Here is a 126860-nt window from a genome sequence, read left to right as displayed (position 1 = left end):
AGTGTTCCTTTCTCTGGATTTTATTGACCTGAAGTTTGTTGGCTTGTGTTCTCTTTAAGAAAGAGAGGACAGCAATGTGCTGTGATTACTGGTGTAGGAGCTGGACTTGGACAAACCTGGCTTTGAGTCCTGGCTCTGCCACTTTCTAGCGATTTGATTGTGGGGTCTTGGTATCTCCATTTCCTTATCCTTAAAACAAGGGGGAAATAATAATAAATAGTACCTGTTTCAAAGTTGTTGTAAGGATCAAGTAAGATATTCATTTGAAGCATTTAGCACAATGCTTAGCACAAGGAAGCATTTGATAAATGTTATCAGGGGGTCATTGTGAAAATTAAATGAGAAATAGCGCATGTAAAACACTCAGGCTAAGGTTGGGCTCATAATAAGTGCTCAATGAATGTCAGTGCTTGTTTTCCTTTCTCATTTTTATTGAGTTAACATATATACAAGATAAAATTTCTCATTTTAACAACAGTCAAGTATACAATTCAGGGTACAAATTACACTCACGATATTGTGCTACCATCACTATCATCCAATTCCAAAACTTTTTCACACTCCAAATAGGAATTCTGTACTCCTTAAGCAATAATGTGCCATGCTCCCCTACCCCCTTCCACCCCTCCTGGTCTCTAGTAACCTGTAACTTACTTTCTGTCTTTATTATTTTGCATACTCCAGGAACTTCTAAGTGGAATCATACAGTTATTTGTCTTTTGTGTCTAGTTTATTTTACTCAACATGATGTCTTCAAGGTTCATCAATGTAGCAGATATCAGAACTTCATTCCTTTTTATAGGTGAATAATATTCCACTGTGGCTATTGTGAGCAATGCTACTATCAGTGCTTGTTTTTATTATTAGAGAATATCATGGTAGTACCACAGCTGTGCATTCACACACACACACATACACACACGCACGTGCGCACAACCTAATCCTGCTCACTGTCTATTTTCACAAAGACACATAGGCCTACTTGAGCTGGGAGGCACACAGTAACCCTCTGATGGAAGTCTGGAGGTGACACTGAGCTGTTAATACCATCTTCCCTACCAAACTGGTTCCTTCTCTGGAATTCCCTGAGCAGCCCAGCCAGGAAGCTTAGAGAATCACCCAGCAGGTCTCCCTCCTCAGTGCTAGAATTTGTTTCCCCCTCCATACCTATAGCCCTCACCTTTAGTCAGGCCATCAGCTCTTCTCTGAATCATGTCAACAGCCTTCTCCCTAACTCAGACCCTTTCCCTGCATCTCTCCCTCCCAAATTCCTCCTTTCCCAGGCCTCCAGAATGATTTTTTTTCCCTAATAGAAAGATCAGATTTTGTCTTTCCAATCTTTAGGGAGAGAAAGAAAGTCACAGTGCATTTTATTTTATTTTATTTTTTAAAAAAAGATTTATTTATTTATTTATTTCTCTCCCTTCTCCTTCCCCCGCTCCCCCGCCCCCCCGCCCTGGTTGTCTGTTTTCTGTGTCCATTTGCTGCGTCTACTTCGTCCACTTCTGTTGTCAGAGGCACGGGAATCTGTGTTTCTTTTCGTTGCATCATCTTGTTGTGTCAGCTCTCCGTGTGTGCAGCACCATTCCTGGGAAGGCTGCACTTTCTTTCGCGCTGGGCGGCTCTCCTTACGGGGCGCACTCCTTGCGCGTGGAGGTCCCCTACGCGGGGGACACCCCTGCATGGCCGGGCACTCCTTGCGTGCATCAGCACTGCACATGGGCCAGCTCCACAGGGGTCAAGGAGGCCCGGGGTTTGAACCGCGGACCTCCCATGTGGTAGACGGACGCCCTAACCACTGGGCCAAGTCTGCCGCCCACAGTGCATTTTAGAACACAATTAACTATTGATATATTAAATTTAAAATGGTAAAAAAAAAATATGACTGCGAATTTTATCATTCTCTCACACCACTGACATGAGCTAAAGTCTTCAGAAAAACGTATGGAGAAAAAGCACCTTAAAACTGAAAATAGGAAGAGAAGACAAAAAGAGGAATAGACACAGAAGATCACACAGCAAATGGACACAGAGAGCAAAAATACCAGGATGGGGGGAGGGGGAGAAAGAAAAACTGGGCAGCAGATGTGGCTCAAGCAGTTGAGCACCTGCTTCCCACATGGGACGTCCTGGTTTCGGTTCCCAGTGCCTCCTAAAAGCAAAAAACAACAAGCAAACAAATGAAAAAACTAACTCAGGGGATCTGATGTGGCTCAGTTGTTGAGTGCCAGCTTCCTACATATGAGGTCCCGGGTTATTCATTGCAGTTTTTAAACTATTTTTTTAGTTACTGTAATTTAACCTGCCTTCTTGCTAATTAGGAAAAGATGGCTACCGTTTTCATTTAATGGCAGAACCCTTCAGCTTGACTTGAAGAACACCTGGTTCCCCCGAGGGATCGACTTGAGGACCACTAAGCAGGAGTTCAAGTCCAACTGTCCTGAATTGCATTTAAGAGCTTATGCATTCTGCCTCCCGCCTGCCTTTCCAGCTTTATCTCCTGCTGGCCCAACAAGCACGGCCTACAATCCAACCGCACCTGATACCCACTTTTCCTGGTACTTCCACATCTCGTGCCTTCATTCAGGCTGCTTCTTTCCATTGAAATGTTCTTTCCTGATGGCCTACCTGGGAAACTCCAGGTTCAGATATCACTTCCTTGATGTTGTTTCCCAACCTCCTAGGCTGTCAACCGGCACTGCCTCTGTGCTTTCCCGGTATTTTTTGATCAGTGCGATGGCCTTTAGGACATTGTCTCTTAGTTCTTTTTGTGTCCACCCCCACTCCCACCTCCAGGCAAGAGTGGGGCCTGCTTAGTTCATCTCTATGACACCAGCACCCAATACAGTGCCCAGCAAGGGTAGTTGTCATAAATGTTCGATGAGTTGTGGGTGATTGAATTTCCTTGTGGCCTGGCACTGTCTGAGGTGCTCTCCTTTTCTCCAGACCCAGCAGGTCACTCTGGGCCAGGATCTTCCTCCTTCCTTTCGTCTTCTCTCCAAAATTATAGGTTATAGAGGTTTAAAAGCGGGTTTTTTCTCTTCTATCCACCTGTTGCTGAGTTCTCTTTCTTCCTCTCCCATAGTCTCTGCCATCTTTCCCTGCACAAAGGGCAGAGGGGTCTGGACTTAGTCAGAACTGGATTTGGGTCCTGGGTCCTAGTACTAGCTGTGTGTCCTTGACCAAGTGACTGCCCTTTATTTTTTATTTATTTTTTATTTTTTTTATTTTTTTTATTTTTTATTTTTTATTGACTTTGTAATAATATTACATTAAAAATATATATGTGAGGTCCCATTCAACCCCATCCCCCCACCCCCCCTCTCCCCCCCCCAACAACACTCGTTCCCATCATCATGACACATCCATTGGATTTGGTAAGTACATCTTTGGGCACCTCTGCACCTCATATACATTGGTTCACATCATGGCCCATACTCTCCTCCATTCCATCCAGTGGGCCCTGTGAGGATTTACAATGTCCGGTGATTGCCTCTGAAGTACCATCCAGGGCAGCTCCATGTCCCAAAGACGCCTCCACCTCTCATCTCTTCCTGAGTGACTGCCCTTTAAACCTTGGTTTCCACATCCATAAAATGGGAAAGATGGTGAGCCCTTGTCCTGAGGCTCCCGCGAGAGTGCTCTGCAAACAGCGTCCTTGGCTGCTGCTTTTCACGTCCACCAGTTTTCTCTCTTGGAATCTCCTTTTCCGGGTGGCTTTCTGTCTCTCTCCTCTTTGCTCTGGTGTCATTCTGTCTGGTTTCTTCCCCATCACTTTTCACTGTTCTTGCTTCTGTCTCTCTCCCTGTGACTCTCTCTCTCTCTGTTTAACTATTTCTGGTTCTTGCATGCTCTGTCTCTTTTGGTCTGTTCCCCATCTCCGCCTGGAGCTCATCGGTGCTCATGAAAGAGGAGAACAAAGGCCTGGGAACCCTCAGCTCTGCTCTCTCCTGGCCCACTCGGGATGTGGAGGAAGAGCAGAGGAAGTGCCTAGACACAACTTGAGCCCCTCAGCCCCGTTCCCTGCTGCTGCCCACCAGTCAGCTCATCCTGTGCCCCTCTGGCCTGAAGAACAAATGCAGCATCTGCCCATGGGTCCTTCTGGGTCTGCAGACTGTTCTCCACTTGGCTCCTTGGGGGACTTTAAGAAAATCAGAGAGCAGAACTTATTACACTTCTGCTTAATGCCAATGGCTTACCACTGCTCTTAGGGTGCAACCCAAAGCCCCTTCCTTGCCCACAGTTCCTTGCATTACCGGAAGACCCTGCTGACTGCTCCAGCTGCAGCTGGTTTCCCTCTCCTACTCACCCACTCCGCTCTAGCCACCCTGGCTTCCTTGCAGTTCCTCAAACCATCAGCTCCTGCCTTTGCACAGGCTTTCCTCTGGCTGCAACATTCCTCCTGCTGATATGCATTTCCTTCTCATACTTCAGGTCTCAGCTCAAATGTCACCATGTCACCTCCTTAGGGAAGCCCTCTCAGACCACCTTGTGCCAGACCACCCAGCTCCACTTCCCCTCCCTTCCACATTCTGTATCACAACATTCCATCCCTTTTCTTCAGAGTGCATGTATTGTAATTATGTATTTATTTGCATGTTTGCTGTTGGTGTTCCCCATTAAAATATAAGCTTATGAGGGTAGGGACCACATCTATATTCATTCACTTGACCATCTATTTATTCATTAATATTTATTGAGCACAGACTATATACCAGATATTAGGCACCAGGATACAAGACAAAGTCCGTGCCCTTCGAGCAGGGGTAGAGACAAGTAAACACACGTCACGTGGTAGTGCTCTGTTTAAAATTGTGGCAATCCCCTTCCTTTCTCTGCTTTTTTCTGTAGAATTCGCTTGTATTTTGTTTTTTCTTGTTTGTGTCTTCCCACTGGAATGTCAGTGTCATAGGGGTAGGCTTTTTTTTTTTTTTGCTGCTTTATATCTCTGCCCTGGCTCAGAATAATTGTTGAATAAATGAATCAATATCCAGGAAGCATTTCTTGAGTGCATAGGTTTCCAGAATGGAGCCGTGTCTCAGTTCAATTCAGTTCAAGCCAGAAAGCCTTGACTCAAATCCTGGAGTTGCCCTAGACTAGTGCATGACCTTGGGAAAGTCACTTCCTCTCTCTGTGCCTCAGTTCCTCAACTGTGTAATGTGGATAGTAAGTATACATCGTAATAGGGTCGTGGTGAGGATGAAATGAGGACACGTGGGTAAAGCAGATAGAAAGTTCCTGGTATTCCACAGTAAGGGACGGTGAGTTTGCAGGGCATTGTACAAGGGCTTATACTGGGTAGAGACCCAAATATACTTATTCTGTGTCGCTAGACCAACATGAAAAGGAAGAACTTTCTGAAAACTAGCATCTCCAAGAACCCAAAGAGCAATCTCGAAAGGTGATGAACGCTCTGTTTTTGGAGGTACGAACGAAAATGCATTTGAAGGAAGTGGAGGGGATTCAAGCATCATATGGGACACAGAGGCCGGATGACCCTGGGTCATGGATTCTGAGAGCGCTAAGCGGGAGCTAGGCGTGGACGGCGAGGGTGCTTACCTGAGTAAATCGATGCCTGCAAGAGCAGTGGCCGGTGTGCGTCCAGGCCCCGCGACAGGCCCTCCAAGCTGGGGTACGGGCGTGGGGGAGGGGCACGCCGGACGGACGGCACCCGGCCGGGGCAGCAGCGCGCGCTGCGGCCAGCAGGGAGCGCTGCGAGACCGCGGAACGCGCGGCCGGGCCTGACGTCAGCGCCCCGCTAGCCTGGGCTCCCGCTCTGGACTCGGCGCCAGTCCCGCTCGGTGCCGCGCAGCGCCGCTCCGGCTCCGATTCGCCTCGGGCTCGGCTCGGGCACCGGCGGCGGCGCCCCCCGCGCCGGGCCCCGGGGCAGGCGGCGGCGCACCATGGCCCGCGCCCAGGCGTTCGTCCTGGCGCTCACCTTCCAGCTCTGCGCGCCGGAGACCGAGACTCCGGCAGGTAAGCGCGCGGCGATCGGACCGAGCTTGCCCCGCCGAGCCCCCGGGGCCCGTGGCGTAGCTCGGAACAAAGTGTGAGTGTTGGGCGACTGGTCGTTACGCGCGTGCTCCCTGTGTGTATCTTGAGTGTTGGATGTGCAATCGTGTGTGGGGTGTTGTGTGTTTGCGAATATTGTGTGTCTGTGAGTTTTATGTGAAAGAAAAGGTACCTTGTGTTTTATGTCTGTGAGTATGTTTGGATTCATGTTGTGTGCATCAAGGCAATGGGTGTGCTCAGTGTCTTGTGTGTCTGCTAGTGTGTAGTGTTTGTGCGGCCGAGTAGGCTGTGTGTCTGTTGTGTGTGCATCTGAGTTTGGTTGTGTGGCTGGAGTTGTATCAGCAAAATGTGTTGCATTTGTTTGCGTTTTGTATACAGTAGCAGGGAGTGCTGTTTGTTGTGTGTCGTGTCTGAGACTGTGTTGTGTGTGTGGCCGGGAGTGCTCTGTTCGAGTGTGGATCAGAGGGTGTGTGCGTGTGGTGTGTGTACTTGTGAGATACGCGTACGTGTGTGAGAACTGGGCAAGGGTCCGGAACGTGTGTCCGTGTGCTGTGTGCGCGATGTGTACGTGTGGGAGTGTCTGAGCTTTGTAGTGTGCACCGACGGGGGCTGCGTGGGTCCGAGTGAATGCCAAGTGTGTCGGGAATGCATGTGTAGGAGCGAGTAGGGGAGCGGATGTGAGTGTGTGTGTGTCGGTGCGTACTGGCTGCGTGTCCAGGAATGTTGCGAGTGCGGTGTACGCCTAGGTTGTGGCTTACGTGTGCCCGGGCCCCCCGAGGTGGCATTGGCAGTGTGTGTGTTCCGTATGTGTGCGTGTGTGGCCCCGCAGGGCCGAACAAGTTGTCGCGGCGGCGCCCCCACCCCGCCAAGTCGGGCCGGGCCTGAGGCTCGCGAGGGGGAATGGGGGGCCCGGCGGCCGCCGACTCCGACATGTCGGGCTGTTTTGTTGTTTCGCAAGTTCCGAGCGACGCGGGCGGGCGGCGGATCCGAGGCGGTGCGGGGTCTGCGGGGCCGCCCGAGTCAGTGTGTGTGCGCGCGCGCCCGGAGGGCACCCCGCCGAGGGGCCGGCGCGGGGGGCGGCCGGGAGGGGCCGGCGGGGGCGCGCGGAGGCCGGGCTGGCGGCCGGCTGGGAGCGCTGGGCTGGCGGGCGCTCCTGCGGGGGCCCCGCCGCGCGGCTGGACCGAGGGCCGCTGGGTGGCGGCCGCTCCCCGCGGCGGGGCTGCGGCGTCGGGGCGCGGGCCGGGCGGGGGGTGTCCCCTCGCTCGGCGTCCCCTCTCCTTACGTGCTAGAGGAGCCGCGTCCGCCGGGGTCTCCCGGGACACTCCCTCCGTCGACTCCACAACTTTGTGCAGCCTCCCCGCCGGCCGGGACCGCCGTGTGTGAGGGCGAGTGCGTGTGTGAGTGCGTCTCTGCGCTCGTCCGCTGTACGAGCGCGCTCTCCCTGGGTGTGTTTCGGGGTCTGCTGTCTTTTGAGTGTGTACGCATGTACGCGTGCGCGCGTGTGTGGTCGGGTATCTTAATTTGTGCATCCGGAGCTTTCGTTTGCGTGTCCGTGTGCCCCTCGGAGTGGGCGTTGTGGACCCTGAGTGCTGTGGCGGGTAGCACAGGGTCGTGTGTTCGTGTGTCCAGCCCCCTCCCCACACTCCTCCCCACCCCCCTCCCCGAACCCACCCCCCTCCACATCCCCCCCCTCCACATCCCCGCCTAGGACCCGGGATCCCAGAGGTTGCCCCTCCTGCGGAGTCGCGCGGGGCCCTCCCCCTGCCGCGGGCCTCAGCTCCCCCGCCCCCACCAGCTGCGCGGCCAGCCCCCCACCCCAGGCGCCGACGAACCCGGAGACGCCCGAAGCGGGCAGCAGAGCTCAGCCACGTGCCAAGCCGCCTCCGCCGGGACAGATTCCTCCCCGCCGTCGGCCCTCAAGGACCGGCCTCCCCGGGATCGAGTTCCCGGCCCCGCCGCTCCGAGGCTCCCGTGGTCGCTCCCGCGCTGGCTCCGAGTTGGGGCCTGGTCCTGGGGCCTTTGCGCCCAGCTTTAGCGTTGACCTCCCTGTGCGGGAGAGGACGCCCAAGGCGACCTCTGTCCCCATCCCCCGCCCCTCCCGCGCACCCACTTTGCTCTCCTCTCCCACCCGGAGCTCCAACCCGCCTCCTGGTACTCTCCTCACCGCACCCCCCCCCCCCAATTCGATACCCTCCCCGCGTTATTCGGAGAACTCCCACAAACCTGGGAGCTCCTGCCGGTAGGGGGAACTGTCAAGAAATGAGGTTTGGGAGTAAGACCTTGAGCAAGTTACTCCCTTTCTCAGAGCCTCAGTTTCCCCATTTGCCACGGGGGTAATAATAATGGTGTGTGGAACTTGGTAGACTTTAAAGTAAGGCTTCATTTGTGAGTGTCAGGACACAAAAGATGGGGTTGAGGGCTGTTTCAGAGCCCCAGAGGCAGTGATTTCAGACCAGAGGATCTGGGTTCAAATTCTGCCTCTGCTGCTTGCTGTTAGTGTGACCTTGGGCAAGCCACTTCACTTCTCAGCCTGTTTCCTCATCTGCAAAATGGGGGTGACCGTGCAGTGGGTAAAGTCCCAAGAGCTGTCTTGTAGCTCTTACTATTTGAGCTTAATTCCAGGCCCTTAGGAGAAGGCGTGGCTCACCTCCTGCCCCAGTCTGGGTAGGATTAGTCCAGGCCCTGAATGCCTCCTGAGTATGGCGGGTAGGGGTGGGTATGGGATGGCATGTCTCTGGCGTATAAACCTGGCAGGATTTCTTCTGCCATGTCCCAGCTTATTTTGCCCTTTTGGTGGCTGGAGTTGTGGACAGCAGGAACGAGGGAGAGGCTGCCCTGTGGTTTCAGGTTGGGTAATAAAGGCTTGTCTGGGCAGCCCTCCCGTCTCCTGGGGCTGGGGGACGGCGCTCAGCAGGCATTGGCAAGAGCGGCTCAGGCTGGGGGCAGCGAGCTCCGGGGCAGCCTCCTGCCCAGCTCTGTGCCAGGGAAAGCCCAGGGTGGGCACTCTGCCATCCTTCTGTCCTTTCATGAGTTAAACTGGGCGGATGGGGTGGCTTTCCTTGCAGGTCTGGGTTAGCTAGAGTTGCAGGGGGTGCCCCATGCCCCCCTTCCTCCTTTTCCCCTCTCAGGTCGCTGCCTCCAGATGTGTCCTCCCCTTAAGCCATCTCAGGGTTTCTCTTGTCCCCAACTCTCACCCACAGGAAGGTCCCAGCCTCTTCCCTCCACCTGTCTCTGGTGCCAGGGATCTTCCTAAAACATTTCAAAACCTGGTTTAAAACTCCTTGAAGGCTCCCCGTTGCCTTCAGGATCAAGTCCTTCCCTCTTGGCTAGGTTGCCTGCTTTAACTCCTGCCTCCCTGTCTAGCCTCATCTTGTGCCATTGGCTCCTCCCATCCTATACTCTGGACAGCCAGACCCACTTACCAGGAGCCCGCTAAATGCCCATTGCCTGCTATCTCCTCTCTGGGCCTTTGTACAGGCTGTTCTTTCCCTGCCAAACTCTCAAACTCTGCCACTTCACCTGGTTGAACTCCTGCTCCTCAGTCAGTTCTTGACTTAGTCATCACTTCTTTCCTGGAGCCTTCTTTGGCTAGCCCTGTCCTGGTGGAGGTTGGTTGGGTCTTTTGTAGCATTGCAGTTACTTTATTGGTTTTGTCTCCTTTATAAGACCATGAGGTCCACAAGGGCAGGAACTGGGCATTTAGTTGCTGTCTGAATCCTCAGGGTCAGGCATAAGGCCCAGCCCACCTGTGGTGAGTACCTTCTATGGGGCATGAAAGAAGGAAGTCTAGTGGGTCAAGTTCGAAGCCAGAGTCGCCAGAGGGGGGCGCACTGACTCCACTGAAGGTAGGAATGAAAGAACCAGTTTTTCCCTCCAGGAATCTGGAAAATTCTGCTGGGGGCTGGTGCTGTGTTGTGAAAAGGCAGTGTAGAGAGTGTCATCTGGGACCTGTAAAGGGGAGGTGACAGAAGGGAGTGGGTCCCCTGCCTGGCAGCCCCTCTCCCAATCTCCAGCATGGCTGCCTCATGTCCTCCAGGCCCTCCCCCAGCAGCTGGCAGGGCCTGTCCAGCCCCCAGCCCTGGCCCTTTGTGCTGGAGGCCTTGGCAGTTGGTGAAGCACAGCGTCCCAACCGTCAGACAGCAGAGAGGGAGGGAGGGCCCTGGGCAGGAGGGAGGGGCGGTCTTCTGGCCGACTCCCCCCTCCATCCTCAGTCCTTGGTCTTAGGGGGGCAGGTGGGCTCACAGCCTCTGTCCTGGCTGCATGTGAGCTGGAGGGAAGGGAGGAGACACCTGTGGGACTGGCCGTAGCAGGGCCTGGCCATCCCCTGGCAGAGTGTGTGCAGGTGTGACTCTGGCAGCTGGGCAGAGTGGTGTGTTTGTGCTTGTATGTTTCGGTGGTGTGGCTTGGTGGATTCAGTGTCTGTGGAGGAGTGTGTGTGCATGCACGTGTGTGCACATGTGTGTGCGTGTGTAATTATAGCCTGGGGCATAGGACACGTGTGGCCCATCAGGGCATCCAGCCTTTGGTTGCCCAGGTGTGGCAGGATCTTAGTCTGAGGTTGGGAGGCAGCCAGCTGCTTTGATAACTGGGCAGCCCAATGTTAGGGTTTCTGGGTACCCAAGGGTCAAATAGCTGGAATTTGGAGCAGAGCTGTTTGGGTGGGCGGTGTCTTAGTATCCGGGTATGGGAGGATCAGGGTGTTCAAACACAAGGCTATCCCAGTGTCTCTTGGTCTGAAGGTGGGCCTGTCCAGGTGCCTGGAAGTCCCCAGGTTCAAGGGCATTCAAGGATGGGAGTGTCTCAGTGTTAGGTCCAGGTGGGGGTCTGTCCGGTGCTGGGTAAGTCTGGGTGTGCGGCTCCTCCAGTTTATGGATAGCTGAGTGGGAGCATCAAGGTATCCAGAAATGGGGTGACCGTGTGTTGGATAGTGGGTGCCCAGGCGTTTGTGAGTCCAGATGTCTTGTGGGGATTGTGTTTATGCATGCAGGAGTGGGGTGCGCTTGTGTCGGCTGGGGAGGCTCCTAGTGGCTGGGCCCATCTGTGAGCCAGGGTCTGGGGCTATGCCAGCACAGCCCCTGACATCCCCTTTCCTGGGGCTTGTCTCCTGATCTTTCACATCTCCAAACCAGGAGCTTCTGAAGGAGGCCCCAGTGGTTTTGTTTCTCCATGGTTAGTGCCCTGGAGGGGAGGCCAGGCAGTATAGAGCTGAGTTACCCAGTAGAACTTTCTACAATGATAGCAATATTCTATACCTTCATGGTCTGATCTGGTGGCCGCATAGCCACATGTGGTGATTTAAATTAATTAAAATGAATTAAAACAAAAAATTCAGTTCCTAGTTGTACTAGCTAGATTTCAGGTCTTGAGGAGTCACATGTGGCTAGCAGCTACTGTACTGAACAATGTAGATAGAAAATTTTTCCATCATTGCAGAAAGTTCTAGTGACAGTGCTGGTCCACGGATATGAGACTTGCAGCATCTTTAGTGAGGCCTGGGCCCCTCCTGGGTTAGAACTGGTCTGGATGGGGCATTACTCAGCTGCTACTGAACAAAGTTTTGTTGAATCCACATCCTGTTCTTTCTTGCCTGGACTATTCAATAGCTCTTTCCTTGGTTTCCATTTTGCCACCAGCCTCTTGTTCTCCAATCCTTCCAGCACTCTGTGACCAGAATGACCTTTCTAAGGCAGAGTAGGATGCTGCCCCTCCCTTGCTCCAAGCTGAAGGCTTCCAAGCACCCAGGGGATAAAACCCAAACCCAAACATGCAGTCGAGGCCCTGCATGACCAGCCTCCCCTCTCCCTCATTCCCCTCCTCTCCTATCCACCGGTGATCCAGGATCACCAGAAAACGTGCTGCTCCTGAACCTGCCATGCCCTTGGCCCGTGCCGTGCTGTTTGCCGAGCAGGCCCGCGCCACCCTTTTCACCTCATGGAGGCCTGCCTACTTGCTCGCCTTCAGAGTCCAGCTCCGATGTCACTGCCCCAGGGGAGCCTTCCCGGACCCCTTGTGGCCTGGTTGGTCAAACCCCCCAAGAATGCACCTATGGGAGTGTGCTGCAGCTTGCCCTGGCCTCCTGCAAGGTTGGGAGCCCCTCTGTCTGGGCTGCATCTTCGTCATTTTGGTGTCCCCAGGGAAGGCGGTGAGGGGGTGGAGGCGGGAGCCTGGGCTCCGGGGGGCTGGCATCAGTGAAGAGAGGGTGGCTTTTGGCTGGCCCTGAGCAGGGACTGCCATTACCTACAGAATGGCCTAGGGGGGACTCCTGGGTTGACCACTCAGAAGAAGGTGTTACTGGATGACTCGGGAGTCTTGTCAGATTCTCAGGGGCAGAAACCCGGGACCTAGAGGCAAGTTACAACGGATGAGGAGAATGGGGATTTAGAGGGATTGCTGAGGGTTTGGACTTTGAGGGCAGAAGCTGGGGGTGGGGATCGGGATGGGGAAATTGGGAAGGGGTGTGGTTTGGGGGTATTTGATGGACCAGGTCACAGTGGGGGATTGGGTGACAGTGGGGATGAAGGTAAATCTCGGGGATGGGGACAGCTGGCAGTTGGGGACACAATGGAGGATGAGGGATCAGCCGTAGGGTGGGGATAGCTGGAGGCTGGAGAGACAGCTGGGGATGAGTGGGCAGCTGGTATTGGGTGACATATGGAGGTTGGGGGACAGATGTGGGGTGGAGAGAACAGGTGGCATATGACAGCTAGGGGATGAGAAGTGACAACCGGGAGGTGTCAGAAACCGATCTGGACAGGATAGGTGTCTTAGCTGAGAGAGTGGGAACTGCATTGCTCAGAACATGTGTATTGTGTTTGTACATGTGTGTACGTGTGCACCCTCGTGGCTGTTGATGTGTGTGAATGTGTGTTTGTACTAGAGTGTGGTGGTTAAGAGCATGGGCTCAGGAGTCAGACCACCTGGATTCTAATCATGGCTCCCATACTTACTAGCACATAACCTGGGAGCAAGTTACGTAACCTCCCTGGGCCTCAGGTTTCCCAACTGTGAAGTGGGCATAACAGTAGAACACACTTCATGGCGTTGTGAGGATATATACATGTATATAGATCAGAACAGGTCCTGGCCCAGTCAGCCCTGTGTAAGTGTTTACTCTCAAGTGTGTGTGGGTCTCCGTGTGCTTTTCTCTGTGTGTTGAGAAAAGTTTGTTCTTATTGTCTGATGAAGTCCAGGCCTGGGAGGGGGTGGTGACCAGTCCTGTTGTTTGGTCTGGCTCTCCGCACACAACCTACCTGCTGTTCACCCCAATCCCCACCCACCCTGTGCCAGGGCCTGAGCCAATGGGTCTCTCTCTGTGTCTCTCCCCTGCCCTGCCCCATACTGCCTTGCCCTGGGCTGGGGGCCAGGGGATGTGTTTTAATTGTTCAAAAACTTTTCAGTAGAATCTGAGTTTATTGTTTGCCTGCCAGTGACCTGGGGCCCTGTTCAGATATAAATACTTGGATAATGTGCTCCGTTCTGGGCTGCGCATCCCGTGGGCGGCAGTGGCTTCATCCGTGCCCTTGGAAAGTCACTGGGTTGGAAGATGTCGGAGGTTGGGGGATACAAGAGGAGGAGGCCCACAAGGCAGATGGGGATCAGCCAGGGAGTGAGCCAGCTCAGCCTCAGAGTTTTCCAGGGGTTTGGGCTCCCTTCTCACCAGTGCATCACTGGGAGGCACCTGCAACCCTCCCCACCAACACTTGTGCAGTGTGCCATGTCTTTGTTCTACACTCTGTAATTACACTGCATCATTGCTCTGGACTGCCCTGGGGTGTGCAGTCTGGACCCAGTACCTAAGGGTTGAGCCATTGCATTGCATCCATGCACAGTACTAACTGTGGCTCAGCCCTGCAATGCACAACTGCACTAGGATTCCTCATTGCACTGGGTGAGTGGACTTCCCTGGTTTTCTGAATGCTCCACCTCTCCCCTGTCCGTTGTACTGTACCTCCATCCTGCAGTTGTATGCACAGCTATTTGTACTTTTGCACCTCTCTTCTATGCTGCATTAGTTAAGGTGGGCTCCTGGGTTTCTGGATAGACCCCCCCCCCCACGCACTGTACCACTGCCTGAGACCAATACCTGGCTTTTTCCGGCCACACTGCATGTTTGCATCACAGAGGGTTTCTGTTCTTTGCTGTGATAGCCCACTGGGTAATCTGCATTGTATTGGGTCTGTGGACCCTGCTGGATCTGGGGCATAGCTCCTCACATGGGGTCACTGCACTTTGTACCAACAAATGGCATTCTGCCACAACACTGCATCTTTGCAGCATGTGGCATCCTTGTATTTCACTGCATTACTGCAGTGTGCATCTTCCCTGCTTTGGGCATGTGGACTTGCCTGAGTTCCTGGGCACAGTCCCTCTGTTTCCCACTGTTGCACTGTCCACTGCAGTGCTCCTTTGTCTCACAGAGTGCTTCTGTCCCACTGCTTCACTGCACTGCATTGGGTATGCACTGGCTCCTGGCCCAGGCTTACACTGTACCACAGCTGTGGTAATGCTCTCCCTTTGGTAGCTCTGCCTTTCACTGTCACCCCTGGGGGTGTCTGCTTGTGTCCTCCCCCGGTTTCTGTAGGTAGGCCCGTTTGAATAACATCTTTGCATCGAGTGTCCTCACTGCAGTGCACCTCTGCCTCACATTGCATGCTGTTCAGGGAGCCTGTACTTATACTTCAACTTGGGCTTCAGGACTGGCTTGGGCTTTTGGGGGCAGAGCTTTTGCAGAGAGCTACGACATCAGCCCTGTGTGCTGCACTGGATTCCTGCTGGGAGCCTCCACCCAGCACTTTGCCGGTTCATGCTCGGCTGTGTGCACTCTGCTGGGTTTCAGGACCCTGGGCCCTTCCACTGAATCCCCTGAGCCACACTGCATCTTCCATGCACTCCTTTTTGTGCCACTTTCTACCACTTCTCTGAGTGTCTGTACCTACATTGCTCCTTGGGACTGAATTGAGCTTGTGTTCTGGAAAGGGTTCCTTCTACACCCCCACAGCAGCCTTCCCTTTCCCGAATCTCTGTACTGTTCTGTATGCTTCCATGGAGCACACGCCTTCAGTGAGAAGTTGTGGAGCTCCTACTCTGTGCCTGTCCCTGTGCTAGCGTCTGGAGAGGGGGAGCTAGGCGGGCTTGAGCTTACTCCTCGGCATCCCTCTGTATGGCCGTCATGGGGCCCTGCGTTCCAGCCCAGTGTACCACTCCATCTTCTGCACCGCACTGCTGCGCTGGCTTCCGTGAAGCTCTGGGTCGTGCCCACGGGGATGCTGTACTCCTTCACCTCGTGGCACTGACCAGTTCCTTCATCCTGCTCCAGGTGCCTCTTCTGTGGTCTGTGCTCACTGTGTGCTCTGCTCACTGCATTGTTTCTGTGCAGTGCAGAGTGGCTGCCCTGCAGGGGACCCTCGCTACATAGCCTCTCTCTGTACAGTCCCTTTATAAAGTTCAGCTCTTTGCACAGCCCTCTGCCCTTCCACGCTGCCCTGCATCTCTGTCTGACACAGGGCCTCTGCACTGCATGGCATCTGTGTGTCTGTGCACAGCACAGTCCTTTATTTGGCCCTTTGCCTCTACATGGCGTCTGGGCCAGGCAGTCCTACTGCTAACCCCGGAACTGACGGTGCGTGTTGTTCAGGGAGATGGGGAGTGGGTCTGCCTTCAGGGTCCCCTAAAGCACTGCTGCACTTGGCTTCCTCACTCCTCAGGAGAGATGACAGATTCGGCCTTGCCGGGCCCTTTGTTGGCTCCTGTGGGTGGTGCCCGCTCTCTTTCCTCTCCCTGTGGACTGGCCCTGGGTGATCTCCCTGGTTGCAGCCATGCTGAGCGCTGGGTGTTTAGAAGATGGGCATATGGCCGCCAGCCCTGCCCTTAATTGCTCATCAATTATTCAGGGTTCTGGCTGCAGCTCCAGGGAGGCTGGCCCAGGTCTGGATGTGTTGATCTGGGCAAGGAGGGGAGTGAGGTGGGCTGGGCCAGGCCTCTGGGCTAAGGCCATGGTCCTTGAGGAGTGGTCGTGGTCGGACTAGTGAGGGTCATGGGGTCATGACTGGCCCTCTGTTATACACCAGGCTTGGGGATGGAGTTCAGAGGCAGAAGAGACATTCCCAGACTTCAGGGGAAGAGGAGATGAAGGTGAGACGGGCTGGGATGGAGTTATAGGGGGTGAGGACACTGGATGGGGCTGGGTTAGGCAAGAATGTCCAGGAGTTTGGCCAATGTTGGTTCTGGGATTGTGTTGAGCTACCTAGAAGAGAGGTGCATCTTTGGATGGTGAAATAGACCAGGATTGTCAATGGGATTATGCTTGGATTCCCCAGGCCAGAGTTGGGGCTGTGCTTGGGTTCGGCGTGATCCCAGCCTGTATGTTTGCTCTCTGCTGGGAGAGGTTTTGTTTCTCCTGGGGCGACTCTTGGGACCTGCATATTCTGTTGACAAACCAAAGCTCTCACTGCAGACAGAGAGGGCAGGCTCTGTTTACCTAGGGCCTTCAGAAAACCCTGTGGTGGCAGCTGCAGCTGCTGTTGGCACAGCGGACGTTCCCTGCCAGGCGGTGAGGAGAGCCTGGTGTGCACATGCGTGCAGCGCTCACACACACGTGCACGCTCCCCCTCCCCTCCACGCCACACTCCCCTTCCCCATAGGCACATGCCTCTCGCTGAATGTGCCCTTCCACCTCTGTACATGAATATTTACCTTCACACCCACAGCTTCACAGCACACTTCCTGGGAGACCCACACTTTCAGACACCCATGCTCCCCCTCGCATATCCTTCTCCCAGTAGTGTCTCTCTCTGTCCTCAATTGTTCTTGCTCACATGCATACCCAAATAACTGGCATCAGAATTCCAGAGCTGGAAGCCATTTTAGAGGTTACCTGGTTTCCCATTTTCATTTCCTAGGTGAGGAAGAAGGGGATCAGAGAGGGAAAATCATCTGCCCAAGGTCACACAGGGAGTTAGAGGCTCAGCAGGAATAAGACCCACGGCTCAGGCCTCCCAATTGAGCACTTGCAACTTGGTACCAGGCGGTGACTCTCACAGCCCTGTGTACACACTCACATGCGCACAGACCCTGCATGTGGAAAACACGCACATGAAGGCATCGAGACCATCTACCAGGGAAACCACACTCTGGTTCCTCCTCCAGAGATTGCTCTGCCCCTCACGTCACCCCCCCCCCCCCACAGAGACCAGGCACCCCCCCCAGAGCCCAGCCGGATGTGGATAAACCATCTCTGTGCCTTTCCAAATTGTGGCTGACGGTTGCTCAGGCAACCGCCTGCCAGACTGGGGAGATTAGCTGAGGAATGTTGCTGGGCCAGTTTGAGCTGGGGCTGGGGGAGGTGGTGGGGGTCCTGAGTTGCTTCAGCTCATCCTCTCAGAGAGGCTGGGTGGAAACTGGGTGCCCAAGGAGGGGCCTGTCTTCCTTTTCTCCCCCGCCCGGCTGAGAAAGTGTCCCTGAGGCTTAGACTAGGTTGGGGCACGGGAGTGCGGGAACATTTGAGTGTGAGGCCGTGTGTATGTTGTGCATTTCTCTGTGGGGTTCTGGGTGTGATCGGGGTGTGTGTGGTATGCCTCCAAGATGGGGACTTGAGGCCCCTTTCCTTAGCAGTTCCTGGCATCTGACTCTGGACCCTGTGCTGGCTTGGTCTCATCTCCCTCCTGATTCTGCGGTGCCCTCTGAAGAAGCCACCACCCTCCTCTGTGGTTTACAGAAGGTATCACTCGGCTCATCTGAATCCAGGCCCTCCTCTGCTCAAACACCTGCTGTGGCTCCCAAATTGGAGATGTGGCCAAACTCCTTGCCCTGGCATTTAAGGCCTTCCGTGTTCTGGCCTCAGCTCTGATTCCCCGCAGTCTTATGTCTCATTCATGCAGCCCTCTGGACTCCCCTCTGTGCCCGGGACAAACTCATTGCCTGCCTTTGCTGCTGCCAGGCCCTTTGCCTCAGATGCCCTTCCACCCATCTCTACTGGCCAAATTGATACCCATCCTCCAGGCTCAGCTCAGGTGCATCCTCCTCCAGGAAGCCTTCCCCCTGCCGCCCCCCCCCCCCCCCCCGAGATCTCTGGTTTTCCTGGACCCTGGGCCCCTCCAATCCCCGCTACTCCACCCCTTGTGGACCTGACTCTTCTCTGATTTGCCGCATTTCCTCCCTCCCACCCAGACTAGGAGGTTCCTGAGGGCAGAGTGGATCCTCAGTCACCCTTGTGCCTCTACTCAAGCCAGTGTGGGACCTGCTTTGTACAAAGTGTCAGTGAGCAGGGCTCCTGTGAATGAACTGAGTTAATGCCTGCCACCGGCAAAAAGGCAGGGCCTTTTTCTCTTGCGCCTATCTTCCTTGAATAAAGATAGCTCGTTTAAGTCCCAGCGTCTTCACTTTGTAGCTGTGTGATCTTGGGCAAGCAACCCTGTCTCTCTGTGCCTCAGCTTCCATCTGTAAAATAGGACTAATACTTGCACCCACCTGGGTCACTCTGCAGGTTTGCCAGCACCTGGTGGTCTCGTGGGGAGTGGCAGCCCCCTGGTGGTGGTGGTGGTAGGTGGTGTGTCCCCAAGGCTGTGTCGGTGGAGTTGGCAGGGATTCCCTGCTATCATTCTTGCTCTGAACCCAAAGTCTGATCTAGTTTTAGCCCCTGGGCTGGGTCTTTGGGTCTCCACAAGAGCTGAGCCTTGGTTTGGGGGCTTCCGCGCCCTCCAGGCTGGAAGCGATGGCTGGCTTTTCCCAGAGCCGGGGGTGGGCTGGTTGTTTCCATCCCAGTGTAGGTGGGATGGAGGTGGGAGGGGAGCCCTCCTCGGGGAGCTGGCCCCGGAAATGCTGTGCCTGGAACTGGTCCTGCCCAGAGACGCAGAGCTAGGGATGGCCTGACAGATGGTGCCACCGGCCTGGGCTCTGGTCAGCTGTCTGGGGCTGCTCTGGCCCAGGGCTGTCTGTGAGACACTGACCAGGGAGAGGGAGTCATTTTGGCTGAGGAGTCACCCTGGCTGGGGTCAGGTGGCAGGGGTCATTTGGTGTGGTCAGGGGTCACTCTGGCCAGGGTTAGCCTACCTGGCGGTAATTTTGACTGAAATCAGGCGGTCTGGTGATCATGTGGATGACACTAGGGGACACTAGGGGCCACTCTGGGCAGGGACAATCAGTGGGGGACCACCTCGGCTGAGGCCAGTCTGTCTGGGGGTCGCTGATCTGGGTCAGTCAGTTTGGGGGCTCACTCTGACTGCAGATGTTCTGGGGGTCACTCTGAGCTGAGATTTCACTTTGGGCATTGCTCTGACCAGGTCAGTCAGTCTGGGAGTCCTGGCAGGTCATGTGGCCTAGCCATGGATGGGCAGGAGGAAGCCCAGGAGCTGGTCATCCCAGGCTCGCCCCAGGGCCTTGGCTGTTTTGCTTTGCTAAGCTGCGGAAGAAAGCAGATACCATAAATGCACTGGCTTTAACTATGGGAATTTATTAGCTTCCAAGCTTACGGTTTTGAGGCTGAGAAAAATGTTCAAATAAGGCATCATCAGGTGATGTTTTCTCCCTGAAGACTGGCTGCCAGGTGATTCTGGACTCCTCTGTCACATGGCAAGGCATGTGGCAGCATCTGCTGGTCTCTCCCTTCTCTTCTGGGTTTCATTGCTTTCAGCTTCTTGCTTCCATAGCTTTCTCTTTTCCTGAGTTTCATTTTCTTATAAAGGACTCCAGTAAGAGGATTAAGACCCACGCTGAAAAGGGAGACCCCAACAATGACATCTTAAGATCCTACTCAGGGAAACGGACTTTGGCCCAGTGGTTAGGGCGTCCGTCTACCATATGGGAGGTCCGCGGTTCAAACCCTGGGCCTCCTTGACCCGTGTGGAGCTGGCCATGCGCAGTGCTGATGCGCGCAAGGAGTGCCCTGCCACGCAAGGGTGTCCCCCGCGTGGGGGAGCCCCACGCGCAAGGAGTGCGCCCGTGAGGAAAGCCGCCCAGCGTGAAAAGAAAGTACAGCCTGCCCAGGAATGGCGCCGCCCACACTTCCTGTGCCGCTGACGACAACAGAAGCGGACAAAGAAACAAAAGCAGACAAAGAAACAAGACGCAACAAATAGACACCAAGAACAGACAACCAGGGGAGGGGGGGAAATTAAATAAATAAATAAATCTTTAAAAAAAAAAAAAAAAGATCCTACTCACCAAAAGATCCTGTTTACAATGGGTCGACACCCACAGGAATTGGTTAACTTTAATAGCGTACTTTTCTGGGGTACATACACCTTCAAACCATCACACTGGGGCCGCTGAAGGAACAAGGAGGGTCTGAGCCCCAGCCTGACCCTAGATCCTGGACTTCCCTTTTTTTTTTTTAAAGTTTTATTTTTTTTTTGTTTATCACCCTCCCCCCAGTTGTCTGCTCTCTGTGTCCATTAGCTTTGTGTTCTTCTCTGACTGCCTCTATCCTAATCAGCAGCACCGGGAATCTGTGTTTCTTTTTGTTGCGTCATCTTGTTGTTTCAGCTCTCCGTGTGTGCAGCGCCATTCCTGGGCAGGCTGCACTTTCTTTCGCGCTGGGCACGGGGCGCACTCCTTGCGCATGGGGTTCCCCTACGCGGGAGACACCCCTGCGTGGCAGGACACTCCTTGTGCTCATCAGCACTGTGCATGGGTCAGCTCCACATGGGTCAAGGAGGTCTGGGGTTTGAACCGTGGACCTCCCATGTCGTAGGTGGACGCCTTATCCATTGGGCCAAGTCCACTTCCCTGGACTTCCCTTTTTGTGAATCCTTCTGCCTAAGGGAGGACTCGGCTGTGAGCAACCTTGTGGACAGCTATCCTCCCTCCTCCAGGAAGCCCTCCGTGACCATCCCTGCTGGCCAGGTCCTCTCTCTTGTGTGCTATGGGTCTTTTCTGGAGGGAGACCTGAGGCCCTCCCAGCACAGATAGAAGTTAACATCCAGCTCCCCCAGTGTGATGGTTAGGCTCTTGTGTCAACTAGGCCAGGTAATTGTGCCCAGTTGTTTGGTCAAGCAAGCACTGGGCTAACTGTAATACAAGGGCATTTATGGACTTAAGTCACCATTGACTTTACTGCAGTGGTAAATCATAGATAGCTGGTTATAATTACATCAGTCAGGGAGATTGCCATCAGCAAGAGTGACGCTTAACCCAATCAGTTGAATGCCTTAAAAGAGGAAGTGATTCCAGCATTGAGAGAGAATTTCCCAGCTCGTCTTTGACAGTCAACATCTCCCAGAACTCATCAAGAACCTTCATTGGACTTTCATTGCAGCCCCTGGTTGCGGCCTGCTGTGGAACCTGGACTTGTGCATCCGCACAGCTGTGTGAGAGACTCTAATGGAATCGTGTACTGTTGACAAATATCTCTTGATAATTCTGCTTCTCTAAAGAACGCTGACTAATACACCCAGGCCACACAGCCTGGTGCTGACCGGGGTTTTTCAAACAGAGGGAAGAGCACAGCTAAGGTCTCGCTCCAGCCCTGGACAGGGGCTTCTGATGTTCTGCCCTGAACTCTCAGTGCCAGCCTCACACCCACATCTGTGTTTCACACTCTGAAGGGGCCAAGAAGGGAAAAGGGAGTCCCCGACAATGACAAGCCCCTTCCGTGTGCGTGGCTCTGCTGGTGTGTTGCCATAGACTGCTTGGCACTATCTGCACAACAACCCAGAGAAGTAGTTGTTCCAGAGGAAACACCTGAGCCTCCTGGAAGGTGACATGTGAGTGTGCCCAGCACCGTGCCTGGCCCATGGCCCTCACTCCCCAGTTATTGCTTATTTCCTCTTCTCTTTGAGCCTGGGAAGCAGTCTGGGTCGCCCTTCTCATGAAGGCATCTCTGGTAGGAAGCATGGACCTTGGCATCTGACCAACATGGGTTCAAATCCTGCCACTGTTACTTATGTAAGCTCACATGGCACATTTAAGAATTTCCCGAGTGCTTGCTATGTGCCAAGGCTTGTACTAAGTGGACCCCACAATAAATCCTCAACAACCCTACATATGAATGGAGAGCCTGAGGCTCAGAAGGGAGACATGACTTGCCCGTAGTTACAAGGGCTGGTAAATTGCAGAGATTCAATCCCAAATGTGTCTGACTCCAGAGCCCACTCACTTAGCTACCAAGTTACACCGTGGGTGAATCCCTTTACCCTTTGGGGCCTCAGTCACCTCATTTGTCAAATGGGGAGACATTCCAGTGGCTGGTGGGTACCCAGGACAGGGCCTGGCACCATTTGTGCCTGCTTCCTAGCTGCTTGCTTGGGCATTTTCCTGGGTCTAGGGTGCCTCAGGACTCTCCCTGATGGGGCTCCAAGAGCTAAAGTTTGCAAGTGAGTGCAGGTGGCCAGTCTGCAGTTACCTTCTAAACTGGGGGTGTTCTCAGGCTTATTAGATACTCAGCTTGGGGCTCTAACGAGCAAGCTATGATGTCCTGACGTCATTACCAACCAGAGGGCTTGCTTCCATTTCAAGCCACCTTTACTGCTCACAGCCCCTGCTTAAAAAATCGTGGTAACGTATAAATAAATTTCCCATTTACTTTTATAAATTTGCACTTCACTGGCATTATTTACTTTCATAATGTTGTGCTACTGTCACCACCATCTATTACCACGACTTTTTCAGTACTTCAAAGAGAAACTCTATTAAGTAAAACTCCCCATTCCCCCTGTCCTCAGGCCCCTGGTAACCTCTAAGCTACTTTCTGCCTCTATGAATTTGCTTATTCTAGATATTTCATGTAAGTGCAATCAATCTGTATTTGTGCTTTTGTATCTGGCTTATTTCACTATCCATAATGATTTCAAAATGACTATAGCAAGAATCAGCATTTCATTCGTTTTTACAACTGGATAATATTCCATTGTATAGATCTCCCACATTTTGTTTATCCATTCATCTATTGATCGACAATTTTACCCCCCCCCCTTTCATTTTCCTTTAAACTATAAATATTGGTTCTAATCATGGAAATTGCTTCCTCTGGTCATATGTGTGCCCAAGCTGCACATAACTGCACTTTTGAGTGTCACATCCCTGTAAGCAGAGTCCTAGATTGGGTGACTTTGGGCAAATGACTGAATCCCTTAAGCTCAACATGAAATGGAGGTACAAGTAGAACCTGCTTCTGAGCGGGGCTGGTAGGAGACTCTGCATTTATTTATTTATTTATTTATTTATTATTATTTTTAAAGACTTATTTTTTTATTTATTTCTCTCTTCCTTCCCCTCCCGACCCCGGTTGTCTGTTCTCTGTGTCCATTCGCTGTGTGTTCTTCTGTGACTGTTTCTGTCCTTACCAGCGGCACGGGGAATCTGTGTTTCTTTTTGTTGCGTCTTGTTGTGTCAGCTCTCCGTGTGCGCGGCGCCATTCTTGGGCAGGCTGCACTTTTTTCGCGCTGGGTGGCTCTTCTTACGGGGTGCACTCCTTGTGCGTGGGGCTCCCCTACGCGGGGGACATCCCTGCGTGGCACAGCACTCCTTGTGCGCATCAGCACTGCGCATGGGCCAGCTCCACACGGGTCAAGGAGGCCCGGGGTTTGAATTGTGGACCTCCCACGTGGTAGGCGGACACCCTACCCATTGGGCCAAGTCTGCTTCCCAGACTCTGCATTTAGAGCGTTAATCACTGTGCCTGGCTTGTGAGCATGCGATGATGTGGTGATTGTCACCATTGGAGGGCTACCATGAGTTCTGGCTTAAGGCATTCATGATTCTGCCAGTCTTGGTGTCCACTGTCTGTCCTCTAGGTGAGGATGGAGAGGCGGGTGACAAGACACCCGCCTCTGCTGTTAACTAGCAATGTGACCTTAAGGAAGTCACTCAGTCTCTTTGGGCTTTTGTTTTCTCACCTGTAAAATGGGGATAATTCTAGTTCTGATCTCACAGAGTTGCTGTGATGCTCTAGTGATACAGCAATAATGAGAACTAGGATTTATCAAGGAGGCTCCTTGATGAGTGGTTGAGCAGTGGAAGGTCCGGGTTGGGCTGGAGGAGTGGGCAGTGTGGGGAGGTCTTGGTATTGGGAGGGGACAGAGTCGGGGAGGCCTTGGTAGAAGGAGGGGGCAAGAGTTTTGTTACAGGGAGGGAGCAATGGAGGGGGGGGCCCTGACGAGAGGAAAGGGTGGGAGGTGGGTCTGGGTAGGAGGGACAGTGGGGGGACCTGGAGGGCAGCCCCAGGTGTCCTCCCTGGCTGGCAGCCCTGCCTTGGCCTGGGCTAACCTGGCCCTGCCCTCACAGCCGGCTGCACCTTCGAGGAGGTGAGTGACCCAGCAGTGCCCTGCGAGTACAGCCAAGCCCAGTACAATGACTTCCAGTGGGAGCAAGTGCGGAGCCACCCTGGCACCCGGACCCCTGCGGACCTGCCCCATGGTGAGCCTACTCCCCAGCCCCATGCTCCCCCCCTCTTCATGTCCTTCTAGGGGGAGCTCTGCCTACCTGCTCTGTGGCCTTGGGCACATTATTTAGCCTCTCTGGCCCTCATCTGCTTTTGCATCTGTAATCACATACATGATGCTGTGAATGCAGAACTCTCTGGACATGTCCAACTGTGCACATCAAGTTTTACCTGTAAAATGGGTGTAGACGGGTAATCAAAAGTCCTTACAGCTGTCAATTAAAACCCACTTCCCATTATCCCCTGCAGCTCAGTCGGGATCCACCCCACTCCCCTGGTCTTCCCTGAGTCTTCCATTTCCTGAATCCTCTACTCGCTTCTCCTTGAGAGCCTCGGAATCTGATCTCCCCAGGACTTGACAGAGAGGGGCATTGGGGGCTGGATGTACTTAAAAACCTCCTTCCTCTATTCCCTTTTTCCTGGAAATCCCGGATCCTTCCTAACTCCCATCTTGTTCCACCCCTATTTCAGGAAGTGGTGCTTTTGGAACCCTAGCACTCGACTAAGAGTCAGGAGACTACCTGGGCTCTAGTACTTGTCTCCTACATGAATGATGGCCCCCTAGAGCATTGGCTCCAGAGTTATAAAGACCTCGGTTCAAATCCTGCCTTTGTCCTTTTACCAGCTGTGTGACCTTAGGCTAGTCATTTAACCTCTCTGAGCCTCCATTTTCTCAATGGAAAAAAACAATAGTATCGATTTCATAGGGCTATCAGATAATGCCTGAAAGTTCATAGCAGGGGGGTGGCATGTAGGGACTCAATTAATATTTAGTTGCTATTGCTGGAGGTCTTTGAGGACCCTTCATGCTAGCACTCCACTGCTGGTTCAGAATCAACTGGGAAATTAAAAAAAAGATATGACAGATGGAGGCCCAATTACCAACTTTATTACTGACGAAGGCTGGATCTGGAGATGTAACCTAGCGGGAGAACCAAATGGACTTGCTGAACTGGACAGCCTAAGGCCCTCCCCTCCCCTGCCACAGGAGTGGGCCAGGGCCTCCCTGTGCGGTGTGGCTAGATTGCACCTGCAAAGGCCCTCTGGTGGGTCCAGGACTTGAAGCCAGTGGGAAGAGGCCTCCACTTGCTGGTACAGGTGACCTCTGCTGCCTGTCTCCCACTGCTCTCCCTGCCTCCTGGAGGCCTCTCTGCCTCCTCCGCCTTCTGTGGCTCTATTCACACTGTGCCACCCCCTGGGACATTCATCTCTGCCTCCTTGGGGCTCTCAGCTCCCTGGTTGACCTCTGTGCTGGTGGGTATCACAGTCGGACATGGCTGAGAATGACCTGTCAAGGTGCCTGCATATCCCCTGGGCCCGGCCGCAGCCTGGTGCGTGGTCAGGACCCTGGTATAAGGCGGCTGATTTGAAATCGCCCCTTCCGCCTTGACTACCACATGTGGGCTCTGTCTCTCTCTCATACACGAGCAGAGACATACCCAGTGAGAAAGGGTAGAGAGAAACTTGGAATTTAGGGAGGGCCTTGTGTGAGATCTTGGGGATGCAGTGGTAAGTAAGACAGGCATTCTCAGACCTCTCGGAATTTGTGTTCTAGGGGAGGGAGTTGGGGGTCAATAAAGAGGAGGAAGGAGGGAGATTCACACTGGGAGACGGAGTGCAGGAGAGAGGAGAAGGCAAAGTGATGGGGGCAAAGGGAGTCGATGAAAGGGATGGGGAGGGATGGGGAGAGATGGCGAGTGGGAGAAAAAATTAGGGAAAAAGAAGAGAGAGAGAGGCAGAGGCAGCGGGAAGAGGCAAGAACACAGTGTCAGATTGAAAAGGGGAGAGACACACACAGCTGCTCACAAGGAGAGGAGAGAAGAGGAAGGAGGAGCGGGCCAAGAGTGTGTTGGGGGCTGGGATGAGCTGCCCTCGGGAGGGACAGCTGCCTGACCAGTGGGCACCTGGAGTTTGTTTAGTCTCTGGCCCAGCCAGGGCTGGTCAGGGCCTGCCTCCACAGACCCCTGGCTTGCAGAGATGAATGAGAGCCCCTCTAGCCGAGTCCCTGGGGACCCAGGCAGAGCAAGGAGTCTCGTGGTTTGGGAGCTCAATGAGCTTGTGTTGGCTGGCAGCCAAGCCCAGGAGCCAGTGGTTCTGGGTGGCTGAGGGCACCTCCTTGGCAGCTGCTGGGCCTTCTCCCCGGACAAGGGAAGCCATAATCCCCCTGCCAGGCCCTGAGAAGTCCAGCCCCCTGGCTCCTCACCAGCACACAGCCTTGCTCTCTGGGTAAGGGACAGGGCCTGCCTTTTTCTAGACTGGAAATCCAGAGAATTTGTATCCCAGGATTTTAGACTCAGGGCGTCGGGCTGGAAGGGGGGTTGGAACCCTTTCCTTCAGTCTGCTCCACACATTGGTTCAGCATGGAGGCAGAGCCGGTGCAGGCACGCAGCGGAGCCCTGAGGTGCCACAGCCCCCAAGTAGACCCACACATCCTGTGTCAGTCACCGAGGGCTAGGAGAAGCCCACGGGGGCGGTGGAGGGGGGGCTTGGGAGGACGGGGCCTTGACTTCTGAGAGAATGACCTGGTCTGTCTCCAGGGACATCTCAGAACGTAGGCAAGTCTGTGCATCAGGTAGGCCTTGAGCTTGGGCTGTAACCTGTAGGTGGTGAGAGCCACAGGAGGTTTGGATAAAGCCAGATTTGTGTGGTTTTTCTTGCTCCTCCAACTCTCTCCTTTGGGAAACAGGCCCGGGGAAATGAAGGGACTTACCCAGCAAGGCAGAGCTGGGCCGAGAAGCCCTGACTCCCGGTGGGTCCACAGGCCTGGAGCCCTTTGTTCCTGCCCTCCTGCCCCTGGGCCTCCTGCAAGTCTCCTCAGCCCCGGCCTCTTCCTGCTCTTTCCAGGCTCCTATCTGATGGTCAATGCCTCCCAGCATGCCCCAGGCCAGCGGGCCCATGTCATCTTCCAGAGCCTGAGTGAGAACGACACCCACTGTGTGCAGTTCAGCTACTTCCTCTACAGCCAGGACGGGCGCAGCCCCGGCACCCTGGGCGTCTATGTGCGCGTCAACGGTGGCCCCCTCGGCAGTGCCGTCTGGAATATGACCGGATCCCATGGCCGTCAGTGGCACCAGGCTGAGCTGGCTGTCAGCACCTTCTGGCCCAATGAGTATCAGGTGGGCTGGGGTCAGTGGGTGGCCGTCCTGTGATGGGGTGGGGGGCGATGTCATCTCGAGGCCAGGGATTAGCGAGTGAGTGGCTGAGGTTGGAGCTGGTCTTTGTTCAGCATCAGGGTTAGTTTGTGGTCAGGGTCATGGATCAGTCTGTGGTCAGCATTGGATTATTCAGTGACTGAGGTCAGTTTGGGTTCGGCATCAGGGGTCATTTGTAAGTAAGAATAGTCTATGGCCAGGGCCAAGTGTGAGTTGGAACTGTGCTGACCTGGAAACGCTGTTTGGATGGGCAAAGAATTTTGCTCTCCAGGACCGGCTTTGAAAGTGTTAGCTCTAGATGCTGACATCACCCTCTGCTCCAACCAGCTGGCTTGGTAGCGAGGGGCAGTGTGAGCTGGGCAGACCTTGGTTGCTTAAAGGGGCTGGGGTTGGGGGAGAGCTGAAGGAGGCAGGGATGGAGGGATGCCAGTGGGACTCGGGCCCTCTGCCGCCCCCAGGTGCTGTTTGAGGCCCTCATCTCCCCGGACCGCAGGGGCTACATGGGCCTAGATGACATCCTGCTTCTCAGCTACCCCTGTGGTGAGTCCCAGCCCACCGCGGGCACAGAGGTGAAGGGCGCGGGCGGCCGCGGCTCCTGCCTGCAGGGGGCGCAGGCCCGGGTCACGGCGCTGCTCTGTTCCCGCAGCCAAGGCCCCGCACTTCTCCCGCCTGGGCGATGTGGAGGTCAACGCAGGCCAGAACGCCTCGTTCCAGTGCATGGCGGCGGGCAGGGCGGCCGAGGCAGAACGCTTCCTCCTGCAGGTTTGGGGGGTGGGGGTAGGGGCGTGGCCAATGCTGGGGGGGAGGCTTCTTCCTGGCCCTGGCTCCCTTGCGTGTTGCCGAGTCCATACACCGTCCTCCAGCACCCATTCGTGCGTCCACCCTCGTTCACGGCCAGTCCCTAGGTTCCGAGCTGCCGGCTCGGGGCCTTCCACCTCCCACACCGCGGGCAGAGCGCGCCTCCGGGATCCCTCAACTCCTCCCCGGACCAAACCCCCCCGTTCTCTCAGCCTCTAATCTCACACCATCCTGTGGTGGAGCTGGTTCCAGGAACCCGTGTCCTCCCTGTCACAGCGGCCTCGGGACTCCCCCTCCCCGGCGCCCCTGACCCCGGCACCCTCCCCTCTGCCCCGCAGCGGCAGAGTGGGACGCTGGTGCCCGCCGCCGGCGTGCGGCACATCAGCCACCGGCGCTTCCTGGCCACCTTCCCGCTGGCCGCCGTGAGCCGCGCGGAGCAGGACCTGTACCGCTGCGTGTCCCAGGCCCCTCGCGGCGCGGGCGTCTCCAACTTCGCGGAGCTCGTCGTCAAGGGTCAGTGCGCGGACGCCGGCGGCGGGCGCACCCTCGGAGCTCAGCTCGGGTGGGGGTGGGGGGTGGGGTCCGGCCAAGGGGCCGGACCGGCGGAGCGGCCAGGGTCGGGGAGAGAGCCGGGAGAGGCGGGATCCAGCCGCGAGGCCTGGGGTGTCGACAGGGGGCGGTGTGGTCAGCCACTGGAGGCACGGGCTTGGGGGTTCTGAGGGGCGTGTGGGAGAGGATGTGGGGGTGGGGTCTTACGGAGGGTGGGCGGGTCAGACTGTTGAGCGGGTCCCTTAGGGCGTGGGGATTTAGTGGGGGCTGAAGAGGCGACCTGGTCCACCGACGAGGGCTCCCGGGGCTTGGGTATGGTGGGGGTGCGGGGTTGGGGCCCGGGCCTCACAGCGGCGCCTGCCGGCTCCCCACCGACCCCGTCTCCTCGCAGAGCCCCCCACCCCCATCGCGCCCCCGCAGCTGCTGCGCGCCGGCCCCACCTACCTCATCATCCAGCTCAACACCAACTCCATCATCGGCGACGGGCCAATCGTGCGCAAGGAGATCGAGTACCGCATGGCGCGGGGCCCGTGGGCCGAGGTGCACGCCGTCAGCCTACAGACCTACAAGCTGTGGCACCTCGACCCCGACACGGAGTACGAGATCAGCGTGCTGCTCACGCGGCCCGGCGACGGCGGCACCGGCCGCCCCGGACCGCCCCTCCTCAGCCGCACCAAGTGTGCAGGTGGGTGTGCACTGGTGTGTCGCATCAGGGCGACGGAGGGCCAGAGGGGCATGTTCCAGAGGTATTATGGCCTGAATCTGTGTTTCCAAAACTTTCTAAAACGTGATTTTTCCTTGACCCTGGTTATGGTACAGAAGATCATCATACCTTTGTGACAGGTGTACACACACACTGATTTAAAATTCATGATGCAGGCACTCCCATCATACCCATTTTACAGATGAGGTGATAGAGGTACAGAGATGTTAAGTGCTAGACACACAACTGGTAAGTGACAGAACTGGAATTGGAACTCAGCATCTATGTTTTTAATGCTACATCATACCATTTAGGTAAAATAAAGAACTAAATACCATCAAATGAAAGTGCTTTATTGAGGTCTAGCTGGCTTCTCTTGTCTGTGAGGGCAACCAACCTGAGGTCTGCTCTCCCTTGTTCAAAGGGGTAAAGCAGATTAAGACCCAATGCACACCTGCACCAGAGGAAACTCCTTTCCTAATTTTCAGAACTGAAATTGAGAAGGCAACGGTTTTCTTACTCCGATTTCAGTTTTTTTCAATGGGAATTTTTATTGATAAGTAGCTACACATGCAGTTTTAAGAAAAAAATACAGAGATCCCCTGTTCTCTTTCCCTATGTCTAGCATTTTGCAAAACTGTAGTATATCACAACCAAGATATTGATGCAAACACAGACCTTATTAACTCTTCCCCAGTTTCACTTGTACCCATTTATGTGTGTATTTAGTTCTATAGAATTTTATCATGTATGTAGGTTATGTATTCACCTCTACAGTCAAGATACTGAATGGTTCTGTCACCTCAAGGAACTCTTGTATTGCCCTTTTATAACCACACTCACCTCTCTTCCTCCCTCTGCCCCCAACCTGTGGTTACTACTAATCTGTCCTCCATTTCTAGAATTTTTTCTTTAGGAGATCCTGGGGATTGGACCTGGGACATTGTACATGTGAAGCAGGTGCTCAACCACTGAGCTTTATCCATTTTGCTCTAGAATTTTATTTTAAAAATGTCATATAAGTGGAATCATCCAGTATGTAACCTTTTGGGATTAGAATTTTTTTTTTTTTACAGCTTTTTTAGAGATATAATTCACATCCCATACAATTTACTCATTTAAAGTCTACAATTCAGTGGTTTTTAGTTTATTCAAAGTTGTACAACCATCACCACAACCAAATTTAGAACATTTTGTCATTCCACAAAACAACCCTGGATCCTCTTAACAGTCACTCCTATTTGTCCTCCCCACCTCCTGACCCCATTTCTAGGCTGTTGCTAATCTATTTTCTTCTACATACATTTGCCTATTCTTGACATTTCATAGAAATGGAATCATACAATATGTGGTATTTTGTGACTGGCTTTTTTTTACTCAGCAAAAGGTTTTCAAACTAAGGCTAGAACTCACCTGCAGCTGACTGCCGCTCTCTTCCTCTTACGCTGTTCCTGGGGCTGGCGGTCCATTGGGCTCTTACTCCTTGGAGGCCACGTGGACCGTAAGGTCCACCATACTGTTGCTTTGCCTAAATCATTGTTATACCAGGAAGAATGAGCTTGACAAAGTGGTCGTTAAGGGCAATGACAGCCCCAGCATCAAAAGTGGGTGAGTGGGTGTCACTGTTAAAGTCACAGGAGAAAACCTGATCTTCAGCGTAGCCCAGATGTTCTTTAGGGGATCCCCTGATGCCTATTTCACCACCTTCTTGATGTCATCATATTTGGCCACTTCTCCAGATGGCAAATCAGATCCATGACGGACATGTTGGGGGTGGGGACATGGAAGGCCCTGCCAGTAAGCTTCCCATCCATCTCCTGGATGACCTTGTTCACACCACCTTGGCAGCATCAGTAGATTCAAGGATGACGTTCTGGGCAGCCCCATGGCCATCATATCACATGTCCCCAGAGGGGCCATCCACAGTCTTCTGGGTGGCAGTGATGGTGTGGACCATGGTCATGATGCCAAAGTTGTCATGGATATCCTTGGCCAGGGGGGCCAGACAGTTGGTGGTGCAGGAAGCATTGCTGATGATTTTCAGGGAGTTGTCATACTTGTCATGGTTCACGCCCATCACAAACAAGGGGGCACTGGCCAAAGGGGCAGAGATGATGACTCTCTTGTTGCCACCCTTCAACTGAGCCCCAGCCTTCTCTAGGGTTGTGAAGACACCAGTAAACTCCTTAATATATTTAACACCAACATCATCCCATTATCAAATGGGGTGGGATCTTGCTCCTGGAAGATAGCCGTGGCATTCCCATTGATGATAAGCTTCCCATTCTCAGCTTTGACAGTGCTTTTAAACTTGTCATGGGTGAAATCATACTGGAACACGTAGACCATGTAGCTCAATGACCAATGTAGGTCAATGAAGGGGTCATCAGTGGCAACAACCTGCAATTTGCTGTAGTTTACAGCAGCCCTGGTGACCAGGTGCCCGATACAGCCAAATCTGTTTATTCTGACCTTCACCTTTGGGTCTCAGGGATGCAGCTTTTGTTGCTCCACTTTTCCCTTTTTCATGAAAAGATGTGGCTGTCTGTTGAATGGGCAGGAGCAGAGAGGCAATTTTTGTATATTTTTTTGCATGTGGATATCCAGTTGTCCAGCTCCATTTTTTGAAGGGATTCTTCTTTCCCCACTGAATTGTCTTGGTGCTGGGATTGGCTTGTTTTACTCAGTATAATTGCCTGGAGATTCATCCAAGTTGTTGTGTGTATCAGTAGTTCATTCCTTTTTTATATTCCAAGGAATGGATATGCTACAGTTTGTCTGAACATTCACTGATTGAAGGACATCTGGTCTGATTTCAGTTTTTGACTGTTACAAAAATAGCTGCTATGAACATTTGTGTATAGGTTTTTGTGTGAACATAAGTTTTTATTTCACTTGGGTAAATGCCCAAGGGTATAATTGCTGGGTCATATGGTAACTGCATGTTTAGTTTTATAGGAAGCTGCCAAACTGTTTTCTAGAGTGGCTGTACTATTTTACATTCCTTCCAGCAATGTATGAGTGATCTAGTTTTTCCTCACCAATATTTGGAGACATCACTACGCATATATTTTAAGCCACTCTGAGAGGTGTGTAAAGATATCTCATTGTGGTTTTAATTTGAATTTCCCTAATGGCTAGTGATGTTGAAATGTCTTTTCATGTCTTTGCTATCTATATATCTTCATTGGTGAAATATCTATTCATGTCTTTTGCCCATTTTCTAATTGGGTTGTTTTTCACTGTTGAGTTTGGAGAGTTCTTTGTATATTCTAGATACTAGTCCTCTGTTGGATATGTAGTTTGCGAATATTTTCTCTTGTCTGTAGTTTCTTTTTATCCTCTTCTGATAGGCTTCCACAGACCAAAGTTTTAAATTTTGATGAGGTTTAGTGTATCAGTTTTCCTTTTTATGGAATGCGATTTTGGTGTCAAGTGGAAGAACTTTTTGCCTAGCCCTAGATCCCCCCAATTTTCTCTTGTTTTTTTCCCCTAAAGGTGTTACAACTTTATGTTTTACATATAAATCCATGATCCATTCTGAATTAATTTTTGTATAAGGTATGAGGTTTAGGTTGTGGTTTATTTATTTATTTAGCCTGTCAGTATTCTTTAGTGTTTTTTAAAACTGGTTGTATTAGTCAGCCAAAAGGGGTGCTGATGCAAAGTACCAGAAATCTGTTGGCTTATATAAAGGGTATTTATTTGGGGTAGAAGCTTATAGTCACAAGGCCCTGAAGAGTCCAACTCAAGGTACCATAAGAGGTACTTTCTCACCCAAAGTCTGTTGCCACATGTTGAAGCAAGATTGTGGGCAATGTCTGTGAGGGTTCAGGCTTCCTTCTTCCTTTTAAGGTTCCAGCTTCTTTATTTTTTTTTTATTTTTTTACTTTTTTGTTTTTTAAATTTATTTCTCTCCCCTTCCCCACACTCCCTCCAGTTGTCTGCTCTCTGTGTCCATTCGCTGTGTGTTCTTCTGTGTCTGTTTGGATTCTTGTCAGTGGTACCAGGAATCTGTGTCTCTTTTTTTTAGTTGCGTCATCTTGCTGTGTCACCTCTCTGTGTGTGCGGTGCCACTCCTGGGCAGGCTGCACTTTTTTCACGCTGGGTGGCAGTCCTTACGGGGCACACTCCTTGTGTGTGGGGCACCCCTAAGCGGGGGACACCCCTGCGCGGCATGGCACTCCTTGCATGCATTAGTGCTGCGCGTGGGCCAGCTCATCACACGAGTCAGGAGGCCCTGGGTTTGAACCCTGGACCTCCCATGTGGTAGGTAGATGCTCTATCCATTGGGCCAAATCTGTTTCCCCTAGCTTCTTCTGATCTCACCTGTAGGCTGGCATAAGGCTTGACTTTCCCTGTGGCTTGATTCTTTCTGGCTCAGCTGCTCTCTTTTCTTCACAAGGTCGGCTGTGGACTATCAGGCTCAACTCTCTTCCCAGGACCTCTGTCATGTCTGTGAGCTGCCTCTCTTCCTCTGCTGTGTCTTTCTGTGTAAGTGTCCACCCATCAAGGGTGCGGGGACTCAACACCCTACTGATGTGGCTGAATCAAAGCCCTAATCTTAATTTAATCAAGTAAAGGTAACCTTTGAATTTAATACAATCAAAGGGTATCACACCCAGAGGAACTGACCAGTTTGCAAACATAGTATCTGTTTTTGGAATTCATAAATTATATCAAACTGTCATCGATTTCTAGCTGAGGGATCTGGGTCAAGATACTTAGCCTCTCTGAGCTGCAGCCCCCTTGTTTTATAAAATGGGGGTGATTACCATACAGGGTTAGTATGAAGATTCACTCAACACATCTTTATCAAGTGCCTCTCATGTGCCGGAACTATTCTGGTTTCTCAGGCTATATGACAGTGAACAAGACTGACAAGAGGCTGATTTACATAGAGCTCACACCTGATGGGAGGAGACAGATGATAAATAAGTAAACAAGTGAAATATCTAGTTGGTCAGATGATGCTAAGTGCTGTAAAGAGGAAGAAAGCAGGGAGGGGATGGACACAGGGGTGGGATGGTTGTTATTTTAAAAAGGCTCAAGAGACCATCTTACTGAGAAGGTGACATGTGAGCTGAGACCTGAAGAAGGTGAGGGACTGAACCCCGTGCAAATATGGGGAACTTGCCAGGGGTAGGTGCGTTCCAGGCTGACTGATCAGCAAGTGCAAAGGCCCTGGGCCTGGAGCAGGTTTGGCCTGTGTGCAGCAAAGACCAGGGTAGCTGTGGTCTGGTGATTGGGGGGAGATGGCAGGAGAGTGGGCCAAGTCATGCTAGGGATTTAGGACTCATAAGCCATTTTACACCGAGTGAGCCGGGAGCCATTGGGGGAATTGGAGACTCCGGCCCCATCGTGGAGACTCAGGTGGGTGAGGGCACCAGAGGGGAGACCAGTGGGGAAGCTACTGCAACAGTCCAGCTGAAAGACAGTGGTAGCTGGGGACAGGCAGAGTGGCAGTGGTGGAGGTGGTGAAAAGAGCAAACTGAATTTGCTGATGGATTGGATATGCTATGAGAGAGAGGGAAATAGCGAGAAATCAAGGATGGCTCCAAGGCTTTTTGCCTGAGTGGCTGGAAGGATGGAGTTGTCATATGCTGCAATGGAGCAGACTGTGGGAGGAGCAGGTTTGATGGGGAAGTTCTGTGTTGGAAATGCTGACTCTGAGATGCCTATTAAATGTTCAAATGGAGATATCCATCAGGTAGATGGATACCCAAGTGTGGAGTTCAGTGAAGAGGTTCAGGCTGCAGATATAAATTTGAAAGTCATCAGCATAGAGATGGTGTAGTTGATATTTAAAGCCCTGAGACTGGATGAGATCGTTTACACTGGTGGTTCTCAACTGGGGATGATTATGCTCCACCCCAGGAGACTTTTGGCAATGTCTGGAGACATTTTTGGCTGTCTCATCTCGGGGATGGTGTTACTGGCATCGAGGGGGTGTAGGCCAGGGATGCTGCTAAACATATTACACTGCTTCCCACAACAGAGAATGATCAGTAGTTCTGAGGTTGGGAACCCCTGATTTAGTCCTTAGAGTCTAAAGAGTAAGAGTAGATGGAAAAGAGGAGGTGTGAGGCCTGAACCCTGGGACCCTGAAGTATTTAGGATTAAACGCAGGCAACTGCATGCATAATACATTGAATGCTGTGATACATAGTGCCGAACACACAGTAAGCGTTCAGTAAGTGACAACTGTCATTACTTGGTTGTTTTTGCATTTTCAAAGCCCCTTCCAGCCAGACACGGAGAATAAAGAAATCAGAGCTAGAGCGTGCATAGAGAATCTCTGTTCCATTCCCTTTAGTGTACAGATGGGGAAACCGACCCAGAGAGGGTAAGGGACCTGCCTGTGATCAGTGTGTGAAGGATCCAGGTGTCACAGTGATGGCTGATGGTTTTTTCACTTCACTATACTGTGGTCATCCCCATTTTACTGACAAGTAAACCGAGATTCAGAGATTTAGTCACTTGCCTAAATCCACAGAGTGAGTCCATCAGAGAACCATCATTTGAATCCTGTTTTCTAACCCAGTGGTTTTTTTTTTTTTTTTTTTTTAAACAACAGCAACAACAGCCACACGTGCTGAGCTTCCACTTTGTGTTGTCACGCACTTTACCTAGACCAGCCAGGAGGAAGCTGGGCAAGGACCAGGCAGGTGCCACCCAAACAACTCCCTGTGCCCCTTAGTTACATGCTCCTTTTTGGTGACATCCCCCTCTTTTGCTCAGCACCATGGCCCGTTGTTGATTTGCTCTTGGCCAGCTGTGTTGTCATGGCCTCCATCTCTGTGAAGCTCCCCTCCCGCAGTATTATTTACTGTGAACATAATCGGATATCAGCAAACGTCATTTTGAAAAAAATCACCCTACAGCTCATCATTCCCAACAGCTGTTTTAGTTTTTCTATCTCCTTCAAATCTCTGCCCATATGCCAAGAGTACACATTTTACACCCTTGTCACTTGATGCAGATAGCACTCTGTTTTCTGCTTCATTTGCTTGGTGTTGTTACATGTGTTATGTTGTTTATAATTATTATGTTTTATTGGCTGTGTAGCAGCCATTGAGTGTCCTCATATTGATAAACTATTTGTTTCCAGATCCCCATGAGTATAAGTAATACTACACTGAAAAACCCAATACTTGTAAGATTTTCTTTTCTGAGTTATTATTTTTAAAGATAAATGGTCAGGAGTGGTTAAAAAGGGCTTTTTGACATATATTGATTTAAGAAAAGGGTTGTATTTCTACTGCTATCACCATCTCATATTGTTCATGTGTATTTCTTTATTAATTACTATAGACTGGGTGGTGTAACTCACATCATTTTATGTAACTTTCACAATCTCTAAGGCAGGCATTATTATCTGCATTTTTAGTTGAGGAACCTAAGGTTCAAAGGAAGTTAAGTAACTTGCCTGAAGTCACAGAGCTAGGGAGGGGTAGACATGGGACTTGAACTTTGGCATATCTGAGCCCAGTCCACAGGCCCTTCCACAACAACCAGCTGAAAACTTCAAGGTTGTGTACTTACCAGCATTATTAAAAACACATTTTGGCCTGATTTATCCAATGCAAAACGTTATCCTCCTTGTTTTTAATGTGTGTTTCGAACTTTGATCTCTGAGTGGCCTGCAGTCCTGTAGAATTTAAAGAGATGAGGCTTTGAGGTTCCCAAGTTCTGTTTTGTCAGTGTGTGTTGGCAGCTGAAAAGAACGTGTCTGGATGCCAGATGGTCTTTGGAAACACAGAGAGACTCATTAATTCACACCCCTCAATCAACATATCAGTCTGTAGTCAACAAACTGTTTGAGCACCCTGGATATGCTGAGATTAGTTCAGAGTAGGGAGAGAAGAGAAAGTGGGCCTTTTTTTCCAAAGGCCCCAAAGTCTAGCCAGGTAGATGGGAGGTGGCACAGCTGTTGGAGAGTGAGAGTCCAAGTATGAAGATGGGAGTTTCATCATCCAAGCCAGAGGTTGCTACCTTGTGTCCTACAAGGTTGTTTAAAAAACTTGAGTAGATTGCCAGTATTTAAAAATCTTGAGATTTCACATGAAAATCTGAATTTCTGGCTTCTCTTGAAAATTGGGAGGATCTGGTGACACTGAGCCTGTAGTCCTGCAGGACAGTGAGTGCCTGGAGCTCTTTAGTGTCCAGGTAGGATGGGACTGGGTGTGCTTTGCGTGTGGAGAGAAGGGAGTTGGACTATTTGTGAGAAGTCAGGGGAGGGCCTTGCTCTTAGCAGTTGCTGAAATAACTCTTTTCAGACCCATAGTAGACTGCAGACATGCGCCTTGTCTGTGGCCCAGGGAAAAAAGAGAATCTCCTGGTGAGAACAGAGACTTGTCCTGTGCTGTACTTGGGGCCAGCGTCTAGGCATGCTCCCCATGCTCTCCTAGTCTCCTGGGTGAAGAGCAGGCTGGGCTGAGGTTTCTCTTTGCATCTTCTTTGTCAAGGGCACTCTGAGCAAATTAATCATATAAAAATGATAATTGGTTGTGTTTAATCTTAAGAGGCCAAGCAGCAGTATTTTCTCACCTGCTCATTAAGGCATGTCCTGAGATCCTCTAATTGGGTACATTTGCAGGTGCTCACAGAGAGAGCAATGAGACCACATTTCACAGAATTAGGAAGCAAGAGAGACGAGGATCATTAGAAGGGATCTCAGCTTCTTTCCTCATTTTACAGATGAGGAAATTGAGACTCAGAGAGTGGTTTGCTTAAGATTACACAGTTGATGAGCTGCAGAGGCAGAACTGGGGGCTGAGCCTCTGTGCTCCAGGCTAGCTTCGCTTCAGGAGCCTCAGTTCCTTTATTTATAAAATGGGCCAACCTTCTGGCCCCATGGGGTAGTCACGAGGCTGTGAAGCACAGCAGCATGCTTCTCCATGCTGGCATAGCTGTCTCTCTCCTGAGGCACTGGTGTGAGTTGTGTTTTTTAAACACAACGTGCCCAATGTGGTATAGAGAGGAGGAGACTACCCTGCCTAATAGGTTGCTCAAAAACCCAGGCTGGTGGAGGTTCCATTGTCTTGTGGCTGCAGCATCAGGGGATGAGAGGAGCAGAGGTTGCATACTGGCTTTTTTTTCCCTTATATTAATCAATTTATTTTTAATTTTGGCAAATTATACATAACATAAAAATCATTTAACCATTTTAAGTGGACAATTCTTTTACATTAAGTGCATTGACAAGTCTGCATAACTTTTACCACTATTTCCAGACTGTTTTCATCATCCCAAACCAAAACTCATACTCATTTAGCCATAACGTCCCATTTTCCCTTCCCCCACCCTACACCTGATAACCGCTGTTCTGCTTTCTGTCTCCATGAATTTGCTTGTTCTAAGTATTTCACAAGACAAATATACAGTATTTGTCATTTTGTATCTGGCTTATTTCACTCAGCATAATGTCTTGAAGGTTCATCCACATTGTAGCATGTACCAGCACTTCATTTAGTTATGTGGATATACCACATTTTGTTTATCCATTATCTGTGTTGGACACTTGGGTTGCTTCCACCTTTTGGCTATTGTGAATAATGCTGCAATGAATAAGGCTATTGAGGTACAAATATCTGTCTGAGTCCCTGCTTTCAATTCTTTTGGTATATACCTAGGCGTGGAATTGTGGGGTCATGTGGTAATTCTATGTTTAACTTTCTTGAGGAACTGCAAAACTGTTTTCCACAGCAGCTGCACCCTTTTACATTCCCATCAACAGTGTTCTAAGGTTCCTTTTTCTCCCAATCCTTGCATCCTCAACAACATTATTTTCAGTTTTTTTTTTTCAAAATTTAAACTAGCCATCCTAGTTAGTGTGAAGTGGTATCTCGTTTTAGTTTTTATTTGCATTTCTCTAATGGCTAATGATGTTGAATATGTTTTTATATGCTTATTGGCCATTTGAATAGATTCTTTGGAGAAATGTCTATTCAAGTCTTGACCATTTTTAAATTGGGTTGTTTGTCTTTTTTGTGGTTCAGTTATATGAGTTCTTTATATACTCTAGACACTAAATCTTTATCAGATATGTGGTTTCCAAATATTTTCTCCCATTCTCTTGGTTGTCTTTTTCACTTTTTTTTTTTTTAAGGAGGTACTGGGGATTGAACCCAGGACCTTGTACATGGGAAGCAGGCACTCAACCACTGAGCTACATCTGCTCCCAGTGAGAGATGGTTTTTTCATTTGTTTGTTTGTTTTTAGGAGGTACTGGGAATTGAACACTGTACCTTGTACATGGGAAGCAGGCGCTTAGCCACTTGAACTACATCTGTTCCCCTTTCACTTTCTTGATTATATCTTTTGATGCACAAAGTTTTTAATTCTGAGGAAGTCCATTTTAACTGTTTTTTCCTTTCATTGTTTGTCCTTATGGTGTAAAATCTAAAAATTTGTTGCCTGCTACATGATCTTGAAGATAGTTACCTATGTTTTCTTGTAAGCATTTTAAAATATTAGCTCTTATATTTACATTGTTGATCCATTTTGAATTAATTTTGTATATGATGAGAAATAGCAGTCTACATTCATTCTTTTGTATTTGGATTTCCAGTTGTCCCAGCATCATTTGTTGAAGAGAATATCTTTCCCCATGAGTGGACTTTGCACTGTTATGGAAAATAACTTGCCTTAGATATGTGGGTTTATCTCTGGACTCTCTATTCCATTGTTCTATATGTCTGTCTTTAGAGACCTCATATGTGGGAGGCCAGTGCTCAACTACTGAGCCACATTGGCTCCCCTGAGTTGACTCCCTCATCTATTTGCTTGTTGTTTGCTCATTTTGCTTTTGCTCGTTGTCTGCTGTTTTTTTTTTTTTTTTAAAGATTTATTTTTTATTTATTTTAAGTCCCCTCCTCTCCCCGGGTTGTCTGTTTTCTGTGTCCTTTTGCTGCGTCTTGTTTCTTTGTCCGCTTCTGTTGTCATCAGCGGCACGGAAAGTGTGGGTGGCGCCATTCCTGGGCAGGCTGCACCCTCCTTCACGCTGGGCGGCTCTCCTTATGGGTGCACTCCTTGCGCGTGGGGCTCCCCTAAGCGGGGGACACCCCTGTGTGGCATGGCGCTCCTTGCGCACATCAGCACTGCGCATGGGCCAGCTCCACACGGGTCAAGGAGGCCCGGGGCTTGAACCGTGGACCTCCCATGTGGTAGACAGATGCCCTAACCACTGGGCCAAAGTCTGTTTCCCTGTTTTTTTTTTTTTTGCTCATTGTCTGCTCATTTGTTTTTCTTTTTTTTAAAAAGATTTATTTATTTATACCCTTCCCCTCCCTTTGTCTGCCCTCTGTGTATGTTCGCAGTGTGTTCTTCTGTGTCTCCTTGCGTTCTCACTAGGTGGCTCTGGGAACTGATCCTGGGGGCTTCTGTAGTGGGAGAGAGGTGATCGTTCTCCTGAGTCACCTCAGCTCTCTGATCTGCTGCGTGTCTCATTATCTCTTCTCTGTGTCTCTTTTTATTGCGTCATCTTGCTGCGCCAGCTTTCTGTGCTGGCCAGCACTCACTGTGGGCCAGCTCACCACATGGGCCAGCTTGCCTGCACCAGGAGACCCTGGGCATCGAACCCTGACCCTCCTATAAGGTAAATGGGAGCCCAGTTGCTTGAGCCACATCTGCTTCCTTTTCTTTAGGAGGCACCAGAAACTCAACCTGAGACCTCCCATGTAGGAGCTGGGTCCTCAAATGCTTGAGCCACATCTGCTCCCCCACACTATTTTAATGACCATAGCTTTGTAGTAAGTTTTGAAATCAGGAAATGTGAGTCCTCCAACTTTGTTCTTCTCTTTTAAAGATTGTTTTGGCTATCCATGACCCTTTGCAATGCCATATGAATTTGTGTATCAGCTTTTCTAACTCTGGGGATGGCACTGAATTTATAGATTGTTTTAGGCAGTATTGACATTTCTTTTTTTTAAAAAATTAATTTATTGAAGTATATCACTCATATGTAAACATACATAAACAATAAGTGTATAATAATAGTTATGAGGGAAATGGACTTTGGCCCAGTGGTTAGGGCGTCCGTCTACCACATGGGAGGCCCGCGGTTCAAGCCCCGGGCCTCCTTGACCCATGTGGAGCTGGCCCATGCGCAGTGCTGATGCGCGCAAGGAGTGCCGCGCCACGCAGGGTGTCCCCCGCGTAGGGGAGCCCCACGCACAAGGAGTGCACCCATAAGGAGAGCCGCCCAGCACGAAGGAGGGAGCAGCCTGCCCAGGAATGGCGCCGCCCACACTTCCCGTGCCGCTGCCGACAACAGAAGCGGACAAAGAAACAAGAAACAAAACGCAGCAAAAAGACACAGAAAACAGACAACCGGGGGAGGGGAGGGGAATTAAATAAATAAAAATAAATCTTTAAAAAAAAAAAAAAATAATAGTTATGAACTTACAAAACAAACATATATTAACATCATACAGCACTCTCATAACTCACCCTACCACCAATAACTTGCATTGTTAAACCTTTTTAACTAATGATTAAAGAGCATTGTCAAAATATTACTTCTAACCAAAGTAGTTTTCCCCCAACCAACCCTATTATTATTATCTTTGTATCATTTATATATGAACATACATAAACAAGTATATAGTAAAAGTTGTGAACTTACAGAGCAAATATGCATAACATCATATAGGGGTCCTGTACATCAACCCTCCACCAACACCTTGCATTGTCGTGAGACATTTGTTACAAATTATGAAAGAATATTGTCAAAATCTTACTACTAATCATAGTCCTTATCTTATATTTGGTGTGCTTTCCCCCCGACTCACCCTATTATTATTTTTAAAATATATTTATTTTTATGACATATTGTAAACTTATAAAACAATCATGCACATGTGCAGAATTCCCTCCATCAAAACACCACACTGTGGTGGAACATTTGTTACAGATAAGATAATATCATCTGATTGTTATGTACATTTGGCTGACATTTTCCATACTGCCTTATTATCAACACAGTACATCTTTCACATAGATGCGAGAATATTATATTATTACTGCTAACCACAGTCCATAGGTCACTCCAGCTCTATTTTTCCCATGTTTCTCCACATTCCCAACACCCTGCAGTAGTGATATACATTTGCTCTAGTTCACAAAGGACACTTTTGCATCTGTACCATCAACCACAATTCTCATCCACCTCTTGGTTTACTGTGCTATTCAGTTCCTAGATTATTCTCTAGCGTTCTGTCAATTGGCATTTACATACCTAGACTACCATTTTCAGCTACATCCCCATTTATAAATTACCTGTTACTATCCACTATACATTTCCAAACTTTTACAGTAAAGTTAATTAAAACATCTACATACATTAAACATCAGTTGTCCATCTCAGTCTTCTTCTTATCTCCTTTAAGAATCCACCACCTACCACCAGGTCTTTTTTTTTTTTTTAAAGATTTATTTATTTCTCTCCCCTTCCCCACCCCCCCGCCCGCCCGCCCGCCTGCCCCTGTTGTCTGTTCTCTGTGTCTATTTGCTGTGTTGTCTTCTTTGTCCGCTTCTGTTGTTGTCAGTGGCATGGGAATCTGTGTCTCTTTTTGTTACATTATCTTGTTGCGTCAGCATGTGTGCAGCACCATTCTTGGGCAGGCTGCACTTTCTTTTGCACTGGGTGGCTCTCCGGCTATCCTTACGGGGCGCACTCCTTGCATGTGGGACTTCCCTACACAGGAACACCCCTGCGTGGCATGGCACTCCTTGTGCGCATCAGCACTGCGCATGGGCCAGCTCCACATGGGTCAAGGAGGCCTGGGGTTTGAACTGCGGACCTCCCATGTGGTAGATGGATGCCCTAACCACTGGGCCAAGTCCACTTCCCTACCACCAGGTCTTGAAGATATTTTCCTGCAATCTTTTCTGGAAGTTTTATGGTTCTTCTTTTTGTTTTTAGGTTTTTGATCCATTTTGAGTTAATTTTTGGATAAGGTGTGAGATAGGGGTCCTCTTTCCTTCTTTCGGCTATGGATATCCAGTTCTTTCAGCACCATTTGTTGAATGGACTGTTCTGCCTGAGCTGTGTGGGTTTGGCAGGCTAGTCAAAAATCACTTGACCACACATGTGACAGTCTGTTTCTGAACCATAAATTTAGTTCCATTAGTCTATGTGTCTGTCTTTATGCCATTACTGTGCTGTTTTTACCACTATAGCTAGGTAATATGATTTAAAGTCTGGAGATGAGGGTTTGCTTTTCCTTTTTATGATGTAATTGGCTATTCAGGACCCCTTATCCTTCAATTTTTTTTTTTAATGCTGGTGGAATTTTTATTGGGATTTTATTGAATCTGTATATCAATTTGAGTAGAATTGACATCTTAATGGTATTTAGTCTTCCAATCCATGAGTATTGAATGTTCTTCCAGTTATTTTGGGACTTTCTTGATTTTTTAACACTGAGTTGTCATTTTCTGAATACAAGTGCTTTACATCATTCATTAAGTTTATTCCTGACTATTAGAGTTTTATCATGTTTTATTTTCACCACTCTTTTGACACTCTTAGTTACTTTTATTGATATAATCTTCATTTCTAGACTCTCTTCCAGGCCTCTCTCTTCTGTCTTTTCTTTTCAGGCTCTAGCATACCCTTTAGTATTTCCTGAAAATCTGGTCTCTTGCTTAGAAATTCTCTCAGTTTCTGTTCATCTGTGAATATTCTAATCTCATCCTCATTTTTGAAAGATAGTCTTGCTGGATATAAGATTCTTGGCTGGCAAGTTTTTCTCTTGTAATATCTTAAATATATCAGACCACCATCTTCTTGCCTCCATGGTTTCTGGTGAGAAATCAGCACTCAGTATTATTGGGTATTCCTTATATGTTATGCATTCCTTTTCTCTTGCTGATCTCAGAATTCTCTGTCTTTGGCATTTGACATTCTGATGAGTATATGTCTTGGAGTTTGTCTATTAGGATTTTTTTTCAGATGGGAGTACGTTGTGTATCTTGACATGGATATCTATGTCCTTCAATAGGTTTGGAAAATTTTCTACCATTGTTTCTTCAGATATTCTCTCTGCCTCTTTTCCCTTCTCTTCTCCTTCTGACACACCCATGACACATATGTTTGCACACATTTTGCTGTCATTTAGTTCCCTGAGACCTTGTTCAATTTTTTCATTCTTTTCTTCATCTGTTCTTCTGTATGTTCACTTTCAGAGGCCATTTCTTCAAGCTCACCAATCCTTTCTTCTTCCTCCTCAAATCTGCTTTCATATAATTCCAATTTTTAAAAATTTCATTTATTGCATCTTTTATTCCCATAAGATCTGCTCTTTTTCTATGTATGCTTTCAGATTCTTCTTTGTGCTCATCCAGTGTCTTCTTAATATCTTAATCTCTTTAGCCATCTCATTGAATTTATTAAGGAGATTTATTTGAACATCTATGATTAGTTGTCTCAGCTCCTTTATGTCATCTGGAGGCTTATCTTGCTCCCTTAACTGGGCCATAGCTTCCTGTTTCTTGGTGTGGATTGTAATTTTTTGTTGGTGTCTTGGCATCTGGCTTACTAGAGTATTTATTCTGGGTGCAGTTTTTCTCTTTAGTTTAAGGCTTCCTGCCCTTTCTCCCTTGCTGGTTGTGCAGTATGAGCCAAGGCTGTAATTGGTGCTGTGAGCTGTGGAGGCTCAAGCTGCCTGCATTGCACCAGGGACCAATGAAGCTTCTTCCAACTTTCTCCTTTGCCAGGGGTAGGGACAGAGTCATAGCTGTGTGGAATAATCACAGTCGTGCAGGCCTAGACGTAGTTGTCCAGAGAGACTGATGAAGCTTCATGCTCCTTTCTCTCCTGCTTGGGTTGGGGATGGAGCTGCTGGTGTGGGCAGCAATATATGAAGTGTGGGTCCAAGATGACCGCAGTGGCCCTGGCAGACTTTCAGTTTTCAGTGTTTGCCAGCCAAAGGTACCTGGAGTTACCTGGATAGGCTGGTGCAGGGCCCACCAACTTCTTCCCTGCCAGAGGTGGGGCTGAAGCCTAGTCTAAGACTGCAGGCCCATTTGGTTCCTACTGTCACTGTGATTTTGGTCAGCAGGGCTTCCCCTCAGGCTGGGGGTGGAGTCAAAATGGTGGCCACTGGCCTCTTTCCCAGTTGGGAAGATTCACACCCCAGCTGTTCCCAGGGTTATATCTTAGCCAGCCAAGTCTACCAAACAGTAACCGAAATCGGCAGCCAACCATCTCCTCTTCCCTTGTTTTTGGGAATTGGAACTTCCAATTCTAGCCACAGAATAGCTCTTGGGGTGGCTCGTGCCGTCAGAGTAGGATAATCACTGGCCTCCGTGGCTTGGCCAGTAATTTCCTGGAGAGGCTGGCGCAGGTCCCCGCAGCTTCCTCCCTCCTGGAGATGGTGCTGGGGCCTAGGCTAGAGTTGCAATCTGACCTGGGTGGAAAGAAGCTGGTCCACCAGCTCTGTGATTTTCAGTCCACCCTGCTTCCCCTCATGCCAGGTGTGGAGTTAAGACGGTGGCTACCGGCCTCTTTCTGACTTGGACAGGCTCAAACTTTAGCTCTACTCAGGATTATACTTTAGCCCACTGAATTTACTCATCAGTAGTTGAAGTTGGTGCCCAACCATCTCTTCCTCCCCTGTTTTTGGAAAGTGGAGCTTTCGATTCCAGCCATGGAACAGCTCCCGAGGCGGCTTGTGCCTCCAGTGGAGGATGGGCACTGGCCTCCTTGGTGTGGAGTGCTCTACTTATGAGTCTTCTCTGCAGATCCTTCAGGGATGTTTAGGATGCTCTTCTGGTCTCCTGGAGTCCCCAAACAGGTGCTTCAGCTAGCTCCAGATAGCTCTGGGTGTTTACTAACTACCCTGTGGCAGGAGCTGCCTCTAGGAGTTCCTTACTTCACCACCATCTTGCTGGTTGTCCTCCAGTATTGACATTTTAATAATATTAAGTCTTCCAATCCCTGAACAGAAGATGTCCTTTAATTAGGTCTTCTTTAATTTCTTTCAACAATGTTTTATAGTTTTCAATATACGTCTTTCACATCCTTGCTTAAATTTATTTCTAGGGGCTTTATTCTTTTGGATACTACTGTAAATGGAATTGTTTTCTTGATTTCCATTTTTCAGTGCTGATGTCTGTGTGTTTATGTTGTATCCTGCAATTTTGCTGAATTTTGTTAATTAGTTCTAGTAATTTCTTGCAAATTCTTTGGCATTTTTTGTATACAGGATCATAATTTTACTTTTTCCTTTCTAATTTAGATGCCTTTTATTTCTTTCCCTTGCCTTATTTTTCTGGCTAGAACTTCCAATACAGTGTTGAATAACAGTGATGACAGTGGGCATCCTTGTCTTCTGATCTTAGGGGGAAAGCTTTTAGTCTTTCACCATTGAGTATGATATTTGCTGTGGGTTTTGTTTTGTTTTGTTTTTTAATAAATGTCCTTTATCATATTGAGAAAGTTCCCTTCTATTCCTAGTTTTCTGAGTGTTTTCTCAGTCATGAAAGGATGTTGTGTTTTGTAAAATGCCTTTTCTGCATCAATTGAGATGATGCTATGCTTTTTTCCCTGCATTCTATTAAAATAATATTTTATATTGATTGATTTCGTTATGTTGAATCCTCCTTGTACTCCTGGAATAAATCCCACTTGGTCATGGTATATAATTCTTTCAATGTACTGTTTATTTTTTTTGCTGGTATTTTGTTGAGGGTTTTTTAAATTCATAGGGGTTTTTGGTTTGTAATTTCTTCTCTTAATGCTGTGTTTATCTGGCTTTGGTATCAGAGTAGTGCAGGTCTTACAGAATGGGTTAAGAAGTAATCTTAATTCTTCTGTTTTTTGGATGACTTTGAGAAATATTAAATCTTTAAAAGTTTGGTAGAATTCATCAGTAAAATCATCTGGTTCTGGACTCTTCTTTCTTGGGAAGTTTTAAATTAACTGATTCAATCTCTTTGCTTGTTATAGGTCTGTTGAGATTTTCTATTTCTTTTTGTGTCAGATTAGGTACTTTGTTCCTAGGACTTTGTGCATTTCACCTGGGTTTTCCATTTTTGGCATTTAATTGTTTATAGTACCTTCATATAATTCTTTCAATTTCTATATGGTTGCTAGTGATATCCCCAAATTTAGTCATTTGTGTCCTTTCCCCTTTTTCTTTGTCAGTCTGGATAAAGGTTTGTCTCTATTTCATTTAAATTGCTCTAATTTTTACTATTTTATTCCTTCTACTAACTTTGGGTTTTATTTGTTCTTTTTTCTAGTTTCTTTAAGTATGTAGTTAGTTTATTGACTTGTGAACTTTCTTCTTTTTTAATAGACATTTAGAGCTATAAATTACCCTCTGAGAACTGCCTTCACTGCAACCCATAAATTTTGGTATGTTGTGTTTCCATTTCCATTTCCCTTAAATTTCGTAGTTTTCCCTGTGATTTCTTCTTTCGCCCATTGGTTGTTTAATAGTGTATTGTTTAATTTCCACAAATTTGTAAAATTTCCAGTTTTCCTTCGTTATTGATTTCTAGCTTTATTAAATTGTGGCCTGAGAAGATACTTTGTATGATTTCAGTATTTTTACGTTTATTAAGATTTGATTTGTGATCTAACAAATGGTCTATTCTGGAAAATGTTCCATATGCACTTGAGATGAATAAGTAAGTATTCTGCTGTTGTTGGGTGGAGTATTCTATATATGTCCATTAGGTTAAATTGGTTAAGAATGTTGTTCAAGTCCTCTATTTCCTTATTGATCTACTGTTTAGATGTTCTGTCAATTATTGAAAATGGTATATTGGAGTCTCCAATTAACATTATAGAATTATATTTCTCCCATTCTGTCAGTGTTTTTTTTTTTCATATATTTTGGGGCTCTGTTCTGAGGTGCATATGTGTTTATAATTGTTATGGCTACTTGCTGGATTGAACCTTTTATCAATATACAATAACCTTCTTTGTCTCTTATAATCTTTATTGATTTAAGGTCTATTTTGCCTGATAATAATATAGCCACTTCAGCTCTCTTTTGATTACTGGTGGCATGAAATATCTTTTCCATCTTTTTACTTTCAACCTCTTTGTGTCTTTGTATTTCAAATGAGTCATTTTTGGATGGCACATCAGTGGATCATGTCAATCTCTGCCTTTTAGTAGGGGAATTTAATCCACTGATATTTAAGGTAATAACTGAGAAGTAAGGAATTACTTCTGCAATTTAGTTGTTTTCTGTGTGCCTTGTATTTACTTCTTCTCAATTACTTCACTTTTGTCTTTTTTAGTACTTAGTTGCTTTCTTTGTAGTATACCAATTTGATTCCTTTCTACTTCTGTATTCTCTATTATTTTTAGTTATTTTCCTAGTGATTACTTTTGTAGTTAGAATTAACATCTTAAACTAATAATCTAATTTGACTAGTTCCAACCTAGCTTTGGTAGTACATGAACTCTTCACTCCTATATATCTCCATTCTTCCTGCTTTTTATTGTGTTATTTTCTCAGATTACATCTTTTACATTGTATGCCCATTAACATAGATTTTAAATGTTGTTTTATACATTTTTCTGCTATGTAGGGGGAAAAAGCATTACAATGCAAAAGTATAATAATAAAATACTTTATATTTACCTATGTAGTTATCTTTACCAATGTTCTTTATTTCTTATGGCTTTGAATAATCATCTAATGCTCTTCTATTTCAGCCTAAATGACTCCCTTTAGCATTTTTTATAGTTCTTCTGATAATGAATTCATTCAGCTTTTATTTATCTGTAAATGACTTAATTTCTCTTTCATTTTAAAAAAATATTTATTTTTCATTTTTTTTATCCCTCCCCTTCCCATTCTTTTGTGCTTGCTGTGTCATTTGCTGTGTGTTCACTATGTCTGCTCATCTTCTCTTTAGGAGGCACCAGGAATCGAACCTGGAACCTCTCATGTGGGAGAGAGGCATTCAATTGCTTTGAGCCACCTCAGCTCCCTGCTTTGTTGGGTCTCTCATTTTCTTTATTCTTTTTGTATCCTTGTTGCATCAGCTCACCATGCCCGCCCATTGCGCCAGCTTGCTGTCTTGCTTGTCTTCTCCAGGAGGTACTGGGAACTGAACCCTTGACCTCCCATGTCATAGGCAGGAGCTTAATCGTTGAGCCACATCTGCTTCCCTCTCCTTCATTTTCTTTTTAATAAAGATTTATTTATTTATTTATTTCTCCTCACCCATTTGTTGTTTACACTTGCTGTATGTTATGTCTTTAGGAGGCACCAGGAACTGAACCTGGGACCTCTAATGTGGGAGGGAGGTTCCTAATCGCTTGCTCCATCTCTGTTCCCTGCTTTGTTGGGTCTCTCATTATGTTTTTTCTTCTTGTGTCTCTTGTTGCATCAGCTTGCCATGCCTGCCCATCATGCCAACTTATTGTCTTCTTTGGGAGGCACTGGGCACCATGGACCTCCCATGTGGTAGGTGGGAGCTCAGTTGCCTGAGCCACATCTGCTTCCCTCTCCTTCATTTTTTTCTTTTTTAAGATTTATTTATTTATTCATTTCTCTCCCCTTCCCTCCCACCCCGGTTGTCTGTTCTCTGTGTCTATTCACTGCGCCTTCTTCTTTGTCTGCTTCTGTTGTTGTCAGCAGCACGGGAATCTGGGTTTCTTTTTGTTGCATCATTTTGTTGTGTCAGCTCTCCGTGTGTGTGGCGCCATTCCTGGGCAGGCTGCACTTTCTTTCACGCTGGGTGGCTCTCCTTACAGGGCGCACTCCTTGCGCGTGGGGCTCCCCTATGGGGGGACACCCCTGCGTGGCATGGCACTCCTTGTGCACATCAGCATTGTGCATGGGCCAGCTCCACACGGGTCAACGAGGCCCGGGGTTTGAACTGTGGACCTCCCATGTGGTAGACAGACGCCCTAACCACTGGGCCAAGTCTGCCGCCCCTCTCCTTCATTTTTGACAGATAATTTTTGCAGATATAGAATCTTTGTTTGACAGTTTTTTAAAAAGGATTTTAATATGCCATCCCATTGTCTTTTTGCCTCCATGGTTTCTGATGAGAACCCGCTGTTAATCTTATTGGGGATCCTTGTACGTTCCAAGTCACTTCTCTCCTGCTGCTTTCTAACTTCTCTGTTTGGATTTCGACAGTTTCTCTATAATGTGTCTTGGTGAAGATCTGTTAGAGTCTCTCCTGCTTGGAGTTTGTTGTGCTCATTGGGTGTGTGTATTCATGTCTTCCATCAGTTGGGGAAGTTGGGGCCATTGTTTTTTTCAAATTCATTTTCTGTCCCATTTTCTATTTCTTGTCCTTCCGGGACTCCAATGATGAATATGTTGGTATACTTGATGATATCCCACAGTTCCCTCATGCTCTGTTCAGTTTTCTTCATTATTTTTTCTTTCTGCTCCTCACACTGGATAATTTCAATGGTCTTTTCTCAAGTTCACAGATTCTTTCTTTTGCCTGTTCACATCTGTTGCTGAACCCATATAGTGAATTTTTCATTTCAGTTACTGTACTTTGCAGATCCAAAATTTCTGTTTTGTTCCTTTTTCTAAAATAATTTCTATCTCGTATTTTATTTAAACATTCTTTTTCTGATTTCCTTTAGCTCTTTGTATATGGATTCCTTTAGCTCATTGTATGTATTTACAACAATTGATTTAAAGCCCTTAATAGTTTCAATGTATGAGCTTCCTCAAGGATGGCTTCTGGCAGATTCTTTTTTCTTTTCTTTTTTTCTGTTAATGGGCCATACTTTCTTGTTTCTTTGTGTGTTTTGGAATTTTTGGTTGAGAACTGGAATTCTGAGTATTATGTTATAACTCTGGAAATTTAGCTCTCCTACTCCTCTGGGATTGCTTTTTTTTTTTTTTTTTTTATTGAGGGCTGCAACCACAAATTTGTGACTTTTCCAAATAATTTTTGTTCCCAAATGGGGAGTGGTAAGAGAAAAGATAAAGAGGGGTGGGGCTTGGGGAGAGAGAAAAGTACTGCCTTTTTAAGACTCCTCTGCTGCTTTTGCCTGGAGGCGAAGGAACAATGACCCCCCAGAGTCAGCCCCTAGAGAGCTGAAGTAGTTGATCAAAAGCAGTGATCAGGGATTAGACCACACACTCCTGGATTTTGGTGGACAAGGTCCTTATAGTCCACCCTGGCACTGGCAAGCTGCATGTGGCGCCTGGGCTGCGGTTCCCATTGCTGTCTGCCATATAGCTGGGGGATGGGGGATAGAAGTCCACTGCACTGGAGGGTGAAATTCACTGATAGTTATCAGCCTCTTCCCCCATCTCTTCCCTGGATGCTGTACAGTGTTCCACTAGACTACAGAGTTTTGAAATAGATGAGTCAGACAGTTCCTGCCAGTTCAATATTTGTTTTGGTGGAGGGACTGATTCTTGGAGCTTCCCTCTGGGCCATCTTCCCACAACTCTCCTCTGTGCTTTTTTTCAGCAGTTGAATTCCTCATTGAGGGGCAAGGTAGTGGTGGTTATGAGTATGGATTCTGAAGCTAGCCTATCGAGGTTTGGATTCCAGCCTTACCACTTACTTTGTGACTGTCGGCAAGTTACTTAACCTTTCTGTGTGTCTGTTTCCACATCTGTGAGACAGGACCAATAACATCAGTTAAAATCAATAATATCACATATATATTTTTAATGTAATATTATTACAAAGTCAATAAAAAAAAAAAAAGAAGAAAAAAAAATCAATAATAACCTGTCTTATTGATTTACAGTGAGGATTAAATTAGATAAAGCAGTTAAAGCCTTAGAACAATGACTGGCACATAGGAAGCCCTCAATAAATGTTAGCTGCCATTATTATTATTATTATTATTATTATTATTATTGTACAACTGGTTGAATTACCTTTTTTTTTTGGCAGGTGGGGAACTCACCACTTAATTTGAACCTAACCTTTAGAAACTGCATAGGACCTAATGGCATATATTTCTGTTTCCCTAACATTCTTTGCATTTATTTAACTATTTGGCTTTTATTTCCTCTATCAACCTGATTTCTGTTGTTATTGTATTATGTCTTAGACTGGCCCAATGAAGTCCAGGATGACCTTGAATTAGGAGGTTAACTGTGTTATTAAATAAAAATTGTAGCTACTATTTTAGGGGTCTCATCATTATTAGCCATCGATGCATATGCTTTCTGTGCATAACTTTAAACTTCCTATGAGGTAGAGTCTGTTATTATCCCATTTTGCATTTGAACACACTAAGGTGTGTTCAGAGAGGTGAGTGGCAAGTGCGAGTGGCAGAGCCTGGGTTCACATATGGCCCTGCCCAACGCCCTGTTCAGTGTTCCAGGGGTTATTTGAGGATGACTTCTATCAGCTGACTGGTGTCTTCTCTCCCTGCCCCTCTTTCTCCTTCTCTTCTCTTTTCCTCTACCTTCTTTCTCTTTCTGCTTCCTGGGTTCCTCAGAGCCCATGAGGGCCCCCAAGGGCCTGGCCTTCGCTGAGATCCAGGCCCGCCAGCTGACACTGCAGTGGGAACCGCTGGGCTACAATGTGACACGCTGCCACACCTACAGCGTGTCCTTGTGCTACCACTACACCCTGGGCAGCAACCACAACCAGACCTTCCGGGAGTGCGTGACAATGGAGCGAGGCGTCAGCCGCTACACTATCAAGAACCTGCTGCCCTACCGGGATGTCCACGTGCGGCTCGTCCTCACCAACCCCGAGGGGCGCAAGGAGGGCAGAGAGGCCACCTTCCAGACAGACGAGGACGGTAAGGGTCCCAAGGCCCTGACTGGCCCCCCGCAGACACCCCTCACCTGGGACTGAAATTTATATAGGATTTTTTTTGCCTAGGAGTAAATCAGCTGTGTAACAACAAAGTAATGAGAGCTGTTAATTATTCTTTGGAAGACTTTCTTAAAGTTGGTTGACCTCTGCATCCCTCTACCCCTCCTCGTGCCAGCCTCCCACCCCCCAGCCACTTACGCTGTTGTGGTGGCCTCATCCTACTCTTTGCCAGGCTTTACTTGGGCTGCATGGCCTTCTTCTCTCTCCTCCTTTACTACCCCCCCCACCTCCAATAACTGCTCATTATTTAATATTCTTATTCACGTTGAAGTATTGGGATAATACTTATAGGAAAGTACACTTATTTTAAGTGGACAGCTTAATAAATTCTCACAAAATGGAACACATCAGGATAACCCACACCCAAATAAAGAAGTACATCACAGGAAGTGGACTTGGCCCAGTGGATAGGGCATCCATCTGTCACATGGGAGGTCTGCGGTTCAAACCCTGGGCCTCCTTGATCCGTGTGGAGCTGGCCCATGCGCAGTGCTGTTGTGCACAGGGAGTGCCCTGCCACGCAGGGGTGTCCTCCGTGTAGGGGAGCCCCATGTGCAAGGAGTGCGCCCCATAAGGAGAGCCGCCCAGTGCGAAAGGAAGTGTAGCCTGCCCAAGAATGGCACTGTACACACGGAGAGCTGACACAAGAATACGCAACAAAAAGAGACACAGATCCCATGCCGCTGACAACAACAGAAGCAGACAAAAGAAGAACATGCAGCAAAATGGACACAGAACAGACAACTGGGGTGGGGGGGGGGAGGTGGGGGAAAAGGAGAGAGAAAAAAAAGCCACATAAAATGTAAAAAAAAAAAAAGTAGCATCACAAGTACCCTAAAAGCTTCCTTTTGCTATCCCTCCCAACCACCACCTCCCAAGGGTAACCATTATCTTGATTTATAACACTGTGAATTAATTTTTGTTTGGTTGAATTTTACATAAATGGAATCATACAGTATGCATTCTTTTGTGTCTGGCTTCTGTCTCCTAACTTTATGCTGGAGAGATTCAGCCATGTTGTGTGCAGTTCTAGGGAATTCATCCTCATTGCCATCTAGTATTCCATTATATGAATATACCATTTTTTATTTAACTTTTTTTGCTGGTGTTGAACATTTGGGTTGTTTCTGGTTGTCAGCTATTTTGAATAATGCGCAATGAAAATCCTTGTAGATTTTTTTTCGGTAGATGCACACATTTCTGATGGCCCTATGCCTAGAAGTAGGACTGCTAGCTATAGGGTATTTGTTCATCTTTAGTCGACATAGCCAAGCAGTTCAAGTGGTTGAACCAATTTACACTTCTACTAGCAGTGTGTGAAAATTCCAGTTGCTCTGCATTCTCATATATATTTGGAATAGTCTCTTTTTCATTTTACCATTTTGGCTGGTGAATGGTGGTGCTGTTATAACCTTCACTGTTCATTTTAGCACAGAGCTTTCATTGATTATTGTCATGATTTCTGCTTTCCCCTGCCTCAGGATTTCAGGTTCAACCCTTCCAATGGTTTATAAAGGTGTTTTCCCAAAGAAAACCATTTTCTTCCTAGAGGAAATTCCTCTGTTAAGATGATACATTAAAATGATGACAACAACAAAACTCACACCTGAAAGGGTTTGTGCCAAAGTGCTAACAGTATTTATTTCTGGGTGGAGGAATTGTAGGGGTCATTTGCTTTCTTTATGCTCATTGAGATTTTCTATATTGAATAAGTTATTTAAGTAATGAAAGTTTTTTAGACAAGAAAACATCTCCACTCATAATCCTGCCACCTTAATGCAATAGTTATTTTCATTTCTCTGACAATGTCTGTATTTTTGGAAAACTACCCAATTAAGAGTAAAATAGGAGCATTCCAATAGTCTTCTCTGCTGAATGCAACCTGCTCAGTAATGAAAATGCCACCAACACCAACCTTTTTTTGAGTAGGAATAGATCGAACAATGTGAAATGGTGATACTTGCCCTGGGGCTTCATGTACATCCTCTCATTTAATTCTGGTTGTGGGGGAGGTTATTATCCCCAATTCACAGATGAGAAAACTGAGGCTCAGATAGATTGATTGAGTAGTCCGAGTGTGTAACAGCTAGGAAATGCCAAGGCCGGAATTTGAACCCAGGCCTTTGGCTCCAAAGCCTGCTTTTTCCTGCCCATTCCTTTGCAGTGCCTGGTGGGATCGCAGCTGAGTCCCTGACCTTCACTCCACTGGAGGACATGATTTTCCTCAAGTGGGAGGAGCCGCAGGAACCCAATGGTCTCATCACTCAGTATGAGGTGGGTTTGTTACAGTGGGGACTCTTGGTAGAAGGTGGGAGCAAGATCCCCTTTCCCTTTGCTGCATGCAGCTTGGAGAGGGAGATGTATGTGGGGAAAGTCAAAGTCCCTCCGACTATGGTTTGGGACTCTGCCCTGTGGGTCATGGGGAAGGGGGCCTCGAAGAGGTGAAGATGCCCAGGGGCCTGAGCTAAGGGGAATCCATGGTCTCCCTGAGACTCCCTTCTTTGCCAAGCCTCATCCCTAGCTCACCTGAAAGATGGTGGTGGGAGGCTTCTGGGTAAGTGAAGCCGTCCCACACCTCTGTGCCTGCCCACATCCCACCTGCTCCCAGATCAGCTACCAAAGCATTGAGTCGTCAGACCCGGCGGTGAATGTGCCAGGCCCACGACGTACCATCTCCAAGCTCCGCAATGAGACCTACCACGTCTTCTCCAACCTGCACCCAGGCACCACCTACCTGTTCTCCGTGCGCGCCCGCACAGGCAAAGGCTTTGGCCAGGCGGCACTCACTGAGATCACCACCAACATCTCAGGTGAGCCCCACCCAGCCTTGGCCTGGCCCCTTTGGAGGTGGCCCAGGATCTGGGGGTTCCATGGGCAGAAAGGGAGGTGGGGTGATCCTGGGAGTGTGTATAGAGGGCCGCTGCTGAGATAAATGTGGCATTTAGGGATTTAGGTCAGGGGTCAGGGTAGATTAAGTCAGAGGGGTCAGGAGACTATGGTCAGTGGAATTAGAAGGCTGAGGTCAGGGGTCATTGCCTGAGGTCGGGGGCCAGGGCAGCTCAGATTAGAGGGACCATGGAGGCTAAGGCTAAAGGGTAAAGGATCTGAATATGAGGGCCAAGGAGGCTGGAGGCTTGGCCAGACTTTATGCTTATGTTCCTGTCCCTTCCGCAGCTCCCAGCTTTGATTATGCTGACATTCCGTCACCCCTCGGCGAGTCTGAGAACACCATCACGGTGCTGCTGAGGCCGGCACAGGGCCGTGGTGCGCCCATCAGGTGGGAAAGCCTGGAAGGAGGGGTGGGGGTCCAGGGCCGTAGGGAATAGGCCTCTCCTCTGACCCAAAGCACCCCACTCAGGCCGTCTCACCCTTGTCCTCCTTCAGTTACCCCCTCAAGGCTCAGTGTGCCTGGAGGAGGCTGTTCTAGAGTCCTGGGCAGACAGAAAGCCCGTGGTCACCTCCCCCGAGGTCTGTGGTGACTATCATGAAGTCTCTGGATTCATCAGGAAACAGGCTCAGAGCCTGACTAACTTGTTTAAGGCCATACAGCTAGTAAGTAATAGAGCTGGGACTTGGAATCCAGGTCTTGGAGTCACAGAGCCTACCTGACCCTCTGGTCCACCCCTGTCTTCCACAAAGGTGCATGTGCTGGGAGAGAGTAACAGCCTTTGTGTGCCAGGAGTGGGGAGAAAGCCTGGGGTCCCAGTCAGCCACCCAAGCCGGTAGTGGGTTGCCCAGGTACCCTTGATAGCTCCTTACTTCTTCACTCCTCTTCCTCCTCCACTCTTTACTCTCCTTACAGGAAATGATCTTGTTCAGGGCTGATTCCCAAACTCTCAAGGGAGACCCAGGAAAAAGTCAGAACACATTTAGGGCATTTTGCAGGAGGCTTAGGGGTCTTGTGCAGCTGCATCTGGGAGGAATTGGGAATCCAACAGTACCTTTTCCTTTCTTTGGCCTCTTGAGGAATCCTTCAACTAGTCAACTTCCCTCAAGGATGATGATGACTAGACTGGGGGCAGAGACATGGCAGGGGCCAGGCATGATGCCTGTGTGACCTTGGGCATGCCCCCTGCCCTCTCTGAGCCTCCCTTCCCTCATCTGCACAGTGGGGCTTACCCTGCCCAATTTGCAGGCTGGCTGGGAGAGTTCAGTGTGATCACCCAAATGAAGATGCACTTGACCCATGGCTGATGTTGATGTTCATCATCACCTGGTGGGACTTGGGGTGGGGGGCGGCCTGGGCTGGTATTAATAACAGGCTAGAGATAGGGAATGGGTCATGTGGCCCAAATCCCAAAACCCTGTGGTGCTTCTCCTGCAAATTTGAAGCTTGAAAGAAACGGGTAGAGAGCAAGGAAAAGGCAGTTCCACTTCCCAGGGCAGAGTTGACCCAGGCTGTGACTGGAAATATTTAAACTTATCAGCAATCATTGATGTACTCTGGGCTTTGTTCCACAGAGGTTTTGGGGGAGCTCACAGCAAAAGCTTATTCAGCAGAGTGATGAAAATAAACAGCCACAGAATTTGGGACCAGGGAACACACATCAGAGTGGGCAGTCAGGACCCGGGAGACAACAGGGCTCAGATTTGCTGGACCAGAGGCTGCCTTGGGGCTGGGAGGGCTTGAGAGATTCAGGGTGGGGTGTCCTTGTTTGCTTGCGTAGTGACGCTCTTTCCCACTAGAGTGTCAGTTCCCACTGCTTGCTAAACTTGCCAGGCTCCTTAGTGCCATGCTTCACACCTAGCTCATGGACCAGCCCTATGATCACTCCCATTTTACAAAGGAGGTCAAGAGGCAGGGTCGACATTCGCACCCAGGTCTGCCTGCCCTCGGATCCCACGCCCTTAGCCACCGGAATGCACCCCTCGTCCTCTGGCCAGTGATTGCTCACAGCCTCTCCTCCCTGTCCAGCGTGTACCAGGTAATTGTGGAGGAGGAGCGGCCACGGCGGCTGCGCAGGGAGCCAGGAGGACAGGACTGCTTCCCGGTGCCGCTTACCTTCGATGCGGCACTGGCCCGTGGCCTGGTGCACTACTTCGGGGCGGAACTGACAGCCAGCAGCCTGACGGAGGCCATGCCCTTCACTGTGGGTGACAACCAAACCTATCGTGGTTTCTGGAATCCGCCGCTTGAGCCCAGGAAGGCCTACCTCATTTACTTTCAGGCAGCAAGCCACTTGAAGGGGGTGAGGGGCTTGCCAGGGTCGTGGGGGGGCGGCCGGGGTGGGGTGGGGCCAGGTTGGGGGCACCTCCGAGCTGGCCCACCGCAGAGGCCAGAGCCGCAGTTGGAGACCCCGGGCCCGCCCTTCTCCCTTCCAGCCCCCGCCCCTCCCCAGCCCCGCCCTCCTGACACCAGGCTCCTGGCCACAGAGCCCTGGCCCCTGTGAGGACGGGGTCTCCCATCTCAGGCGTCTCTTTCCCCACAGGCGTCTATCTGAGGTTCCTCCTTTCTTAACGGGAACTCGAAGCCTGGGCCCCGCCCTCCTCCCCGAAGCCCCGCCCTCCTGAAGCCCCGCCCTCTCCCCAGGTCCCGCCCCCCTCGCTTCTCGCCCTCCCAGGCTTCTCCCTAACCGGACCTCTGGACCTAGGTGCCGCCGTCCTGTTCCTTTCTGTTTCCTCTCATCTCATCACCCTTTCCTAGGGCACTGACTTGTTTGCAGGCCCCGCCCTCCTTGGTGCCCCCAGGGCCTCCTGTCAGGACGTGGGGGTGGGGTGACTATAGTTACAGAGAAAGCCCTGACCAGGCCCGAGGTTCCGGCGTGGGAGGGTCAGGTCGGGGCATCAGCGGAGCTGAGACCCGCATCTGTGCCTCCAGGAGACCCGGCTGAACTGCATCCGCATAGCCAGGAAAGGTAAGCGCCGGCTCCCTCAGCCCTTCGCTGGTGGGCTCCAGGCCTGCCTGGCTCTGGGGAGGCGGGTCCTGAGGACCGAAGGCTGTGCGAGCTGTGGAGGGTGGCAGCAGGCCTGGGGACCGGAAGGGTTTCCTTTCTGGGTCCCCGTGGGGCCCCCTCAAGGGCTCCTCCCACTCTGGACAGCAGGGCCTGTTTCGTCCTGGTTCCCACCGGTGGAGGCTGTCCCAGCAGGGGCCTTGGCAGGGGCCTGGCTTGTGGCAGGGGAACCATTAGAGTTGGGCCCCCAGGAGATATCCCTGAGGGCTGCTTCTGTGTCTGCCCCGCCCCTTCCCATGGTGGGAGAGAGGTGGGTGCTGCCCTTGTGTGGGGATTGTCCCTGCTTCCACTCAGAGACTGTGGGTTGCTTCCCCATCCTGAGATGCCCTAACCATGCTCCAGGTACCTAATTCTCTCCCACCATCACTTGCCAGGTGGGCAGAAGGGTGGCTCTGAAGGCTCCAGGTATCCCCCATCCCCCTTCCACTGCAAGATGGGGAGCTTTTGAGGAGCTAGAGAGGAGAGGGAGGCTGTTCCTGGCAGGGGAACAGCATAAGCCAACCCTCCTGACACAAGAATGCAAAAGGTGTAGGGGAATGGTGAGAAGATAGGTCTGATTGAAAGGCAGGACCCATGTTGGGGATGAGGAGCAACTGTCTTTGTGCACGTGTGTTTGTATAGCCCACCTTGTTCGTGGGGCTCGGACCCCTGCAGGCAGGGGGTAGGTGGTCCCTATCTCCCCTCTGATCTTCATCCTGCTTTGTTCTCCCCAGCTGCCTGCAAGGAAAGCAAGCGACCCTTGGAGGTGTCCCAGCGATCGGAGGAGATGGGGCTCATCCTGGGCATCTGTGCTGGGGGGCTTGCTGTCCTCATTCTCCTCCTGGGGGCCATCATTGTCATCATCCGCAAGGGGTGAGTGGGGCCACTGTCCTGGTCCACTGGCAGCATCTGCACCTCAGAGGCCTGGTGGGCATCGAGAAATGGCAGCTGGGGACAGGTGGGACAGCTGCCTGGTGGGTGTGTGGAGAGCTGCCAACCTGGACATCAGGACAGTGGATGGAGCTGAGTTGGGCAACGGGAAGCCTGAAACTTGGCAAACGGAGTTGCCCCAGAGTGGCTTGGCTGGAGCCCAGGTCTGGCTGGTGCCAGGTGCCACCATCCAGGGAAGGGTGCTCAGTGCCTGCTGCCGAGGAGCTCTGCTCAAAGCTGGCACCATGTTCCTGTGCCTACTGGGGCTGCTGCAAAAGGGAGGGTGTGGGGGTGGCTTGGCTTTGAATCCCCAGCCCCCTGCAGACCTTCTATCCTCTTGTCTGCTCTGACCAATGTATGGTCAGGGTTGACCCTGAGCAGGGGAGATGGTGCTCATGCCCCTTTAGATGAAAGACCCCAGCCCTGGAAGTTCTGGCCCCCGACTCCCACCCCCCTCTTAGGCTCAGCTTGCCCTAGAACCTTTACTACTGATCCCTGAGGAGTCCTCCAGGGCCATGACTAAGAGCAAACTCCTCTCCCGCCTGACCCTTCCATCCCCCAGGCTTGTGTTTGTGAGGGGCACGTCTCCTAGTGAATTTTTCCATGGGTCGCTTGAATCCCAGCACATCTTATAATTCAAGACTTAGAATCCTGGTATTTCAGAAATACAGGATTGGGGATTCTAAGAATCTCACAATTTTAGAACTGTAGAGGCTCAGAGCTCCATAAAGTGAGAGCTGCCAAGTAGTTCAAGGCATTGAGTTTGGTGTTTTTCAAATCTTTCTGAAAGCACAGAACTTATCTTCAAAACACCAAAAAAACTCCCCTTGGGAGTCCAGTATATGGAGCAGATTGACAACTGAGCAGTTCTTGTTAGAAGTGGGTTGAGGACTTCTGAGGCCCCTCTGCTTGCCGTCCCTCTCGCCCACCAGGCAGCCCCAGCACACAGAGGTCCAAGCGCCTTAATTGAGGATAGAGATGCTGAGGCCCAGAGGGGGCATGGACCTGCCTGAGGTCCCCCAGGGAGCCAGAGGCAGAGGCAGAGCCACCCTTCTCCCCACCTGGGCTCTGGCATCTGCAGCCCCTGCTGCTGCCAGGCTGGGCACACCTGGGGGAGCTGGCTCTGGCTCTCAGGGCTGCCTGGAGCAGATAAGCAAGATCCAGGGAGATGGAAGAGAGCTGGCCACCAGCACCTTGCCTGAAGCCAGGTACCAGCAGGAGAAAGAGTCTGGGGGTGGAACATGCCAGCGAGTGGGTGTGGGTGGATGGCCTATCCAAGGTGAGAGGCTCTGTTTTTTTCTCTGCCCTAATCCATTCACAGCTTAAATGACAAAAAAATGTGTCATTTAAGAAGCAGTACTATGTGCCAAGAGCCTGACAGGCTTCATCCAGGAAAAACCTCAGTTTTGGAGCACTTACTGTGTGCCAGGCACTGTCCTGGCACTTTGGGATACATCAGTGAGCAGAGCAGATGAGGCAGAACATTTCCTAATTAGAGCCTGACCCGTGGAGCAGCTCTTGCTCCGTTTTCACCCATGAGGAAAGTGTAATTATGTGACATGCCTGTGTCATTCAGCTGCTGAATGGCAGGGCCTGCTGTGAGCCTGGGCTCTCAAGTCCTCCAGTAGGAAGGGCCTTGTCACCTCTGCCACACAGTAGGCGCTTCTTATGTGACAGTTCCCTGTACTTCTCCCAGTAGGGTTTTGTCTTATTGGGGCCCTGAGAGGTGAGGAAAGTTTGGGGTGGTGAAGTGGAGAAGGTTGTAAGGGAGGTGTCAGATTTGTGGAGAGAGGGGAGTTTCAGTTGCAGATGGTATTTGAAGGTCCTAGAAATCTAACCCTCAAGGAGAGAAGATTGACAACGTGGTGGGGGGATCTATCACCCACCCCCACAAAGAGAACATTGGGCCCAGGGGGGGATGGGTCAGAGATGCTACCAGGGCTTCACTAGGGAACCCTCTATTTTATGCAGCTGCTACCCCTATAAACCCTTCCAGATGACCCTGAAAGCCTGTGAAGTAGCGAGTAGGTGTCCCTCTGGCACCTCCTTACTTCCTCTGAAAGCCATTCAGTTCTACTCCGTAGCTCCTCACTACATCCCCCGGATCCTATCCTGTCTCTTTCAGAGTCCACTCTTCTCAGGGCTCCCCCAGTCTGGATTGTGGGGCGTCCATGGGAGAGAGAAGCTTTGGCAGGGATGGGGGTGTTTAGAATAACTTTGGGTGTGAATGTAACTGACAGACAAGGAGGTGCTGGGAGGAGGCAGGCAGTTAACCCTGTGTTGGAAGAAAGAGGGTCCCCGGGGGGAGGGGGAGGATTATGGAATCAGTCCAGGGCCAGCTGGGAGGAGATTCCAAATTCTCCATCCTGCTTTGCCTGGTGGACGATCAGACTTGATGGACCCGACCTTGTGCCCGGGCTTTTTCCCTAGGGAATGTATGGTCAGGGGGATTCCAGGGCACGCGAGGGGAGGCCTGGCCAACCGCAGGCCCGGACACGTCCCCTTGTTCTGCTTCCAGATTTTCCATTTTTCTCTCTTACAGCACTTTCTTCACCCTGCACTTTTTCAGTTATTTACTTTTGCTTTGCTCTGTATTTTTCCTCCCTGCTGGATTGAGAGCTCCATGAAGGCAAAGAAAGTTCTGTCTCGTTGGCTTCTGTATCCCCACAGTCTGGTCCAGTGAGTGTGGTCCCCCTGAAGCGTCCCGCACCCCCAGCGCCCTCGCTGGTGGGGAAACCAGCCGGGAGGGTGGCAGGGAGGAGCTGCTTCCGGAGCACCTGCTGAGCTCTCTCTTCGTGTTGCTTAAGCCTCAGGCAGTGATGTGGGGTGATTATTATTAACCTCACCTTTTTTCAGAGCAGGGGTTCTTAACCAGGGGTGCATGAGCTTGAACTGAAATACAAAGAAGCATTATTCTTGTGGGGATGTGTTGGTGTGGGTGTGATCTATTTATTAAATAATATACAGTACAGTGTGGACTGAGTAAGGGATCCGTAGTTTTCACCTGACTGACAAAACATTCTGTGGAACAAAAAAGGTTAAGAACCCTTGTGCTCGAGCAAGAGATGAAAGCTCACAGAGGTGAACGTCATTCATTTATTTTCATTCATTGATGGATTATTCAATTCGACTAAAAAAATGTACCATGGGATTATAATGTGCCGGGCACTGGTGGATAAAACAGACTAGGGTACTGCCCTCTTTGGGTTAATGGGGAGAGGGGCATTAAACTAGCAAAAGCACTAATAGATAGATAATTATAAATTGCGGTAAGTGCCATAGCAGAAAAGAATAGGGTGCCCAAGATTGGGGGGCAGAGAGAGGGTAGAGGACACAATTGAGTTGGTAGTTGTAGGGAGCGGTCAGGGACAACCCTCTTGAAGAAATGACATTTCAGCTGGGAACAGAAGAATGCCATTCCTCCAGACACCGAGGGCCCTGGAGCCTGGGCCCCCCACCCCTGGGTGGACACGATGTGCTGCATGACCTCGAGCCAATCTCCTGACCTGGCTGGGCCTCAGTCTCACACTCTTCTCTCTTCTCACCTTCCCAGTCTGCAGGATTTCCTTGTGAAAGGCCATTCCTTGGGGTCCCTGTCGATGGGGTGATGTGAGGGTGGGTGAAGGGAGGACCCTGGAGTGTGCCTGGAGGGGGCCCTTGGAGAGAGTGCAGAGGCAGTTCTGGGGCCAGGGTCCTGAGACCGGTGTCCGGAAGCCCAGGCCCTGCTCTGGACTCTGCCGCTGACCTATAGCGTGTCCTGGAGAAAGACATGACCCGCTGGGACTCAGCTTCCCCAGCTGTGAAATGGGAATCAGACCTGCTCTGGCTGTTACCGTGGGGGCTGTGGGGTAACACTAGGGCTCTTGGCTAATGCTGTGCTTTGGGTACCCCCATGAGGGGGTGACCTGGCTCCTTTCACAGGCCCAGAAACAGCTGAGTGGGTGAGGGGGCTCCTAGCCCCTGGGGGTCCGGCTGGAATCCTCTCTACCTTGTCCCCTCCCTGTCCCTGCCACTTTGTTCCTCCCAAGCAGATGTGTTTGTAAAGGACTGACTCTCAGGGGCAGAGGGGCCTGTGAGTGTGAGCAGCCTCAGAGACAGAGGGGGGAGGGCTGTCTGCAGGGGGTGACTGTGACCCTGGTGAGCAGTGGTTACCCTTGAGTGCAGGAGCGTGAGCCTGTGTGTGTGTGTGAGCGTTATACCTCTGTGTGTCAGTGCATGTGAATGTGTGCTTGTATGTTTTTGTATGTCCATGTCAATGTATGTGTTCAAATACATGTGTATGAGTGTGTGCATGCATGAATATGTGTTTGTGAGTACATATCAGTGTGTGTCTGCAACCACGGGTGTGTGTGTGTCAGTGTGCATTTCTGTTGGAGTGTATGTAAGGGTATATGTGAGTATCTGTGTGTGAGTGTGCATGTGTCTTTCTCTGTCTATGAGAGTGTGTGTTAGTGAAAGTTCTGCTCCTGCCCACCCCAGGCCTTTCCCTCCCTCCCCCTCCCTCATTCCAGCAGCACTGGGGAGGTTCTGGAAGGGGCCTCCGGTTCTGGGCCTTAGCAGCTGACCCCTGCCAACTGCTGGGACAAGGCTCATCTCTGGCCCCCTGGCCCTGGACAGCCCCCTTTATAGCATGGAAAGCACTCAGGCCCCTCCTGCTGGCTGGGTGCTGTCCTCAGCCTGGCACTACTGGGGCACCACGGACACAACTGTGCTGTTCTCTCTTTGCACGCTGCCAGGAGAGACCACTATGCCTACTCCTACTACCCGTAAGTAGACCTGCCTGGCCTAGTGTCCCCTGGTGCTTCACGGCCACCTCGGTCTCTGATTTTCCCACTCTGCTCTGTCACTTCTTTCTGCATCCCTCTTTGGGTGGACTTAATAATGAGTGTTGATTTTGTGGTCAGAGTCCCAGGGTCAAGACCAGCTCTGGTGAGTCTCCTGGGCAATACACGTAACCACCCTGAGCCTCAGTTTCCTTTCACTATCCATTCCAGCTGGTTGGAAGGACTTCCTGACAGCAGAACAAAGTCCACATCCAGGAGCATTCTGACGTGGGTCCTGCTCTGGAATCCACAGCCCACGTGCATGCGTGTGTGCGCGTGGGGGCTGGGGTGGTGATCCAGAGCTGTCCTCTCCGCTGGCAGCTCCGCCGACAGGGCAGACAGCTGTCAGGTCCCCACCAGCCCTTTCTCTAGCTGTGACAGCTGCCGTCTCTGCAGACCCACCATCGCCCAGACGCTTCCTCTGGGCCCAGCCCTGGATGCTGTCCTGTGGCACAGACACTGTTATCACTCTCATTTTACGGATGAGCAGACTGAGGCCCAGAGACATTAAGGGGCTTGTCACAGGTCAGAAAGTGCCAGAGCTGGGATTGCAACCTAGGCCTTCCACCTGACTCCACATCCTGCAGATTCTTCTCTGCCTTTCTGTTTCTGTCCCCTCTAACTCTGCAAGCCTTCCAGACCCGCCCTCCCCCACCCGGCCTTCTTTTCCCTCCTCTTACAGAGCAGGCTCAGATGCCCCCAGGCTAGGGAGGGCAGTTGTTTTCATCTCCTTCCAGCACCGGCCACTTGCAGGATGTCCCCCAATGCCATATTAGCTTTCCCAGCAAGCCACCCCCGCTGTGGACACACACTGAGCCCCCAGCTTGGCTTTCCAGGAATTGCTGATGAGGCAGTTCTCCTTCCCTCTCTACTCGTGCAGTTCATTTGTGAACCCAAGTGCAGAATTTTGGAAAGTGCCTGTACTACGGTTCATCTGCTGAATCTCACAGTGAGACCAGCTGGATGCCAAAAGCATTAGGGCCCCTCCTGGTGTGTCTTCTGTGGATCTGATTGGTTTGGTTCTGTTGTTCTTCCAAGTAGGCAGAGAGGCCTGGGCTGGGGGCAGAGCCTGGTGGCATGCCGCTGGAGGCTGCCGCCTCGGCCGGTATCCAGTCTCCGATGGGACCTCTCTGGCACCACTGTTGAACCAGCTTCATTGGCTGCCATCTGTCCATGACCCTCTGTCTCTTTTCCTTATGGTGTACTGGTCTCTGACCTGTCCCTCTCTCTGTCCCCTTCCCCGACTCTCTTCTCTCTCCTCGTCATGGTCCCTTTATTCTCTCTCTCCTCCCCTCCCTTCTCTGAATCCTCCTAGTTCTTTCTCCCTCTTTCCCCTCCCCCTTTCCTTTCCTCCTTCCTCCTCCTCTTCTGGTCATCAAGTTCAGGGCCCACAGGGGCCTCCAAAAGGGTCTCTGGCTCCCCCCGGGTCCCAGGGAGGTGCTGCCCAGAGCCTGGCGGGTGGGCTGGAGTGGAGGCTGGGCCCTGAGCCTTCTCGCCCAGGCTGGGAAGGCATGGGCAGCTGCAGTGGTCCCTGCGTGGACACGCGGCCATCTCCTCAGCACAGGAAGGACGTCGAGGTCCTGGCAGGGGGGGCATCTGGAGGTCTGCATGTCCTTTCCCTGCCCCAGGAGTGCTTGAGTCCAGGACAGGCCAACTGGATTTGCCTGCCTGGGAAGACGCCTTCACTGGCCTTGGTCCCCCGATGATCAGTGGCCCTGAGCCCTCGTTACCTGGAAGTCCTTCCTCAGGCCTACCCCACGACCTGCATGCTGTAAAGCCGAGCAGGAGAGTGTCTCTTTTGTCTCGAGCCTTCCCTGCCACTGGGCCCCTCCGGCTCTTCTCAGCCTCAGTGCAGGATTCTAATCGTTTCCCCCCTGCCTTTTGCTCTGCCCCTCGCTCACTGGAACTATGCCGTCTGTCTTCCCATCCCCATTTCTTCCACTTTCCTCTGAGTTCGGGAGGCAGGAGTCACAAACCCTTGTCCTCATCTCCTAAGCTGGCCTGGAGGGAGGGGACACTCACACCTCCCTCCCTGTGCTGCTTCCAGCAGGGAGCTGGGCAGGGGGCTTTTGTGGAAAGATGGCCTGTGGGGTCTCTCCTTACCACTACCGTGGTCAGTGGGGGCTCCTTGGGGCTTCTTGGAGGGGCAGGGGTGAGGTGGGGAGAAGCCCAGGCTGGCGTTCGGGCTGTGCCCTGGGGAAGACGCCTGAGCACTAGTGGGCTCAGCCGGACCCTCTGCCATGGAGGAGGAGTGTGGATGACTTGGCGTGGCCCGTCCCCACTGCAGGGGATGCAGGAGTTCAGAGACAGCCCCGCGAGGACAGGGAGAAAGGAGGGTGGGTGTGGGGCTCAGGGCGGAGGGCATTCTGGGCCTGGAGCTGGGGTGGGGGAGTGGCTGTCTGCCGTGAAGCCAGGGCAGGCCCAGAGTGGCTTTTCCTCCCCATCGCCTGGGCCCTTGGGGCCAGTGGGACTTAGGAACGGGGTCTCAGCCTGTGGCCACTGCTGCTTTGTCCCTTGCTCTCAGCGCAGGTCCCCAGAGTGGGGACCCTGCTAGCCCCTTCTGGGAGAGGCAGCAGCTCTTGGTCTGGTGGATGAGGGATGGAGGCAGAGTCACCCCAGCACCCCGAGAAACTTCTAGGATGATGCCTGCTCCTGGCCTCAAGGCCCCCTGGCCACGGGGCTCCCCACCCACGTCTGGGTGCTGTCTGGCCCAGCTCATTCTACATTTCCCGGCACCCCTCTTCTACAGGAAGCCGGTGAACATGACCAAGGCTACCGTCAACTACCGCCAGGAGAAGACCCACATGATGAGCTCCGTGGACCGGAGCTTCACGGACCAGAGCACGCTGCAGGAGGACGAGCGGCTGGGCCTGTCCTTCATGGACGCCCACGGCTACAGCCCCCGGGGTGAGTGCCTGCCCTCCTGCCCCTTCCTCATGGCCTCCTGAGCCAACAGGACGGAGCCCCTCCAGGACCCTCCGGTCAGATGAGAGCTGTAAAACCCCTAACCAAAATGTGTGCATTTATTGAGCTCCTGCTGGGCACCAGCACTGGCACTGGAAATACAGAGATGGCACAGCTCTTATCTTTTATATTGGTGGAGTTTTAGGATAATTGAGACTCAGCCACATATTAATACATAAGAGGAATGCAATAAGAGGAATGTGATAATTGCAGAAAGTGTTTGGGGGTGCCTCAGAGGAGAGTGGTGTTGTGTGCTGAGAGGGGATTTCAACACAGTCTCCCTGTTGAGCGCCTGCTGTGTGAGGTGGGATATCCAATGGCTGCGGGGGGAAGGCTCTGGAGCTGGGCCTGCCTCTCAGATCCTCCTTTTAGATGTCTGACCTTGGGCAAGGCGCTTAACCTCTGGGCGTCTGTTTCCTCCCTTTTAAAATGGGGTTAACATTGTGGGGCTGCTGGGAAGATGAAGTGCGATTGTGTGTGTAAATCATTTAGTGCTGTGTTTGGCATATGCAGGGAAAGGGCAGTGAATCTCAGTGGTTATGTGCTGGGAGCATGTTATAAAGTTTTTCATCACCTATCTTTTTGTTCTAAATTGATTTGTACAGAAGTGAATGTGTAACACTTACGAAGTTATGAAGCATAATGAGCCAACAAATACCCGTGAACTTCACTGGTGAATTAGAATATTATCCAGTTGCTCTTCCCTAATGATGTCCCCTACTTCCCTCTTAGACATAAATATTCCCCTGAAATTTGTGCTTATCATTTTCTTGGCTTGCTAGGGGTAATCTTGCCATAGGTGTATGTATCCCCAAATAAAGCATTATATAGCTTTGCTCATTTTTGAGCTTTATAAAAATGAAATCACATTGTATTTTTCAACTCAACATCATGCTTCTCATATTTACCCATGTGGATATTTTGCTGTCGTTTATTTTCTCTGACGTATAATTTTCCATTGTAGGAATATGTCACTATTTATCCGTTCTGCCATACATGCATATTTAATATGTTTCAAGTTTTCTTATGATTACAAATGAAGCTACTATGAACATTTTTGCATGAGTCTCCAGATGCACCTGTTCAGGAGATTCTAGAAATAGAATCACTGGATTGTGGAGTGTGTGCATGTGCAGCTTTACAGGACAGGGCCAAATTGTTCTCCAAGGTGCCTGGCCTTTTTCTTTTTTTTTAAAGACTTTATTTATTTATTTATTTAATTATTTCTCCCCCCTCCCCCGGTTGTCTGTTCTCTGTGTCTATTTGCTGCCTCTTGTTTCTTTGTCCGCTTCTGTTGTCTTCAGCGGCACGGGAAGTGTGGGCGGTGCCATTCGTGGGCAGGCTGCACTTTCTTTCGCGCTGGGCGGCTCTCCTTACGGGGCGCACTCCTTGCGCGTGGGGCTCCCCTACGCGGGGGACGCCCCTGCGTGGCAGGGCACTCCTTGCGTGCATCAGCACTGCACATGGGCCAGCTCCACACGGGTCAAGGAGGCCTGGGGTTTGAACCACCGACCTCCCATGTGGTAGACGGATGCCCTAACCACTGGGCCAAGTCCATTTCCCTGCCTGGCCTTTTTCTACTACTAGTAGCAGTGTGTAAGAGTTTCTTTTGCTCTCCATCAAGATCACAATGTGCCAGGCTTCTTAATTTTTGCCAGACTAGTTTGTATAAAATGGTAATTTTCTATATGCATTTCTCTGATTATTAATGAGGTTGAACATATTTTCAAATCATTTGTGGACATTCAGGTTTCTTCTTCCATGAAAATGCCTGTTCATGTCTTTTACCTAATTTTCTATAAGTTTTTTTCTGTTGCTTTCTTAGTGGTTTTTAGGAGTTCTTTATATATTTAGGATCATAATCATTTGTCACTTATGAATTGCAAATATCTTCTAGTTTATGGCTTATCTTTTCAGGTTATTTATAGAGTCTTTGGGTGAAGAGAAGATTTTTATTTTAATTTAGTCAAAATTCATCAATCCTTTTCTTTATGATTTTTACATTTTATGTTTGAAAAAATTTTTTCCTTACCCAAGATCATAAAATATTTTCTACTTTTTCTAAATGTTTGCACTTTACATTTAAATCTTTATCCATCTAGAATTGATTTTTGTGGGTGGCAAGAGCTAAGGATTTATTTTCTGTAGGGATAACCAACTGTTTCAGCATCATTTGTTATAGTCCATACTTACACCAATGATTTGCAGTGCCACCTTTATCATATATCACTTTTCCTGTATACATAGTTTGTTCCCGGGCTCTCTGTTCTTTCATCAGTCAGTTTGGTGATCTTTGTGCCAATACTGTACTACTTAATTACTGTAGCTGTCTTTTTAAAATTTTTTTATTTTTTATTTCTCTCCCCTTCCCCCTTCCCCCCAGTTGTCTGTTCTCTGGGTCTATGTGCTGCATGTTCTTCTTTTGTCTGCTTCTGTTGTCAGCGGCATGGGAATCTGTGTCTCTTTTTGTTGGGTCTTCTTGTTGTGTCAGCCCTCCGTGTGTGCGGCGCCATTCCTGAGCAGGCTGAACTTTCTTTCGTGCTGGGTGGCTCTCCTTACGGGGTGCAGTCCTTGTGCATGGGGCTCCCCTATGCGGGAGGCACCCCTGCATGGCACGGCACTGTGTGTGGGCCAGCTGCACACGGGTCAAGGAGGCCCAGGGTTTGAACCACAGACCTCCCATGTGGTAGGCAGATGCCCTATCCACTGGGCCAAGTCCACTTCCCTGTAGCTGCCTTAAGTCTTGCTATCTGAAATATCAAGCTCTCCCAACTTTGTCCTTTAAAAAGTTTGCTTGGTTATTTTTGTCTTCATTGTCTTTCTTATAAATTTTAGAATCAACTTGTCAAGTTCCGTGAAAAACTTTGTTGAGGATTTTGGTTAGATTTGTATTGAATCTATAGATCAATCTGGAGAGAATTGACATTTTGTGAAATTGTCTTTCCATTCATGAATATGATGTATCATTCCTATTTATTTAGGTCTTTAATGCCTCTTAATAATTTTCTCCATAAAATTGTGCACATCTTTTGTTAGATATATTCCCAGGTCCCTTATATTTTTGGTTGCTACTGTAAATAGTACTCTTAAAAATGACATTTTCTAATTGTTGCTGGTATATAGAAATGTGGTTGATTTTTGTATATTTATTGATCTTATATCCATACTACTTGATAAACTTTCTTAATAATCCTAATTTGTCTGTAGAATCTTTTACCTTTTCCAAGTACACAGGATCCGTGCATTTTTATAGTCTGCTTTTTCTTTCCCATTTCATATCTTTTTTTTTCTTGTCTTCTTTATGGTACTTGGTGGGACCTCCAGTAGGAAGTTGCATAGAAATGGTTACAGTAGGAGTCCTTGTCTTGTCTTCCTGATTTTAAAGGGAATGCTTTTAATATTTAAACACTGATAATGAAGTTTGCTATAGGTTTTTGGTAGAAATGTTTTATCAACTTAAGACAGTTCTCTTCTGCTTTTAATTTATTGAGAAGTTTTATTTTAAATGAGCATTTAATTTTCGAAATGCTTTTTCAGCACTGATTGTGATGATCATATTTTTTCTTTAATGTGTTAATGAGGTGAGTGGTATTTTTAGATAAAATCCAACCTGGTCATGATGTTTTATATTTTATGTACTGTTGCATTCAGTTCATATTTAAAGCTGTGTTCTTGTGTGGGATTGCTCTGTAATTTTTCTTTCTTGTACTTATCTGATTTTTGGTATCAAGATTATATTAGTTTTATAAAATGTGTCAGGGACTCTTCTTTCTTTCCATATTCTGGAAGATTGGAATATCTACTCCTTGAAAGTTTGGTAGAATTTACCTGTAAAACAATCTTGTTTTATTTTCTTTATGGAAAATGTTTAAACTTGTAATTCAATTTATTTAAAGGAGTAAAGGACTATGCAGGCTTTCTATTTCTTTTTAAGTCATTTATGGTAAGTTATATTTGTCTAGGAATTTGTCCATTTCACCCACTTAAAAAATTCATTAACATGTACTTTTTTTTTCTTTAAGATTTATTTATTTCTCTCCGCTTCTCCCCCCAGCCCCAGTTGTCTGTTCTCTGTATCTGTTTGCTGTGTGTTCTTCTTTTGTCCGCTTCTGTTGTTGTCAGTGGCACGGGAATCTGTGTCTCTTTTTGTTGTGTCATCTTTTTGTGTCAGCTCTCCATGTGTGTGGCACCATTCCTGGGCAGCTCTCCTTATGGGGTGCACTCTTTGTGCGTGTTGCTCCCCTACGCGGGGGACACCCCTGCGTGTCACGGCATTCTTTGCGCGCATCAGCGCTGTGCATGGGCCAGCTGCACATGGATCAAGGAGGCCTGGGGTTTGAACCACGGACTTCCCATGTGGTAGACGGACGCCCTAACCACTGGGCCAAGTCCGCTTCCCCAACATGTACTTTTTATTGTATTCTTTTTTCTATCTCCCTCATTAAATCTTCATCCACAGCCTTATGTAGTATATGTATTATCAACCCTTCATCTTACAAATGAGGAAAGAGAGCCTGAGAGAGGGAAAGTTACTTGTCCAGGCCAAACACCCAGAAAGTGGCAGAGTCAGGATTTAAATGCAGGTTTTTCTGAATTGAAAATTGCTGTTTCTATTGTAGACATTGACAAAAGAGTAGAATTTGGATAGGCAGAGATGGGAAAGAAAGGGCATTCATGCGTGAGGAATAGCATGTGTAAGTGCATGGAGACGTGAGGAAAACACAGAGACGTCTGATTGGACTGAATCACTCAACTGGGTGTGGAGGAGAGTTAGAGGTGAGGGTGGTACGTAGGCATGTCTTTTTGTGATTTAGATCAGAAAACCTTGTTGACTTTGATTCATCCTTAATATGAAAGTTTTTAAATAAGGACTTACCATACTGGGTAAATGGCAGGTTGGTATGATGAAGCCAGCTGGAATGTTCCCAAATTGCTGGAATGTATCCCCTTTGTCTCAGAAGTCCTGCCTACAAGAACTCTCAAGCTCTTTGGGTCCTGTCTATCCCGAGCTCTTGATCCTTACGGGTGCCAGTGGATTCCAGCCAAATGGTTTGTCACTTAAGTGCCAGGTTCTTCCATCTTCACAAGTTCTTCTTTATCAGGAAGAGGGAAATAGGGAAAGCTTGTTGGATAACAGGTTCCCAGAGTCAGATAGGTTTGGATTTAAATCCTAGTGCTGCCACTTATTTGTTGTGTGACTTTGAGCAAGTAACAACCCTCCTGGGCCTCAGTTTCCTAATTTGCATAAGGAAGATAATAATGATACCTACATCATTGGGACATTCTAAGGACTAAAAGTCCTCAAAATCGTGTCAGGTATACAAAAGTGCTCAATATGTTAGATATTGGCAGCAACTATTCCAGGCTGTGTTTCTTTAGGAAAGTTACCTACTACCTACAAACAGTGAAGAAAAGTGTAGGGTGCTACAAGTGTCCATCCCTGAGGAAAGATCTGAGAATCCTGATTTTCACACGAGGAAACAGGCCCAGAGAGCTCAAGTGATTGACAGGATTTGAGTCTAGGTCTCTGACTTCAAACCCAGTGTTCTTTCCTCTGGGCCTTTGCCCTCCACATAAAATATCAGCCAGTGGTATTCACGAAAGATATTCCACAGTCATGATGTGGTTGGGGAGAGCCCAGGAGGACCCCTGGGCTGGTTCTTACCCTTCACCGTCTCTCAGGGTCTGCTGGGCAAGCTGATCCTTGGGGTGTCTCAGATCCTACGGGGAAGTCAGGGAAGGAGAGAAGGGCCCAGGAGATGGAGGGTCCTATTAAGAGCATCGTTATTCATCATCCTGTCCCCTTCCAGTGGCTTTGTTTGTACAGCATCTTGTGTTGTTCTTAGGCTCAGCTGTAAACTGACTCCATTTTGTTCTGACTTCTTATCTGTCAGTATTATAATCAGGTGGAGTTTTTACTTATCCTCTGCCATTGCAAGCTGATCTCATGTGTATGTGTGGGGCTGTGTCAGGGCTGCCAGCCCTTCAGGATCTCTGAGATGAACCTATTAATTTCCCATCATTCTTATGTGCAACTTTCTCCATTTGGAGAACTCTCTATGGAGCTGTCAGCATGTTTCCCCAAAGAGCACTGGGACTCTCCTCTCTGTAATGGCCTCTTATTTATTTAAGATGTTGTAGGTTTGCAGAAAAATCATGAAGAGAGTACAGAGTTCCCATTTACTGCACCCCACACTCTTTTTCCTATTATTAACATTTTGCATTAATGTGATACCTTTGTTAAAATTGACAGACCAATATTATTATAATTATATTGTCAACCATAGTCCATACTTTATATTAGGGTTTGCTTGTTGTTTTATACAGTTCTATGGTGTAAAAAAATTTTTTTTTGGTTCTAGTAACATGTACACAAACTGAAATTTCCTATTTTAACCACTTTCAAGTATTTAATTCATTGGTGTTAATTACATTCATTACCATCACCATCATCTATCACCAAAACTTTTATATTACCCTGTATTAGTCAGCCAAAGGGGTGCTATTGCAAAATACCAGAAATTGGTTGGTTTTTATAAAGGGTATTTATTTGGGGTAGGAGCTTACAGTTACCAGGACATAAAGCATAAGTTACTTCCCTCACCAAAGTCTATTTTCACGTTGGAGCAAGATGGCTGCTGATGTCTGTGAGGGTTCAGGCTTCCTGGGTTTCTCTGGGCTCAGCTCCTGTTTTTTCACAAGGTCAGCTGTAGACTATGAGGCTCTCTAGGCTTTGCCTCTCTCCACAAGGTCAGCTGTAGACTATCAGGCGAACGGCTCTGTCTTTCTCCCTGGCGCTCCAGTTTCAGTATCAAACTCCAACATCAAAACTCCAACATTAAAACCTCCCAGCTCTGTCCTTTGTCATGCTTTTTATCTGTGAGTCCCCATCCACCAAAGGATGGGGACTCAATGCCCTACTGGCACAAGAGGTTTACTTAATTACTTAATCAAGTAAACTTATGAATCCAATATAATCTAATATGCCCAGAGGAGACGTTTACAAACATAATCCAATATTTCTTTTTGGAATTCATCAATAATATCAAACTGTGGTGGATGGGGACTCAATGCCCTACTGGCACAAGAGGTTTACTTAATTACTTAATCAAGTAAACTTATGAATCCAATATAATCTAATATGCCCAGAGGAGACGTTTACAAACATAATCCAATATTTCTTTTTGGAATTCATCAATAATATCAAACTGCTACACACCCCAAAGAGAAAGTCTCCATTCCCTACCCCCACCCCCATCTCTGTTCCTAATAATCTGTAATCGAATTTCTGATTCTATGAACTTGAATATTCTAATTATTTCAGATGAGTGAGATCATTCAGTATTTGTCCTTTTGTGATTACTTTGTTTCACTCAGCGTGATGTTTCCAAGATTCATCCATATTGTAGCATGTATCACAATTCATTCTTTTTTATGACTCAAAAAATGCACTACATTTTTTAAAAAAGATTTTTTAAAAAGTGTGTGAGGTATATGGAATCCCCTATATTTTCTTTTTATAAAAAAAGATTTATTTTATTTATTTCTCTCCCCTTCCCCTCTGCCCCCGCCCCAGTTGTCTGTTCTCTGTGTCCATTTGCTGTGTTTGTTGCGTGTTCTTTCTTTATCTCTTCTGTTGATGGACACTTATTTTGCTTCTACCTTTGGCAATTGTGAGTGATGCCTTAGTGTAACTGGTATGCAGATATCTTTTTGAGTCCCTGCTTTCAATTTTTTTGGGTATGTACCTAGAAGTAGATTGCCAGGTCATATGGTAGCTCTGTGTTTAACTTGTTGAGGAACTACCAAACTCTTTTCCACAGCAGCTTAACCATTTTATCTTCCCTCCAATAATGTATGAGGGTTGCTGTTTCCATTATTTTCTGTTTTAAATAGTAACCATCTTAGTGGGTATGAAATGGTATCTCATTATGGTTTTGATTTGCGTTTTCCTAGTGGCTAATGATGTTGAGCATCTTTTCATGTACTTATTGGCCATTTGTTTATCTTCTTTGGAGAGATGTCTGTTCAGTCCTTTATCCAATTTAAAATTGGGTGTTTGTCTTTTTGTTAAGTTGTAAGAGTTCTTATATATTCTGGGTATTTTCTTTTTTAAAAGATTTATTTTCTTTATTTTTCTCCCCTTCCCCCTCATTGTCTCTCTGTGTCCATTCGCTGTGTGTTCTTCTGTGTCTGCTTACGTTCTTGTCATGCGGGACCAGGGAACTGTGTTGTTTTTCTATTGCATCATCTTCCTGCGTCTGCTCTCTGCGTGTGCCTGGGCGGGCTGCATTTTTTCGTGCGGGGCGGCTCTCCTTACGGGGTGCACTCCTTGCGCGTGGGGCTCCCCTACGCAGGGGACACCCCTGTGTGGCACGACAATCCTTGTGCATGACAGCAATGCGCAGGGGCCAGCTTACCACATGGGTCAGGAGGCCCTGGGTTATAGAACCCTGGACCCCCCATGGTAGGCGGATGCTCTATCAGTTGAACCACAACTGCTTCCCTATTTTGGATAGTAAATCCCTATCAGATATATGATTTCCAAATATTTTCTTACATTCTCCAGGTGGTCTTTTCTCATTTTTTTTTTTTTCAGATTTACTTATTTATTTTCCCCCTTCCCCTCCTCCCACGCTGCTGCTTTTGCTGTCTATGTTGTCTTCTCATTTTCTCTCCTTGGGATTCACCAGGATTCAATCCTGGAGACCCCTGATATGGAGGGACGTTCCCTGTCAATTGTGCCACCTCAATTCCTGGTTTCTGCTGCACTTCACCATGACTCTCCCCTTGTATCTCTTTTGATGCGTCATCATCTTGCTGCGTGACTCACTTGCGCGGGTACTGGCTCACCAGGCGGTCACTAGTGTGGGAACTGGTTTGCCACGTGGGAACACTTTCTCTTCTTTTTCACCAGGAGCACCCAGGGATCAAAGCCGGGTCCTCCAATATGGTAGGTGGAAGCTCTATCCCTTGATCCACATCTGCTTCCCCCTCATTCTTGATAATGTCCTTTGCTGCACAAAGTTTAAATTCTGATGAAGTAGAATTTATGTATTTTTCTTTGGTTGTGTATGTGTTTGGTGTGAAGTCTAAGAAACCATTGCCTACTGCAAGGTCCTGGAAATGTTTCTTCTATATTTTCTCCTAGGAGTTTTTTTTAATTTTTAATTTTTAATTTTTCAATTTTTATTGAAGTATGTCATTCATACATGAAAGCACATAAACAATAAGTGTATAGTGAGGATTGCAAACTTAAAAATAAGCATACATAACATCACACAGGGATCTCATACATCACCCCTCCACAAACTCTTTGCATTGGTGTGAAACATTTGTTACAAACTATGCTAGAGCATTGTTAAAATATTACTACCAACTGTATTCCTTATCTTACATTTGGTGTATTTTTCCCCCAACCCCTTCTTAGGTGGAAAGCTTTCAGTCTTTCACCATTGAGTATGTTAGCTGTGCAATTTTCTTGTATACCCTTCATCATGGTGGGGAAGTTTCCTTCTCTTCCTAGTTCACTAGGAATTTTTATCAAGAAGGGGTTCTAGATTTTGTCAAATGCCTTTTCTGTGTCAATTGAGATGATCATGTTTTTTTTTTTTTCCTTCATTCCATTAATGTAGTGTATCATATTAATTGATTCTCTTCTTTTGAATCACCCTTGCTCCGAGGATAAATCATACTTGGTTGTGGTGTATAATCCTTTTAATGCGCTGTTAGAGTCAGTTTACTAGTATATTCTTGAGGATTTTTGCATCTATATTCGTAAGGGATATTGACTTGTAATTTTCTTTTCTTGTGAAGATATCATTATCTGGCCTTGCTGTTATTGATGCTGGCCTCATAGAATGTGTTAGGAAGTGTTCCCTCTTCTTCAGTTTTTTTTTGGAAGAGTTTGAGCAAGATTGGTGTTGATTCTTCTTGAAATATTTGATAAAATTCATCGGTGAAGCCATCTGGTCCTGGGCTTTTCTTTGTTGGGAGGTTTTTGATGACTAACTCATTTTCTTTACCTGTTATTGGTTTTGAGGTCTTCTATTTCTTCTTGATTCAGTTTAGGTTTTCCCAGGAATTTGTCCATTTCAAATAGTTTAATTTGTTGGTGTACAGTTTTCTATTATTATCTTTTTCATTTATGATTTAAGTTATTTGTATCCTCTCTATTTTTCACTGTCTTAGTCCAGCTAAAGATTTGTTGATTGTATTGATCTTTTTAAAGAACCAACTTTTGGTTTCACTGAGTTTCTCTGTTGTTTTTCAGTTTTTTGTTTCATCGATCTCTCTTCTAACCTTTGTTATTTCCTCTTTTCTACTTATATTGGGATTAGTTTGCTTTTCTTTTTCTAGTTTCTCCATATGTGAGATTAAGAGCTATAACTTCCTCTCAGAACTACCATCGCTGCATCCTAGTTTTTTTTTTAGCAATTTTATTGAGATATATTCATATACCATACAATTCACTCAAAGTGTACATCCAGTGGGTTTTGTTATAATCACAGAGTTCTGCATACATCACCACAATCAACATTAGAGTATTTTCGTTACTCCAAAAAAAAACAACAACCCCACCTCTTAGCAGTTACTTTTCAATTCCTCTATCCATATCCTGCCATACATATCTGCTAATCTAATTTCGTCTCTAGACGTTTATTTATATTTATATTTTATATAAATGGAATCTAATAATTGTAGTACTTAGTGACTGATTTCTGTCACTTATGATAATGCTCTTTTTTATAATTTATAAAAAATACTAGTGTAAATACTATTCACTGCAGTTCATAGTTTGCTTTAGGTGCATTTAGCTCATCTACTACCTTATTATCAACATCTTTTAATATTAAACATGCACATGTTATATGTGAACATATATGAATGAAGAACATTCATATATCTATACTATTCAACACACTTATCTGCAACAGGGTTCACTGTGCTATACAGTCCCATGTTTCGTCCTTCAGCTTTTCTTCTAGTGACACACATCCCTAAACTTTCCCTTTCAAACACAGTTGTATCCCCATATTGGTGCTGCTAATTACATTCACTCTAATGGGCTATCTCATCTCTATCCAATTCCAAGCCTTATAATCAACCTTATTACTAATTCTGCACACATTAAGCCACTGCTCCTCATTCTCTATCCTCATTCTATCTTTTGGTGACCGATCTTCCAACTATTAACTCCATGACTTTTCTCATTATATTTAGTTCATATTAGTGAGATCATAATGTCCTTTTGTGTCTGGCCTGTTTCACTTAACATAATATCAAGGGTCATCCATGTTGTCATGTGCATCACAACTTCATTTCTTCTTACAGCTGAATAATATTCCATTGTATGTATATACCACATTTTGTTTATTCATTCATCTGTTGATGGATACCTGGGTTGTTTCCATCTTTTAGCAATTATGAGTAATGCTGCTATGAACATCGGCGTGCAAATGCCTGTTGGCATCCCTACTTTCAGTTTTTTTTTTGAGTATATACCTAGGAATATGATTGCTGGATCTTATGGCAGCACTATATTTAATCTCCTGAGGAACTGCCAAAAACAGTCTTCCACAGCAGCTGCATGATTCTGCACTCCCACCAATGGTGAATAAGTGTTCCTATTTCTCCACATCCCTTCCAACACTTATAGTTTTCTGTTTTTGTTTTTTTTTAAAAATAGCTGCCATTCTAATAGGTGTGAAATGATTCCTCATTGTAGTTCTGATTTGCATTTCCCTAATAACTAGTGATATTGAACATCTTTTCGTACTTTTTTTTTGCCGTTTGTATTTCTCTTTGGAAAAGTATCTATTAATGTCTTTTGCCCATTTTTAAAATTGGGTCATTTGTCTTTTTATTGTGGAGTTATAGGATCTCTTTATATACCATGGATATCAAACCCTTATCAGATATATGGTTTCCAAGTATTTTCTACCATTGAGTGGAGTGCCTTTTGACATTCTGGATAAAGTCCTCTGGAGTACAAAAGCATTTAATTTTGAGAAGGTCCCATTTATCTATTTTTTTCTTTGGTTGCACCTGCTTTGGATGTAAGGTCTAAGGAACCACCTCCTACAACCAGATCTTGAAGATGCTTTCCTGCATTTTCTTCTAGGAGTTTTATGGTCCTGGCTTTTAATATTTAGCTCTTTGATCCCTTTTGAGTTAATTTTTTGTATAAGGTATGAGATAGGGGTCCTCTTTCATTCTTTTGGATATGGTTATCATCCAGTTCTCCCAACTCTGTTTGTTGAAGAGACTCTTCTGTCCCAGTTGAGTGGGCTTGGTAGCCTGGTCAAAAATCAGTTGAGGGGAAGCGGATTTGGCTCAACTAATAGAGCGTCCACCTACCACATGACCCATAAGGTGAGCTGACCCACATGCAGTGCTGTTGCGTGCAAGGAGTGCCCTGCCATGCAGGAGTGTCCCCTGCATAGGGGAGCCTCACGTGCAAGGAGTACGCCCCGTAAGGAGAGCTGTCCCACATGAAAAAAAGCACAGCTTGCCCTGGAGTGGTGCCCCACACATGGAGAGCTGACGCAGCAAGATGATGCAACAAAAGAGACACAGATTTCTGGTGCTGCTGACAAGAATGCAAGTAGACACAAAAGAACACACAGCGAATGGACACAGAGAGCAGACAACTGGGGGGTGGGCAGGGAAGGGGAAAGAAATAAATAAAAAATAAATCTTTAAAAAAAAAATCAGTTGAGGGAAGTGGATGTGGCTCAACCAACTGGGCTCCCATCTACCATATGGGAGGCCCTGGGTTCTCTTCCTGGGGCCTCCTTGTGAGGACAAGCTAGCCCGTGCCTGAGAGCTGACGGCCCATGCCTTTAGAGAGCTGGCGCAGCAAGGTGATGCAACAAAGGGAGACAAGCAGACACAGAAGATATCACAGAGATAGCAGACAGCAAGCAAGTGGCGTCATGGGAGGGGGGGATTAAAAAAAAATCAATTGACCATAGAGCTGAGGGTCTATTTCTGAACTCTCAGTTTGATTCTATTGATCTATAAGTCTGTCTTTATGCCAGTACCATGCTGTTTTTTTTTTTTCAAGAACTTGAATCTATCATCTTTATTTTTTTAAATTTTTCTCCCCTTCCCTCCACCCCAGTTGTCTGCTCTCTGTGTCCATTCTCTGTGTGTTCTTCTGTGACTGCTTCTGTCCTTATCAGTGGCACCGGGAATCAGTGTTTCTTTTTGTTGTGTCTTCTTGTTGTGTCAGCTCTCTCTGTGTGTGGCACCATTTCTGGGCAGGTTGCACTTTCTTTCGCCCTGGGCAGCTCTCATGGGGCGCACTCCTTGTGCGTGGGGCTCCCCTACGAGGGGGACACTCCTGCGTGGCAGGGCACTCCTTGTGCACATCAGCACTGTGACCATGCTGTTTTTTGATCACTGTAACTTTGTAATGTGTTTTAAAGTCAGGAAGTGTGAGTCTGCAGACTTCGTTCATATATATATGCAGCGATCAGCAACACTTTTATTAAAGAAGTAAAACCACTCCCAAGGAAAGAAGTAAGTTAAGGAAATCTATGGAAGCATTAACCATTTTAATAGAAAGCCATAATATGTCTTCATGGGGGCTGAAAAGCATTTGATGAAACTCAACATCCTTTCTTTATGAAAACCCTCTTTAAAACAGGAAGAGATGTAGGCTTTCCTAGGATTTTTTTTTCACTAATTTTTTCCTTTTTAAATACATTTTTGGCTATTTAGGGTCCCTTTCCCATCCAATAAAAAGTAAATAAATTTACTTTTCCATTTTCTTCAAAGTAGGCTGTTGGAATTTTTATTGGGATTACATCGAATCTGTAAGTCATTTTGGGTAGAACTGACATCTGAACAATATTTAGTCTTCCAATTCATGAACACAGAATGAATGTCCTTCCATTTGTTGAGGTCTTCTTTAATTTCTTTTAGCAATGTTTTCTGGTTTTCTGATTACAGATCCTTTTCACCCTGGTTAAATTTATTCCTAGATATTTGATTGCTTTACTTACTAATGTAAATTGAATTTATTTCATAATTTCCTAGTCAGATTGTTCATTTTTAGTGTATATAGAAACACTACTGATTTTTGCTTGTTGATCTTGTATCCTTCCACTTTGCTGAATTCATTTATTAGCTGTAGTAGCTTAATTGTCGATTTTTCAGGGTTTTCTAAATATAGGATCATGTCATCTGCAAATATTGAACATTTTACTTCTTCCTTTCTAATATGGATTCCTTTTATTGATTTTTCTCACCGAATTGCTCTAGCTAGAACTTGTACTACATTATTGAATAAGGTACTAGATATTGTCAAATGCCTTTTCTGTGTCAATAGATATGATCATGTGATTTTTTTCTCCTTCAATTTGTTAATGTGGTGTATTACATTAATTGATTTTCTTGTGTTGAACCACTCTTGCATACCTCAGATAAAACCCACTTAATCATAGTATATAACTCTTTTAATGTGCTGTTGGATTTGATTTGCCTCTGTGTTTATTAGAGAGATTGATCTATAGTTTTCTTTTCTTATATCACCTTTTCTGACTTTGGTATTAGGCTGTTGTTCATAGAATGAGTTAGATAGTGTTCCCTTGGCTTCAATTTTTTGGGAAGAGATTGAACAAGATTGGTATTAATTCTTGAAACGATTTGTAGAATTCACCTGTGAAGCCATTTGGTCTTGGCTTTTCTTTGTTGGGAGGTTTTTGATGACTGATTCAACTTCTTGTGATCGGTTTGTTGAAGTCTTCTTATTCTTCTCCTTTCAGTGTGGGTAGTTTATGTGTTTCTAGAAAGTTGTTCATTTCATCTAAATTGTTTAATTTGTTGGCATAGAGTTGTTCAGTCTCTTCTTAGGATCTTTTGTATTTCTGTTGGATCACTAGTAATGCCCCCTCCCTCTCATTTTTGATTTTATTTATTTACATTTTCTCCCTTTTTTTCTTTGTCAGTCTAGCTAAGGGTTTGTTGATTTTGTTGATCTTCTCAAAGAACCAACTTTCGGTTTTTGTTGATTATCTGTATTTTTTTTTTCTCAATTTCATTTATTTCTGCTCTAATCATTGTTTTATTTTTTCTTTCTGCTTGCTTTGGGATTAGTTTGCTATGCTATTATTTTTCTAATTCCTCCAGCTTTGCAGTTAGGTCTTTGATTTTAGTTCTTTTTTTCTCTTTATAATCAGTATATTAAGGAGACATTCATACATTTCAAGAATCGCTTAAATTTTGATACCCAGATTTAAGCATGTGAACATACGATGTCTTTTAAAACATACAATTAAAGCTATTCATCATAATTTGCCAGACTACCAACATTAAATTACAGTTAAGTGGTTTAAAGTGAGCCCAAGGAACACCTTCCTATCTCATATGTGCAAACTACTCCTCCATGTAAATTTCTCTTCACCTTAACTTCTGAGTTACCCAGCTTCTACAGTCAGTGCTCTGGGGCTTATCATGGTCCAAAGAGAAGGGGTTAAAAAAAAAAGTAACCAGAACTGAGCAATGTAGGTATACATTAAAAAAAAGATGGCACAGCAGAAGGGAATGCAACTGTAGAAGTACATGCCCCTCAAGAAGCAGCGTGTTACAAAAAACCCCTTCTTTAGAAAGGTATCATTTCTGTTACTGATAACAGACTAAATTATATACTGTGCCATCTTAAAATAACATTTGAGGCAATAGTATAAATGCAGAAACATTACCCCAAATCCCACTTAATACAAGTAACTATACAGACCAACACTTCTCTACAAACTTTTTTTCTCATTGCCAGTTAAATACAGTTTTAAGTTCATAGCTTAAAAATGAAGGGTCAATACATACACACTGAAGTCAATACCTATACCTATACCTAGCATTTCACGTATACAGCGAGAAATGATTACAAGGTATGGCCTAACAAATGCTAATTTTACTTTTTTTTTTTTAAACCCAAAGTCATATTAAACTTCATCTTGCACACTTAAGTCATTGTACATACAGGGCAAAGTCAGAGCTTTTATATCTGAGTTTATCTTCATTTGACTTTTGAAACATTACTATAGTTGAATATTATAACAAAAATGGTAGCAAGTAGTGAGCATATTATGATTACAATCTTTCACTTATTCACTACTGCAAATAAAATGCCAGTAGTGAGTGTTAGTCACTGGCCCCACTAAGAGGTTTGACACTGAACGCCACGTCTGGGATGATGTTCCTCACACTCATATGCCTATCCATTGTAATGGTGCCATCTTTCCTGATGGGGATAAAAGTCCACCAGTTCTACCTGGTCCATTTCATCAGTTTCTTTCCTCTCATGTAGTTTTTCCAGCAGAGACAGTTTATCAGCAGAGAGAAAGTCATTCTCAGGGAAGTTTACCTTGAATTCAGTGATTAGGCGACCCTTTTCATAAGGCCTACGATAAATTGGAATGCCTTCATTTAGCACACACTTGGTATCTCCATGCTTGACAATCTGACCTGGATGAGGGTGATGACTATGGTTTGGTTGTCAGGAGTGGATATTAGGGAAGCAGATGTGGCTCAACTGATAGAACATCCATCTACCATATGGAGGGTCCAGGGTTCAAACCCAGGGCCTCCTGACCTGTGTGGTGAGCTGGCCCATGCGCAGAGCTGCTATGCGCAAGGAGTACCGTGCCATGCAGGGGTGCCCCCACATAGGGGAGCCCCACCCTCAAGGAGTGTGCCCCACAAGGAGAGCCACCCTGCATGAAAAAAGTGCAGCCCACCCAGGAGTGGTGCTGCACACAGAGAGAGCTGACGCAGCAAGATGACACAACAACAACAAAAAAGCGACAGAGTTTCCTGGTGCTGCGTGAGAAGAATGCAAGCAGACACAGAACACACAGCGAATGGACACAGATAGCAGACAACAGGAGGGAAGGGGAGAGAAATAAATAAATAAAATAAATCTTAAAAAAAAAAGTGGATATTGGCTTTTGGAAGCCACACATGCTTCAACCAGCTGTATGTCCATACACATGGAAAGGTCTTCTCATCTGGTGAAAACAGCATGATCCGTCCGATCTAAAACAATGGTAATATCTCCTGGCTCCAGTCCTGGCACTTGGTCTCCTTCACCATGGAATGCTATTTTCTGACCGTCTTTCATGGCTTTATCAATATTAATTTCTAGAATCTTCTCCTAAGTTGTCTTCCTTTCATTGCATCTTTTATATCTGTTCCCCATGGCCCTGGTTCTCCATGCATACGGACTGAATTTGCTGAACCATTCCAGGTTCTATCTGATGAATTCTTATTTGTATTCCAGTCCTTCAACAATTGGGACAGCATTCTACTGCTCCTTTTTTACCACCTGGGCCTTCACATCTGTTGCAAATCAGTCTTTTGCAGAGCTAGTTTTCTGGTTGCACCGTTATATAAATCTTCTAAAGTTACTGAGCACTGATGTACAACATTTTTACCTCTCCTTTCTCTCTTCATCCTTCCACCACTGCCAAAAAACATATCAAAGATGTCTATGGGAGAGCCAAAACTCCCATCTGCTCCACCCTCTCTGATGGCCTGTTCTCCTTTGTCATGTAATTCGGTTTTCTTTGCATCAGAGAACACTTCATAAGCTTGAGAAATCTGTTTAAACTTCTCACCCTCATTTGGATCCTTATTAAGGTTGTACTACAAGGCTACTTTCCTGTAAGCCTTTTTGAACTCTTCCTGGGTGGCATTGCATTTGACTCCCAAAACATCATAGTAAGTGGTTTCTTTCACCATTTTCTACCACCGGAGAGCTGAGACCAGTGAGGGTAGCACAGCTTGGGCAACCACTGCTCCTCTGCCTCTCACCGAGTGTTCTGGAAAGTTCTGTTTTTCTTTTTTAATGTAAGCACTTAGGGCTATAGATTTCCCTCCCAGCACTGCCTTTGCTGTATCCCATAGTTTTTTTTTTTTTTCAGGAGGCACTTGCATTGAACCTGGGACCTTGTTCTTGGGAATCAGGTGCTCAACCATGTGAGCTACGTCCACTCCCCAGTATTCCATAGGTTTTTTTGTTTTTTTTTGGTTTTTTTTTGGTACTGAGGTGGGGGATTAAGCCCCAGACCTTGTATGTGGAAAGCTGGTGCTTAACCACTGAGCCACATCAGCTTTCCTGAGTTGTTTTTTTTTGTTTATTTTGTTTGTTTGTTTTTTTAAAAAATTTTTTCAGGAGATTCTGGTAACTGAACCTGGGACCATAACCACTTGGGCCACTACCGCTCCCATCCATAGGTTTTGATATGCTGTGTTCTTGTTTTCATTTGTCTTGAGATATATACTGATTTCTCTTGCAATATCTTCTTTGACCCACAGATTGTTTAAGAGCGTGTTGTTTAACCTCCATATATTTGTAAATTTTCCCATTTTTTGTCTGTTAATGAACTCCACTTTCATTCCATTATAATCAGAGAAAGTGCTTTGTATAATATCAGTCTGTTTAAATTTATTGAGACCTGTTTTGTGATCCAACATATAGTCTATCCTGGAGAAAGACCCATGAGCAATTGAGAAGAGTGTATGTCCTGCTGTTTTGGGGTATAATGTTAAAAAATGTCTATTCAGTCTATTTCATTTATCATTTTCTTCAAACTCTGTTTTCTTATTGATCTTCTGTCCAGATGTTCTATCCAATTATGAGAGTAGTATCATTGAAGTACTGAAGTTTCCAGCTATCATTGTAGAGATGATTATTTCTCCCTTCTGTTTTTGCCAGGGTATTTTTGGGTACCAAGGTTAGGGGCATAAATATTTGATTGTTATTTCTTCTTGGTGAATCGCGCCCTTGTCCTTCTTTGACTCTTACAGTGGTTTTGCATTTAAAATCTGTTTTAAATCTGGTTGTTTTAAATTCTGTGTCTTGTCAGGATTTTTAATTTGTTCCTTTGGCTGGGCCATATCTGCCTGTTTCTTAGTATGGCTTGTAATTTTTTGCTGATGTCTAGGCATCTGATTCTGTTGGTGAGTTTATTGCGATAGTCAATTTCTCTCTCTTGTCTAGGATATTACTGTTGAGTAGCTTTATTTTTCATGTCTCTTCTTTGATTTTTAGTTCAACTTATTCTAAATCTTTAAAATTGTCCTTTTTATGTTATCAAAACAGGGCCAGGAATCCACTCCTAGGGCGCAGACCAGATCTAAGCGGCTCTGGGAATAGGGACAGGAGAGACTCCAAAAGGCCTTTTCTCCCCTTTCATTTTCCCAGCCTACCAGCAGATGTACTTATCAGTGAACTTTTCCATGGAGGTCTTTTCCAACCTGGCTGGTATTTCCGGGCCGGTTAGAGCCTGGATTCAAAGCTGGGCCCTGCTGTCTAAACTCGTTTTGAGGAGAAACCACACTCAGCCCACCGCCGCACTCTTCCTCTTTCCAGGGAGGGTAATGCCCGTTCCCCTCTCAGGAGGCAGCAGTCAGCCACTGGTTTTATTGAGACTGGTTGCCTCGAGGGTGGGTGGGCACCATTCCCTGATGTGGGGTAATGCACAGTTTTCGTTTTGACCTCTTTGTCTCTCTGTTCCACTCCTTCCTGGAGGAAGCATGTGGCACTCCCCTGGTCTGCAGCTGTTTTGGACAGCTTCTGCCCTTCCTCTGTTGTTTTTGTAGGAGAGGTGAACCCTGCTGACTTCTTTCTGTAATTCCATACCATGTTTTTTTTTCATTCGCCTCAAGATATTTCCTAATTTCCCTTGTGATTTCTTATTTAACCCATTGGTTGTTTAAGCATATATTGTTTGATTTCTACCTATTTGTGACTTTTCCTCTTTCCCCTCTGTTGATTTCTAGCTGCATTCCATTGTGGTCAGAAGAAATACATAGTATAATTTCAGTCATGCTAAATTTATTGGCCTTGTTTTGTGACCTAACATATAGTTTATCCCTGAGAATGATCCATGTGCTCTAGAGAAGAATATGTATTTTGTTGTTATTGGTTGAAGTATTCTATATGTGTCTGGTTTAATTGGTTTATAGTATCATTCAATTCTTCTTTTTCCTTATTGATCTTCTGTCTAGATATTCTATGCATTATTGAAAGTGATGTATTGATGTCTTCATATATTAATGTAAAACTGTCTGTTTCTTCCCTTCATATAGTCAATATTTGTTTCATATATTTTGTTGTTCTGCTGTTAGGTACATATATTTTTTTAAAGATTTATTTATTTTTTCTCCTCCCCCCCCCTCCAGTTGTCTGCTCTCTGTGTCCATTCGCTGTGTGTTCTTCTGTGACCACTTCAATCCTTATCAGTGGCACCAGGAATCTGTGTTTCTTTGTGTTGTGTGTCATCTTGTTCTGTCAGCTCTCCGTGTGTGTGGCACCATTCTTGGGCAGGCTGCACTTTCTTTTGTGCTGGGCAGCTCTCCTTACGGGGCGCACTCCTTGCACGTGGGGCTCCCCTACGTGGGGGCACCCCTGTGTGGCAGGGCACTCCTTGTGCACATCAGCGCTGCACATGGGCCAGCTCCACATGGGTCAAGGAGGCCTGGGGTTTGAACTGCGTACCTCCCATGTGGTAGGTGGACACCCTATCCATTGGGCCAAGTCCGCTTCCTGGTACATATTTATTTATAATAGGTTTATCTCATGTTAAATCAACTTTTTATTTTATCAGTATATAGAGTCCTTTTTTGTCCCTTATGACAGTTTTTGACTTAAAGTTTGTTTTATTTGATATTAGTATAGAACTAATGGACTATTTTTACCCATTAGTATAGAAAAATGGAATATTTTTACCCATCCTTTCACTTTCAGCCTACTTGTGTCTTTGAATTTTAGGTGAGTTTCTTATAAGCAACATATAGTAGGCTCATGTTTTGTTTTCTTTTCTCCATTCTGTCAATCTTTGCCTTTTGATTGGAGATTTTTGTAAGTGTCTGGAGATTTCAATCCATTTACATTTTAAAGTAACTTCTGATAATGTAGGACTTTCTTCTGCCATTTTGCTGTTTGTGTTTTGTAAGTCTTATAACTTTTTTATCCCTCAGTTCTTCCATTATTACCTACTTTCATATTTATTTGATCTTTGGTATTGAGCCATTTTCATCCCTTCTCATTTCTTTCTGTATATGTTGTTCAGATATTTCCTTTGTGGATACCATGGGGGAGTTTATACTTAACATACTAGATTTACAAAAATCTTGTTCAATTTGTTATCTGCTTAACTAAAACGAATCATGCACAGATTGTATTCTTATTTATTTCTCCACTCCTTCGCCTTTGTTATTCTCATCACAAATTATATTTTTGTACATTTTAGTACAGAACTATAGATTTATCATTACTTTTTATGCATTTTCATTTTAGATCCTAAAAAATTAAAAAGTGGAGTTACCAAAATGCAATCTGATAGTACTGGCATTTGTAATTATCGGTGTAGTTACCTTCATTGGAGATCTTTATTTCTTTATACTCGTTTGATGTACTGCCTAGTGTCCCTCACTCCCTCTAACATTGCTTATAGGGCATGTCTACTGGTGATGAACTCCCTCAGCTTTTGTTTATCTAGGAAATTCTAATCTTGTCTTCATTTTTGAAAGACAGTTTTGCTGGATGAAAGTTATTCATTGGTATTTATTTTCTCTAATTCCAGGAGCTAAGAAAAACAAACAAATACAAAAGACACCTTTCATAGTCTTTGCAAATTGGCTCTATGTTGGCTGTTGCTGTCAGTTTAGCCCTCTTACCAATAAATTTGAAAAACAGCCTGAAGCAAAAGCAAAGGGTCCTTTCTAGGCTTTTCTGAGTATTTGTCTTTTCCTGGGAATGTGCTTGTGCCTTAGGAATTCTCTAATTTTAGGGACCCGAATACCCCTTCTTCTCCCTATGAAATAGCCTTTCCCTATCCTAGGTGTTCCATTGTATTTCTTAAAGCTGGTAATCCATTGCCCCATGTCATGGTGATTTGATTCTTTCTTACTATAATTTCTTAAACTGATTTAGCTGTCTACAAGATTATTCTGTGTACAAGGCAAGCTCTGGGATGGTGAGCCACAGATGAGTGTCCTGGTTCAGTCTTTCAGGCTGCTGCCAAATAGATTGACACAGACATACATGCATCTCACTGTGTACATAGGGGTTACTCTGCTTCCTCCAGAATGGGGCCAGGGACCTTCACTGATAGTATAGGCTGTCTCCACACTGAGCCAGGGAAGGGGAAGTGGGGCCATCAAGGATGCCAGAGCTTTCCCTACCATTTTGAAGATCCCTTTTTCTTTTGCTGCTACTCTAGTTACTGCAACCTTTTAAGTATTTTCTGGAGCTCTGAGGAACATGGCTTTGCCAGCTTTTGCTAGTTGTTCAAAGATTTTGTGGGAGAATGGAATTCCAGAGCATCTTACCTGCCATCTTGTTTGATCAGAAGTCCAATTTTCCATTTTTGAGCCCTTCCAGTGCATTCTCTGAGCCACTTTGGGCTTATCTTGTGTGCCTTTTTTGTGGGTACCTCCTTGGAATCCTATTTCCAGGGCCACATATCAGGTCCCAGACCAGGGGCCTACAGAGAAGGACAACCTAGGTAGGAAAGCCACACCCTGGTCAGCATCTTCTCTCTGAGGAGCCTCCCTGGCTTTCTGGGACTCCAGGTACTCCTCACTTTTCAGGAAAATAGTGTCAATAGCTGCCATCTTCGGGTGCTCACTGTGGGCCAGGGATTGGGTTGAGTATTTAGTATTTGCAGCATTATTTGGATAGTAACAATTTTTATCTTCATTTCACATGTGAAACTGAAGGTAGAGAGAGTAACATCCTCAAGGTCACATCAGAGCTGGACTTTGAACTGGAATTTTTCTGACTCCAGAGCCTGTCTCTTAATTTCCTTATTACACCATTTGCCCTGGAGGATGCTTCAGGAAAGGAACAAAAAAAGAGCCCTTCATGGTGAAAGCCATTTGTGAAGTGTTATTTTCATTCATCTCTTGGAGATTTAAAACTCACATTAGCATGTTGGAAGCCCTGAGAGGTCCTGCAGGGAAGAAACCTACACATTTTCATTTGAACAAGAACTTTTCTAACTCATTTAAAACATAGACTCCCTCCTGGTTCTCTTTCTCTTCTTTTTCTTCTTAATGGAATACCATTTAATCATCTTGCATAACTAGTATTTTCTGGAACACACTTTGACATCCACTTTTTAAGGAAAGTCTCTTTTCTTTGGAGCACAATTTAAGGGTTTAAGGCATCCAGCCACAATGGTGTAACTGGTACTTGACTTGCTCTTCAGCTGTAAGCACCTAGAAATCTGTATCAAACATATGAAATGATTATTTTTAGATATTGGACAACAGGAAGTTCAGGATTATAATCCCTAAATAAGTGAGAAAAGAGTTAAGCCCTATGATCACCTTGGCTTTCTACCTAGAGGCAATTTTCATACCATGGCACAGGAAGAGGGAACCAGAGCAGAGCATGATGGTTTCCTTGGTTTGAAGAGACAGAGATTGCAGTTTGGGAAACTGAGGTACTGGGAATTTTCAGGTCAGGGTAATTAATAGGAGAGAGTTACACAGAGAAAGAGCTCCAGTAATCTATGTGGGTCCCTTCAATCTTGGGCTAAATACCAAACTGCACATGTATATGATGAGACTCCATTAAGCCAGTAAAGAAAAACCACTTAGGAAAGGAAAACTGACAGGAAGTTGTAAGCTAAGTATTTTCTAAAGCTCACACTGGAGTTGGGAGATGTTTGAGTTCTGACTAACCAGATTGGAGAAATGTCTTTGAGTACCTGGGGCATATAGAAGGGTCATACCTTAGTAGTAAGGCAGTACTATCTTTAGATTGATGCTGCTCTATGCCCACCCTGAAAAACTTCAGTAAGATCTCTGAAGGACCAAGCTGATTTTCAAGTACCTTAAGAAAATTGAAATAATTGTTTTCTAATCACAACAGAATTATTTAGGAAATCAATAACAAAAGGATATCTGGAAAATCCCCAGACATTTGGAAATTAAACAACATACTTATAAATAATCTGTGAGTCAGAGTATAAATCATAACTTCTGGCTGACCAAAATGGCAGGGTAAGGTATTCCAGGGTGCCGTTCCCCCTCAGAATCCTGGAACAACTAGCAAAAACTGGCAGAACCATTTTCCTCAAAACTCTGGAAAGCAGTTAAAGAGTTGCAGAAACTGGGCAAGTGCTGAATGAAGAAAACACAACTTTAAAAACAGTAGGAGAAGCTTCTGGTGCCCTTGACGGCCCCTCTCCTATCCCTGTCTGGTGCAGTGTGGAGCTGGCCTGTACTCCTGTTGTGGGTCCCTGGCCCTGTTCTAGAGCGAACAGAGCAACCCCTTTGTCCATACTGGAGTACCTTATATGTTGGGGCCAAATCTAGCAGGTGGAAGCTTGAATGACTGAATTAGGAGACTTATTTCTGGCTTACCTTTCCAGGGCTTCCCTGCAGGCAGAAGCAGCTTGGGGACTGCTAAAGCAGTATAAGAAACAATTAAGTCAAATTATCTTGGAGCAAAGGATTACCTACTTTAAGGCATACAATAAGTAACCTGGGAGGGGCAGTATGTCTATTTCATAGGGAGTAGAGGGGGCTTTTGGGTTCCTATAAATGGGTGATTACCTAAGACTATGAGCAAGCACATGCCCAGGACAAGAACAAGAGAAGGCTCAGAAAAGATGGAGAGGATCCTGCACTTTATGTACAAGAGGACTAAATTGTGAAAGATGATTTTTTGCATTTGTTTGTTTTTGTTAGCTCCAGGCACTCAACGAATCTCTGACATATCATTAGCTGTATACAAACTCAAGGAACAGATAGCTCAGAGACCAAATTCCAGAGTTAACACTTTTAAATATTAAAATGTATGGTGTGCACAAAAGATTACAAGACAGACAATGAAACAGGAAATGATGGCTCATCCAAAGTAACAAGACAGAAAAATCTATAAACCACCAACAAAGAAAACTAGACTTTGGAAATACCAGAAAAGATCAAACAAACAAACAAACAAAAAAGCCCTGAAAAGATCCTATGAATATGTTCAAGGATATAAAGGAAAACACAGAGAGAGAAAAAAATGATTTTAGGAAAAGAATGAATTAACAATGTAAGAATCTCATTAAAGAGATAAAAAATTTAAAAAGGACCCCAACAGAAATTCTGGAGTCAAAGACTATAAGAGAATGAGAAATTCCCTACCAGGATTCAATTTATGAGACTGGATCTGGCAGAAGAAAGAATCATGAATTTGAAGACAAGACAGTTGAAATGATTCAGACTGAGAAGCAGAAAGAAAAAAGAATGAAAAAAGTAAACAGAACCTAAAAGCCCTGTGGGACACCATCAAGCATATATATATATATATATATATATATATATATATATATATATATATATATATATATATATATATAATGGGAGTTCCAGGATAAGAAAGAAAGGGCAGAAGGAATATTGGAAAAAATAATGGCAGAAAACTTCCCAAATTTAATGAAAGATGTGAATATGTACACTCAAGAAGCCCAATGAACCCCAAACAAGTTCAACTTGAAGAGAATGCTGCCCAAATGCATATTAGTCAAACTGTTGAATGCCAGGGAAAAGGAGAGAGTTCTGAAAGCTGCAAGAGAAGCAACATCTTATGTACAAGTGAATCTCAATAAGATTAAGTGCCTCTTTCTCATAATAAACCATAGAGGCAAGAGGGCTATGGCATGAAATACTTAAAGGACTGAAGGAAAATAATTGTCAAATGAGAATTTTATGTCCAGCAAGACTTCCTTTCAAAAATGAGGGAGAGATTAATACATTCCCAGATAAACAAAAGCTATTAATGTCACTCAAGCAATGCTAAAGGGAATTCTTCAGGCTGAAAGAAAGGTCAACTAGACAGTGGGTTGAAGTGGCAAAAAGGTAAAGATGTCTGGTAAAGGAACCATATGGGTAATTATAAATGCCAGCAGTATTGTATTTTTTGGTGTGTAATCCCACTTTTTCCTTTTTACAGGTTCTAAAATGCAAATGCTTAAAAGTTATGAGCAATTATATATGATTTTGGATATACAATGTAGAAAGATGCAATTTGTAACAAGTACAACAAAAAAGTGGGGGGACAGAGAGGCATAGGGACAGTATATATGTTTGCTATTGAAATTAAGTTGCTATCAAATCAAACATGATTGTTATAGATTTAGCATGTTAAATTTAAGCTCCTCAGTAATCCAATGAAAATATAAGAAAAATATATACAGAAAGAATGGAAAAGGAAGTCAAAATCATACAATACATAAATCAAGTAAGTGTGAAAGTAGAGATTAACAGAACTGCGGGTCAAAAAAGCAAAAAGATAACAAAAACCAAATAGCAAACTGGCAGAGGAAAGTCTTGCATTATCAGTAGTTACTTTAAATGTAAATGGATTAAAATCTCTCTTCAAAAGGTAGCATGACCTTTTGGTTATATATAAAAAAGCATGACCCAGTCATATGCTGTTTACAAGAGTCTTACCTTAAATTTGAAGTAGGTAGAAAGTGAAAATATATACCATGCAAAAAGTAATCCAAAAAAGTTAGGGTAGTAATACTAATATCAGATACAATAGGCTTTAAGGTAAAAACAGTTGCGAGTGGCAAAGAAGGACACTGTAAACTGATAAAAAACGGTCGATTTAACATGGAGATAAACTAATTATATCTATGTATGTATACATACACACACACACACCTAACAGCAGAGTCCCAAAGTATATATAGCAAATACTTACAGTTTTCACTTTTGAAGAGAGAAAGAGACAGCTCTACATAAGTAATGGGAGACTTCAGTACACCACTTTCAATAATGGATAGCACATATCAATATAAGATCAATAAAAAAGTGGAAGATGAATGATTTTATGAACTAAACCTAATGGACATATCTAGAACACTCAAATAGCAATAGACTACACATTGTTCTCTACAGCACATAGGCCATTCTCCAGTATAGATCATATGTTAGATCACCAAACAAGTCTCAATAAATTAAAAAATATTGATATCACACAATGTGTCTTTTCCCACCTCAATGGAATGAAGATAGAAATGAGTAACAGAGGGAGAACAAAAAAATTCACAAATATGTGGCACTCTTAAACTACCAGTGTGCAAAAAGAAGAAATCACAAAGGAAATTAGAAAATATTTTGAGACAAATGAAAACAAAACACACTAAAACTTATGGTATGCTGGAAAGGCAGTGCTGAGAGGGAAATTTATAGCTCTAAATGTTTATATTTAAAAAGAGTGATCTCAGATTAGAGACTTAGCCTTACAGTGGAAGGATCTAGAAAAAGAAGAGCAAACTAGTCTGAAAACGAGCAGAAGGAAGGAAATAGTAAAAAATTAGGGCAGAGATAAATGAAATGGAGAATTAAAAAAAAAAAATAGAGAGACTCAAGGAAACCAAATTTGCTTCTTTGAGTAGATCAATAAAATTGGCAAACTAGGGAAGCAGATGTAGCTTAGGTGATAGGGCCTCTGCCTACCATATGGGAGGACCTGGATTCGATCCCTGGGGCCTCTTGGTGAAAAAGAAGTGAAAGTGTCCCTGAGTGGTGACCCAGTGCCCGCCTGATGAGCCGAGTGCCCATGCAGTGAGTTCGAGTGCCCACATGGTGAGCCAAGTGCCTGAGTGGTGAGCCGAGTGCCTGTGTGTGTGCCTGCATGGTGAGCTGAGTGCCCGTATGGTGAGCTGAGTGCCTGTGCGAGAGGCTGCGCAGTGAGCTGAGTGCCCATGTGGTGAGCCAAGTGCCTATGTGAGCGCCCACATGGTGAGCCATTGCCCGCACAGCAAACTGAGTGCCCGCATGGTGAGCCAGTGTAAGTGCAAGTGAGTCATGCTGCAAGATGACGATGCAACAGGAGAGGCGAAGGGGAGAGTCAAGGTGAAGTGCAGCAGAGACCAGGAAGAGGTGGCACAATTGACAGGGAACCTCTCTCCACATCAGAGGTCCCCAGGATCCAGTCCTGGTGAATCCTAGAGGAGAAAGACGAGAAGAGAAGACAAAAAGAGAACTAGATACAGAAGATCACACAGCGAATGGACACAGCAAAAACAGCAGGGCGGGCAAGGGGGTAAGGGAGGGGAAGAAAAAAAATTGACAAACTAGCTAGACTGACAGAGGAAAAAAGTAGAATGAAATAAAATCAGGACTATTTTATTTACATTCTAAATAATGTATTACTAATGACCCTGCAGAAATAAAAAGAATTACAAAAGGATACTATGAACAACTGCATACCAACAAATTAGATGAACTATTTGAAATGGGCAAATTCCAAGAACATACAAACTTCCTACACTGACTCAAGAAGAAATAGATCTCAATAGACCAATAACAAGTAAAGAGATTGAATCAGTGTGGCAGTTTGATATTATTGATGAATTCCAAAAAGAAATACTGATTATGATTGTAAACTGGTCTGTTCCTCTGGGCTTATGATACCCTTCGAATATATTAAATTCAGAGGTTTCACTTTTACTTGATTAAATTAAGACTAGGGCTTTGGTTCCCTTGGTGGGCAGACACTCACACAGAAGCAGATAAGTAGGAAGAGAAAGTCCTCCTAGACCTGGGAAAAGAGATGAGCCTGATAGTCTACAGCTGACCTTGTGAAGCGATCAGAGCAGCTGAGCCTGGAAAGAAATGAGCCCCAGGGAGAGAATGAGCCTTATGCCAGCCAGCTGAGATCAGAAGCTGGGACCATGGAGCCTTAAGAGGAGGAGGAAGGCTGAACCCTTGGAGACATCGCCTGCCATCTTGCACCAACATGTGGCAACAGACTTTGGGTGAGAATCTATCTCTTGTGGTACCTTGAGTTGGACTGTTTAGGGCCTGGTAACTGTAAGCTTCTACCCCAAATAAATACCCTTTTTAAAAGCCAACAAGTTTCTGGTACTTTGCTTCAGCACCCTGTTGGCTGGCTGATACAATCAGTAATCAAAAACCTCCCATCAAGGAAAAGCCCGGGACCAGATGGCCGTACCGATGAATTTTACCAAACATTCCAAGAAGGACTAACAGCAATCCTACTAAAACTTAAAAAAAAAATTGAAGATGAGGGAGTATTTCCTAACATATTTTGTGAGGCCAGCATCTCCCTTATAGCAAAGCCAGGTAAAGATATCACAAGAAAAGAAAGTTACAGACCAATATCCCTTATGAATAGAGATGCAGAAATCCTCAACAAAACATCGCAAACTGAATCCAACAGCACATTAAAAGGATTCTATGCCATAATCAAGTGCGATTTATCCTGGCTTTGTAAAGGTGGGTTCAACATAAGAAAATCAATCAATTTAGTACACCATATTAATAGAATGAAGGGAAAACAAAATACATAATCATCTCAATTAATACAGAAAAGGAGTTAAACAAAATCCAGTAACCTTCATAAAAACACTCAGAAAACTAAGAATAGAAGAAAACTTCCTCAACATGATAAAATGCATATATGAGAAACATCATACTTAATGGTGAAAGACTAAAAGCTTTCCCTCTAAGATCAGGTACACGACAAGAATTCCCACTGTCACCACTGTTACCCAACATTGTAATGGAAGTTCTAGCTAGAGCAGTAGGGCACAATAAAGAAATAAAAGGCACCAAATTGGAATGGAAGAAGTAAAACTTTGCAGAAATGGAAAAGCTAATCATCAAATTTAAATGGAAGGGTAAGGGGATCTGAATAGCCAAAACCATCTTGAAAAAGAAGAACAAGTTGGAGGACACAGACTTCCTGACTTTAAAACTTATTATAGACTTAGAGTATTCAGAACAGCTTGGGGAAGGGAGCGGATGTGGGTCAAGCAGTTGAGTGCCAACCTTCCATATGGGAGGTCCTGGGTTCAGTTCCTGGTGCCTCCTAAAGAAAAAACAGACAACAAGTGAAAAACCATGAGCAAAACCAGCAAACTGATGAGGGAGCCATTTAGGGGCAGGGGGAAGAGTTGCCTTGTTGGAAAAAAAAAGAGCATGGGAATCAGGAGGCATTCCTCAGTGGGTGAGCACCTGCTTCCCATATATGAGGTCCTGGGTTCAATCCCCGGTACCTCCTAAAAAAACTGACCAAACAAAAGCGTGGTACTGGCAGAAGGACTTACATGTAAACCAGTGAAATTGAATTGTGCGTTCAGAAAAATACCATTACATCTATTGCCAATTGATTTTTGACAAGGGTCCCAGGTCCACTCAATGGGAAAACAATCATCTCTTCAATAATTGGTGCTGGAAAAACTGGATTTCTGTTTGTAAAGTATGAAGGTGGACCCCTATCTCACAGCATATTACAAAAATTAACTCCAAGTAGATCAAAGACCTGAAAAGTAGAGCTAAAATTATAAAACTCCTAGAATAGCACATAGGGAAGCATCTTCAGGATCTTTTGTTAGGCAGTGGTTTTTACACTTTACATCAAAAGCATGATCAGAAGAGAAAAAAGTAAATAAACGAGACTTCATCAAAATTAAAAATTTTTGTGCATCATAGGATTTCTTCATAAAAGTAAAAGGACAACACACAGAATGTGAGAAAATGCTTGGGAACCATATATCTGATAAGGGTTTTATATCCAGCATATATAGACAAATCCTACAACTAAACAACAAAAGGACAACCCAATTAGTAAACGGGCTAAAGACTTGAATAGACATTTCTCCAAAGAAGGAGATACAAATGGACAAAAAGCATATGAAATGATGTTCAACATCATTAGACATTAGGGAATACAAATGAGAAGCACAATGAGAGAGCATTTCTTACCTGCTAGCATGGGTACTATTAATAAGATGGAAAATAATGAGAGCTGGAGAGGATGTGGAGAAATAGGAAAACTTGTTCATTGTTGATGGGGATATAAAATGGTGCAGCCACAATGGAAGACAGTTTGACAGTTCCTCAGAAATTTAAGTATATAATTACCATATGACCTGGTATTCCCCTTTCTAGGTCCAAAACCCAAAGAATTGAAAGCAGGGACTTTTATACAGATGCATACTGACATTCACAGCAGCATTATTCACAACTGCCAAAAGATAGAAGTAACCTGGGTATCCATCAGCAGATGACTCGCTGAATAAAATGTGGTATATACATAAAATTGAATATTATTCAGCCATAGAAAAGGAATGAAGTTCTGATATATGCAACATTATGGCTGAATCTTGAAGACATCATGTTGAGTGAAATCAGCCAGACACAGGACAGATGCAGTGTTTTCTCACTGATATGGAATAATTAGAAGAATCAAACTCAGAGAGTCATAAACTAAAATGTACTTCTAGGGGCTGGTATGGAAGTAGGGAATGGGGAGTAACTGCTTAATTGGTACAGAGGGTCTGTTTGGGTGATGGAACAGTTTGGGTAATGTATGATGTTGATGGTGGTAGAACATTGTGAATGTAATTACCATCACTGAGTTATATATTTAAATGTGGTTAAAAAGGGAAGTTTTAAGTTGTATATATGTTACTAGAATAAAAATTAAAAAAAGGACACAGGACTTACACAGTGAACCCTAATGGACATTATAGATTATAGTTAATAGCATAATTATAATAACATTGTTTCATTAATTTTAACAAAGGTACCTCACTTATGCAATGGGAAATATGTGAGGGAGGTATATTTTCTGCGTGATTTTCCTATAAACCTGTAAGTTCTCTATTTTTTAAAAAAGCAGCTTCCAGGGTCCATTCTTACCCCTCACCCTCTCCCTTATCCCAATCATCCTACTGAAGTTGACCCACTTACTCTTCAAAACTCAGCTATCTGCCACTTCCTCTTGGGTCCATATGACCCCACCCCTCATTCCCATTTTTGCATTGCTCAATTAATTTGCATTTTAATTCCAGTATTATAAGAAATATTTATTAAGTACCTACTATGTACCAGACATGGGGAATACAGACTTGAGCTTTTTTTCACTCATTTATTTATATAGTCTTTCAGTAATTTTATTCTTTCATGTAGCTCTTATCTGATCATTATCCTTACTGTGGTGACTCATATAGCTCTGTCTGCCTGAGAGGGGAAAAGTCTCAAAGTGGAGCCTGAACCAAAATTACAAATAAATAAAACTACAAATAAACAGCTTAGAAAAATCGCAAGGGGAAATAGCAAAATGTAAAACTGAAAGATAATGAAAACAAAATATATCAAACATTCATGGGATACAGATAAACATTGCTTTGAGGGAAATTTAAACTTTCAGTGCTTGCATCAGAACAAAAGAAAGGTTTAAAATCAGTGATTGCATACTGATGCTTAATGGATGTAGAATTTTTAATTAGCTTGAGTGTAAAAATGTGGAAATGGATAGAGTTGAGGTAACACATTATAAGTGAGTATAACTAACATGGCTGGTTTATAAATGGGATTGTCACTGAAAGGGGTAGTTTAGGGACATAAAAGTCAATTGAGGCGTTGGACTTGGCCCAGTGGTTAGGGCGTCCGTCTACCACATGGGAAGTTCAAACCCCAGGCCTCCTTGACCCGTGTGGAGCTGGCCCATGTGCAGTGCTGATGTGCAGAAGGAGTGCTGTGCCACGCAGGGGTATCCCCTGCGTAGGGGAGCCCCATGCGCAAGGAGTGCGCCCCATAAGGGGAGCCGCCCAGCACAAAAGAAAGTGCAGCCTGCCCAGGAATGGTGCCACACACACGGATAACCCCGTGGTGGATGAGAATTGTGTTTAATAGTACAAATACAAGAATGTTCTTCTATGAACTAGAACAAATGTACATTACTAAAAGTGCCCAGAAAGAGGTTTTTAGGAGTAATGTTTTCATAACTTGTTTTTTTTCCTTTTTTTTCCCTTTATTTTCTTTTAAATGTTACATTAAAAAAATATGAGGTCCCCATATAACCCCCACCCCACCCACGCCACCCCTCCCACATCAACAAACTCTTCCATCATTGTGGCACATCCACTGCATCTGGCGAATACATTCTGGAGAACTGCTGCAGCACATGGACAGTGGTCCACATTGTAGTCCATGCCCTCCCCCAGTCCAGCCAGTGAGCCATGACAGGACACACAAAGTCCAGCATCCGTCCCTGCAGCACCACCTAGGACAACTCCAAATCCTGAAAATGCCCCCACACCATATCTCTTCTTCCCTCTCCTGACCATCAGCAGCCACCATGGCCACCCTCTCCACATTACTACTACAATTTCTTCCCTTACTCATAACTTGTTGAGCTGACTTTTACCTGTTATTTTGTTTTTTGAATTTGAAATAAAGTTCGAAAAAAAATCAATAATTGCAGCTTTTGCCTTAAGTAGCCAAAAAAGAAGAGCAAATTAAACAAAAAATAAGAATTGAAGGAAATAATAAATATAAGCACAGAAATAAATGAAATAGTATATGGATAGGCAATAGAGATAATCAAAGAAATCAAAGCAAATTCTTTGAAAAGACGAATAAAATTGATAAACTCTTAGATATAATAAGGAAAAAAAGAGAAACACAAGTTAGTAATGTCAAGAATGCAGAGGGGATATCATTCTAGATATCATCAAAAGGATAATAAGGGAATACTGTGAACAATTTTATTCAATAAATTCAACAACGTAGTTGAAATTGACGAAGTCATTGAAAGACATTAATTACCAAATTGAACACAAAAAGAAACAAAATCTGGATAGCCCTATACCCATTAAAGAAATCAAATTTCTAATTACAAACTTTCTCATAACGCCATGCTTCACTGATGAATTCTATCAAACATTTAAGGATGAAATAGTACCAAACTTACCCAAACTCTTTGAGAAAATAGAGGAAGAAGGAACATTTCCTATAATTTTATGAAGCCAATATTATCTTGTTCCCTAAAGTACACACACAAAATTGCAAGTGAAAGAAAAATCTACAGACCAATATCCCCATGAATACAGACACCAAATACATTAAGAAGACATTTGCAAAATATGTCTTGATCACACAGGGTTTATTCCAAGAATTCAAGGTTGGTTTAATATTTAAAAAAATCAATCAATGTAATTCACCAAATTGACAAAATAAAGAAAAAACATATGACTTAACTCACTAGACAGAGAAAATATTTGAAAATTTAAACACCCATTTGTGATTAAAAACAAAATCCCAGCAAACCAGGACTTCCTCAATCTGATAAAAAGCATCTACAAAAAACATACAGTTGGGAAGCAGCTGTGGCTCAATCAGTTGGGTTCCCGTCTACCATATGGGGAGGCCCTGGGTTCGTGTCCCGGGGCCTCTTTGTGAAGGAAGGCTCACCTGCAAGCACCGCAGAGTGCTGCCCGGCCTGTAGACGCTGGGGAGCGCTCCCTGGCCTGCAAGGGCCATGGAGAGCCGACTCAGCAAGGTGATGCAACCAAAAAAGGGAGACAAGCCAAAATACAGAAAAGTGTGCAGCAAATGGACACAGCGAGCAGACAGCAAGCAAGCCACAAGTGGGGAGGGGAAATAAAATAAATACAGACACAGAAGAACGTACAGCAAATGGACATAGAGAGCTGACAGCACACAAAAAGCCACAAGTGGGGAGGGGAGGATAAAAAAAAACTTACAGGTAACATATTGTAGCAGTTTGATATGGTTGTGAATTCCAAAAATAGATACTGGATTATGTTTGTAATCTGATCTGTACCTGGGCATGATGAAGTTATGATTAGGGCTTTGATTGGGCCGTGTCATTAGGGCACTGAATCCTCACCCCTTGGTGGGTGGGGACTCACAGATAAAAGGCATGGCAAAGGACAGAGTTGAGGGTTTTTGATGTTGGAGTTTTGTTGTTGGAGTTTGATGCTGAAGCCCCAGGAAGTCAGCATGCAGAGGAAAGAGAAGCAAGCTCCTGGAAGAGGAGAACACAGAGGAATAGAGATGGCTCCTTATACAGTCAGAAACCCCAGGGTACAAACACCTGGTAGTCTACAGCTGCTCTTGTGGAGAGAACAGAGGAGCTGAACCCAGAGGAACCCAGGAAGCCTGAACCCTCACAGGTGCCAGCAGTCATCTTGCTCCAACACGTGAAAATAGGCTTTAGTGAGGGAAGCAACTTACGCTTTATGGCCTGGTAACTGTAAGCTCCAATTCTAATAAATACCCTTTATAATGCCCAGCAGATTTCTGGTATTTTGCAATAAAACCCCTTTAGCTGACTAATACACATATTCTATTTAATGGTGAAAGTGAATGCTTTCCACCTAAGATCTGGAACAAGACTAAGTCATTCACAGTTACTACTTCTATTCAGTATTGTACTAGAAGTCCCAGCCAGAGCAATGAGGTGAAATAACAACAACAAAACATTATAAAGGAAAAAGCAATAATGTCTTTATTTTCAGGTGATATGATTCTTTCTGTAGAAAATTCTACTAATCTACAAAAAAACAATAAATAAGTTTATCAATATTGCAGGATACAAGGCAAACAATTTGAAAAATGCAATAAATTGGTATTAGCATATAAAACCACAAAATACTTAGAGACAATTTTATCAAAATATGAATTATATTTGTATGCTGAAGGAAATTAAAGCTGACCCAAAGAAAGGGTAGATACACTATATTCCTTGTAGGAGACTAATATTATTAAGGTGTCAATGCTCCTCAAATTGTTCTACAGATGCAGTGAAATCCCAAATGGCTTTTTTTTTTTTTTAAATGGAATTGCCAGGCTGATTCTAAAACTTGTGTGAAAATGCAGACTCTCTAGAATAGCCAAAGCAGTTTTAGGAAAGAACAAAGTTGGAGGGCCAAGTACTGTATTATACTACGTTAATCAAAACAGTGTGAAATTGGCATAAGAAGAGACATTGATCCGTGGAACAGAATAGAGAGCCTAGTAATAGACTGTTGTGTATATGTTTGATTTTCAAACAATGGGGATAAGACAGCCTTTTCAACAAATGATGATCAACTTACCATATATCCAAATGGAAAAAATGAAATCTCAACTCATGTCTCATTTCATACACACAAGTTAACTTGAAATGGATTGTAGGCTTAAATGTAGAAGTTAAAATGATAAAACTTCTAGGAGAAAACATAGAAGAAAATTTCATGACCTGCTGGTAGGCAAAGATTTCTGAGGTAGGCCACACACAGCACAAATCATTTAAAGAAAGAAAGAAAGAAAAAAAGGAAATGCAAATTACAGACTTGGAGAAAATAGTCATAATGCATGTACCTGACATGAGACTTGTATCTGGAATATGTGAGGAACTCTCACAGCTTAGTAATAAGAAGAGAACCCAATTAAAAATGGGTGAAAGATTTGAATGGATGCTTCACAAAACAGGATATATAAATGGTTAATAAGCACATGAAAAGATGCTCCACATTAGTTATCAGGAAAATGCAAATTAAAATTTTTTAATTTTATTTTTTTCTCTCCCCCCCTCAGTTGTCTGCTCTCTGTGTCCATTCGCTGTGTGTTCTTCTGTGACGGCTTCTATCCTTATCAGCGGCATCGGGAATCTGTGTTTCTTTGTGTTGCGTCATCTTGTGTCAGCTCTCCATGTGTGTGGCGCCATTCTTTGGCAGGCTGTACTTGCTTTCGCGCTGGGTGGCTCTCCTTACGGGGTGCACTCCTTGTGTGTGGGGCTCCCCTATGTGGGGGACACCACTACATGACAGGGTACTCCTTGTGCGCATCAGCACTGCGCATGAGCCAGCTCCACATGGGTCAAGAAGGCCTGGGGTTTGAACTGCGGACCTCCCATGTGGTAGGCGGATGCCCTATCCATTGGGCCAAGTCTGCTTCCTGCAAGTTAAAATTGAAATGAGATACCACCACACTCCCACTAGAATGTGTTTGGTTAAAAAGTCTGGCTATATTAAGCGTTGGTGAGGAGGAGAAGGAAGTAGAATGCTTCCATTGTTAGTGGAAGCTTAGAATGGCTGTGGGAAGCTGCTCAGAAGGATCTTATAAACATACACTTACTCTGGGAGCCAGCAGTGATTCCACTTCTGGGTGTTCACCTGGAGAAATGACAACGTGCCCATAAAGGCTTGTCATGCATGTTCATAGCAGCGTCATTCATCGTAGTCAAAACCTGGAAACAGCCAAAAGACTCATGCACAGGAGAGTGGTAAACAAATTGTGGTCTATTCATGCAATAGATTACTACTAGGTGATAAAAAGGAACAAACATGCAACAAGATGGGTGAGCTGAAAAACATGCTGAGCTGTATGTAGAGTGACCTATAAGTGTGTGTACTGTGTTGTTCCATTTCCATGAAATTCTAGAAAAGGCAAAACTAGTCTAGTGGTAGAAAGCAGAGTGTGTGTGGAACTAATTGCAAAGGGACAGAAGAAAACTTTTCAGGAAATGACAGGCATTCTATATTTTGGTTGTGGTGGTGGTTACTGGGGCATATAACTCATTGAACTTCATGTTTTTTGGATATATTTTATGTAAATTATGCCTCAACTCTATTAAATAATTAAAGGATTGAGCTAGTTGGGAGGGGGTCTACCTTCCTTTCAGTGCTGTCAGTCTTACACCAGTGATGGGTAATCTCATGCTTCTGGTAATCTTTTATATCTTTAAATCTGTTCCAGTTGGGGAATCCCATCCTGGGCCACCATATGGGTGAACATTCCCCAGCTACATTTTTGCATTGCCAGGAAGGTCCATCCTGTGTTAAAAACATCTTTCCTCCACCAGTGTCTTTCTTTAAAATTGTGTAGACTTCATTGCTCTTTGAAGGGCAGTTGTCCCCCCAAAGGGTAACACGTGAAGCTATGAGTGTATACCTGCACAATGACAGAGTGCTTTCTCAAAGGTGGTCTCATTTAACCTACCCTATAGGTCTATGAAGAGATCTGGCCTTTGTCATTCACCTGCTATGCCCCAGGTCCTGATCAGAGACCAGCCCAGGTCCTGGCCAGGAGTGTTTTTGCATTTTGGGGAACTCAGCAGTGTGTCTGTCCTGGTGATCAGGCATTCATTCTGGCAATTAGCAAGTAGGAAGGAATTATAGGCGAGGCACTGGGCTGGGGTAGAGCCTTGAGCCCTTCAGGCAGCTTTTTCCTTCACGGCCCTTCAGATCAGAAGTGAGACAGGAGATTGACAGAAGGGGATCATGGGGTACTCCTGGAACCTGGGGGAACTAAGGAGGGTCATTTCAGCTGAGACATGAAGGATGAGTAGGAGTTCACAGGCGAAAAAAAAGGGAGAAGGGTGTTGCAGGCAGACAATGGCATGTGCAGAGGCACAGGTAAGTGAGGAGCAGGCACCTGGACCCACTGGGGGTCCCCCACCGGTCTCTGCCAGCTAAGGGCTGGCTTGTATAAGCTCCTTGCGGCCTTACCCACCACCGGAGGAGGGAAATGAGAGTTGAGCAAAGGAGAGTGTGTGAGAATGTGTCCGAAGGAGTTGTGACAGGGCGGGGCTGTTGGCGCATCCTCGGGACCAGATCGTGGGCCCAGGATGGGGGGGTTCCTCTGAGGATGCTGACCGGAGCCCCCGGGAGCGGGGCGGGCCTGGTGGGGAGGGGGTCGTTTTCCCGGGAGTGTGTGGGGAGACTTCGAACCTCTCCACCCGCCCCCCTCGGCTGAGGCCGCGGCACAGGCTGACAATGGAAATGCTTGCGCAGAGAAACGCCTCTAATCAGGTGGCTCGTGTTCTTCTGCAGAGGAGGTGGTGGCAGCGGCTAATTTCGGGACTTGTTTGAATGGGGGTAATTGCGGGGAGTTGCCAGTGTTCTGGGTTGTTCCCTTGAGGGAGGGAGCAGGGGGCGCCCATCGCGGGCTCTGCTGAGCACTGCCCCCTGCTGGCAGCGCGGTGACTCCCCAGCGGGATGGCGCCCCTCAGGCCGGCAGAGCAAGGGTGGGGAGAGGCTGTCACAGGATCCCAGAGGTCAGGTGACCCGATGCTCCTTCACAGATGGGAAACAGATGCAGAGGGCAAGGGACGGGCCCAGGGGCACGCGCTGGGCCAGGCTGCTCGGCCCCAGCCAACAGTCCGGCCGTCCCCCACATTGGCCGTGCCACCTTCCTTGCCTCGGCCCCCAGAGTGCATCAGGGGTCCCCAGGCTGGGGCAAATGCGTGTCAGGACCCTTCTTCTCTCTGCCTGTAGGAGACCAGCGCAGCGGTGGGGTCACCGAGGCCAGCAGCCTCCTGGGGGGCTCTCCGCGGCGGCCGTGTGGCCGGAAGGGCTCCCCGTACCACACGGGGCAGCTGCACCCTGCGGTGCGCGTGGCCGACCTGCTGCAGCACATCAACCAGATGAAGACGGCTGAGGGCTACGGCTTCAAGCAGGAGTACGAGGTGCTGGCCAGTCCCCCCAGGACCTCCTGCCACGGTCCACCCGGTTCCTCTCACCGTGGGTCCTGACCCTGGCAACCCCCATCCCAGCCCCGGTTGGACCCTTATACGGACAGTCCCCGACTCAACCTAACCATTTTGGTCTTGACCCTCACCCTCATCCTAATCCTAGACTGACCTGGAGTCAAATCTTTCAGTCTTCATCTGGATCCTGATATCATGACCTCTGACACTGACTCTGACCTCTAACCTAACCTTACTCTGATTTTGACCCTGATCCTTATCCTAAGTGGTGTTTGAACTTGGTTTTGAATCCTATCCTACCTCCATTTGTACTCTGAGATGGCCCTTATCCTAATGTTAATCTCACCCTGACCTTTACTTTCTTCCTGATCCTCATTCTAAAATTTCTCTGATCTTTGACTCCATTTTTCTCCCTTTCTCAATTTCCTGTTGCCGCACTCCTTGATTTCCAGCCTGGTCCCTAGCTGATAAAGGGATATACAGTGACTATCTCAGGCCCCAACTTTGGCCCTGAACCCCAGCCCTGTCATGGCTCCACCCCCATCCTGCCACATCATCCCTGCGGAGGGGTAGGGGTCTGATGGATGGGTCCCCTGACTACCGCTTTCTCTTTGGCAGAGTTTCTTTGAAGGCTGGGATGCCTCGAAGAAGAAAGAAAAGCTGAAGAGTGGCCACCAGGAGCCCGTGCCTGCCTGTGAGTCCTGGGCAAGGGCCTGGGGCCTGGGGGATGGGGGCCACGGGGCCGAGGGCACAGCAGAATGAACTCTGGGGCAGTCGCAGAAATTACTGTAGTACTGGCCCTCTGCTCAGTAGTACTGAGTGCCTGCTGTGTGTAGCCCGTGCCGAGACTGTATACCCATGATCTCATCTGTTTTTCAGTAACCCTGTGACGTGGGGGAATATACAACCTCCGTGTTACAGATAAGGAAACTGAGGCTTGGAAGAGTAAGGCCCTGGCCTAAGGTCTCATGGCTAATAACTGCCTGAGCTGCCTACAACCCCATGCCTCCTTGAGGCCACAGCCCAGACCCTGACCCCTGGCCTGGCCTGGCCCAGAGCTTCCTGGCTGACCTTGAGCCTCTGGGCCTCCCAAAGCCTTCTCTGACCACCCCAGCTCTAGGCTCCCCGGGTCAGCCCTGCCCACCTCCTGGCCACCTGCTGTGTGTTTACAGATGATCGGCACCGAGTGAAACTCAACCCGATGCTGGGAGACCCCGATGCCGACTACATTAACGCCAACTATATAGACGTGAGTGCCTTGCCCCTGTCATTTCTGCAGCCACTGGCCACGCCCTGAGCGCCTGCTGGTCGTGGGACGCTGCCCTCGTCCTACCCGCTCCAGGCCCACAGTCCAGGCAGGACATACACCTGATAGGGATAAACAGAGGTTCGCAGGGCCGCGTTCTGAGCACTCCCACGTCCTGTAGCCTGTGCCAGGGAGCTCAGAAGAAGGGGAGCACACAGGGCTGGAGCCATCAGGGAAGGCTTCCTGCAGGCTGGAGGCAGCCTGGGAGAAGGGCTGGGGAGGGGCTGGGACTTAAGGAAAGCAGAAAGAACGGAAGAGGTCAGACAGGCTTAGAGGAGGGATCTTCTGTGGACAAGGGGCCAATAGGCTTGGAGGATGGGATTCCCATGATTCATGGGGAGGATGAAGAGTGAGGCAGGGGCCAGCTTGCGAAGGCCTCGAGTGGCAGGGTAGCAGTGTGAACTTCTCCCTCGGGGCACCAGGGAGAGGTTCAAGTGTTTTGACTGTCATCAGGGTTGATTGAGCATGTACTATGTGCCAAGCACTGGGCTAAGCACTTTATACCCAAGATCTCCTTTTATATAATCTCTACAACAGCTGTGTGAGGCAGTTAGCATCGTGACCTCACTTTACAGATGAGGAAACTGGGGCTCAGAGAGGTAGAGCTATTTGCCCTAGGCCACCCAGCTAGTGAGTCGTGAAGGAGGGACTCCAACCTCAGCCTGTCTGTGGCGCCGAAGCCTTAGCTATTAACCTCTAGACTGTCCTGCCACACACTGCGGTGGCTGGATCTGGCTGGAATCTGACCCTGACCTTTACAGAGGGAGGGGCCAGAGATAGGGTGAGCAGCCAGGAGGCCTAAGCTTAGGTGTCAAGAAGAGGTAACTCATCTGCTCCCCAGGGCTGGGTGAGGGCTGAGATGCAACAGGGCCCAGGGACACTGCTCATGCCCACCTTCCCGCAGCAAGTCACGTTGGGAAGAGAATCACTTATTCATTTATTAAGTATATTTTGGACACATACCTTGTGCCAGGTGCTGTGCTGGGCATGAGGGAAACAGCAGGGGATGGCACAGACATGGTACCTGCTTCCCATGAATGTGTATATTCTAGTGGGAACAAAGATAAATGCACGTGCAAATAAAATAACTTTCCATAAGATGGGAAAACACAGGCCCGAAAAGAGGCACATCTTTCTCAAAGTCACACAACAAGTTAGTGGCAGAGCCAGGGTGAGTCTGGAAGGCTGCATGGAGGAAGTGGGGCTTGAGCTGGCTCTGGGTGGGGAAAGGGAAGGACATCCCGCATAGGGGAACAGCATATGCGAAGGCCTGAAGGTGGGCAGGAGGAGTGAGGCATGCGCCTGGGGCAGTGATGCTCTGTCCCCTCCCTCTTCTTCTCCCGGGGGCCAGCCATGCTGCACCATATTTCCCAGACTCCTTGCCATCTCCTCCACTTCCCCCCTCCCATCCTCTCCTTTGGCTGGAGCGCGGGCCGGGCCTGGCCTGTTGGTCTTGGGCACTTTGGTAACAAAGAGCCGTACCTCGGTCTTCTCCCTGGCCGTGTTAGGGACATGCCACTGCCCCTTTTCGGCCCTGGCCCGGCCCACCTGTCTCTGTTCTGCCTCGCCCTCTCGCATCACCCATTCTGGCCGCCCCTGTGCTCCGTCCACCTCCATCTGCCTCTGGCCTAATTTCTGTCTCTTTTGCTTTATACTGTTCCCTCACTGGAATCATTAAGATTCGGATAAATCGAGAAGTAAGTATCTCTCTCCCCTTCTCCTCCTGTCTGTCTGACTCTCACGGTCTCTGGCTGTCTCTCTCTCTCTCCCCTCCGTCCCCTCCACTCGTGTGCCCCACACCAATGGTCCATTTCAGCAGCCTGGCAGGGGCTGCCCAGGGCTGAAGACTTGAGACGGGGCAGCCGTGTTGGGGGCACTGCCCCAGGCCCTGTTCCCCCAGGCCCGGCGCCACCCCTGTCACCTTTGTCTCCCAGCCCTGGCATTCTGGACAAGTCCTCGCTAGGTGCACCTTCTGCAGGGCCCAGGGATGGGGGGCGGCACAGGGGCGGTCGCTCTGGGTGGCTCTGTCTCTGCTGCTTCAGGATCAAGGGCTTCTAGGAAGCAAGGGTATCCCTGGGTCAGTCCCCCCAAATTAGTTTCCCTAATGGTCAAATCTTCCTGATCAGTTCATTTGAAATGCAACTCCAACCACTTTGGCCTCCATTTAGCTCTAATTAGAAAAAGTTTCGGGGGGTGGTGATTCAAGTATTCTAATTAAAAAAAAACACTTGCCATCTTTTTGATCTTAAAAAAACCTAATTAATCTAGGGATCCTATGATTTGGCTTTTAATACAGATATATCATTTTCATGATATTTGATGACTGATGGGGTTGTTGGCTCTTTTATGGGTATTATTTCGATTTTGGCCTTTTTTTCTTCTTTTAAGAATATCTTTATTACTTTTTTTCTGATTGCAAAATATGTTCCCATTATCAAACTCTCAGACGCCATGCAGATGCCTGAAAGGTCCCCCATGGAATGAAGTCTGCCAGCGATGACATTGTGATATATGTGCTCCCAGACTTGCCTCCTTATTTTGAGTGTGCATGTACAGTCAGTTTGTAAAGTTCTCAAATTCAGAAGGAATATTAGGCTCATGGAATGCAAAGAATATACTCCGCCCTGGTGCCCCCATTAGAGGGTGATGAACATTGGACGTCATTATGATTCCTTCCCTCTCAAAATCTCCACACTCCCCAAACCCACTCATTCTTAAATCCCATCCACTCTGTGCATTGTTGTCAGACTCTTAAGAAGTACCTTTAGCGCACTTGGCTTCGCAGTTCTTCAAATGCCAGTTAACAATAGTACCATCGACTGAGCACCTGGTTTGTGCCAGGTACTTGACGTACGTCGTGTAGAGTCTTTATACCCTCTGTGAGGTAGGTGCTTTAGTTAACTGCTTTTGACAGATGAGAAAGCTGAGGCTTAGAAAAGTGAAGTTACTTGCTGGAAGCCATGTGGGGCTTGCTTCACTGAGGAGCTGGGCTGCAGACCCTCCTTTAGGCTGGCGGCTCTCTCCCTCCGGGAGCAGCAGAATGCCCCGGGGGTCTTCCCACCAGTGCAGGTGCTCTGGCCCTTCCACTCCACCCAATCAGAGACTGCAGGGATGGCCCAGGTGTCTCCCTGGGAGCAAGGTCCTCAGATGAGCTGGTGCTGCCTGGACTGTGAGGACCAGCGCTTCCTACTGCTGGTCTCCAAGGACAGCACGCTCAAGGCGATCTTATCTTCCTTTAAAATCTGACCATTTTAAATGTTCACATTTCAGTTTACTCCCTGTAATATAATAGTGCAGTAATACACGCATGTAACTAATTCATTAATATACAGATATTGAGCGTTACGTGCTGAAAACCTTTTTCTAATAGAGCTGTGTGATAAAAATAGGTTGTGTGCCCGCAGCACCTACTGTGTCCTAGAAGATCTCCCTCGAATGACAGAAGAATAGGACACGGGAACCATGCAGAAACGCTCATCATAAGATAGGGTTGAATTTTAGACTGCTTAGTGAGCGTGTGGATCACTTCTCGTTGAATTCCGTTCCTCGGTGCTTTACTGGGGCATGTGAGTGCTGGCACCGTGCTGGGCACTAGAGGGACAGCCAGGTCCTTGCCCATGGTGATTCTTAGGCAAACTCCCTTTAGGTGGAGTAGCCTGTCCCCAGCTTAACTCCTGCTGGGCGTGGGCTGGGGTGGGGAGTGGGCAGCACCCCCCCCCACATCCCCCCTCCCGCACCCCCTCTCCCCCAGCGGCACCTTTAATGGGCCCCTCCCATCTTCCACCTCCCCTCCCTTCTGGGGCTGGCTGCCCAGCAGCTCCCCTGAGGACTTGAAGCAGAGACGAGGGACAGGACGGCTTGAAGCAACAGCAGGGAATTCCACGGCCTTGGAGTTCCCAGCAAGGGAGGGCTGAGTGACTCTGGGAGGCTTTTCGTTATTAATTCCTTTGACTATGTTCTGATCATTTTCATGGGCTTGGTCTGTGGGTATACAATGGAACCTGGGAGGTGTGCCTGGCACTGGTATCCTGCTATCGCAGAGGACAGAGGCTTAGGGGGCCTAGAGCCCAGCTCCTTCAAGTGTGTTTGGGGCATCGGCACCACCTGGCAGCTGGTTGGAAATGCACAGCTCCGGGCCCACCCCAACCCTTCTGAATCTGAATCTGCCCTTGAACAAAGTCCTGAGGAGACCCCAGGAGAGTCCCGTGCACATTCTAAGGGCTGGGAAGCGCCGCCTTAGTGCTCAGAATCACACACCTGCTACTTGGCAGAGCTACAGCCAAGTCCTAGGTTGATGTGGCTCCGAGGTCCAGGCTCTTCCCACCTGTGGGAAACCACCTCCTGCCCCAGGAATTCTTCACATCCACATCCACATCCTGTTTGGATCTTCAGGGATACCATTTGACATTAAAAATAGTATTAGTAATACAACTGGCTGCTGCTAGTTACTGACCTGGTGCTAGACACAGTGCCAAATATCTGACACATTAGAGCCCTAGGAGGGAAACGCTGTAATTATTCCCCTTTGATACACGTGAAAATGGAGGCAGAGAGAAGTGCAGGCGTTTGCCTAAGGATACACAGGTAGCAAGAGGTGGAGCTGGGATTGGAGCCCTGGCAGGGCGGCCTCAGGGCTCCTGGGGCCGGGAAGCTGTGTTGAGGGTGTCGCTTCCGGCAAGAGGCCAGGCCTGCGCGTTTCTCTTCCTGCCCGTTCTGCCTGGCTCGCTCCGAAACCCTGGGTATCTGGTGGGCTCTGTGCCCCAGCGGGATGAGGCCGCCCGGGCAGGACCCATGGGCGGCTGTGGCCCTAGGGAGGGAGCGAGGGCCTGGCTGGCTCCTCTCCTCGGCCTGAGGGCTCTGGGGATGGAGGATGACGTAGCTCTTGGCCTCTCTTTTGGGCAGATGGTATAGGTAAAGTGCTTAGCACAGTACATGACCGAAACAGGTTCTCGAACAATGTTTATTATTCATGCTAAAGGTTTAAGAAACATTTTGCCAAAGGGCTTGAGTAATCCCTGTCCTCATTTGCTCCCAACCTGAAGCCTTCTTCTAGGCCCCCCCCCACCCCAGCTCTGGGTGATTCTGGGTTTGGGGGGAGGAATACTGCCCTTCTGCCCCCAACCCCCCGGGGGCTGGAAGAGCGGACAATACCCAGAGACCCATTCTGGGGTTTGGGGTTGATTAAAGCCTCTGGGGCTTTGGGGACAAGGCAAGGTCATCCTGGATTTTATTTGTCTCCAAACAAGAGCCCGGTGGTTAGCAAATGGAGGATAATCGTCCCCAGTTTGTAGGTGGCAAAGCCCTCAAGGTCCCTAGAGGAGGTGAACCCTCCGTAGGGGTGTCCCAGCTATACATCCTTGCTCAGGGACGGGAGCACAGGGTGGGGCAGTTTACGGAGGGGCGGGGGAGGCAAAGAGGTCCAGGGAGCGAGCCCTGGGGTCTTACCGCACCCTCTTCTCCTTTCCAGGGGTACCACAGGTCAAACCACTTCATAGCCACTCAAGGTACCTGGCCCCTCTGCCACGTGAGCCCCGCCCCATGCCCAGCACCTCTGGAATGCCCTCTGCCTCCCTGTCCGCCTGTCCTGTTCTGCTCCACTCCCTGTCTGCCTCCCCATCTGTCTGTCTGTCTGATCCCCTTTGGCGAGCCTCTTGGAATCTGGTGTGCCAGCCTTTGCCCACCATGGTCTCTGTGTCTCCCTCATGGGACTGCTGCTTCTGTGGCACTCTGGCCCGTCTGCCTGTCTCCCCGGGGGTGCATGCGAAAAGGCTCGCCAGCCCAGTCCTCACAGGTGTGGCTTCTGCCTTTTGATCTGCTGGCCGCCTGGATACGTCAGCTATGTCTGTTTCCCCCCGACTGTCCATCTGTCCATCCCTCCTGGAGACTTGTGCCATGGACCAACGGTCTGGCCCTCCAGCTCTGCCTCCTGGGCCTGACTCAGGATGACTGGGGTCTCTCTGCCAGACCCTCTCGTGATACTAGCTGCCCCAGGGCCCCTCAGGCCCGATTTGGCCGTTGGTGGGGTGTGTAGGGGGGTGGACAGGAAGCCCCCATCGGGGCTCAGGAAGCCTCCTGGCCTGGGGTGGTGGTGCTGCACAGACAGGGACGAGCACCTGCCGCGCCTCCAGGGCCGAAGCCCGAGATGGTTTACGACTTCTGGCGCATGGTGTGGCAGGAGCACTGTTCCAGCATTGTCATGATCACCAAGCTGGTGGAGGTGGGCAGGGTAAGTGGGGCCGCAGGGTGGGGCGGGGGGCCTGGTGGGCCGCAGGGGGGCAGGGAGGAGGCCACTGAGACCTGCCCTGCGGGGACCCCAGGTGAAATGTTCCCGGTACTGGCCAGAAGACTCGGACATGTACGGGGACATCAAGATCTCGCTGGTGAAGACAGAGACTCTCGCCGAGTACGCGGTGCGCACCTTTGCTCTGGAGCGGGTGAGTGCTGCCACCTGTTCCCTGCGGGGCCCCTCTGAGGAGCGGGGCCAAGCCCGTGCCCTCCCTGCCTCTCCGGGCCCCTCTGGCTGGCTGGGATGCGGCAGGGATGCGTGGAGGGGGCAATGGGGCAGAAGAGGCCACCTCTGCCCTCCTAGACCAGCAGCTACTTGGTAACTTTGCCAGAAAGATGGGAAGACACTGCCTGTCTTTGTTGGCGGGGCCAAGAGGAGTTGGGGCACTGAAGGTGGTGATGATAGCGGGGGTGTGGTGACTGCTGAGCCTTCCACGTGTTACCTCTGAGCCCTGAAACTCTGTGGGGTTAGGTGTTTACCAGTAGCCTCATTTCACAGAGAAGGAAAATGGTTCGTCTCTCATAAGAGGCCACGAGGCAAGTGACTAGCCAGCGAGTCCTCTCCATGATCCCATTTGATCCACTCTGTAAAATCCTCAGAGGAAAGAGTTTCCTCCTTTAAACCAAGCCCCGGAGAGTGGCAGTGTTTTCCCAGGTCACACGGCAACGTGGTGGCAGTGGTGGGTGTTTAATAACAGGCTTCATAACATCAGGCAGACCTGGGCCCAAGTCCGGATAATATCTGTCCAAGTGGTTTCTCCTTTTTGAGCCCCAGTTTTCTTGCTTGTACAACGGGACATTAATGCCCACCTCATGAGTTTAATATGGAGATGAATGGAGCTCGTGCAGGTGAGATGCTCACCACACAGCCTGGTGCACGGAGCCTCCGACAGGTGCTGGCCGTGACTGCCTGTGTGTCCTGTTGTCTCCCCCAGCGAGGCTACTCTGCCCGGCATGAGGTCCGCCAGTTCCACTTCACGGCGTGGCCAGAGCACGGCGTCCCCTACCACGCCACGGGGCTGCTGGCCTTCATCCGGCGCGTGAAGGCTTCCACCCCACCTGATGCTGGGCCCATTGTCATCCACTGCAGGTTGGGCTCAGGGGCTCCAGTGGGGAAGGGGGCCAGAGTGGGTTGGACTGGAAGGAATGGTTCAAGTTCCCCAGACAGGGCAAGGCCTGGGCTTCTCCTGCTTGGAGACCAAGGAGACGAGAGAAGAGAGAATCACTCCCATAGGCCTTTGTAGCTTCGTCCCTAAGGTTGACATGCTCACATGCTCCTCTGATCTGCAGAGTCCTTGGCCCAGATGCCAAGGAGGTGCTGGAGACATGGTGGAGGTGAGGGGTTGGCGAAGCACAGGCAGGGTCAGCTCAGTTTGTTCTCACTCAGCAAATGCTCACTGCACACCTGCTGCCTACCAGGTTTGGCCCGGGTGCTGGAGGGGCTTCATCTTCTCATCAGCAAACCCAGTGGGCAGCCCTTGTCCCTTGGCTGTCCCACCCTCTGCAGCCCTGACCTTTGCTTCCTCTTCCTTCACCAACTCTTGATTTGACTGGCCCCTCTGACCCCTCTGCCCTCCCCCTGCCCTGCCTCCTCTCTGCCTCCACCTCTTCCTCTGGCCTCTTCCTTGTTCTGGTCCTGTCCTTATTCTCCCTCTGGAAAGCTTACCATCTAACCCTGGTGGCCTCAACAAGTCCTCTGGGCCCACAAGCCCCCAACCTATATCTTGTCCTGGCCCCTCTACCGTTACTTTCCAGCAGCCTTCTTTCTGGCTCCTGCTGGAAGAATTTTCTTTGTGTCCCTGTCCCCTGTGTGGTGTAGAACATGCAGGTGCCGGGTACACCCCCTTCTCTTCTTCTCCTTGGTCCTGGGCCCCTCCCCCACGGCTCTGACCTGACTGGGCACTGCTCTCTCCCTAGCGCGGGCACCGGCCGCACAGGTTGCTACATCGTCCTGGATGTGATGCTGGACATGGCGGAGTGTGAGGGAGTCGTGGACATTTACAACTGTGTGAAGACCCTCTGCTCCCGGCGCGTCAACATGATCCAGACTGAGGTGTGGGACCCAGCCCTGTCCCCACCCCCCTCCCCAGGACTGGGTCCCTCCTGGAGGAGCCCAAAGCCGATGGAGTGTGAGGGTGTCCCGAGGCCCCTCCCTTCCCCAGGATTTCCTCTTGTTCTTTCTCGCCCCAGTACTCGGGCTGCCCACCTCTTACAGTCTCCCTAAACTCAGCTCCACTGTCTTCTCTTGGCTGGGGTTGAGCATGGGTTCTGCAGTCAGGCACACTGGGTTCGCATCCTCATTAGGGGTGAGAACTTGGGCTGTCCCCTGACCTCCCAGAGCCTCTCGCAGCACTGTTACAGGGCTGAACGTGAGAAGTGAGTATAAAGGCACCGGCATTCAACAAATAGTGCTGCTGTTAGGATCGTTTTCTCAGTGCCTGGGCTAAACATACCCTGGGCGATTATTTCAAGTAAGGTTGTTCCAGCAAGTCGGGATGATAGTGATACATGGTTGGACCCCACTTCAGAGTACCCCTGCTTCAACCTTGATCTTGCTCCACTCTCACCCCCAACACTGCTGCCCCAGCTCTTCACCACGGTTCCTCTTGTTCTCACCTGTTCCAGGAGCAGTACATCTTCATCCATGACGCAATCCTGGAGGCCTGCCTGTGCGGGGAGACCACCATCCCTGTCAACGAGTTCAGGGCCACCTATAAGGAGATGATCCGCATTGACCCTCAGAGTAATTCCTCCCAGCTGCGGGAAGAGTTCCAGGTGGGGGACGAGCGTGTGTGCGTGTGTGAATGTGAGGGTTGTGCCGTCGTCTTTGCTGTGGGAGTCCCTGTGGGCCTGGCGTTATCTCACTTTATCCTCCCGACAGCCCTAGGAAGTAGGCATATTACGATCCCATTTTAGAGTTGAGGAAACTGAGGCCGAGAGACAGAGTCACTAGCCTGAGGCCACGTGGTGAGTGCGGAGGCGGCCCGTTGGCCTCCAGAGCTCCCTCCAGGCCCTGGTGGCCTTGCACAGGCGCGAGAAGGTCCTCGCACACGCGTGAGAAGGTGGTGAGCTTCCCCCGCCTCGTCGTGCAGGGGACACCAGGCCAGGAGATCTCACAGGGGAGCTGCGGGCCCAGGGGCTGGGGAGCTGGGTCCCTGCCTTCTCTCCCTTCCCTCTGGACCCCAGTTTCTCCACCCATAAAATGGAGTTAAGCCAGCCCAGGCTCCTTCGAGGGCTGGGAGGAGGCCCAGTGCGCACTGGGTGCGACTCTCCCACCCCCTGCTCCTCCCCCGACGCCTCTTAGACGCTGAACTCGGTCACGCCGCCGCTGGATGTGGAGGAGTGCAGCATCGCCCTGCTGCCCCGGAACCGCGACAAGAACCGCAGCATGGACGTCCTGCCGCCCGACCGCTGCCTGCCCTTCCTCGTCTCCACCGACGGCGACCCCAACAACTACATCAACGCGGCCCTGACTGACGTGAGGGCTCGGGGAGGAGGGCCCTGGGAAACGCCCCCCCCCCCCCCCCCCCCCCGCCAGGAGCATCCGGGGAGGTCCAGGAGCTGAGGGCCCTGATGTGGGGGAGCCCCCTGCCCTTTTTGGGAACGACGCTTGTGGTGGGATTTCTTCAGCCTGGTGAACTTCCATTCAGGGCACTGCTGGAGTGGGGGGCCAAGGTCCTAGGGCTCAGGCTGGGCTGTGTCCAGGCTCAGGCCCAGGGGATTCTCAGATAGGATGAATGACTCGGGCTTTGGCAGGCGAGGAGTGGAGGGAAGGTTTGGGATCGGGGCTTGTGAGCTGAAGTCTGGAGCGAGGGGAGTTTGTGCTGGGGTCACGGAGCTGGAGCCTGTGCCAGCCCCCAGAGGCTGAAGGAGGCTCAGGGGTCAGGGTCAGGGTCAGGGAACAGGGGTTGCCGGAGAAGAGCATTGGAGAGGGAGGGATTATGGCATGGTGTGGGACAAGGCAGGGACAGGAGGAGACTTAGAGCTAGAGCACGATGGGAAAGGCCAGTGCTGGGCCCCCTGGCAGGACCGGGCTGGGGAAGGGGGAGCCGAGGCAACGTCTGATCTGGGGCCTCAGACCCTTGAGTCATGGAGTTAGAAAGGCCATGAAGGATTAATTTACTCAAAAGTATTTCTTGAACCCATACCATATGCGGGGCATGGGTGATACCCAGAAATCTGGATCTTGCATTTGGGGGTGGGCTGAGACAGTCGAGAAAACGAATATACAGTGGAATATTATATTATTTTATGGAATATTATGTAGGCCCTGGGAATTTCTACAGAAAAACAGCCGGGCAGTGCAGGTGTTGCCTCGGGCCTCAGTGCACCTGCCACCCTCTGCTCAGCTCGGGGTGGCCGGGGAGACAGGACAGCCTTTGCCGGAGGCTGGCCTGCGTGGGGGGCGGCGGCCAGGGCCGGGCTGAGTCCCGGCTCCCCACAGAGCTACACGCGGAGCGCGGCCTTCATCGTGACCCTGCACCCGCTGCAGAGCACCACGCCCGACTTCTGGCGGCTGGTCTACGACTACGGGTGCACCTCCATCGTCATGCTCAACCAGCTGAACCAGTCCAACTCGGCCTGGGTGAGCGGCCCCGCGGCCAGGCGCCGGTTTGTTCAAGGGCACTGTCCTGCAGGTCAGGAGTTTGAGCCCAGTTTTGCTGCTGTGTGACCTTAGGCAAAACCCTCTCCCTCCCAGAGGCTTAATTTCCTCATCTGTAGAAGGAGGGTGTCAGAGAGAGAAGAGAACTGCTCTTCATTAGCACCTGCTGTATGCCAGGGGCTCTGCTTTATGCTTACAGTCTTATTTACTACCTTAAATGACCCTGGCATGAAAGCTTCATGTGAGAAAATTCAGACCCAGAGAGGTGAAACAGCTTCAAGGCCACATAGCTGGTAAGTGGCCGAGCTATGCCTCCCGCCCGGGGCTGCCTCTTCCCAGAGCCTCTGCATTTTTAGTCACTTGACTAAACTGTCCATTATGGGGGCCTTTGAAGCAGAGTAAAAGTCAAGGGTAAGTTGATTTGCCTCTTTGCACTTCAGTTCCCTTCTCCATAAAATGGGGACTGCACAGGACCCGTTCTCACCGGCTTCTTGTGAGGCCCATGTAAGATGGATGTTACCTGCTTAGCACTGCGCTAAGGGATGAAGATGATGAGGTGATGGTGGCTTCTAGGCCGTTCCAGGTGCTGGCTCTATGACCACAGCCCGGGAGTGGCCCCTCCAGCTGCCCCCGCTTGCTTTTTGGGGCTCCCAAGGCTGGAGCTCCTGGGAAGTGCAGATGCCCAGCCTTCCACCCCCGGGTGGCCATAGTCTCTGGCCTACCCTGTCCACCTCTTCCTGCCCCAGCTGTCTGCCTGGGAGGCCAGGGGATTTGTTATCCAGTGAGCATGACTGCCTCCTGATGGCCACCTTGAGAAGACTTGGTTAACTGGGCTCTTTATGAGTCAGATGCTTGATGTAAATGACCCAGGACTGCAGAGTAATGGGCTCCAACACCTGGGTGGGGATCTGGAGGGAATCCCAGCCATGGCAGGGAGGGGCATCCTGGCTGGGATGGAGGGGAGGGACCCAAAGGGAGGCTCATGTGGACATAAGTCACTGATGATCAAACTGCTCATTCATTCAATCAACTTTTCCCATGGGCCGCTCTGTGCCAGGCCCTGTAGTGGGCTGTGGGGAGACAGGGAGGAGACACAGCCCCTCTTAGGAGGTACAAAAATGTTTGGTGACAGCACAGAGGGCGGAGGGCTATCAGAGCCTGCACAGGGGCATGGAGGAGCCTGGGTGTAGTGTATTGGGGAGGACTCCCTGGAGGAGGCAGTATTTGAGCTGAGATGAATAGCGTTAACAGGTGAAAAGGTGGGGCAAGAGTGATCCATGGAGAAGAAATAGTACATGCAAAGGAGTTGTCGGATCCCAGGCAAAAAGAAGGGAGCCTCATGGGGCTGTGACCAGAGATGGAAGCAGAGGGAGCACAGTGCTGTTCTGGGAGGGAGCTTGTGGGCATTTTACAGGTGGGAAACCGTGGAACTGGAGAAGGGAGAGGCTATGCCCAAGCTGTTGGCAGAGCTGAGGCTAGAAGGGGTGCTCTGGCTGTCTCTGGTGCAGCACCCGTGGATTGGGTGGGGGGCTGCCTTGAGTCTGTGGCCTGGCTGGAGGGGATTGCAGTGCACTTAGGATCCTGACACCCTGGAGGAGCCCTGGAGCAGGAGTTGGGTGCTGAGCTGTGTTGCAGCATCGGGGACACCCCAGCATTGGGGATGCCTCTAAAGTGCAGAGGCGGTGAGAGAGAGAGCTGGGGTGGGGTTCTGGGGTGGATGGGGTTCGTCTGAGGCCTGTCCCTGGAGGGAGGCAGCCTGATGCAAGTGTGTCTGTGTGTGTGCCCAGGTGTGTTTCTGTGAGTATGGTAAGGTGTAGATCTAGAGCCACGTGACAGGGGGCATCGCTGCAGAAGGCATTGGGGCAGGTGGAAGCTGAAGACAGATGGAGTGTGAGGGGCTCTGAAGGGGAGTCTGAAGTGAGTGGGTGGACCCGGGGGCAAGGGAACCCCAGGGCGAGCGTGGGTGCCCCAGGCCGGCTCCAGTCAGCTCTCCCCTCGGGCACTGCTGCCCCAGCCCTGCCTGCAGTACTGGCCGGAGCCGGGGCGGCAGCAGTATGGCCTGATGGAGGTGGAGTTTGTCTCGGGCTCCATGGACGAGGACTTGGTGGCCCGTGTCTTCCGGGTGCAGAACATCTCCCGGGTAAGTGACCTGGGCAGCCCAGGGTGAGAACCTGGGTGGGGGCTGGGGCAGCCTTGAGTGACCCTCCCGGGGTCACCGGGTGCTCACGCCCCCAGCTGCAGGAGGGGCACCTGCTGGTGCGGCACTTCCAGTTCCTGCGCTGGTCTGCTTACCGGGACACGCCTGACTCCAGGAAGGCCTTCCTGCACCTGCTGGCCGAGGTGGACAAGTGGCAGGCGGAGAGCGGGGACGGGCGCACCGTCGTGCACTGCCTGTGAGCGCTGGCCCTGTGGGAGGGTGGGGAGGGGCCGTGGACCCTGGGGCCCGGGGCGGAGGGCCTGGCTGGGAGCTGGCACCAGGACCCCTGGCTCCCAGAGGGCTGTGGCCTGGCCTTCCCTGGAGGAACCCCGTCAGCTTCCAGGTATGAGCTCACCCTGAACAAGTGTTTAGTGCCCTCTGTGTGACCTTTGACCTTGCCAATTAAGCGCTTTGTCTGAATTTTTCACTCGATGAGATAGTAGCCCACTTGTTAAGCCAACAATTTCCATCTTTGTTCATTTATGCACGCAGGCAACTCTTCTTATATGAATTCATTCATTCATTCATTCATATGCCCTCACTCATAAACTCATTTATTCTCTCATGTCTGGGTGCATTCACACCTCTGCTCCCCACTTTTCATGCTTTCAGCACTGACTGACCCTTCTCTGTGCCAGGCTAGGGGCCTGAGTCAGCCAGGGCCCAGGGTCGGGCTAGCAGTTCTCGTGGGAGAGTGCACACACACAGGAGGCACCCACAGCCTGGAGCCACAGGGCACGGAGGAGGAGAGGGGCCTTGGGAATGGGAGGGGCTTCGTGTGTCTCTGGGCCTTGCGAGTCTGTGGCAGGGGCCGAGGCCGGTGTTCTCAGCGTTCATTTCCCATCTTGCTCTTGGGTTTTTCTCGCTGTTCTGTTGCCCTTCTCTGCCGCTCTCTTTGCCTCTCAGGGTTTCTCTTGGGGTGTGTCTGGGCTCCTTTCTCTCAGAATCTGCTGTCTTCCTAGATGCCTTGACACTTTGCATGCCCCCAGAGCATTCCAGGCCTGCTCCCCGCTGGGCCCTCTGGGCCCCCAGTCCAGGCCTTCACCTTCTGGGCTCCTGCCCCTGCCCCTCCTCTCTTTGGGTTTCCGAGCCCTGCCCTGCTCTTTTGGATGCCCTGGCCCTGCCCCTCACCCTTGGATCCTGGGTCCCACCCCATGCTTGTTCCATCTCTTCCTTTAGGAATGGGGGTGGCCGCAGTGGCACCTTCTGCGCCTGCGCCACAGTCCTGGAGATGATCCGCTGCCACAGCCTGGTGGACGTTTTCTTTGCTGCCAAAACACTTCGTAACTACAAGCCCAATATGGTGGAGACCCTGGTGAGGAGCCGCCCCTCCCCGCACCGAGCCCCTCCACCTCACAGTCCGTGCCGGGCCAGGCCCCTCAAGACCCACTCTCCCACGTGCAGCCCCACAGCTGGGCCTGGGGTTCCCCTCTGCCCACTCTCCCTCCCGGCACTAAGGGGGCCGGGCTCAGATTCCTCCTCTCCCTCTCCCCCTCCCAGGACCAGTACCACTTTTGCTACGATGTGGCCCTGGAGTACCTGGAGGGGCTGGAGGCAAGATAGCGCGGGCCCCTGGCCTGGGGCACCCACTGCACACTCAGGGGCAGACCCAGCGTCCGGGACTGAGGAAGACTTGCACCCCCAACTCTGCTCAGCCGTAGCCCCCATGGGGGAAAACCCTGGAGCGGGCACTGGGCCATCGTGGTGCCCCCTTCCACTGCGGGCAGGGTCTTGCACCGTTACTGGGGGCAGGCGCCAGGGTGCAGCTCTGCCCCGCCTCCAGAGGGTTCCGCAGGCTTGTGCTGTGAGGCCTGGCACTGCCTGGCAGCGCTGACCGACTTAGAACTCCAGCTTCACTCCTGCAGCCCCTGGCCCAGATGCACGAGGCCCTGCTGAGGGCGTGCCAGGCCAGCGTTTCCACACCGCTTGGCTCCCTGTGGGCACGGATGGACAATGAACTGGGGCTTGGCATCTAGAACCCCATCTGGTCCAGCCCCCCAGGGTCCTGGGGACACTGGGCCCTGCCTTTATTTGCCGGGGGCACTTCTGGATGGGTTCTTCCTGGGAGAATCTGCATTTCCCTCCTCCACCTCACTACCCACTGCAGCCCCTGGAATATTTGCTCTCGATTGCTTTCCACTCCTGCTTCCTGACAGTGCTCTGCGCTTCCCTGAACCAGGCTCTGCCCTTCCCTCTCCTGCTCCACATGGGGCCCCTTCCCTGCCTGACCCTCTGTCTGCAGAATAAAGTCACCTGAGCCCCCTCTGCCTATAACTTTCAGGCCCCAGTGGCCTGACCCTGCTGAGCCTCAGGCAGTGACAACCTGCAAAGCCGCACACCAATCCCTGGCAGTGAGGTCCCTGTGGCTCCTGGTCAGGCTGATCACTGGGGAGGGGTGCAACCCCTGGAGTTCGGAGGAAGAAGGGCATTTTGGGTGGAGGATGTCTGCTTTTTTGTTTGCTTATTTTGTGTGGTTTTTTTTTTATGGGTGGGTGGGAAGGTCTCTTTAAAATGGGGCAGGCCACACCCCCATTCCGTGCCTCAGTTTCCCCATCTATAAACTGTAGATATGACTACTGACCTACCTCGCAGGGGGCTGTGGGGAGGCATAAGCTGATGTTTGTAAAGCGCTTTGTAAATAAACGTGCTCTTTGAATGCCACTGAGCGGCTCCGCATGTGTCTGACCAGCCTGGCCGGAGCCCGTGCGACTGCTTCGAGGCTCCAGTGGACACGAGGGCCCTGGACTGGGATTCGGAGGCCCCCAGAGCATGGTGTGAGTGTGGAGCAGAGCTGCACACAGGGTCCTTCCACTTGCAGAGGCGGTTCTGGGGGAGCCGGGCCATGGCTGCTTCCCCCAGGCCTTGGGCTTTATCTTGAGATGTCCTGGACCACAGAGCCTCCTCTGTCCACATAGGGGCCTGGGTCACAGTTGAACTCTTCTTGGGGCAATGTGGGAGGCAGTCTTAGCCTCACCAGCTGTGAGACCTGGAGCAAGGCAGCTGCCCTCTCCAAGCCTCAGTTTCTTATTTGTAAAATGGGAGTAGATCTGTTAGGATCAGATAAGGTAGTGAAAAAGTGCCTTATGTGGTGACTGCGTGCCAAAAGGGATCAGCTCGCAAACCTGCAGAAGTGACGGAAGGGGGCAGAGGAGACACACCCCAGCTGGAGATGAGAGTCCAGCTGCCTGACGCCAGCCTATTTCCAAAGCCTCCTTGTGGGGTAGAGGGAAGAGGTTTGGGTTGGGTGTTAAGCACCTGACTCACTCCTGGCTCTGCTGTAAACTTACTTTGTAACCTTGGGTGGGACACTTTCATGTTCCTGGGCCTTGGTTTCTTCATATGAAAACCATTTTTGGTGAGACTCTTCTGGCTCTAGGATGCACTGATTCTATTTACACGCTGGCTAATTCTGCCTCGGTTTCTCCATTGGCTAAAGGATATGGCGCATTCTAACAACCTCACAATTCGACATCCTTTTAATCTGAATAAAAAATGTGTAGGCTTATTATGATTCCACTGGGCTAGACCACAGACTGACTCCCTTACCCTCATTCTGAGCTTATCTCTAAGCCTCATCTGATGGGTCACAAATGTACGTCACAGATGCTGGTCAAGCAATAGAGTGTGACATGCTTTGACCAATAGACTGTGGCAGAAGTGACATTGTGTGAGTTCTAGATCCTAGGACTCGAGAGGCAGTGTAGCTTTTGCTTTTACCCTCTTGGAACCCTGCCTTGAGACTGCCATATAAGACACTGGAGGATTTGAAGGCACATGGAGGAGTATCAACTGCCAGACCCGTGAATGAAGCCATCTTGGATCTTCCAGCCCAACTGAACTGCCAGGTGAGTGGAGTGGCATGAATAAACCTAGGTGAAGAAACTGTCTAACGAAACCTTAGAACTGGGAGAGATAATAAACTGTTCTTTTCTTTAAGCCAATAAGTTTTGGGGTCATTTGTTATGCAGCAAAAGCTAACTGATACACATGTGTTCTGGGCAGTGTGGTGGCAACTTCACTCTACCCCATCAGGTACCCGTCACCCTCAAGGACAGGGAGGGCTTCTGTGTTCATTTTGGCCTTCACGTTGCCCAGAGGAGGGCTTATCGTGGAGTCAGTGTTCAAGAACTGGGGCACGAAGGAGGGAAAGAAAAGGGTGTGTGAACATGTTCATCTGTCTGACCAATGGCCCTATATAGCCTTCAAGAGAAGCTGAGAAGTCAGGTGGTGTATCAGGAGGAGAACCAGCTCCAGGATCAACAAGCCAAGATTCTAACTCCAATTCCCCTTTCCATCAGCTGGGTGACCTTTCATAAGTCCCCTAATGGCCCTGTGGTCCAGTTTTCTAAACTAGGAAATGAAGATAATCATACCCACCTTGCAAGATTTGTTCTGAGTACTACGGGTAAAATATTTTAAAAGAACTAGAATAGAATATGTCCCTCCCTGGGGACATAATTGGGCCTCAACAAATATCTCCTCATATCATAAAATCCCTGGATAATTAAAAATAGTGATAGTATTAATACTTTTTTTAAAAGATTTATTTTTTATTTCTCTCCCTTTTCCTGCCCTCCCTCCCCCCCAGTTGTCTGCTCTCTGTCTATTCGCTGTGTTCTTTTTTTAAAAATTTTTTAAAATTAATAGATCACAAGGAATGTCACATTAAAAAACATAAAAAAACAAAAAACATAAGAGATTCCCATATAACCCACTCCCCAGCCCCACCACATCATTTTTGTAAATTGTATTTTTTTGAGGATATATACATCACACAAAAAATGTTACACTAAAATATATAAGAGGTTCCTGTATACCCCCCAACTCCCGACCCCACTCCTCCCACTCCAACAACCTCCCTCATCATTGTGGCACCCTCATGGCACTCAGTGAACACATTTTGGGGTACTGCTGCACTACACAGATAATAGTTTACCCTGTAGTTTGCACTCTCCCCAATACCTTTAATGGGTTATGGCAGGATATATAAAGTCTAGCATCTGACCCTGCAATAGCATTAAGGCAACTCAAAATACTTTCTATTTAGCACATATTACTTTGTTAAATGCCTTGTACACTTTGTCTCTTATTTAATCCATACAACTCTTTAAGGTACGAATTTCTACCCCCTCACTTTACAGATGAGGAAATGGAGGCTC

At 48.0% G+C, this 126860-nt stretch overlaps 1 protein-coding gene and 2 pseudogenes across 7 annotated transcripts; 1 reads left to right on the top strand and 2 right to left on the bottom strand.

Moving 5' to 3' along the window:
- The first annotated feature begins 5778 nt into the window (after nt 1-5778).
- On the top strand, nt 5779-124362 carry PTPRU (protein tyrosine phosphatase receptor type U). Of its 7 annotated transcripts, XM_071217585.1 has the most exons (33): nt 5791-5976; nt 17620-17728; nt 21263-21710; nt 24229-24360; nt 27230-27501; nt 27996-28077; nt 28184-28299; nt 28674-28848; nt 29276-29569; nt 53004-53312; nt 55554-55663; nt 55998-56199; nt 56564-56666; nt 58305-58578; nt 59208-59244; nt 60054-60192; nt 64986-65015; nt 67822-67979; nt 107099-107289; nt 107929-108004; nt 108483-108559; nt 114084-114120; nt 114745-114842; nt 114934-115050; nt 115837-115991; nt 116819-116954; nt 117527-117676; nt 118206-118379; nt 119346-119486; nt 121519-121644; nt 121740-121897; nt 122881-123016; nt 123202-124362. In XM_071217585.1, exons 5-33 carry the CDS (start codon nt 27241-27243, stop codon nt 123262-123264), a joined length of 4125 nt encoding a protein of 1374 aa, XP_071073686.1. In that variant the 5' UTR covers nt 5791-5976; nt 17620-17728; nt 21263-21710; nt 24229-24360; nt 27230-27240; the 3' UTR covers nt 123265-124362. The 7 variants fall into 7 exon arrangements, with proteins under 7 accessions (XP_071073685.1, XP_071073684.1, XP_071073688.1 ...); XM_071217584.1 differs by lacking the exon at nt 21263-21710 and having other exon boundaries at nt 5779-5976; nt 17623-17728; XM_071217583.1 differs by lacking the exon at nt 21263-21710 and having other exon boundaries at nt 5779-5976.
- LOC139439588 (glyceraldehyde-3-phosphate dehydrogenase-like) lies at nt 30997-38489 on the bottom strand (annotated as a pseudogene).
- On the bottom strand, nt 84202-85784 carry LOC111762601 (dnaJ homolog subfamily A member 1-like; annotated as a pseudogene).
- Nucleotides 124363-126860: the final 2498 nt, after the last annotated feature.

Source organism: Dasypus novemcinctus, chromosome 9 (assembly GCF_030445035.2).
Source record: "Dasypus novemcinctus isolate mDasNov1 chromosome 9, mDasNov1.1.hap2, whole genome shotgun sequence".
Taxonomy (NCBI): Eukaryota; Metazoa; Chordata; class Mammalia; order Cingulata; family Dasypodidae; genus Dasypus; species Dasypus novemcinctus.
This window is presented reverse-complemented; position numbering and strand designations above follow the sequence as displayed.

Coding starts and splice junctions, on each gene's coding strand:
- PTPRU (XM_058304747.1), top strand. CDS start 5,904: ATGGCCCGCGCCCAGGCGTTCGTCCTGGCGCTCACCTTCCAGCTCTGC. Junction 60,193..64,985: donor ATTGTCATCATCCGCAAGGG/GTGAGTGGGGCC, acceptor GCACGCTGCCAG/GAGAGACCACTATGCCTACT. Junction 115,051..115,836: donor GCACCTTTGCTCTGGAGCGG/GTGAGTGCTGCC, acceptor TGTCTCCCCCAG/CGAGGCTACTCTGCCCGGCA.